The 141,255-nt window shown below is 47.6% G+C and overlaps 4 protein-coding genes across 6 annotated transcripts in view; 3 read left to right on the top strand and 1 right to left on the bottom strand.

Annotated features, from left to right (window-relative positions):
* Positions 1–3,697, top strand: part of VSX1 (visual system homeobox 1) — a 5,121-nt gene extending 1,424 nt beyond the window's left edge. The window contains exons 4-6 of the mRNA XM_007538589.2: positions 645–768; positions 1,803–1,980; positions 3,369–3,697. Of these exons, the coding sequence (XP_007538651.2) occupies positions 645–768; positions 1,803–1,980; positions 3,369–3,697 (631 nt within the window). The remainder of the gene's footprint in view (positions 1–644; positions 769–1,802; positions 1,981–3,368) is intronic.
* A 28,321-nt stretch (positions 3,698–32,018) lies between these two features.
* On the top strand, positions 32,019–72,742 carry ACSS1 (acyl-CoA synthetase short chain family member 1). 2 transcript variants are annotated; one of them, XM_016193643.2, is made up of 14 exons: positions 32,020–32,407; positions 44,128–44,224; positions 57,584–57,783; positions 61,070–61,245; positions 61,879–62,031; positions 62,494–62,641; positions 62,942–63,079; positions 65,346–65,438; positions 66,492–66,604; positions 66,854–66,980; positions 68,555–68,682; positions 68,800–68,863; positions 69,674–69,792; positions 71,612–72,742. In XM_016193643.2, exons 1-14 carry the CDS (start codon positions 32,101–32,103, stop codon positions 71,789–71,791), a joined length of 2,043 nt encoding a protein of 680 aa, XP_016049129.2. In that variant the 5' UTR covers positions 32,020–32,100; the 3' UTR covers positions 71,792–72,742. The 2 variants fall into 2 exon arrangements, with proteins under 2 accessions (XP_060048545.1, XP_016049129.2); XM_060192562.1 differs by lacking the exons at positions 68,555–68,682; positions 68,800–68,863 and having other exon boundaries at positions 32,019–32,407.
* A 6,079-nt stretch (positions 72,743–78,821) lies between these two features.
* APMAP (adipocyte plasma membrane associated protein) lies at positions 78,822–99,024 on the top strand. Of its 2 annotated transcripts, none has more exons than XM_007535617.3 (9): positions 78,822–79,005; positions 84,292–84,408; positions 87,604–87,719; positions 90,892–90,984; positions 92,879–92,995; positions 93,727–93,901; positions 94,432–94,566; positions 95,683–95,875; positions 96,545–99,024. In XM_007535617.3, exons 1-9 carry the CDS (start codon positions 78,914–78,916, stop codon positions 96,761–96,763), a joined length of 1,257 nt encoding a protein of 418 aa, XP_007535679.1. In that variant the 5' UTR covers positions 78,822–78,913; the 3' UTR covers positions 96,764–99,024. The 2 variants fall into 2 exon arrangements, with proteins under 2 accessions (XP_007535679.1, XP_060048518.1); XM_060192535.1 differs by lacking the exon at positions 78,822–79,005 and adding an exon at positions 81,515–81,776.
* A 994-nt stretch (positions 99,025–100,018) lies between these two features.
* Positions 100,019–108,606, bottom strand: CST7 (cystatin F). Its single transcript, XM_007535614.3, has 4 exons — positions 108,336–108,606; positions 101,950–102,122; positions 100,758–100,874; positions 100,019–100,296 (listed from the first exon to the last, which is right to left on the bottom strand). Exons 1-4 carry the CDS (start codon positions 108,496–108,498, stop codon positions 100,219–100,221), a joined length of 531 nt encoding a protein of 176 aa, XP_007535676.2. The 5' UTR covers positions 108,499–108,606; the 3' UTR covers positions 100,019–100,218.
* Between the last annotated feature and the right edge of the window lie 32,649 nt (positions 108,607–141,255).

The following is a 141,255-nucleotide window of genomic DNA, read 5'->3' as shown; positions in this document are numbered from 1 at the left end:
GTGATGGTGGAGCTCATGACTAGCAGCAGGAAGTGCTGCATTTATCAGGAGCACGATGCTCTAGCATAAAGACATGATTCTGTGAACTTTTAAAACCCATTTCCTGGGCTGGGAGACAACACAGTGGTTCTGCAAAAGGTTTTCATGTCTGAGGCTGAGGTCCCAGGATCAATTCCCAGCACCACCATCAGCTCGAGCTGAGCAGGGCTTTTTAGCTCTCTCTGTCTTCCTCAATATTTCTCTCTCTTTCTCATGAAAAGAAATAAAATGTGGGACAGAGAGGCAGCATGTCTGAGACTCTGAGGCCCCAGGTTCAATCCCCAGAACCATGAGTCAAAGATGAACAGGGCTCGGATCTCTCCCCCTCCCCCCATATAATATTTTTAAAAAGTAAAATCAAATTCTTAGAATAAGTATGACATTCAGCAGGGGAAAAGACCTAATAAACTGTTTTCTTTCTGAACCAAACTTTTGAGCCCTGCAGAGCCTAATCAAGCAGAGTTGGGGGTCCTGTTATCATGGGGTGAAAGGTCAAAGAGCAGGGTGGTCATCTGTGGTGTGGAGAGATGGAGACACATATGTGGGGCCCTCTGAGTGGAGGAAGCCCCCTTGTGCCCACAGGTACTTTACTCACTTCCTGACAGGACTGTGTTCACCACCCACCAGCTGGAGGAACTGGAAAAGGCCTTCAGTGAAGCCCACTACCCTGATGTATATGCCCGGGAGATGCTGGCCCTGAAGACTGAACTTCCTGAAGACCGAATACAGGTACCAGGTCTTTCCTCTCTCCTTGAGACACTGCTGAGAGCATGTGAGTCACACAGACAGCCCCCACAGCCCCACCGCTCCCTGAGCTGCAGTACCCCGATTGCTGAAGTCTGCCTTTAGTTTATCCCTAGAGGCTGCCTTCTGAGACCTTCACATATCATCTTGATGCGGTCACTCTTTAAAAATTCCACAACAGGGGGCTGGGCGGTAGCGCAGTGGGTTAAGTGCACATGGCACAAAACGCAAGGACCTGCGCAAGGATCCCAGTTTGAGCCCCCAGCTCCCCACCTGCAGGAGGGTCACCTTACAAGTGGTGAAGCAGGTTTGCAGGTGTCTATCTTTCTCTCCCCTTCTCTGTCTTCCCCTCCTTTCTTGATTTCTCTCTGTCCTATCCAACAACGACAGCAATAAGAATAACAATAACAACAACAGTGATAAACAACAAAGGCAACAAAAGGGAAAAAATAGCCTCCAGGAGCAGTGCATTCGTAGTACAGGCACCGAGCCCTAGCAATAACCCTGGAGGAAAAAAAATTCCACAACAATATGCTGCAACTGGAATCTATACAAAAATTTAGCAATAGCAGAGGAAACAGCATTATTACACAAAGAGACCCTTGTGCCTGAGGCTCAGAAGTCCCAGGTTCAGTCCACTGTACCACTATAAGCAGAATCTGAGCTCTGGTAAAAAAAAAAAAAAAAAAAAAAAAAGTAGTAATACAAAAATATAGCAACAGGGGGCCAGCTGGTGGCGCACTGGGTTAAGCGCACATAGTACAAAGCATAAGGACCTGCATAAGGATCCAGATTTGAGCCCCCAGCTCCCCACCTGTGTGGGAGGGGGGTCACTTCATAGTGAGGTGGGTGTCACAGTCCCAATGACATGCCCTGTAACTGGACAGGCTCGAGTCCCAGAGGTCTGGGTCCTGACAGCTCCCTGAGTGGGGCTTTGCTAAGGGACAGCTGTGCCCGGAGACCCCAGAAGCGTCGTGTCTGCATCTACATGCCATCACACCTCTCTTGCCTCTGAACAGGTGTGGTTTCAGAACCGGAGGGCCAAGTGGAGGAAGCGGGAGAAGCGCTGGGGCGGCTGCAGTCTGATGGCCCAGTATGGCCTATACGGAGCCATGGTGCGCCACTGCCTGCCGCTGCCTGCTGCACTGCTTGGCTCCTGCCCAACCCCTGCAGGCTCCTGTGCGCCCTGGCTGCTGGGTAAGGAGGGGCTCTTGGAGGGCAAGGGGTCCACTGGGACCAGCCGGGGCTGGTGGGTGAGGGAAGGGGCCTGGGAGGGCAGGGCCTGGGAGGGCTGCTAGGTGAGGAGGGGGCCCAGAGGCCAGAGCCCCCATGGACCAGCCGTTTGCAGGGCACAACCAATCTCCCCGACATTCACGTGCAGAATATCCTGTCTGGTCTTTCACAGACTGCAAGGGCTCATCCCCTGGCCACTTGCATTGTATTTCATGGAAACTTCTCAGTGTGTGTCTGCATAGCTTTAAAGAATGGGATGGAGGGAGTCGGGCTGTAGTGCAGCGGGCTAAGCGCAGGTGGCGCAAAGCACAAGGACCGGCATAAGGATCCCGGTTCGAACCCCGGCTCCCCACCTGCAGGGGAGTCGCTTCACAGGCGGTGAAGCAGGTCTGCAGGTGTCTATCTTTCTCTCCTCCTCTCTGTCTTCCCCTTCCTCTCTCCATTTCTCTCTGTTCTATCCAACAACGACAACAACAATAATAACTACAACAATAAAACAACAAGGGCAACAAAAGGAAATAAATAAATAAAATAAATATTAAAAAAAAAGAAAAAAGAATGGGATGGGGCCGGGTGGTGGCACACCTGGCTAAGCACACACGTTAATTATGGGCAAGGATGCCTACAGGAGGAAGCTTCAGAACAGTGAAGCACAAAGCACATAGTTGTCTCCTTTTCTTGCTTCCCCTCTACTTCTCCCCACCCTCTCCATTTCTCTCTCTCCTATCAAATTAAATAATAATAATAAATAATAATAATAATAATGGGATGGCATAGTTGCATATATGAAATATGATTCTGAAATACTGACTGTTCAATATTTCAGCACCACTATAAGCCAGAGCTGAGTGCTCTGGTGTTTCTGAGTCTTTCCCTCTGCATCTCTCATGCATATAAAATATACCAAACAGGGAGTCAGGCAGTAGCGCAGTGGGTTAAGTGCACGTGGTGCAAAGCACAAGGACCAGCCTAAGGATCCCAGTTCAAGCCCTGGCTCCCCACCTGCAGGGGGGGTCACTTCATGAGTGGTGAAGCAGGTCTGCAGGTGTCTATCTTTCTCTCCCCCTCTCTATCTTCCCCTCCTCTCTCCATTTCTCTCTATCCTACCCAACAATAACAACAACAATAATAATAATAACTACAACAACAATAAAAAAACAAGGGAAACAAAAGGGAAAATAAATAATAAAAAACTTATTGATAAAATTTTAAAAACATTAAAAGAAAACACTGGAGACAAGTGCTGGCAAGGGCAATCCTAATGGGATTCAGCAAACAATGATATGAGAGAGATTTCCTTATTTGCTGAACTTAGAAACACATATTTTAATTTTACCCATTTCTTTTGTAAGGGATGCACAGAAAATCTACAAGCCTGATGAAGAAACAAGGAAGTGAGGAAAAGCTGACAGGACTCTGGGGCTCTGGCCACCTCAGAGAGGGGTCGAACCAGCTGACAGGTCCCCAGGACAGTGTAGAAGAAGCCAGCCCTGAGGGGGACTCAGAAGAGGTGGCCATTGACCTTTCCAGCTCTGCTCGGCCAGAGAGCAAGACCGGGCAGCAGGGGCCCAGTGCCCAAGGACAGTTACACCTAGAGGGTCCAGAGGACCTCCAGCAGGAGAAGGATGGTATCCAGCAGGAGAAGGATGGTATCCAGCAGGAGAAGGGAGTTGTCCATTAGGAAAAGGGGGCTGTCCTATGAATCCTGCAAGTCCCACTCTCAGAGGCTAGAGGTGTGCACAGTCCTCAGGGGGCTTTTTTTTTCTCCAACAAACAAGAATTTTCCCGAGACTAATACTTTCCCAGATGGATTTTCTTTGTATGGCATCAAGATAAAATAAAATGCCACCTAACTTGTGAAGACAAATGGGTAGCTTAGGAAAACTCCAATTCATTCTAGAATGGAAATCAGTCCTTAAAAGCACTTGAGCCAGTTCATTTGGTGTGATTTTTTTAATTTTTATTTATTTATTTTTGGGGTGTAATTTGAGCAGGGAAGATGCAAAGTCCAGAAAACATCTGAAATTTACTGGGTTTATAAATATATTAGATCTGGTGTCCTCATTCTGAATCTGAAGATATAAGATTACTTAGTTTCCAGAGAATTGGATGTGCTCACAAACAGAAAGACTCCATACATACCTAAGCTAGCTTGTACATCTACCTTGAACTTGCCTTTGGACATTTCAGTGTCCTATGAAGCAGTGGTTTTGTATTCCTGAATGATCCCTGACTGTGTATTTTGGAATTCACAAACAACAAGAAGCCATACTCCTCCCTTCCCTTCTGAAATAGCACGGGACCATGTTTAAACTGTTGTTGAACCTCTATAAAATCTGTTTTCTTCTTCTAGCATTTGCCCTTCTTCCGTAGCCAGTCAACAGCGTCAGGTTGAAAGCTGTCAGGAGCTGCTTGTTGCTGGCTTTGAAAGTGACTGGGATCCATGTGGATTCAGTCGGCTAGGAAGGATCGTCAGTTTCCCCAATGAATGGGTACTCACGGGATGCACCACAAGAAGGTCGATCCAATGCATCCCAAATCTGTTTTGAGATCAGACCAGACTTATTGGTCTTTTACATTTTATGTTTGAAAGCACTTGAGTGAATTAATTTCATGAATGCTTCCTTTCTGTATTTCCTCTGCCACTATTTATTATTTAAAAATAAATATTGTGTGGTCTCTCTGCTTCTCTAGGCATTCATCATATTCATGTTGTGGTGCCCTCTGACCCCAGACCAAAACTCCTGTTATCACCTTAATCTCAAAGTGGGGGAGAGGACACTTCTTCAGTACAGATCATGTGGGGTGGTGGGCGTGTAAGTACACTTTTTTTGCAGTTCAGAGTCTGGACAGACAGAAAGTACACCTCTGTGAAGAGGGAAATGCAGAGCCTCAGGAAGAAGCAGAGCACACCAGTAGAGTGAGGGAGCTTCAAGGACCTCTACAGGTGCACCCCAGCCTGCCCCCAATTCCTCTCTCTTGCCTCAAGCTCTCCCCGCAAGGTTGCTGGACTGGCTTGCAGGCCTCCTTCCCCTCTTCACTGATCAGAACATAACTTGCAGGGGGTTGGGCAGTAGCGCAGCAGGTTAAGTACACATGGTGCAAAACACAAGGACTAGAGTAAGGATCCCAGCTCCCCACCTGCAGGGGAGTCGCTTCACAAAAGGTGAAGCAGGTCTGCAGGTGTCTATCTTTCCCCCTCTCTGCACCCCCCAATTTCCCTCTGCCCTATCCTACAACAGCAGCAATGACAACAACAATAATAATGACAACAAGGGTAACAAAATGGGAAAAATGGCCTCCAGGAGCAGTGGATTCATAGACCCAGCAATAACCCTGGAGGCAAAAAAAAAAAATCAGTTGCAGTCAGGTCTAAACCACTAGCCAGTCAAGGCAAGAGTCTTAACATGGGTTTAGCAGTTTCTCCGCTGTGCTTCCGGGAGCCAGCCCCAGCGGGAGGGGTATCAGCCAGAATCAGATGAGAGACAAGTCAACTGCTTCAGGAGCAGGAGAGAGACATCTCTGATGTGCTCAGGCAGAACTTAATTTTTATAGTATCATAAGACTTAGATCATTAAAACAAAAATCACTAAGGCTTTGGTCACTAATACATAAATCACTAAGGCTTTGATTATTAATACAAAAATCATCAATAAGAACAGCACAGGTAGGGAACAACACCTCCTGCTTTGTGGAACACTCACATTCCAGGGGCACTTTTCTCCCTAGAGATCACATCACAGTTGCTGTGTCTTTTGTTATTCCTGTATCTGTGTGCTAGACAGATGTCCTAATGATTAAGATTAATATTCTACCTGTATGTTTATGCCATCCTCTTGTCCCTATGCATCAGAAGCCGTGATTGATAGAAAATTCAAGCTTGTTATGTTTCTAGGGGCCTTAAACAAGTTGAACAGCCCATTTTTTCACAAAATCTGTTCCACTGTTTGATCAAGGATTTTTTTTTTTTTCTTACTGAGAAGGCACCAACGTGGTGCTGACCTGGCCAGCCTCTCCATAAAGTTAAGCTCTCTAACTGGAATTCATCTTTCTTGTATGCTCACTATGTGACCTAGGTTCTCGTGTACTATTCCTGCATAAGGAAGTGGAAGCATAGTGGTGGGTGGTAGATTAAAAGATCCATTGTATCTAGGTGGGTACCATGACTTTCCATTTATTAATTATGCTATGTAAGGTGGCCCCTACACTGTGGGAAGCACCAATATTTCCCTATATTTAGTGGAAATACTAAAGGAAGTGGAAAACAATTCTTCCTCTTGGGAGTCTCCCCCCAAAATTCTGCATTACTGATATTGCTTGTTCCATTATAGTCAATCTTAAAGACTGCAGTGCAGGTTTTGCCATTATATTTGTTATTGGTCAGGCTCTGAGCCTGGCCACAGGTAAAGATTATCAAGACCACAAAGAGCTTAATCCCAAGCCCTATACATAGCAAAAGGCAAGATAGTTTCAGTTTGGCCTGGAAGAGTCCAGCCGTGCTGAACTTTCTGTGAAGCTGGTACTGTGTCAAGCAGCTCACATGGTGGTGCCTGCACCACTTAACATCTCTAGGAAGTCCTGCTTCTCCAAGACCTGCAACCCCAAGACTCTAGTTTCCAGTGGAAAGTTCTGCCCAGCCAGGAACGTAGTTACAGGATTTTGTGGAAGGACTCAGAGACTCCTCCAAAGCCTGTTTCAGCTAAGTCCTCTCATGTGCTGGGGTTTGCTCTCCTGGGAACTTTTTCAGCCGGTGTGCTCTGTAAACAAGCATATCCATCTCCTTTCTTGGCTGAAGAGCCTATTAGAGCGTTCACATGGCAAGAATCCCAACATGCGGGAGTCGGCAGTAGTGCAGCAGGTTAAGCGAACGTGGCACAAAGTGCAAGGACCATCTTAAGGATCCCGGTTCCACCCCTGGCTCCCCACCTGCAGGGGAGTTGCTTCACAGGCAGTGAAACAGGTCTGCAGGTGTCTATCTTTCTCTCCCCGTCTCTGTCTTCCCCTCCCCTCTCTATTTCTCTCTGTCTTATCTAACAACAATGACATCAATAACAACAGCAACAATAAAAAACAACAAGGGCAACAAAAGGGAAAATAAATAAATTAAAAAAAAAAAAAAGAATCCCAACATGCAGAGAGTAACACTCTTAGAACTGAAAACCCTGGTCTTCCAAGTTTACATTTCTTCCCACATATGTTACCAGGCTGAGGAGAGTAGAACAATATTCATGACTTCTTGGTCCAAGTGATAGTTGCCTGAAACTGCTCTTCCAAAACACTTCAGTATTGAGTACCAAACACTTTCTGCCATGTTGACGCTCTTCTACACAAGTTACCTGTTAACATGGACCTGCAGATGCCTTGGGCATCATTCTGACTCTTCTCCCTTCTTTTTGTTATAAATAATAATAGGTAAAATGTTAACAAATATGCCTAAATCAACAGTCCAAGTTAATAGACATCACAAGTAATACATTGGCGCCACCTATCGGCAACCATGTGAATATCTCTACCTTCACTCAGATTCATATGAACTCACAGCTTGAGCAGCTCATGGAGAGGAGTTTGACTTCTAGCATTTGCCGGAGTTTGACTGCATTCCCTTCAATCAGCTCTTAGTCACCAACCTTGGTTAACTTTTTTTTTGTCTTTTTTTCCCTTTATTTGTGGATTAATGTTTTACAGTCGACAGTAAATACAATAGTTTGTACATGCATAACATTTCTGTTTTCAACATAACAATACAACCCCCACAAGGTTCTCTGTCATCCTTTTCCAGGACCTGTACTCTCCACCCCACCCACCCCAGTCTTTTACTATGGTGCAATACACCAACTCCAGTTCAGGTTCTGCTTAGTGTTTTCTCTTCTGATCTTTTTTTCAACTTCTGCCTGTGAATGAGATCAACCCATATTCATCCTTCTATTTCTGACTTGTTTCACTTAACATGATTTCTTCAAGCTCCATCCGAGATGGGTTGAAAATGGTGAAATCAACATTTTTAATAGCTGAGTAGTATTCCATTGTGTACATATACCACAGCTTGCTGAGCCACTCATTTGTGGTTAGACACCTGGGTTGCTTCCAGGTTTTGACTATTACAAATTATGCTGTGATGAACATATGTGTACACAGATCTTTTTGGATGGGTGTGTTGGGTTCCTGAGGATATATCCCCAGGACAGGAATTGCAGGGTCATAGGGAAAGTCCATTTCTAGCCTTCTGAGAGTTCTCCAGACAGCTCTCCACAGGGGATGGACCAATTTACATTCCCACCAGCAGTGCAGGAGGGTTCCTCTGTCCCCACAACCTCTCCAGCATTTGTTGCTGTTACTTTTTCTGATGTATGACATTCTCACAGGAGTGAAGTGGTATCTCATTGTTGTATTTATTTGCATTTCTCTGACAATCAATAACTTGGAGCATTTTTTCATGTGTTTCTCAGCCTTTCAGATCTCTTTTGTAGTGAAGATTCTGTTCTCTCCCCATTTTTGGATGGGGTCATTTGTTTTTTTGTTGTTGAGTTTGGCAAGCTCTTTATATATCTTAGTTATTAAACTCTTGTCTAAAGTATGGCATGTAAAGATCTTCCCCCATTCTGTGAGGGGTCTCTTGGTTTTTTCCAAGACCATTTGTTGAAGAGACTCCTCTTTCCCTATTTAATAGTCTGGGCATCTTGTTAAAGATTAGATGTCCATAGGTGTGAGGGCTTAATTCTGAGTTCTCAGTTCTATTCCACTGATCAGAGGGTCTATTCATGCTCCAGTACCAAGCAGTTTTGATTACAATGGTCCTATAATAAAATTTGAGATCTGGGAGTGTGATGCCTCCAGCTCTGTTCTTTTTTCTCAAGATTGTTTTGGCAATTTTAAGTCTTTTCTGGTTCCAGATAAACATTTGTAGCATTTGTTCTATTCTCCTAAAAAATGTGATTGGGATCTTGATGGGGGTTGCATTAAATTTGTATATGGGTAGTCTGGGAGGTGTCACAGTGATAAAGCTTTGGACTCTCAAGCATGAGGTCCTGAGTTTGATCCCTGGCAGCACATGTGCCAGAGTGATGTCTGGTTCTTTCTCCTCCTGTCCTCCTCATTAATAAATAAATAAAATATTTTTTAAAAATTTGTATATGGTTCTGGGTGTTATATTCATTTTGATTATGTTAATTTTTCCAACCTATGAACATTGTGTTTTTTTCTATTTCCTTGAGTAGTGACTCATAATTTTCAGTATACAAGTCTTTCATTTCTTTGGTTAGGTTTATTCCTAGATATTTTACTTTTTTTGTTGCTATAGTAAAAGGAATTGATTTCTGGATTTCATCTTCTAAATTAGTGTTTGCATAGAGGAATGCCACTGACTTTTGGGTGTTTATTTTGTAGCCTGACTACTGTATTGCCTGATGATTTCCAAAAGCTTCTTGCTGGATTCCTTAGGTTTTTCTGTGTATACTATCATGTCATCTGCAAATAGGGAGAGAATGACTTCTCTTCCAATCTGTATGCCTTTAATTCCTTGCTCCTGCCTGATTGCTATGGCAAGAACTTCCAACACTATGTTGAATAGTAATGCTGATAGTGGGCAGCCCTGTCTAGTACCTGATCTGAGGGGAAATACTTCCAGTTTTTCACCACTGAGTATGATGTTGGCTGTAGGTTTGCTATATATAGACTCCACTATCTTCAGGAATTTTCCATCTAGTCCCATTTTTTGTAGTTTTTTGATCATAAAAGGATGTTGGATTTTGTCAAAGGCTTTCTCTGTATCTATTGATATAACCATGTGGTTTCTGGTCTTGCAATTATTGATATGGTGGATATGATTGATATGATATTGATTGATATGATTGATTGATATGATTGATTGGTATGATATGATATTGATTGATATGATTGATTGATTTATGTATATTAAACCAATCTTGCATCCCTGGGATAAATCCCACTTGGTAATAATGAATAATCTTTTAATGTACTGCTTTTCTGGTTGGCTAGAATTTTGTTCAATATTTTCGCATCTATGTTCATCAGAGATATTGGTCTGTAGTTTTCTTTTTTGGTTGTGGGCCTCCCTACTTTTGGTATCAGAATGATGTTGGCTTCATAGAAGGAAGGGAGTATTACTTTATCTTCAATCTTCTGGAAGAGTTTTATTTTATCTTTTTAAAAGATTTTTTAATATCTATTTATTTATTCCCTTTTGCTGCCCTTGTTTTTTCTTATTGCCCTAACTTTAGTGATTTCTGTCCTTCTAGTTGCTTTAGGGTTCCTTTGTTCTTCATCTTCTAGGTCTTTAAAATGTGCAATCAGGCTGTTTCTTTGAGCTTTTTCTTGTTTCCTAATGTGTGCTTGTATGGCTATGAACTTCCCTCTCAGTACTGCCTTAGCTGTGTCCCAAATATTTTGATAGCGTGTGTCTTCATTTTCATTGAACTCTCGAAACATTTTGATTTCTTCCTTGATTTCCTCTTTGACCCAGTAGTTATTAAGTAGCATACTGTTGAGCTTCCACATTTTGGAACTATTACTAATCTTTTGTTGATTGTTAAGTGTTAGTTTAATTCCACTGTAGTCTGAAAAGATGCTTGGGTTGATTTCAATGCTCTTGAATTGGCTGATGCTGTCTTTGTGGTCTAACATATGGTCTATCCATGAGAATGACCCATGTGGACTTGAGTAGAATGTGTATTCCAGTTTCTTGGGATGAATGACTCTGAAAATGTCCAAGAGTTCTAGTTTATCTATCTCCTCATTTCTTTATTGATTTTCTGCCTGGATGATCTGTCGAGTTGAGAGAGTGGGATGTTGAAGTACTCTATTATGACTGTGTTGCTATTAATATATTGCTGTAGCTCTTTCAGTAGATGTTTGATGTATTTAGATGGTTTCTCATTGGGTGCATAGATATTAATAATTGTTAAGTCCTCTTGACTGACTGATCCTCTGAGCAGTAAGTAATGTCCATCCCTATCTTTTTAAAGTTTATTTATTTTAAAGTCTATCATATCAGATATGAGAATAGCTGCTCCTGCCCTTTTTTGTGGGCCATTGGCCTGTATGATAGTTTTCCATCCTTTCACTTAGAGTCTGTGTTTGTCTTGTTGAGTTAGGTGGGTTTCCTGTAGACAGCATATTGTTGGGTTGTGTTTTCTGATCCATCTTCCTACTCTGTGACTTTTAATAGGTGAATTCATATCATTGACATTTATTGATATCATAGATTGAAGATTTTTTTTTTTTAATTAACAAAACCATAGGGTAGGAGGGGTACAACTCCACACAATTCCCACCACCTAATCTCCATAACCCACCCCCTCCCCCGATAGCTTTCCCATTCTCTAGCCCTCTGGGAGCATGGACCCAGGGTCATTGAGGGTTGCAGAAGGTAGAAGGTCTGGCTTCTGTAATTGCTTCCTCGCTGAACATGGGCGTTGACTGGTCGGTCCATACTCCCAGTCTGCCTCTCTCTTTCCCTAGTAGGATGGGTCTCTGGGGAAGCTGAGCTCCAGGACACATTGGTGGTGTCTTCAATCCAGGGAAGTCTGGCTGGCATCCTGATGACACCTGGAACCTGGTGACTGAAAAGAGAGTTAACATACAAAGCCAAACAAATTGTTGAGCAATCATGGACCCAAAGCTTGGAAAAGTGGAGAGGAAGTATTAGGGAGGTACTCACTGCAAACTCTAGTATACTTCTGCTTTCTTACTTTGGTGCCGTACTCCAAACTCAGTCAATTTCTGCTTTGCGTTTCTACTTCTTTTTTTTTTTTTTACATGCATAACATTCCCCAGATTCCCATTTAGCAATACCACCCCACTATTTCATTCATCATTTTTCATGGACCTGTATTCTCCCCACCCACCCACCCACCCCAGAGTCTTTTACTTTGGTGTAATACTCCAATTCCATTTCAGGTTCGACTTGTGTTTTCTTTTCTAATCTTGTTTTTCAACTTCGGCCTGAGAGTGAGATCATCCCATATTCATCCTTCTGTTTCTGACTTATTTCACTCAACATGATTTTTTCAAGGTCCATCCAAGATCGGCTGAAAACGGTGAAGTCACCATTTTTTACAGCTGAGTAGTATTCCATTGTGTATATATACCACAACTTGCTCAGCCACTCATCTGTTGTTGGACACCTGGGTTGTTTCCAGGTTTTGGCTATTACAAATTGTGCTGCCAAGAACATATGTGTACACAGATCTTTTTGGATGGATGTGTTGGGTTCCTTAGGATATATCCCCAGGAGGGGAATTGCAGGGTCATAGGGTAGGTCCATTTCTAGCCTGATTGAAGATATTTTAATGCCATTCTTGTAGATTTTTAGAGTGTTCTGATATATGACCTATTTATGGTAGTCTGACTGTTTGTAGGAGACCTTTCAGAACTTCTTTCAGGACAGGCTTGGTGATAGTTGATTCTTTCAGCTATTGCTTGTCTGAGAAAGTTTTTATGCCTCCATCTCCTCCGAATGACAGTCTAGCAGTCTAGCTTGAAAGCCTTTCTCATTGAGCATTGGATAGATGTCTTGCCATTTTCTTCTGGCCGGTAGTGTTTGTGTGGAGATGTCTGCTGCTAATCTTATGGGTTTTCCTCTGTAGGTGACTCTTCGTTTTTCTCTTGCAGACTTCAGGATCCTTTCTTTATCCTTACTCCTTTTCATTCTAAATATGATGACTTTTGGTGTCTTTAAGTCTGGGTTAATTCTGTTTGGGACCCTCTGGGCTTCTTGAACCTTTATGTCTTTGATGTTGTCTAGACTAGAGAAGTCCTCAGCTATTATGTCCTATAGAATGCTTTCTTCCTCTCCCTCTCATTCTTCCTTTGGTAAGCCAATAATGCATATATTATTTCTTTTGAAGTCATCTCATATGTCTCTGTTGTTATTTTTAGTATTCTTAGTCTCTTTTTGAGATCTCTTATTTCTTTCTTAGTTTTCTCTAATTTGTCCTCAGTCTTGCTAATTCTATTTCCTGCCTCATTTATTCTATTCTCTCTCCCCTCTGTTTTCTGTAGTTCAGCTATGTTATTACTCTTTTCTGATACTGTTTTAGCTTGTTCAACTAGTTGTGTTCTTAGCTCAGCTATTTCAGCTCTCAGCTCTCTAATAACCTTGAGATAATTAGTGTTTTCTTCCAGAGTCTCATTTGTTGTTTCCCCATTTCTGCAAACGCTTTAGTCACTCCTGTGACTAATTCCTTAACTAGTGCTTGGATGTTGACCTCATTGTTCTGTGTTTCAACCTTTGGGGGACTTTTAGCTGGATTTTGTCCTTATTCATTTCTCCAATGTTTCTTCTTGGTTTATCCATTCTATGTAGTATGTTATAGTGTCCCACTCTCAGTACTTTTCAAATTACTAATCACTCTTGCCTGGGTTGACTTGTATCTAAGTAAGGTACTTAAAGAGTTCACAGTTGTGGAAATTAACAGTTGTTTCAATATTATTTCAATCCCCGAGTTGAAGCACAGTGACTGTTAAAGCCTCTTTTGTTCTTTTTCTTCCCTGTAGGCTATAGGAGCATGAGGGCTTTTAAACTGCAATTAGGCCTTTTAGTTTAATCACTCACTCCTGTCCAAGAGATAAATCAGGGTAGGGGGATAGATAACACAGTGGCTATGCAAAGAGACTCCTACCTTCAGGATCCAAAGCCTTGAGCTCAGTTCAGCTGCCCTTCCAGCAGGCAGAGTTAAGCTGGAAGTACTTGGCCCTATGAGTTTCCAAACAAGTCCTCTTTATACTCTGTAGTTTCTGTGGCAGTTATTCACCTTGTCTCCCCAATTCATCAGGAGAACAGTGTGGAAAGTTTCCCACTATCCAGCTGTACCTCTAGCCCACCAGGGTATAGATCTTCACCTGAATTTTCCAGCAAGTTCTCTGCCCCCCATTGTCAGCACGGGGCCTTCTGGCTGCTGCCCCAGCCTCTGAGAGGCAGTAGTGATGGAGACTCACAGTTGCATTTGGTGAGCCTTAGGTGAGTCCTCTCCTCCCTGCAGCAGTCTTTTTGTTAGTAAAACAGCCTGGAGGTGGAGCCCCAACCGGTAAACTGCTGAACTGTTACCAGCTGCTGGGAAGTAGATACAGGTTTTAGCCCCAGGAATCTCTCTTTAGGCTCCTCGTTGTCCACAAGCCACATGTGTTTGCACTCAGTGGTGATTTGGTGGGTTCCCAAAGTATTTCTAGTCCTGTCTTGTTGTGGTTTCCCAGGTGGTTTCGTTTGATATTCTTAGTTGACTAGGGAGAGGAGAGGAGAGAAACACAGCTGCTGCTACTCTGTAGCCCTGCCTCTTGTCTCTCCTTGGTTATCTCTTGTCTGGCCTTTGGAATGTCATTGTCCACACAACTGACCAATGAGTCTCCCTCTGACCATTTACTCCGTCTCCTACCACCCCAAGATTCCCACTTGCTGCTACCAGAGACCATCACACTGTCTTTCTCTTTACCTGTCTATTATCTGCTTTCCTACAATGGCCACCATTACATTCAGTCCTGATCAAAAGGACCAGAGTTGAATGCACGTGTTACAATGCACAAGGACCTGGGTTCAAGCCCGAAGTTCCCATGTGTAAAGGGAAAGCTTCATAAGTGGTGGAGCAGTGCTGCTGGTGTCTCTCTGATTCTCCCACTATCACCCATTTCCTTCTTGATTTCTGCATGCTTCTATCCAATAAATATATGAAGATAATAAAAAAACAAAAACAAAGTGAGAGATTCTCAAACACGTTCCCTGAGCTCTATATCTGCCAGCATACTGCTCTAGTCTCTCCTCCTCCCCGTCTCATTAATAAGTTTTTAAAAAAATCTTCAATAAAAAATGAGTAATTGTTTTCACTAATGAATTTATGTATATTTATTTTTATGCTTTTCTTTCTTTTAAGTTCATTTCACCTTCCCACTACTCATAGTTCTCAGATTCTTTCCTTGTCCTTTTATTTTTTTGACTGGAGCACCACTCAATTCTGACTGTTTGGTGCAGGGGTTCAAACCTAGGGCTTCTCATATGCAAGTCTCAGGTTTTTCTTCTTATTATTATCTTATCATGTTTTATTTTATTTTATTTTTTACCGGAGTACTGCTCAGATCTGGCATTTGGTGGTGTGGGAAACTGAACCTGGAACTTTGGAACCTTGGGCATGAGAGTATTTTTGTGTAACTACTATGCTGTCTTCCCCACCCAGACCTTTGCTTTTCTATCTGCTCCACTACTAGGTTAGGTGCTATATATTTAGTTTTTATACGCAGTTAGTTTAGACATTTTCTTTTTTAAATTTATTCTCTTTTTTTGCCCTTTTTTATTGCTGTAGTTATTACTGTTGTTGTTACTGATGTCATTTGTTGTTGGATAGGACAGAGAGAAATGTGCCGGGAGCCAAAACCTTAGCTAAGTCTCTCACATAACCGGTGAACGGACATTCCGATCATTGGAACTGCAATTACCATCTAACTGTTTGGAAAGTTGCTCACCCACCTCCCTCCCCCCACTACCTTAGCAGAAATTCCTCATGGTGTGTGCTTAAAATGCGGCTGCAAAATAAAATTTTCAGAGCTTGATCAGAAACCTGTCTTGCTCTTGTTCTTCATGTCTCTTGTCCCCTCCATTCTCTCGCCCCCTACCCTAGGTTTCCGTCGATAACCCCGCAGGCTGGGGCACCTGGCGCCCGACATGGGGCCTTTTTGGGTTTGGGGTCCGAGAGAACGTCGCTCCCCGATGGTCGACCAAGGAGCATAGGACCGCCACTTCAGAGAAGGAGTAAGTGAAGGTTCGCATTGGATTGCCGCTCTAGCCCAGAGTGAGTGAAGATCTGCGTTGGTGATCACCGCAGATTCGCCCGTCTGTGAGATTGATCCGTTTTGAGGTAGAAAAGAGCGACGCAATTATGGGACAAGCATTGAGTAAACATGATTTGTTGCTTAAGGGCCTCAAAGAGTCCCTCAAGACACGAGGAGTAAGGGTTAAGAAAAAAGATCTCAAGAAGTTTTTTTTTATTTTGTGAGTGATGTTTGTCCGTGGTTCCCCTTAGAAGGGACTATTGATGAAAAAAGATGGGCCAGAGTAGGAAACTGTTTAAGAGATAACCTCCTGTTTGTGAGTCTGTCTCTATTCCCATGCCTGATTCAGGAGACCCCACCCCTGAGGCTGCCGAGATCAAAACGGCTCCTGCTAAGTCCCCTCCTGTTAAGATTTACCCCTCTTCAACAACCTTAAGACCCCCCGCCAAAGATGGGCCTGATGATAGTCTTTCTCCTGAAGAGGCCTTATCCCTTGATGAAGAGATGGCCAAATATCATAGTCCTGACTGGCCACCTAGGCTCTTCTTTGTCCAGACCGCCTCCCTATGCCACCACCCCTCCGTTTTGTGCTACGGTCCTCGACTTGGCCGACACCACCAAGGCTAAAACTCAACTAGCACAAAAAACAGCTTCCCTTAGAAAATTAGTAGAAGAAAAACGAGGCCATTTATAATTAGTTAAAGAACTGTGGGCTCTTGATTTGGCATTATCTTAAAACTAGCCAGCAAAAAAAAAAAAAATCCAGGTTTTCCCTCTGGCTACCACCAGAGCTCTAACTTAAAAACTATTAATCAGAGAACCAGTACACACTTTTGATAGAAATTTAATGATTTGTTTCTTTAAAACTCTAAAAATGTACCTTAGCCCAGAAAAAGAATTTTAAAGATTTTTCTCCGTGCACAGTAAACTAAGCCCACCTGTTCCATCCGTGCAGCCAATCACATCACAGAGCTCCTGCTCCACAGATTGGCAAAGACTGTAGTCAGTCATTCCTCTAGCCACACCCACCTCTCCTGGGGTCGGGGTGGAGGGGAAGTGGCTGTGAGCTAAGGGAAATTTTTTTCTTTTCACCAAGAATGTCTGTTTTAAATCTATGTGCTAATCTTGTTTCCATTAATGTGTGTTAACCCCTAAGTAACTAAAGGTTGTTTTAAGTTTTAAATAAGATTCAGTTAAGCTAAATGTGGTTTTAAAGATCCCGACTCATAGAGTTGGCATACCTTTACCAGAGTAAAATATAGGACAGTTTCGTCCTTCTGATAGCTAATATCAGCATCAATTCATTAGTTAAAAGATTTTCTGAGATCTCTAGGCATGGTAAAATGCCCCTGCAGTCTCTCTCCCTCTTGTGAGAATTGTAAATCTTAGCAGCACCCCAATACAAACTGCCACTGTTTGTTAATTTGTTAATTCCATGTTTGAACTGGCTTTCTAATAACCCAGTTAGTGTAGAGCAGTGGCCTTGCCAGGAAAAACGGGTTAAACATGGTATTCCTGGCCTGATAAAAATTTTTCATTTGGTAGATGTGATTCAACAAAATTATTTAGAGTAAAATGGTCATTTAAAAGAAATGTTAACAGTAAAAATTTATTTTGAACATTTTCAGCTATGAGGTTTATCTTAGCTTTTTAAGTTACCTATCCAAATCAAAGTGAAAGATCAATTAAGTTGTGCACCCACCCTTATTCATAGCTGCCCTAAGGGTGTGATAGCTTTGTGATAAGCAAAGATCCTAACAAACAAAGTTTAACATTTTACTTAAAATTGTTTTTAAAATACTTTCTCAACTAAACAGGCAAAACTGGCTTGGGTTAGTAAAAGATAACACGATGGTTATGTTAATTATCTAATGCCAGAGTCTTTTGCTCTGATAAATGACGTTTAATTTAAATAAGGTATGTAAAAAAAAAATTTTTTTTTCCAAATAAAACTTATTAAATAAATATGGGGCGGCCTAATGTAGAGCTGTATAGATGTTTTGGCTAACCTTTTCACATTTTACTCAAGAAGTATGCCCCTGGTTTCCCTGAAAAAAAAAAAAAAACTCTAGATATTAAAACATGAGAGACTAGGTAGAAAGTTAGGAGAGTTTTATGTCTTATATGGGCAAAAATGTTCCGGTTAAGACTTTTGTTTTAAAACTTGTTAAGAGATTTTTTTTATCTCATGAGTTAGTTACTTTTGCTTTTACAGTGACTACTTCTGATAAAGTTGTTACTGAGATAACTCCTCTATTTAGAAAAACTACAAAAATTATCAAATAATTGGCTTTTGAGAGTACAGATTCTACATGTCAAACTTTAATTAGTTCTTTTAGAGAGTAAAAAAATAAATTTATCTGGCTTGTTTTAAGACACTGTCAGAGGTTTATTCTTGATAAATTAAGGTAATACATGGTGCTTCTGGTCTGATAGATTTGTTTTAGCAAATCCTGATTTAAAAAAATTAGTACTTTGAACAATTAAGCTATGAGGTTTTATTTTAGCCTTTTAAGTTGCCATATTAAAGTTCTAAAGAGCAAAATCTATTAAGAGTTTTATATCTATGCTTACTCATGATAGCCTTGTGATGAGTAAAGATATTAGTAAACTAAAGTTATAATAATGTGCTTAAACTGTCTAATCAGTTTAAAATAATGCTAAAAAATGGTAAGCATTTTATCATATCAACTCATTAGGTATTGACTTTCTATAACATATTGGTATATTTTAATAAAGAGCCTTCTAAAATCATATGAAAGAACTGAAGCTAATTCTAACCATTAGATCATCAATTAACTTGGTACAAGTTCTCTCCCTAAGTAAATAATTATAGGTACATCTGCACATGAAGAACTGACTGCTCATATGGTAAGATTTAAAACTAAACATTTTTCATTTTTTATTTATGGGTATATGATGACTCCTAAAGTCACTCATATCCTAAAATTTTTCTCATTTTTTTACAAGCCTCTTAAAATTTTAACGCTTGACCTGCCATAGTGAGGGCACTTTACTGGCTCCTTCATTGTTTAAGTAAGATCCTGCTATTCAGACTTTTAAGATTAATCCCCATTGATAAAAGCCAATGCTCTCTGGCAGATTGATGTAATTCACCTGCCCATGTTTAGTAAACAAAAACTTTTTTTTTTTTCTCAATTGGTACTATTTCTAAATTTATGTGGGCTACAGCTCAAACAAGAAAAAGCTCAAAAACCTTAGGAGTCATATGCTCTGTTTTGCTTCAATAGACATCCAATCCATGTATTTTTGTTTCCTTTAGAACATTAAAAGCTCAATAAATAAATTAAAAAATAAGGGGAATGCACCCCCCAATATTCAGTTGGCTAAAGTGTCAATGAAGTAATTATACTAATATTTACAAAAATTCAAATTGTCCATTTATTATATCTCATTGACAAAGCCACCCACTCTCCTAGCCATAGAGACATATTCTTTTTCTTCTGTTTTTCAACACTGGATGTCCATGTTTGTTTTCCTTTTATTATGGTGGATGACATTATTGATCTTGCAAAATCCACAGTCCCTGTTGGCAAGTCCTTACCACAAAGGACGCCATGGCAGTATATAGTCCAGCTAACCTCACCAGCCTATCCAAGTCTTCTCTTTCTGCTGACCTACCACTGCTGACTTCATCCTTACATGTTTATTGACTGCTCACTTTTCTCAAAATATTCCTCATGTTCAAGGAACCTCACCTAATGTGTATGCACCTCTGTCTGTGTTTTGGTACAACACCACCCTATATTTCCATATCGATTTTTCTCTACCTGGTCCTTGCCTCCTAGTTTTGCTTGTTCCACAGCTGACCCTCTATGAAGAAGAAAAATTTCATCAGTTGGTGCCGACGACCAGAGGACCAGACGTGCTGTTTCTTCCCCTGGACATCACATCCACTGACTGCTTCCCTTAGACTTGCTGGTGGCGGGATAGGACACTTTGATGCCCCTTATGGGACCCCTGATTAGTCTTTTGTTAATGATTACCTTGGGACCCTTTATTTTTAATAAGATTATTGGCTTTATAAAACAACAAATTGACTCCTTGGCATCGAAACCCTTACAAATATATTACCACAGACTTGATTTGGCTGACAGAGGCTTGGCTGAACCTGAGGGTGACACACCTCTTTTAGGAGCTGCATAAAACTCAGACTTATGCACGCCAGCCTTGGCGTGGCGTGGGCACCGGTAAGGGGTGCAGGGCTAAGCACTGCAAGGGGAGGACCCTACAGTCCGCCTCTGAGTCCCCCGTGAAGCAAACCTGATTTGCATGGAGGTTGGTGTCATTCATCAAAACTCTTCGCCATGAGTTTTCCTCACCTTAGAAATAGTGGCTCTTCCTCCCCTCCCGAAAAAGACACCAAGAGCCGTATAAGATGTGGGAAGATCAGTTCTATATTTACCCCACGGGAGAAATCAGGTCAATACTTCCCCGCTCTGGTTAATGCCTGCTTATCTCTTGATAAGATTCCTAGCTTTTACCCTCAATTGCCGCCTCACTTAAATTGTAAAAAGGGAGGACATGCCAGGAGCCAAAACCTTAGCTAAGTCTCTCACATAACCGGTGAACGGACATTCCGATCATTGTAACTGCGATTACCATCTAACTGTTTGGAAAGTTGCTCACCCACCTCCCTTCCCCCACTACCTTAGCAGAACTTCCTCATGGTGTGTGCTTAAAATGCGGCTGCAAAATAAAATTTTCAGAGCTTGATCAGAAACCTGTCTTGCTCTCGTTCTTCGTGTCTCTTGTCCCCTCCATTCTCTCGACCCCTACCCTAGGTTTCCGTCGATAACCCCGCAGGCCGGGGCAGAAATGGATAGAGGAGGAGAAGACAGAGAGGGGGAGAGAAAGACACCTGCAGACCTGCTTCACCACCTGTGAAGAGACTCTCCTGCAGGTGGGGAGCTGGGGGTTGAAACCAGGATTCTTAATACCTGTCATTGTGCTTTGCATCACCTGCACTTAACCTGTTGCGCTACCACCCGACTCTCCAGTTTAGACATTTTAACATGCAAATTCAACTTAATCTTTGAAATGTTAACACAGACATTGTAAGAATTACAGAAAACTTATGATTCTCCTCTGTCAACATTTGCATTCTTAATGTTCAAGGTTTTATTTATACCTCATTCCCTTTAATTTCACTATGTAGACATAGTTATAATTTTCTAACACTAATATTTGTTTAGATTTATCACACATGTAGGTACCTCTTTGGTATTTGTCCTTCTTACACTTTACACATTCTCTGGGGGATAATTTCTCTTCCTTGTGAAGTTATTTTTTATTGAAGGTCTAGGGTGGTCCATTGTTTTAGTCACTTGATCGTATTTTGTACTTGTTATTGAAAGATGATGTCACTAGTGACACTATTTATAGTTGATAATTACTTTCCTATAAGACTTTGTTTCTTTCTCTCTCCCCCCATGTAGATAAATAAACAGAGAGGGTGGGGAAGAGAGGGGGAGAAAAAGAAAGCCCCCACACACATGGTTCCATTACTAATGAAGCTTCCTCCCTGCAAGTGGGCACCAAGAGCTCTACCCACTGAACCAACTCAACATTATTTTTTGGTTTCTAAGAATTTTTTTTTACATTTATATATTTATTCCCTTTTGTTGCCCTTGTTGTTTTATTGTTGTAGTTATTATTGTTGTTATTGATGCCTTCATTGTTGGATAGGACAGAGAGAAATGGAAAGAGGAGGGGAAGACAGAAAGGGGGAGAGAAAGGTAGACACCTGCAGACCTGCTTCACCGCCTGTGAAGACTCCCCTGCAGGTGGGGAGCCGGGGGCTTGAACCGGGATCTTTTCACCGGTCCTTGTGTTTTGCGCCACTGTGTGCTTTAACCCACTGTGCTACTGCCCGACTCCCCTAAGAATTGTTGAGGGACAGGAAGTATCTGAAGGGTACTGCCCAGAAAATGGGAGTGGTGACAGATGTGGTTTAGAAAGGTGGAGGCGGGACTTGGGTGTCAAAAGGTCGACCTGTGGGATTCTGTCAGTCCAGGTCATCATGTGATGATGACCTCTCTCTCTCTCTCTCTCTCTCTCGTCCTAAAATGTGAATGTTCTCAATTTTCCCGAATAAAATCAATTCTTTGTTGAGATAATGTGTGATGAACTTTTTAAATGTTGGGGAAATAAGCGCTGTCCCCTCTTTTCCCCAATACAGAATGATTTCTAAATTATAGATATGTTTCTGTAACTATCTAGAGTCATAACATCACTCTATCTAATCAAGAAATTCTACCTGGTTTCACTTCCCTGTAAAACAGAAAAGAAAGAGAGGATGTTAAGGCAAAGAAAGAGTTAACTAACCAAACTGTAGGGAGAAGCCATAGATAACAGGAAACCTTGGTAAAGGTGCCCCCCCCCCCATATTTCATCTTGACAGGTCATAACACTTCTAAGTCCTGAACCTTTCCCCAGACATAGCTATGCAAGGAAAGATAACAGTAACTAAGGCAACCAGACCCTAAGCAATGGGTACAAGTCTCACCCCCTCAAGTTTGCAGCCTCTGCTTTTGTAAGAATGCTTTCTGCTCTTAGCCCTCCACCCCCCATATAAGCTATACCTTCCCTTTGATCTGGGCCCAGAATTCCTTAAGAGCTTGAGTTCCTTCTGTGGCTTATTAATGCTAATAAAGTTCCTCCTTGACCCTATCAGCTGGTTCTGATTCTTGAACCTGCAACACCTGCCTCCTGACTTCTTGCTGAGTCCCAGCCCAAACTTTTGGACTTCTCAGTCTTTTCCTGCTACGCCCATTTGTCTACTCCAGGCCACTTCCAGTCACTACATTTGGGGAGGGGGTGCTTCTTTCCTTAATGTCATTTTGTTTATCTCTTTGCCAAGTGCCTGTGCTTGGGATTTATTTATCTCTCTTTTTAATGTCTATTTATTATTAGATAGGACAGAGAGAAATTGAAAGGGGCGGGGGAGATAGAGAGGGAGACACTTGCAGACCTGTTTCACTGCTTATGAAGTTCCCCCCACCCCACTTCCTCACAGGTGAGGAGCAGGGGCTGGAACCCAGGTCCTTTTGCATAGTGACAGGCATGCTGCATGCTCTTCTATACCTGGCCCCTCACAATAAGTCTTTTTGTAAATATTTTATTTGTTTATTTATTGAATAGAGACAGATAATTTGAGGAGAGATAGGGAGAAAAACAGACACCTGCAGATGTGCTTTGCTGCCACACACCCCCCCCCCCCCCGCCGTTGCAGGTAGAAGCTGGGGCTCATACATGGGTCCTCAAAAATGGCAGAAATTGCACTCAACTGGGTACACCACCCAGCCCCTGGATTTCTCTTTAACCACAGTGTTATGGTTTTAATCCCTGTCTTCTCCAAACACACACACACATACACACACACACACACACACACACACACACACACACACTCCTTCCTTCAGTAACTAAGGCAACTAAGGTTACTAAGGCAAGTTAGTAACTAAGGAAGAGCTGAGCTCTTCCTTTCTCTGTCCCCCACTGTCAGTGTGATGTGAGGGTGGCCTTAGGAAAGTGACTAGATCATAAATGTGGAGGCTTCTTGAATCAGTCTGCTGTGTAGAAGGGCCCAGACAGCTCCCCCATCTTCTCTGCTATGGGAACGAACAACAAAATGAGACATTGTCAGAGTCAGGAAGAGGTCCTCCCGGATGATGGTCCTCCTCATGACATCTTGTTTGAGCCTTCACCCTGGGAGACATAGAGTTGTGCAGGTAAATCACCGTTTATCAAGCTTGCTTATAACGGCCAGAACAGGCTATGCGAGAGAGGACCTGATCTTTCCTCAACTGATCAGATTTCAAATGAATATTCTCAGTTCATACACACAGTCTACCACCTTGACCAGATCTCTCTGCCATATGTAAAGGTCTCCTGTCTGCTGAATGAAGGGTCTATCCCTGGAGCTGGAAGTTGACAGGCAAAAGCATTTTCTGCTGATGATTTCCCTAAAGGCAAAAGACTATCCCAAGGACCCTCATTATTCCAGAAACACTTTTGGACCTTTCTTCTTTCACATTCTCTCTCTCTCTCTTTCTCTCTCTGTCTCTCTCTCTCATGATGATGTCTTGACTACCAGAAATATATTGTGCTCTAGTTGAACAGTCCTGTAGATATAACTATCTCTCAGTTCCCTACGTAGGGTTGTCTTGAAGTTAGAAGTAGTATCTCTTGGGTGGGGCAGGCAGTTGAGCACAGATGTGCAAGGACCCTGGTTTAAGCCCTCAATCCCCACCTGCAGGGCAGGAAGCTTCATGAGAGATGAAGCAGGGCTATGGGTATCTCTTTCTCTCTATGTCCCCTTTCCTTTTCTATTTTTCTCCATCTCTAAAGGAAAAAAAGGACAGACTCCCTCAGCAGATGGCAGTGTTGACCAACTTTTACAAGGCCTCTAGACTTGTAAGGAAAGGAGGGAGTAGCTAACTGGGGCCATTCCCCAGTTCCCTCCTATGGGGTTCTAGACTGACTCCTACATGGAAGAATCACAAAGAGTCAGTCATCTTTCAGGGAGAAGATGAGCATTTACTGGGAGAAAATGAGGACAGAAAAGGAGAAGAAAGGACAAGTCATGTAGGCATGTATACTCAAGAGAGAGAAAAAAAAAGTTTGATATTCCCTCCAGAGGAAGGGCAGGACCCTCAGGTCATATGCTTCAGCCTTTGTCTCCAGGTGTCACATCTGCCTTCATCTGCATGTTATGGCCTTTGCAGTCAGGGAGGGAGGGAGTGCTGGGGCAGGATATGCACACAGTAGGCTTCTCTGGCCCTGCCTCTAGGCCTTCTCCAGGCTTCCTGCTGGGTGCAGGGGGAGGGTGCTGCCTTCCCTAAATTGCCCTCCAATAGACTGACCCTGTTCTCTTTTTATTTTTTTTAATAATTTTTTAAATATTTATTTATTCCTTTTTGTTGCCCTTGTTTTTTATTGTTGTAGTTGTTGGGTAGGACAGAGAGAAATGGAAAGAGGAGAGGAAGACAGAGAGGGGGAGAGAAAGACACCGCAGACCTGCTTCACCGCTTGTGAAGCGACTCCCCCTGCAGGTGGGGAATCAGGGGACCCTGCTCTCTTTATTCATGAAGTCAGTACTCACTGAGCTCCTACTCAGTCAGCACTCATCTTCTTGGTCCCCAGGCTATTGCCTTTCCAGGGTCCTCATCTGTTTTCCATCTACACCATGCCTCGGCCTCGCGTGAGCTTAATGTGCAGCTTGGCGATACGAGAATCCGGCATGAAGCCCAGCCAGTCTATCTTGGCGTTACTCTCGATCGCACTCTGTCATTTCACAAACATCGCATAAAAACTGCAGCAAAGGTGGGCGCGAGGAATCACATCACTGCAAGACTGGCCAGCTCCTCATGGGGCGCGAGCGCTTCCACACTACGATCATCATCTCTGGCATTATGCTATTCCACTGCAGAATACTGTGCCCCAGTATGGTTTCGTAGCCCCCATGTCCACTTGGTCGATTCTAAATTATATTCCTCCATGAGGATCATTTCTGGAACCATCCGTTCCACCCCGGTTCCATGGCTGCCAGTTCTTAGCAACATCGCCCCGCCAGGTATTCGTCGGGATGAGGCATCATCTAAGTTCATTTCCCACGTCTACGCTCATTTCATTTCCCAGGTCTACCGGACCTGCCAATATATGAGGATATCTTCGCCCACCCTGTCCAACGCTTGACGTCTCATCACCCAATCTGGTCCCCTATGCCTACACTGAACTTCTCTGTTCCAGACTCTTGGAAACAGAGTTGGCAGTCAGCTGAGGTAAAGAACAAACACCTCATCACAGACCCCTGCAAGCGTCACCCCGGCTTTGACCTAGCACGTTATGATTGGGCCCTCCTCAATCGCTATCGAACAGGCCATGGCCGGTGCACCGCTATGTTCCATCGCTGGGGAGCCAGAGACGACCCGAACTGCCCCTGTGGCTACAGACAGACTATGACCCACATAGTCAAGGACTGCCACCTCTCCAGATTCAAAGGAGGTCTCGAAACTTTACATCAGGCTCAACCTGACGCTGTTGACTGGCTAACGCTAGAAGAAGAAACTGAGTGTCCCCTTGGAGTCCACATTGCACCCACAGTCACTGGCTGACCAGCTGTCTTCACAGTTGATGGGACTGAACTGAGAAGCTGAGGAGTCCATGCAGACATTGCAGCAGTCACAGGCAGAGAGGGTGAGGAAGGCAGTGTCACTACCTTTCTTGTCAGGCAGGCAGGCAGGCAGGTGAGGACACATGACGGCTCAGGCCTGCACAAGGCTACCCCTCTCACCTCTTGTTCTTTCACTGCGGGGAAGCCAAGCGCTTTTCTGGCACATGGGAGAGTCCCCCAGGCTGCTCTGGACGTTGCTTTGCTTTGGAGTCGGCTTCAGTGAGCAGTGGAACTAGGTCATCCCACCTCCTTTGCCCTCTGAAGTATAAACATCCACTTCCTTGGTCTAGGAGACAGCATAATAGCTATGCAAATGGCTTCCTGCTGAAGCCTTGGGAGCTCCCAGGTTCACTCTCCAGCTTCGCTAAAAAGGAAAGCTCTGAAAGAAACAAACAAAAGCTACCCTCTCCACTGCCAGTTGTCATTCACACTTAAAAGAAACTTTTAAAGCTGAGAGCACTTTTTCAGCTCAGGCTTATGGTGGTTCTGGGGACTGAACCTTGGACCATGGAGCCTCAGGTCTTTTGCATAACCATTAAGATGTCTCCCTGGCCCCAAGGAACTACTTATGATTCCCAGGGCTCTGCTGTGGTCCAGGTCAGGGGTCTGGGGGAAGACTGTGATGCTGAGTGATAGCCAGCAAGCTTTCCAGAGGCCTCACAGGAAGTAGCCTATATATAGGCTGGACCAGTGTAGAATGTGGGGGTCTCTCTCTATTGTCCAGAGACAACAGGAGGACTTCAGCTCTGGGGCCTCACCTTGGGGTTGTGACATGAGGAGGCAGCTTCCTGGGTCCCTCTTGGGTAACCTGTACTTCAGGAAGTGCAATCACATGCCTGATTCTGAAATGTTCCATGTACACAATCACTTCTCTAGCTGACCTGGTGGAGATGGGTGTGATGTGTTGATGCTGCCTCTCTTTACAATAGTCAGTTCTCTGTCCTCTTCTTAGTTCTCTCTCTGAAGGAGCTCTTCCTCCAAGGAAGCTGGAAGTACTCTGGGTTCCAGAGAGCAGAAACTAAGGCCACTGCCCTGAGGGACTGGACTGGCCTGGACTGTCAGAGTTATATTCTTTTACAGTCTTCCCTTGCAGTACATTCTTTTTTTTTTTTTTTTTTTTAATATTTTTATATTTATTTATTTATTTCCTTTTGTTGCCCTTGTTGTTTTATTGTTGTAGTTATTATTGTTGTTATTGATGTCATTGTTGTTGTCATTGTTGGATAGGACAGAGAGAAATGGAGAGAGGAGGGGAGAGAAAGACAGACACCTGCAGACCTGCTTCACCGCCTGTGAAGCGACTCCCCTGCAGGTGGGGAGCTGGGGGCTCGAACCGGGATCCTTACGCCGGTCCTTGTGCTTTGCGCCACATCCTTGCAGTACATTCTATGGAAGCAACCTAGTAGGCCAGTAGACTCCTCCTCCTTTTTGAAAAAATTGTTTATTGTTGTTGTTGATGCCCTCCTTGTTAGATAGGACAGAAAGAAATGGAGAGAGAAGGGGAGAGAAAGACACCTGCAGACCTGCTTCACTGCCTGTGAAGTGACTCCACTGCAGGTGGGGAGCCAGGGCTCGAACCCAGATCCTTGAGCCAGTTCTTGCGCTTGGCAGCACGTGCGCTTAACCTGCTGCGCTACTGTCCGGCTCCCTAGACTCTTCCTTTTAATGGGATATCCAACAGCAATTTACTCTACAGGGTAACGTGTGTGGCCATCTCTGGGGCTCCTGGCTACATTTTGACCTTTTTTTTTTTTTTTACAATTCCTTTTTTTTTCCTTTTTTTTAGTTTCTTATTTATAAAAAGGAAACATTGACAAAACCATAGGATAAGAGGGGTACAGCTTTGCACAATTCCCATCACCAGAACTCTGTATCCTATCCCCTCCGCTGATAGCTTTCCTATTCTTTAACCCTCTGGGAGTATAGACCCAAGGTCATTGTGGGATGCAGAAGGTTGAAGGTCTGGCTTCTGTAATTGCTTCCCCGCTGAACATGGGCATTGACAGATCGATCCATACTCCAGGTCTATCTCTCTTTCCATAGTGGGGAAGGGCTCTGGGGAAGCAGAGCTCCAGGACACATTGGTGGGGTTGTCTGTCCAGTGAAGTCTGGTTGGCATCATGCTAGCATCTAGAACCTGGTGGTTGACAAAAGAGTTAACATACAAAGTCAAACAAATTGTTGACCAATCATGGACCTAAGGGCTGGAATAGTGCAGATGAAGAGTTGGGGGGTCCTCCATTTTGTAGATAGGGCCTGTGGCTATACTTTTTTTTTTTCTCTTTTACTTTTTGCACCTGAGCCTGAAATCTGATATGCCAGTGGATCCAAGTTATTGTCTGGGGAGATGGTGTCATGGCTGGAAAAAGGACCAGGCTGGATCAGGGAAAAGAGTAGCTCCCTGATATGGGAAAGGGGTATAAATATTGTTGACTGTAAACCCCATTGATTTGATGTGATCTGGGCCCATAATTAGCTTAGGAGCCCGTGTGACCTCTGCATCCCTGTAGATCTGAGCTCATATTCTGTGATCATGAGTAGGAACATTCCATGCTGCCCCAGTATCGACCCATCTTCCTCAGGTGTAGCATAGAGTATGTTGTCTAGCCTCCCTTCGGAGGATGGAACATTCTCTACCATTGTTGATGCAAGCTGAGGGCAAGGTCCTATTGGGGCCACAGAGGGGTCTATTTTGTTGTTCCTGATAGAAATGACAATGGAGAGATGGATTTAGAGGTCTAGGCCCATCAAGTCTGTTTGGGAATCTCAGGACTCCCTGATTAGGGTCTCAGTTTTTTTTTTTTTTTTTACAATGCCATGTATTTGACTAAAATGGGGTGTTGGTACAGATGACGCAGAAGATACTAAAGTGGGAGTAGGGGTGCTGGGTGCTAGTGCTGCTTTCCCATCATCTGACTGTATTCTTTAGAGTCTGTGCTTTTCCTTGAAGTCAATTTCTACATTTGTTCCAGTAAGGCAAGTGGGCAGTGTCTGACTTGTGGACCCTAGATGGCTGAAAAATCGTTGGGTTTGGTCTGTCAAGGTACCTGCACATGGGACTGAGCATTATTAAATGGTGATAATTTTTATTTTTAAATGTGCTATTAGTGATTTAATAATAATAAGATTGTAAGGTAACAGGGGTACAGTTCCATATAATTCATACCACCAGAGTTCTGTGTCCCATCTCCTCCATTGGAAGCCTGCTTCTTCTTTATCCTTCTGGGAGTATGGCCTAAAATTCTTTATGGAGTGCACAAGGTGGAAATGGTCATTTTTTTAAAATGACTTTCCCTAGCCCATGAAGGCAATTTTAAATATCCAGTGGCCCTTGGCAGAAAAAAAAAAAAGGTTCTCTATTTCTGCAACAGAGGGCTGATAATTGGTGGGAATCAATGGCACTAGATCATTTTTTTAAACCTTAGATTTAACAGCACTTTACAAAATCATAAGATTTCTGGGATGTAATTTCACAACACACATGACCTAAGTCTCCACACCCTCCATCAAAATGCTGTGCCTACCCCTCCAATAACTATTATAGTTCTCACTTGATTCAACAGAAACATTCCACAGATGAGCAAAAATGTTCAGTAGTGCTGCCTTTTTACTTATCTCACCTGACTGATCACTTTCTTTTCCATCTCTTTTGTTCCAAGTATACAATCTCAACTTAAAAAAAAAAAATTTAATTGTAAAATAGTGCCCCATTAAATATATATCCCACAGCTTCTTTTCCCAGTCGTCTGGGCATTTGGATTGCTTCTGGATCATTTATAACTAAGTTAATATATATCTGGGCAAGGTGATGGTGCACCTGGTTGAGCACACACATTACCATGGGTGAGGACCCATGTTCAAGTCCCCAGGCCCCATCTTCAGAGGAGAAGCACTACAATGGTGAAACCGTGCTGCAGATGTCTATCTCCCCCCTTCACTGTCAATTTCTCTTTATATTCAATAATAAATAAGTAAATATTTTAAAAAATAATTCCAGCACTTGCCACAGAACAGGGCACATGTCTAGTGCTGCTGTTATTGCTGGTTCTCCAGTCATGCAGCCTCTGTTCTCTGGCACCCAGGAGAGCTCAATACACACATCTGTAGCTGCCTGTCTACCCACCAGCCAGGGTTGACACAGAGAAAGCCCCTTTGCAGATCCCACAGGTGACAGGATGGAGTATTGCCCAAACCTCAAGAACCAGCCAGCCAGTCTTCCTAAATTGCCACTCCTTCCCACTCACCTCCTTTCTTAGGGCTTTATTTTTCACATGCTGAAATATTTTAAGAATCTGGTTAAAGCAAGTTTCTACAAGTCTCCTTCCAACCATCTTCCTGGCTTGGTAAGAATATCACCTTCTGGAGCTCCATGAGTGCAGAGTCTAGGCTAAAGCTTTCACAAGTACTGCCTCATGTATTCTTGACTGCAGCTTCAAAGGAGAGAAGCATCACTCATACTTAAAAAAAAAATATTTATCTTTTGCATTTTTATTGGACAGGACAGAAAGAAATTGAGATGGGAGAGGGAAATAGGGAGGGAGAAAGACACCTGCAGACCTGTTTCACCACTTGTAAAGGTGGGGAGCTGGGAGCTCAAACCTGGATTCTTCCAAGGGTACTATGTGCACTTAACCAGGTGCACCACCACCAAGCCCCCTTTTATTTATTTTTTGTTTATTATTTGTTTATTTATTACAGAGAGAAAGATCAGAGCCCCTGCTCAACTCTGGCTGATGGTGGTGCTGGGGACTGAACCTGGGAGCTCAAGCTTCAGGCATGGAAGACTCCTGCATAGCCATCATGCTTTTTCTTTTATTTTCCAAAAAAGAAAAAATAAAGCACAGCGAGTTCCAATGGCACAGACTTTGAACAAGGATTAAAGGTATAGAAGCAATCACTCCCAAACCATCATGGTCTCAAATCAGCAGAGATAAATGGAGCATTTGCTTCTTCATTTCTCTTTTTCTTGGTACTCAGGCAAAAGGTGATCTCTTGGAACTGGGTGACCTGAGCACATGACCCCAGAACATGAACCCGGTTTCCTACAACTTTCTGGCCCCAAGCACTTTGACCAGTCCATTACAGCGGTGCTGTGTGCTGGGGCCTGAAGGACGCAGGTCCGTGTGTAGGATTCTCTAAAGCACATGGTCCATCCCAGTTCTTGGCTTCATGAAGTGCTGATAGAGTGCTTTGCTCCTTTCCAGAATGTTGCTGAATAACTCCTCAGCAACACCAGAAGGTTCCGTGGCCAGGAAGTTGCAGCACAGCTCATTGTCACTGTCCCTCCTGAACCTGAAAACAAGCCAAGAGCAGGGGCCATCCTGCAGCTGGGGCCAGGGCTGTGGTGAGGGTATAGAGCAAGTGGGGGCCAGGGCCGGGCGTGGGGGTAGAGAGCAGCTAGGGGGCAGGGGTAGGGATAGGGGGGGCCGTATGTCCCTTTCCCCCTTTTCCTTGATGGCTCCCAGTATATTTTATTTATTTTGGATAGAGCAGAAAAATCGAGAAAGGAAAAGAAGAGGTAGAGAGACAGAAACTGAAGCACGGCTTCACCGCTCATGAAACCTCCCCCCTGCAGGTGGGGGCTGGGGACTTGAACTCAGGTCCTTGCTCATGGTTATGTGCGAGCTCAACCTTACGTATCACTGCCTGGCGGGCAGGTCTCTCTCCTAGCATTGGAGGTGGGCGGGGCGGGGCGGGGCCGGCGGAAGGCGTCAGGGGAGGGGACAGAGGCGGTGGGAGGGGATAGAGGTGGGGCCAGGGTCCGCAGCAGGCGACTGTGGAGGGGATGGGACGGGACAGAGGCGGAGGGAGGGGACAGAAGAGGGGCCAGGGTCGAAGGGAGAATACCGAGGAAGCGCCCAGATCTGGTCAGGTCCGGCGGGGACTGAGCCGAAGGGATGGGTGGGGGTAGGAGGTGCGCAAGGCCGGGACCAGTCGGGAGGGGTACTGTCTCGGGGGCGGGGCGTAGTCCGGGGGGCGGGGCGTAGCCCGGGGGGCGGGGTGGCTGGTTGCAGTCCCATGGGCGTTGCCCCGGGCCGGGCCGGGTCGATCTGGGGTGCACTCCCAGGGCGCGGCCTCCCCCACGGAGTCGGGTACGGGCACAGAGCAGGGCGATGGCTGCGAGCGCGCTGCACGGTCTGCGTGGCGGCGCCGGGCGGCTGTGGCCCGCGGCGGGGCTGGGGGTGCGGGTGGGTGTGGGGGGGCCCTTGCGGGCGGCCTCGGGGTCCTGGCTGGGCGCCGTCACCCCACCCGGGTCGTACCCCGCGTTGAGCGCGCAGGCGGCCCGGGACCCCTCAGCCTTCTGGGGGCCGCTGGCACGCGGGTCGCTGGCCTGGGACACCCCCTTCCACTCCGTGTCGGACTGTGACTTCGCTTCTGGCAAGATCGCCTGGTTCCTGGGGGGCCGGCTCAACGTGTCCGGTGAGTGGGCGGGGCACCCCGACTCCCAGGCACCCCCAGAAAGCCAGCCAGCAGCTAAGCCCCGGCAGGGTCCTCTCATGCCGCCCCCTCACTCGGAACCGCAGCCCAGCGCCACAGCCTCCTCCCACCCTCTAGATTCAGGAGCCTCCGAGTCCTGAACCCTGAGCCCCATACCCCGAAACCCTCATCTTGACCCCAGCGCACCGAGCTCACCACCCGACCCCCACACCCGGGCCTCCGCGTCCCTGAGCCTGGGGGCCCGCCTTGGGTGGCCCGGTGCGTTCCCGGGCCAAGGGTGGATGGTACTGAGCGCGTCCCCAGGCACCCGGCCGGCGCCAGGCGCGACACCTGCCCTCCGGCTCAGCCCGTCCCCGCTCGGTCCCCGCGGGTCCCTGCCTGTCCCTGGACTCCGGGAGACAAGCCACGCGACCGCGCAGCCCGCCCCTGCCCGCCACTCTGCGTGTCCACAGCAGGAACAGGACCACTCTCGGCCCTGCGGGAGGATAGGCAAGCCTCTAGCTCTGGCGGCGGCTGGGCGCAGACACGCAGGGCGAGGGAGGTGCCGTGTTCAGCGCGCTGGCCAGGCCTCGGGTGGGCGTGGAGCCGGCCCCTTTGCTTTTGGTTAAGATGGGAAGCTGGGGGCTAGGAGCACTGTGCACCCCGGCCCCCCCCCCCCCCCCCCGGAGCTAGGCAGGAAGGCATCCCCAGAGGCCTGGTTTGTATGTGTGTGGGGGCGGGGAGTGGGGGGTGTTCAGAGGTCCGAGGGGGTGCTCGCTGGGGATGTAGGGCACCTGGCTGGGGAGGGCCCTGAGGTGTTCCATGAAAGACCCTTCATGGCATGTGTGTGCCTGCAACCGATTGGCTGAGGGACAGAGTGCTAGAGGTGAGGACAGCCCCTCATTTCCTGGACCTCAGTAAGTTGTAGCGATTTTAATTTTTCCAAATTCATAAATAGCTATACAATTTTAGATGGCCTCTTGCAGTTATTTTTCAAAAAAAAAAGTACAGGGAACTTTGGGCTAGATTTCTCCCCTTCCCACCACCACAGTGTATGTAATGTTGCTGCTTTTATCAAAATGAATTTCTTAATAAGTGTTTTCTTTAGAATTGAGTCAGCAGCAGCAAGTGTCCTTGTTCTAGTGGGAAAGAACCCAAAGCTTAGGTATGCGGAGTTGGCAGAATGTGTGTGTTCGTGAGGAGGAGAGTGACTTGCAGAAGGAAAGGGGTGCAAGGCAGGAAGCTGAGGGGTGTAGGGGTGGGCAGGCTCCCTGAGTGGCTGGCTTCTGCACACTTGCAGCCTCTCACTCCAGACAAGATGGTGAGGTTGAGCCTCATGGAGTAGGCAGGGAGCAGACAACTCTTCCTTTTTTTCAGATTTACTTATCAGGGAGGAAGAGAGAGACCACAGCACTGCCCAGCTCTGGTCCTTGATGCAGGGGATTGAACCTGTCTCCACGGTAGCCTCAGACCTACAGTGTCTCTCTCTAACCCCACAGGCAAATCTCCTGCTACTTTCCCTCACTGGTATCTCCTGAGGACGCAGCCTTTATGGCTAGAGTGGCCAGACATTGAGCTTCAGGAAACTACCTTGGGGAAAAAACAGTTTTCCTGCAGCCTTCTCACTTCTGCAGTGTGTACCTGCCTGCTCCTTTGTCAGGCCATCCCTGCCTTTAACCAGGCAACAGTCTGCAGGATGACCAGGCCAACCCATGGCAGCTCTGGGAAACACCTCCAGAGCTGTGGGGTGGATTCCTCTGTGTGACAATCGGCTCCATTCTTCTTCTAGCGTTTGCCCTTCTTCCGTAGCCAGTCAACAGCATCAGGTTGAGCCTGATGTAAAGTTTTGAGACCTCCTTTGAATCTGGAGAGGTGGCAGTCGTTGACTATGTGGGTCATAGTCTGTCTGTAGCCGCAGGGGCAGTTTGGGTCGTCTCTGGCTCCCCAGCGATGGAACATAGCGGCGCACTGGCCATGGCCTGTTCGATAGTGATTGAGGAGGGCCCAATCCTAACGTGCTAGGTCAAAGCCGGGGTGACGCTTGCAGGGGTCTGTGATGAGGTGTTTGTTCTTTACCTCAGCTGACTGCCAACTCTGTTTCCAAGAGTCTGGAACAGAGAAGTTCAGTGTAGGCATAGGGGACCAGATTGGGTGACGAGACGTCAAGCGTTGGACAGGGTGGGCGAAGATATCCGAGCATATTGGCAGGTCCGGTCGAGCGTAGACGTGGGAAATGAACTTAGATGATGCCGCATCCCGACGAATATCTGGCGGGGCGATGTTGCTAAGAACTGGCAGCCATGGAACCGGGGTGGAACGGATGGTTCCAGAAATTATCCTCATGGAGGAATATAATTTGGAATCGACCAAGTGGATTAAGCCATTGATGATGGCTTAATCCAAAGGAGCATGGTTCTGGGAGCCGCCAGCAGCTCTTGAAAAAGATGTGTGCTACCGGTTCTCAAAGGGTGGTTCCCAAAACAGTAGCAGCAGCATGGCCTAGGAACTGTCTTTATAAACACAAGTTCTCAGTCCTGTTGGAGACCGCCACTGTCAGAAGCCCTGGGGGGTGGGGCTGTGACATCCATGTTGAAACTGTTGACCAGACGCTACTGATGGTGAAGTCCCGATGGGGAAACCCTGACCCATCTGCTCAGACCAGGACAAGGCAGGCATGTCTCAGGTGGGCAGAATCTGTCCTAGGAGGAGGCTCAGTGGCAAAGCATAAGGCTCAAGTGGCATCCCTGGCACCACAGATCCCAGGTGATGCTGGGGCCTCTTATCAGTAAACAGACACATCTTTACAATGGGCAGAGTCAGAACTAGTGCCCCAGAGATAAACAAAAATGGTATATGGGTGGTGCTATCGTTTAGCATTTCTGGGAATGTCTATGTATTTTTTTAAAGATTTTTTTTTTTTTTAATATGTAGTGCAAAAGACCACAGCATCAAGGTCATATGCATGGCAAAGCAGCATGATCCAAGTGAGCTATTTTGCTGATCCTCTGGGGATGTCTTTTGAATGGCATCTGGGGGACTAGGGAGGGTGGCTTATCTAGTAGAGCACACACTTTGCTGCATTAGAGGTCCCAGCTTTGAGCCCCTGGCCCTCACAGGGAAGTACTTCCTGAGGATAGAGTGGTGTTCCATCTCGCATTCTGTCTTTCACTTCTCTAAGAAAAAAAAAAAAGAAAAAAAAGAAAGGAAAAGAAAAAGAGTACTTTGAGAACTGTGGAATCATGTGGGTATGGAGCCCCAGCAATAACCCTGGCGATGACGAGGATGCAGCCTCTGATGCACACTCAGTCTCCCCCAGCTCCATGCCTGTGACAGTGACTGTTTTGGTTGCTCTCAGGGTTTCTGAGGGTCAGGACTTTGGACAGGGCCTGGCAGGATGGCTCACTTCTGCTCCCCATTGGGGACTGGTTGTCATCTGCTTGCTTCTCAGTTCCCTCTCCCAGACTGGGCTGGGTTGGGCTAGAAGTGGGGCTCACTGTTCCTGCCCCCTCCCCTCTCCCCCAGGGCTTCCAGGACTTGGTGGCTGAGCTGGGCTGGGCTAAGAGGACATGAGGGAGCAGAGCCTCAGAGCTGGGCCACAAGCTGCCGGATTTCTCCCGACTTGTCGTGTTCTGTTGGAGTCACCCGGGTCTCTTGTAAGCATGAGATTAGAAAATGCTGGCAAAGTACTCAGCATTTTGTCAGCAAAGTGTCTTTGGTGAGTGTGGTGCTCCCAGTCACGGAGCCTTTGTTATTTATTAATGAAGCTGGTGGGGGTAGGGAGGTAACTCTGACCTTGAACCTGGCCTGTAGCCCTGCCGTGTTCCTTTTGACTAGGACAGCTGGGGTCTGACCAGCCTGGACTTGAGGAAGCAGACTGTCAAAGTCCATCTCAGCAGAGGAGTCAGAGGCCCCTGCTCTGGACAGTCAGAAGCTCCTCCATCCTCACCCCCACCCCCCAGTGACTCACTTCTGTTCTGTTTATATGAAACTGCTTTGCAGAGGATTTTAGGAAGCCAATGTCTGAAAAGGACCCTTTCCAATCTCTGAAATTTGACTCTCCTTCACAGGGCTCAACAATATTTATACTCTGTTGTAACGTAGAAACTCAACATGTCAGGAAATTGCAAATGCAAAACCAGAGGGTGACAACATGTGTTGCTTTCAAAACACACCACTACTAAGCTCTAGTTTCTAAACATTAAATCCTGAATCTGATTTTTTTTAAGTATGTGTGTGTATATCCTTACTTTCAAGCAATAGTGTAGAGAAACTATTTTTTAACCAAGTGTTGAACACAAATTTCTAGGATTTATATGTATTTGGACTCTAGTCGCAGCAATAAAAACCGATCTGCCGTGTCTTTCTCCCTTCATGGCCTGTCTCCACTAATTCAGAAGCAAGGCATGCAGAGATGCTGAGACGCTGCACTCCTCTGGTTCATTTCTGTCAACTCTTAAAGCACCTTGTCTAAGGTCTGCCAGGAACCTCTAAATAAAAAAGTAACCCAGGTCTTTGGAGGAAGAGGGGGTCCTGCAGAAAAAAAATGGAATGTACCCCAGTTGTCAGAGGCCTGGCTGACTTTAAATAGCAGATGCTTCTGGAAAGCTGGCAAATACAATTTCTGTGACTGATGTAATATCTTAAAATGGACCCAGGGAGATTTTCTATTTAAAGAACACCCATTGTGAATCCTTTTGTGAATCCTAACTTCCTTGTTTCTTTGAAATTTTGCATGTGGGTTTACTTAAATTTGGGATGGGAAAGCAACTGATAAGAGTTGCTGAAAATTCCCACTTGAATCTTCACACATCCATCTTTGCACTGGAAATGATAATCATGTTATATTGTTTTTATATGAAGTTCCAACCCTGAAAAACACTGGCAGGCACTTGCTTGGCTATGGGCAGAGGTGTGTTGAGCCTTTGGAACATGGAGCCCTGGCTGAACCGCTCCTCTCTACCTGTGACACCAGTGAGTAGCCACTGCCCCATGGTGCAGATGCTGAAACAGACAGTAGCTCTTGCACTGAGATTGCTCCTCCAGTGCCTAGGGGAGGGGCTTCAGATCTGAAGACAAACAAGTCCCCTGGAGGCAACTTGCTGGGGCTTTCTGCTGCTCTAGGGAGGGTTGATTCTTTCCCTTTCCCTTGGAGCTGAGTATGGAGCTGAGTCTCAGGGACAGGTGCCTGTTCCTGGGGACCTTGGACCTAGCAGGGCCAGAGCATGGGGAGCACTGCCCTGAAGTCCCTGGTGGGTCCTTCGGGCAGAATCAGCAAGTGGCAAGTGACATAGGTGGACTTGGAGAGGGGGATGGGGAGCTTGCCACATTGTCTGCTGGGAAGTCTGGGAGAGACTTGATAGGAGGCGGGGCTTGAACTTTAAACTCTGTTTAGCCCTACTCTTCTTGGAAATAGGATTTGTGTGTGTGTGTGTGTGTGTGTGTGTGTTATTGCCCAGTTCTTTTGAGTAATTTTTTTTATTTTTAAAAATATTTAGGAATGACTTTCTTTTCTTTCTGTCTTCATGCTTCCCTCCCTCCTGCCTTTCTCCTTTTTCTCTGTAGTTGAAACAATACCAAGAACTGGAAATGTATATTAAAAGCTTGTACAGGCATGGCATTTGGGAGCCACTGTCACCCCAACCCCTGCATGATGCTCTCTGTAGTTCCTGCGTCACGTGATTGTTGTGACAGCGGCTGAGAAGGGAGATAAGAAGTGTCCCAGGTGTGGTTCCCTCAGGAGCACAGCCAAAACACCTGACCCCATAGCAGGAAACCTGCAAATGCTGTCTCCTACTGCCAGGCCTTGTTACCCATGCCCTCCACTATGAATCAAGAAAGTGATATTTAAATTAAATAACAATTTTTTCTTTTTAATTTTTTAAAAATTATCTTTTCTTATTGGATAGAGACAGCAAGAATTCAAGAGGGAAGGAGGAGATAGAGAGGGAGAGAGACAGAAAGACAGCTATAGCACTGCTTTGTCACTCACAAAGCTTTCCTCCTACAGGTGGGGACCAGGGGCTCGAACCTGACTTCTTGCATATTGTAACATGTGCGCTCAACCAGATGCACACGACCCAGTCCCCTTTATTTTCTTTAGTTGAGATTAATAGTAGGTTACAAGAGTATAAGAATAAGTGTGTAAGTCCTCACCACACCCACCACCAAAGGTCTGCATCCCCACCTCCCAAAGATAACCACTGTAGTTCTTTTTTTTTAATATTTATTTATTTTTCCTTTTGTTGCCCTTGTTTAACATTGTTGTGGTTATTGATGTCGTTGTTATTGGATAGGATAGAGAGAAATGGACAGAGGAGGGGAAGACAGGGGGAAAGAAAGACAGACACCTGCAGAGCTGCTTCACCAACTGTGAAGCAACTCCACCTGGCTTGAACTGGGATCCTTACGCCAGTGCTTTGCGCCATGTGCACTTAACCCGCTGTGCCACTGCCTGACTCTCACCACTGTAGTTCTTACAGATCTTAGAAACAGTTTACTTGCTTCTGTTTGTTTGTTTGTTTTGCTAGCTCATGTGAATCAGATCTCTAGATTCTATATAAGAGTGAAACCATCTTGTAGTTATTTTTTATTTCTTTACTTATTTCAAAAGCATAATCACCTCCAGTCCTATCCATTTTGACCCACAGGACACACTGTAATCTTTTTTGATTGCAGAAACTACTCCATGGAATATATATCCCATAACTTCTTTAATTTTTTTATTATCTTTATTTATTTATTAGGTAGAGACAGCTAGAAATTGAGAGGCAGGAGGGATGGGGAGAGGCAGAGAAACATGTACAACATTGCTTCACTACTCACAAAGCTTTCCCCCTACAGGTGGGGACCAGGGGATCAAACCTGGGTCTTGTACATGGTAATGTGCGCTCAACCAGGTGCGCCATCACCTGCCCCCCATCCCATAACTTTTTTTTTTTTTTTTTTTTAACACCAGAGCACTGTTCAGCTCTGGCTTATGGTGATGTGATGGATTGAACCTGGGACTTTGCATTCTCAGGCATGAGAATCTGTTTGCATAATCATTATGCTATCTACCCTCTACCTATCCCACAACTTCTTTAGCCAGTCATCTGTTGATGGGCATTTAGCTGATGGGCATTTAGCTGGATAATCAGGCTATGAATATAGGGGTGCATATGTCCCTTTGGCTTAATGTCCCTTTCAGTGGCTTTTGGATAAATGCCTAAGAATAATATCACTGGGGGAGTCCGGCAGTAGCACAGCGGGTTAAATGTAGGTGGCGCAAAGCACAAGGACCAGCCTAAGGATCCCCACCTGCAGGGGAGTCGCTTCACGGGTGGTGAAGCAGGTCTGCATGTGTCTTATCTTTCTCTCCCCCTCTCTGTCTTCGTCTCTCCATTTCTCTCTGTCCTATCTAACAATAATGACACCAGTAACTACAACAATAAAACAACAAGGGCAACAAAAGGGAATGAATAAAAAATATTTTTAAAAAGAATAATATCACTGTATCATAAAGTAATTTCATTTTTATTTGTTTAAGGACTGTCCACACAGTCTTCCCAAGGGGCTGTACCAGTTTGCATTCCCACCACAGTGGAGTGGAGTCCCTTTTCTCAACAGTCTGCAACACCTATCATTTCCTGCTTTGTTAATGTAAGCCTTACTCTCAGGTGTGAGATGGTAACTCAGTGTAGTTTTAATCTGCATTTCTCTAATGATAAGTGAAGTGGAGTAAATTAAATAAGTTCTGTACTGTGGATGAGTGGTTGAAGGGGACCTAACTCAAGTGATGACTGAGACTCAGGGGTCTGGAGGGAGAGTCACTCACCCTGTTCTGCTGGGTTCCAGACGCCCCCCCCCCCCATCACCATCATGGGTATGGCCTTACTTATCTCCTGAGGGGCGACTGTGCCCGCACAGCCTCACCTACAAGCAAGGAGGTGGGATTTGGTGGGAAGAAATTCATGCATCTTTGGAGTTAACAATCCAGTCACTGTGTGACAGAGGGTTTGGAGGACTCTGAGGAAGTAAGCACTTTCTTAACTGATGAGCACAGAAAATTTTCCCTGTGGGGCAGTCACATGGCATTACATACAGAGGATACAGCATTTATCACAAACAAAAAGCAGAATGAGCAGTGACTCCAGGCCCGTTTAGTGAGGAGGGCAGGTGCTTGACTCACTCCTGTACCCTAAGGAAGAAAGAGGTCCTGCCCCCCTCACCCCCACCCTCAGAACCTGGGCCATGCATGCAGAGTGGATCTGCCATCAGCCCCACGGGCCCTGGCTCCAGCCTCAGTGACTGCCAATTTGGGGACAACCTCGGAGTTGAGCTGGATGCAGTGGGAGACTCCACTGGGGCCCAGGTTCTTTCATAAAAATAAATATATCTCTAAAGTTAACAAGCATATAAAGATAACAAGTGGGGCAGAGAGGTATAAATGTCTCTGAAGGATTTAGGAACAAGTGTGAAGTGTCTGGGGAGGGGAAAGCAAAACAGGGGAGCAGGAAAGTGTTGGGTGCCGGGGAGGATGAGTGGAGCAGTCAAGGCCTGAGGTAGGGGAGGTGGTTAGTGGAATCACCAGTTGGCTGCAGTTGGGGCTCAGTTCCCATGCCTGGTCCTGTGACTGAAGGAGACTGAGCCACTCTGGCTGCCTGGGCCTGCCCCTCTGTGGTTGGGGAGATTAGGCACAGGGCTATGAGGTGCTCACCTGTCCTGTGCCTGGCTGGACACAGGGGGATGACCCCTGGCAAGGCACTACTGATGCTGGCTGAGCCTTGGACAGGTCACTGTCCCACCAGGTCCTTCACTTCTCAGGGTGACTCCACGGACCCCAATCAGAGTGAGAGCAGTGTGTGATGAGTGAAAGAACAGGTTGTGTGATGCATTTCCTGGGGTGACCTGAGTAGGAGAAGGGTGTGCTGGAGTGTTTGTGTTTATAACCAACATCCCATCCTGTTGGGCGCTGGAGAAGCCGGGAGCCAAGGGGCTCCCCTATCCTGCTAGGCCTGCTTAGGGCTCAGTGTCCACCCCTGTGGGCCCATAGCTGGACATTTGGGACTGCCTTGCCCTATCCAGACAACACAGTTTCGATCAGTTCTGCCAGTGCGTGGCACCGGGAGGCTCTGTGGGGAGTAGTGGGTGAGCACAGGGCGCGCTGGAGGGAGGGATATCCCTGTCCTTCCTGTGGGCTGGCCGCTACCTGGGCTTACAGACAAAGGTGTGGCCTCCTGTGGATGGCTTAAGAGAAACCAGAAATGCCCATTTTCAGTGAAGATGATTGCTTTCTAAACTGCACGGGATTGGGACACACACACACACACACACACACACACACACACTGAGTTTATTGTGCCACTAAGCCCCTTCTTCTTTTTCAGTTTTTCTGGTAATTCAAAGAAGTTTCCTGCCTCACCAAGTAGTACTAGTTATTTTATTTCCCATGGAATAATTAAATTCTGAGGTGCAGTGAATATACCTGAACACTGGGAGAGCCCTGGGAGGTCAGGTGGGCAGGTGGCTGCTGACTACACAGCTGGCTGTGAGTTCGTCTTACTGCTGGCGGGGAAGTGAGTGGTGAAACCCGGCCCCACCCTCATGTGGGCTGGGCTGGGCAAGGCTTTGGCATGGGGCAGTCAGCTATGCCTTCCTTAAAATCCACAGTCAGGAACAGGATGTTAGCAAACGAACAAAAGCCCACGAATACTCAGGCTTACCGTAAACCAGAGGTGCTGGCCTGCGTTGGGATGGGCATATGGCCTGGGCTTGGGCAACCAAGGGACGGGGACAATGTTCTGGGAAGGAAAGCCAGCTTGGCGTCACTTCTGGGGGCAGGTGCTGGCTTGCATGGTGTAGGCTGGACATTAGAGATAGGGGTCAGCTTCCACCCTGGACTGCCAGCACCCTACCCCCACCCCCCAGTTTGAGTATCTAGTGATTTCTCTGGTCTCAGTGTGTGGGGTCCAGTCCTGCCTGCATGTAATAGCCACTAGGGTGTGTGGGGGGTTGGGGGGCAGCTTTGGGAATCAGGGCCTAGATAAGGCTCCCTGGGGTGGCTGTGTGGCGGCTATTATGGCTGTGTGGCGGCCATTGCAGCTCGCCCTTGCATCTGTGAGAGCCCATTTGTATGTGAGGGCCTTTGTTTTGCTTGTTTTCATCTTTGGTAATCACTTGGTTTTTTTTTCTTGCGTATTTATTTATTTATCTAAGTAAAGAATGTCTCCCCACCTATCAAGATTAAGATGTGTTCAGTAAAATTTCAACTGTGGGGGAGCTGGGTGGTAGCATAACAGGTTAAGCACACATGGTGCAAAGTGCAAGGATGGGTGCAAGGATCCCAGTTCGAGCCCCCAGCTCCCCACCTCCAGGGGGTCGCTTCACAAGTGGTGAAGCAGGTCTGCAGGTGTCAGTCTTTCTCTCTTCCTCTCTGTCTTCCCTTCCTCTCTCAATTTCTCTCTGTCCTACCCAACAACAACAACAACAACAACAGCTATGACAACAATAACGACTACAAAAAGCGCAACAAAATGAGAAAAATGGCCTCCAGGAGCAGTGGATTTGTAGTGTAGGTACCAAGCCCTAGTGATAACTCTAAAGGGGGAAAAAAAAATTCACCTGGCTTCTCTTTCGTATCATTAATGTATCCTTGGAATTGGGGGAAGAAAAAAACATTGACAACAACTATAATGTCCCTCCATTATTTTAAACTAAGAAAAAGCTGTTCGTTTCACCAGGGTAATTGCCAGGATCAGTGTCTGTGCAACTTTTAATATTTTTTAAATTTTATTTATTTATTCCCTTTTGTTGCCCTTGTTGTTTTATTGTTGTAGTTATTATTGTTGTTGTCGTCGTCGTTGGATAGGACAGAGAGAAATGGAGAGAGGAGGGGAAGACAGAGAGGAGGAGAGAAAGATAGACACCTGCAGACCTGCTTCACCGCCTGTGAAGTGACTCCCCTGCAGGTGGGGAGCCGGGGTTCGAACTGGGATCCTTTTGCCGGTCCTTGTGCTTTGCGCTACCTGCGCTTAACCCGCTGCGCTACCGCCCGACTCCCCTGTGCAACTTTTAATTCCTGGTGGCTCTATCCCCCCACTTCCTTTTCTTTCTTTCTTTCTTTCTTTCTTTCTTTCTTTCTTTCTTTCTTTCTTTCTTTCTTCCTTTCTTCCTTCCTTCCTTCCTTCCTTTCTTCCTTTCTTCCTTTTCTCTCTTTCATCTTTCTTGACAGAGGATGAGAACTAGAGAAGAAGAGAGTGAGGGAGAGAGAGAGGAGACATACCTGCAGCTCTGCTGCACAGTGCATGAAGCTTTGCCCTCTCTCAGTGGAGTCCTGGTACTAAAGCCTGGGCCCCAGATGATGGTGAACTGTGCTCTTCTACTAGGCAGCCACTACCTGACCCCCCCCACCCCCAAGCATTTTTCTTGATCATCAAATGTTCTGTAGCAGTTTTCTGAAGGGATAATCGCTTATGTTGGAAGGGGACAAAAAAACCTGGGCCTGGGGACTGGCAAAATACTGTTCCCAAGGCATGTGCCAGAGGGAAGCTCTGACTTCTCTCTCACTCTGCCTCATAGATAATAAATTCAGTCTTAGAATAGGCAGAGTCCTGGGTATGGAGGAGGGAAGGGCCCCCTTTATAGCAGAGCAGCTCAAGCCAGCAAGCCAGAGCCTGTCAAGTGCCACCCCCCCCAACCCCGTAGAGACAGACACTGGGTAACCGAGTTCACCTGTTTCTCTGTAGTCAACTGCCTGGACCGGCACGCAGAGCAATCTCCAGAGAGCGTCGCTCTGATCTGGGAGCGAGATGAGCCTGGGACTGAAGTGAAGATCACCTACAGGTACTGGAACTGGGTGTTCCCAGCTGCTGGAGGCGGGCTGTGCTGGGAGGGGGCTCCAGGGCTTAGTGTCACTGCTGCTGCCTGGGCAGCAATCACACCTGTAACTGTGAGCAGGAGCAGGATGGCTTTGTGATGACCCAGCGAGGCCTGCTGGCTGTGGATCCTAAAGCAAGAGCCAGGTCTTTGGACACCAGTGAAGCCAGCGTCCCGAACCCAGGGAATGATCTTGCTTTTTGCTGTGTGCTTGTGTCCACTTGGTGACAGGATGGGGGCTGTGGGGGTGACTCTCTGAGTGTGGAGGACGTGTTTCAGATTTGGGACTGTTCCTAAATCCCAGAGAGGTGGATGGAGTATGTCAAATCAGCTCACAGCCTCTTTCTTTCCTTGTGCTCATGAGAGTGAGGCAATAAACAAGATTTTATTTATATTTGTTTGTTTATTTTACCAGAGCAGTGCTCAGTTCTGGCTATGGTGGTGCAGGAGATTGAACTTTGACTTTGGAGTCTCAGGCATGAGAGTCTCTTTTTATAACCATTATACTATCTATCTCAAACCCCCCCCCCCCCAAATATCTTTTAAAATGGCAGTACTGTTATATTAATGTTTTAATACACTTTGTATTAATAGTTTAACATTGGTTGGCATGACTCATCCCTGTGTGTGTGTGCACAGCTCACCACACCCCCCCGTAGTCCTGTGTACCCACCCTGCCCTCTGATAACCACTATCGGTTCCACAAAGCCTGTGTATGTATGTGTTTTGCAAGTTCGTTTGCTTTAGTTATCTATGGTCCACATATGAGTGAAGCCATCTGGTTTTGCTTCCTGAAATGGCTTTCTCTTCATGAAAAAAAATAATTATATACCTGCATGAAAGGCCTCACAATCACTATAATAGTGAAGCAGAAAAATAACATTTAAGTGGTCAATGTGTAACAAGAGACCCAGATGCAGAGTATAATTTTCAAACACAGTACTGCTGCTTTTTCCCCTTCCTCCAAAAAATGAGTCATATGGGTCGGAAGCAAAACAAAATCAAAATTGACAGCTCACTCACTGAATGCTTAAAATTCCGAAGAATTGGTTCTGTCACTCAATCTGGATAGATTCACCATCTCTAAACACTTAGGCTATTTTCTTTTCAATAATTAGTTTAATCCATTCTTTAGGGGGAAAAATGTTTGTCTTCAGAGACAAGAGTCAACACTGCTTTAGGGTTTCTTGTTTTGCTTCATGTGTGTGAACTGTGCATATATGTGGACACTGATCTCTATCTGCTTATCATTATCTGGGGAGGGCAACAGGCATGGATGCCCTGTTCCTTTCTTTTCTTTCTTTCTTTCTTTCTTTCTTTCTTTCTTTCTTTCTTTCTTTCTTTCTTTCAGAAAGAAGTCTTTCACTTCTTATTTCATTTAGCTTAATCACTTCTAGTTCCATTCACTTTGTCCAAAATTAGACAATCTCATCTTTCTAAACTACAGAGCAGTATTACATGGAGAAACTTCTTTTTCTAGTCATGTTGATGGCATCTGGGCTGCTTCTATTCTTTGGCTATTGTGAATAATGCAGCTATGTGCACAGGGGTGCATGTGACATTCTGAATCTGTGTTTTCCTGTCCTTAAGGCATATGTTGAGCAGGGGATTCTGCATTGAGCCCCTCTGCCTCCTCCTGGCTGCTCCCTCTATCAGTGGGGCCTCAGTTTGAATGTTACCTTTCTCCAAGGGGCCTTTTCTGCCTCTTTCACCTAAAGTGACCACCAACCATCTCCACCTGCATCTGAAGGTCACCTGTCACAGAGGCCTAGAGGCAGCTCCTGGGACCCTCTGCACATAGACTAGGGGTTGTTGAGCTTGTGATCTGGCCTTGTTGCTCATCCTATTTTTTAAATTTTGTTTTATTCTATTTAGAGAGAGAGAGAGAAAGAGAGAGAGAGAGAGAAGGGGAAATGCAATAAAGAGATTCAGAGAGAAAGAGACTAGAGCATTGTTCAACTATGGCTATATATATATATATATTTTTCCCCTTTTGTTGCCCTTATTGTTGTTGTAGTTATTATTGTCTTCAATGTTAGATAGGACAGAGAGAAATGGAGAGAGGAGGGGGAGACAGAGAGGGGGAGAGAAAGACAGACACCTGCAGGCCTGCTTTACCACCTGTGAAGTGACTCCCCCCGCAGGTGGGGAGCCGGGGCTTGAACCGCTGGTCCTTGCGCTTTGCACCATGTGTGCTTAACCTGCTGCTCTACCACTCAACTCCCTATATAGCTGTTGCTTATGGTGGCGCTGGGGATCGAACCTGTGGCCTTGGAGCCTCAGCCATGAGTCTTCTGCCAAACTACTATATTGTCTTCCCCAGCCCTCCATTGTTGTTCTATTATCATTGGTCTGGCTTGTGCATATTCTTTAGTAGAAGTGGAGTGTGGGTTTGACCATCTGGATGCTGGGAAGCCAGTGGGCCCAGATCAATGCTCCCCAGCCCTCTGTAGCCTGCAGGCCCTGGAGATGGTGGTGCAGAGGCCAGGTCGTGGCTGGAGGCTTCTATGTGCAGGCTGAGTTGGAGAGTGACAGCTTAGGCAGGATCACAGGGCTGTGGAGGGAGTGTGACAGTTTGTCTGTAGCTGAAGGTGGCTTTGAAGTCTCCATGTCAACAAGGCCAGGCCTTTCCAGATCCCCTATAGTGCTGCATACCCCCCCCCCCGGCACACACACACACACACACACACACACACACACACACACACACACACTTAGAGACAGAAATTCCCGCCTCTCCCCTCTCTGACCTCAGGGACAGAAGGTGCTGGCAGTTCAGCACAGGAGCTTCAAGGAACAGGTCCTCTGGCCTTTGCTCTGTGTGTGGAGGAATGTGCTGTTTGCACTTCCCGGCTCCTCTGCCTTGGTTCTATGGCTACCTCCTGATGACTGAGGGATCTTGTGAGGCCATGTAATCTCCCCTCTGCAGAGAGTGCGTGATCACTATCACTGAGTGATTGTATGTGTAGCACAGGGAATGAGAAGACAGAGGAAATGACAGTACTGGCAGATGAAGTAGTGACACTGCTGATGGCAGCTCCTACTTCTTGAATGCTTTCCAGGCTTCTGTCCTGATTTGAACATTATACCTGAATTATCTCCCCCCCTCCCCTATACCTGAATTATTTTATTGAAATATCATAGTCTGATGAAATAGGAGTTGCTTTCATGGCTATTCCCATCATTTTTTAAAAAAGACTTTTTAAAAAAATATTTATTTCCCCTTTTGTTGCCATTGTTTTATTGTTGTAGTTATTATTATTATTGTTGTTATTGATGTCGTTGTCATTGTTGGATAGGACAGATAGAAATGGAGAGAGGAGGGGAAGACAGAGAGGGGGAGAGAAAGAGACACCTGCAGATCTGCTTTACCGCCTGTGAAGCGACTCCCTGCTTGAACCGGGAACCTTATGCCTGTCCTTGCGCTTTGCACCATGTGCACTTAACACACTGTGCTACCTACCGCCTGACCCCCTATTCCCATCATTTTATTATATAAAGCTTTGTAATTAAAACATCTGAAGAAAGACCTGCTGTATCCCCGCCACCTAGACCCCACCCTTTACACGTAACAATGTTTGCTCTACCACATGTGATCTATCTAGCCAGCCTGTTTTGTCTGTTCATCCTACTTTTTGATGCATGTCATAGTAAGTGCACTTCCCCCAAGAGCTTCAGCCTACAGAACATCAACTAGTTCACAGTGTTTGTTGTCTGTTTGGATGTGGAATTTATGGACACAAAAATGTACAAATGTATATTTGCTCAGTTTTGATCAGTGTATACATCTATTGAACCAAGCCTCTATCAAGACATACAACAGTGACCATTGCAATTCTGATTTTCTCCCAAATATATATATTGCCTCCAGGGTTATTGCTGGGGCTTGGTGCTGCACTACAAATCCACTACTGCTGGTGGCCTTTTCCCCCATGTTATTTTACAGGACAGAGAGAAATTGAGAGATGAGGGGAGATAGAGAGGGAAAGAGAAAGATAGACACCTGCAGATCTGCTTTGACTGCTTGCGAAGTGTCCCCCCTGCAGGTGGGGAGCTGGGGGCTCAAACCTGAATCCTTGTGTGGGTTCTTGTGCTTTGTACTATGTGCACTGTCTGGGTGCACCACCACCTGGCCCTCCTATAATTTTTCTTGGAAGCACCCTCCTTTGTAATTCTTAACTACCCGGGCATTCAACAGCACCACTCTTGATGTCATTTATATTATCATGACAGTGGCAATCATCTCATTGCTGACAATACGGGAGCAGCTGGTGGGAGGAGGAGCCTTCACTGGCTCAGTGAGGCTGGGGGGTGAATAGCCTGTGACTGACTGGCAAGGCTCCCCACAACAGGGGCTGCCTATCCCAGGTAGCAGAGTCCACTTCCTCTGTGGACTCCCCAGGGAGCAGCAGAGGGCAGTGGCCCCTGGACAGAATCCAGGCCTGTGTCCAGGGCAGGGTGCAGCTTCAGAAGAGGGGGTGCCCTGAGCACAGCTTTCTGTCCTGCCGACCTCTGACTCATTGATGGCAAAGCCCTGGCAGTTACCTGCATGCTGAAACCTGAGGCTGGCAGGGCTGCTGGGCACTATGCCGGCATCTCCTTTGTGTGAGTCTCTGGTTACAGGTGTGGATATTGGGCGCACCTGGAGTCTTTCCATTCTCCTTTTTGGCCAGCTCAGGCTTCTAGAATACTATGCCTTAGGATGATCGTGGCCTGAGACCCCAACAAGAATGGGCCACACAGACACCAGGGAAGCCGTGGGGGGAACAGGAGCCCCCTGGGGAGGAACAGCCCACTGTGTGCCCCTCTGCAGTCAGGGACTGTTAGGGCTGGACTAGAGATCCAGGGGCAACTGCTAGAGAGATGCCTTGACACGGGGTGGGTATGGACACGGGTGCAGCTCTGGCTCTGCTGTTGCTTGTCTCTGAGTCTCCTGGTGGTACCCTGTGCTCCTGTTGGCATCTCCCTGCTGCTTCTGGGGCCTGACTCAGTTCTACTCCGGGGTGCTGTGACTGCATGTGCTGCTGAGGGTGGAAGGAACTGTGAGGGCACGTGCTGCTGGGGGGTGGGGGGGTGGGGTAACAGCATGTGCTGAGGCCAGGCTGTGTAGCAGCTTGAATAGGCAGGGCCAGCACTCGCAGTCCTCACTGCCTGGTGTGCCTTGTATGCTGGCCCTGTCTGCCCAGCCCCCTGCTTGCCTTCTCCTGGGTTGCAGGTGGATGTGGTGTGAAGGTGGTGCAGGCTGGTGGCTGAGGTTGTGCTGGGCTAGACAGTTTCCATCAGCAAACTCCCTTGACTTCCTCTGTGAAGCCTGGGACCTTCTTGGCCAGTGGTGGAATAGGCAATGTTGTTTCCTCCCTGCCTGGGCAGCTGAGCCCCTCTCTCCCTGCTGAGCAGTGGATGGGGTAGAAAAAACCCTTCCAGATTCAATGAGGCAGTGCTGATATGGAATTTAGAAGAGCTCTTCCAAGATGCACATTCCTGCAGGAGTTCCCAGTGGGCTGCACACGCCAGGGAGGGCTCCAGTGAGGTGTCCTGTGGCAGGGATAAAGCAGGGTTTGGGGATCGGGTGGTGGTACACCTGGTTGAGTGTACATGTTACAATGTTCAAGGCTCCTAATTCAAACCCCTGGATCCCCCCTGCAGGGGGAAAGCTTCTCAATAAGTGAAACAGTGCTACAGGTGTCTCTTTCCATTTCCTTTCAATTTCTCTCTCTTTCTTCATAAAAAATAATTTTAGGGGGCCGGGTGGTAGTGCAGTAGGTTAAGCGCACATGGCATGAAGACAAGGACCGACTTAAGGATCCTAGTTCCAGCCCCGGGCTCCCCACCTGCAGGGAGGGTCACTTCACAAGTGGTGAAGCAGGTCTGCAGGTGTTTATCTTTCTCTCCCCCTTTGTCTTCCCCTCCTCTCTTCATTTCTCTCTGTCCTATCTAACAACAATGACATCAATAACAATAATAATAACCACAATAACAGTAAACAACAAGGGCAACAAAAGGGGAAAAATAACGGTCCAGGAGGTGGCGCAGTGGCTAAGGCACTAGACTCTCAAGCATGAGGTCCTGAGTTCAGTCCCCAGCAGCACATGTACCAGAGTGCTGTCTGGTTCTTTCTCTCTCTCTTATCTTTCTCATTAATAAATAAATAAAGTATTTAAAAAGAAAAGAAAAGAAAAAATAGCCTCTGGTAGCAGTGAATTTGTGGTGCAGGCACCGAACCCCAGCAATAACCCTGGAGGCAAAATAATAATAATAATTTTAAAAATATTTAAAGACTTAAAGCAGAGTTTGCATCTCAGGAATGTGTAAGCCTCCTAGAGGTGTTCCTGTGGTCTTTCCCTGCAGAACTCTGAATCCCATTGCTGAGCAGCCTTTACATGGTAACCTCTTGAACATCTCTGTGATGGGACTTGGTGTTTCTTTCTCATTTGTTCCTCCTATTCCACCCAGAGCTGGCTCCTACCTCAGCCACACACAGTGCACCAGAATGTTCTTTGCCATACGCATCAGATAGGGTGAGGGCCAGGAGGCAGCAGAGAGAACATGAAATGACAGGCTAGAACTGCTAAAGTCTGCTCTTTATCTGGTGACGTCTCAGCTACCGGCTGGGGCCTTGGAATCCTTGCTCTGAGTCAGTTGTGTTCAAGGTCTGCTCTGACAGACTCTGCTCTTCACCCTGGAATTTCATCTCTCTGAGTAGACCCATCTTCATCACAGGTGAGGCCAAAGGATAGTGCTCTGTCCTCACAGCATAAACCCATGTTTTTGTCTGAACTCTGCAAGTAAACCATGTGATGCAGGGCCAGCAAAATAGCTCAATTGGATAGTGCTCTGTGTTGTAGTGTGTGCAACCCAGGTTCAAGCCTCACCCCACATTGTTTTGGAAGAAGCTTTGTTGCTGTGGTCTCTCTGTCTCTGTATCTGAAAAAGGTTCATCTAGAGTGGTGAAGCCCTGCTATCAACTATAAAAATTTGTATGAGAATTTTCCAGCCTGATGTCATATGCTAGAAGTTCTTTGTTATGTGATCAAATGAGGTCGAACTGCCCCTTTGTGAGGGGCTAGAGGGTCTTGTGAGGATCCCAGATTGTTTACAGATTATCTGCAGTGGTGCTGGCTACAGGGCTGCCAAGATAGATGTGAGAGCATGCTCTGCTATTCAGGTACTGAAGTGCAACCTGTGGAAGCCTGATTTTTTCAAACCAATTTTTATTTATTTATTTTTCATTTTTTAATTTGTTTATTTGTGATTAGTAGTGGACTACAAGGTTGTAAGATTACAGGGCAAATTTCCACCCTACACCTACCACCAAAGTTCTGTATGAATAATCCTCCCACATCTCAAGAGATAATCACAAGAGTTTTGCCCAGTCTTAGAGACAGTTTATTTGCCTCTGCTTGTTTTTTTTTTTTTTTTTTTTTTTTGCAAGTTCATGTATTTCACTTCTCTAGATTCCACATGAGTGAAACCATCCAGTAGTTTTCTTTTATCTCTTTACTTATTTCGCTAAGCATCATGCTTACTGGACACCAGTCCTCTGGTGGCTGCAAACTGGGCAATGAACAGGGTGGGGATATTGCATGAATTGGAGGGTCAGCTGACCAGGTGTGAGGAGGTAGCATGATGGGAAGAAGGAGGGGCCCAGGGTTGAAACTGCTGAGCTCTGTATGAACTAAGAATTAGGCCTCCCCTTAAACAAGTAAAAATGAAATTGCCTTATGATTCAGCAAAACCACTCTTATACATTTATCCAAAGGACAATGAAACACTAATAGGAAGGGACATATGCACCCCTGTGTTCATAGCTGTATTATTCACAATAGCCAAAGAGTAGAAGTAGCCTAAACGTCCATCAACAGATGACTGGATAAAGAAGTTATAGGATGGGAGCTGGGCGGTAGCCTAGCGGCTTAAACGCACGAAGCGCAAAGCCCAAGGATTGGCGTAAGGATCCGGGTTCGAGCCCCTGGCTCCCCACCTGCAGGGGAGTCGCTTCACAGGCGGTGAAGCAGGTCTTTCTCTCCCCCTCTCTCCATTTCTCTCTGTCCTATCCAACAACAACAACGACATAAAAAACAATAGCTACAACTGCTACAAAAGCTGCAAGGGCAACAAAAAGGAAATAAATAAATATTAAAAAAAAGAAGTTATAGGATATATATATTCCATAGAATAGTACTCTGCAGTCAAAAAAGATTATATTGTGTCCTTTAGGACAAAATGGATGGAACTGGAGGTGATTATGCTTAGTGAAATAAGTAAAGAGATAAAAGAAAACTACTGGATGGTTTCACTCATGTGGAATCTAGAGAAGTGAAAGAGAAGAAGAAAAAGAAGGAGGAGAAGGAGGAGGAGAAGGAGAAAAAGAAGAAGATGAAGAAGAAGAGGAAGAAGAAAAAGAAGAGAAAGAGAAAAGCACATCACAGCAGCATGTTTGCTCTGAGAACTAAACTCAACACCTCATGCCTGCAGTTGGTGTCTACCTACGGAGCCAACTTCTTGGCCAAAAACACATAGAAAAAGATTATTGGGATTGGGTATTGTTGCACCTGGTTAAGCATCCATCTTATCATGCTCAAGTATCTGAGTTCGAGCCCCTCCCTGCTCCCCATCTGCAGGGGGGAAGCTTCATGAGAAGTAAAGCAGGGCTGTAGGTGTCTCTGTCTATTTCCCTTTCAGTTTCTCTCTGTCCTTTCAAATAAAGAGAGAGAGAGAGAGAGAAAAGCAAAAAAAATGGTGGTTAGGAGTGATGTATTTGTAGTGTTGACACCAAGCCTCTGCGATAACCTTGGTGACAATAAAAATGAAAACAAAAATGATTTATATTTATTTTAGAGAGACACAAGAGAGCACAGAGCTTTTTTTGGCTCTGGCATGTAGCAGGGCAGGGAGTGAATTTGGGTCTCCGGGTGTGCAAGTCTGATGTACTGGAGTTATGCTGTCTCTCTGACCCAGCCCAGTTTTCTAAACACAGGGAGAAGGAATGGATGTGCTCTCTGCAGCTTCCTGGGGAGATGATGGCATCTTGCCAGTCCAGGCATGGCTGCCCTGCTGGCCCAGCTGTTCTCAGGGCTGAAGTCCAGGCACTGCCTGCCAGGCCCACATGACAATTTCAGAGGCTAGTCTGGAAAGAAAAGAGCTTCCCTTTGTGGAGAAGACTGGGGAGAAGACCAAGTAGCTGGATTGAGGGATTTGGAATGGGTGCCAACTAGGGGAGAGGGCAGAGCTGTTCAGTTTGCCTTGCTGCTCTGGGCCTGGAGCCGGCCTCCAGGGTCACTGTGTGTTGGGCTACTCCAGGAAAGATGGGGCTGTGAGCCTGGTCTCAGGGTGTGTGGAGCAGATAGCCCCTCTGTGGGAGCAAACACTGAGCCACAAAGGGAGACACTCTGCAGGGCTCTAGGAGCACTGGCTCAGGGCCTGCCCAGCTCTCAGTGCTGCTCTGGCCTATTTCCCCTTTGAGCAGACCAGCCAATAGTTTATGCTTAAATTAATTTTTAAAAATATTTATTTATTCCCTTTTGCTGCTCTTGTTTTATTGTTGTAGTTATTATTGTTATTATTGATGTCATTGTTGTTGGATAAGGACAGAGAGAAATGGTGAGAGGAGGGCAAGACAGAGAGGGGGAGAGAAAGATAGACACCTGCAGACAGACCTGCTTTACCGCCTGTGAAGCAACTCCCCTGCAGGTGGAAGAGCCCGGGGGCTTGAACCGGAGATCTGCGCTATTGCCCCACTCCCTAAATTTAAATTAATTTACATACAAAGCCCTGCCCTATTTTTGGAGCCTGGCTGGAAGCAGCCTTGCCCAGAGGTCATGACCCCCCTGGCCTTTTGTCTCCTACTGTCACCTGCCTTATCACCCCACCCAGTGTGAGCACTGGGGACATTCCTTAATTTAGCAGCCTGAGGGGATTGGCTCCATCCCATACCTCACCCATTTTCACCCCCTGCTTACACCCCCCCCCCATCTCCTTCCTTGTGAGTCTGTGTGTCTCCTGGGACCTGGGACCTGCAGGCAGTGAGTGGCAAGCCTCACTGGAGAAAGCTTCTTGTCAGAGTCACTGCTCAGAGTGAGGAAATCCCCTCCTCCCAACCTGCTAGCTGCTGCAGGGGTGTATGTGTTTGGGGGGGCGTGGCTAGGGGAGGTTTTCTGCCACCTTAGAATGCATGAGTGAGCCCTGTTCAACCCAAGGCAGTGACTACCCTCTCCCCTCCTCAACTTATACCCCTATGAAACTTCCACCCTGCAGGGACAGGCACCAGAGTCTTGAGCCTGGGTCCTTGCCCACTGTAACATATGTACTTAATCGGTCCCCCAAATTTCTTAAATATAGGTTGTTTTCTTAGACACCTGTGCACACATGCACACATCTTGTCTCTGGACTGTCATCAGGAAGCAGGTGGAGGGGGTGAAGAAAGGTGTTAGAGGTAGGGTTCCCTTCTGGGGTCCAATGTGATTTTCACTCAAAAAGAATTTCAAAAGAAGGGAGTAGATAACATAATGGTTATGAAAAGAGGCTCTCAAGCCTGAGGCTCCAAAGTCCCAGGTCCAATCTCCTGCACCACCATAAGCCAGAGCTGAGCAGTGCTCTGGTAAAAAAAAAAAAAAAAAAAAAAGTTCAAAAGAACACTCATGGCTGATATGCAATTTCTAAATTTGTCTTTTATTAGAGTCTGAAACAAGATATGTTCAAAAGTGAAGCTAGAGTTAAAGCTCATGGGGACAGATTCCCTGAGGGTCCCTGGAGCTAGTCCAAAAAAGATCCTTCCCCATATAATTGCCCCCCTCCTCTTATGCCCTTCTTATATCACACTTTTCATTGGCCTGTGAAACAAACTCCTCCCACTTCATATAGTGCAGTTCAAAGGACCTTCACCAGTGTGCATCTATCTCAGTTCCACATGCGCAAGTCCAGTGAAAACAAAATGTCCATGCTCCCCAGGACCCCCTGTGCCCTGCATTGTCCCTCAATAGAGGCAGATATTTTCAGAGTCAGCCATGAAAAGGGACTCTGACTGGTTGGGGACTCAGGACAGTGCAGCCCTTCCTGGCTTCCTCCTGTTTGTAGTCATGTCCTGTTTGGAGCTGAGCTTGGCCCCAGGGTGCTTTTAAGCTGTCTGAGTTTGAGAAGGTGTCCTAATGAGTACAGACACCTGTGGTCAGACTGTTTTTGTTGTGACTTCGCTGTGGATGGTTTCTTCTCCCCCCAGGGCCTGCCTCAACTGCTGCTAAGCCCCAAGCTCACTGCTAGCCTTTGTGTTTGTACCCCTCATTTGCATCTATCCCCACTGAAGCTTGGCCAGGCTTCCTGTCCAATGCCTACGGACAGACTGACTACACTTTTTTCTGCACCGAAAGAAGGCTCTTCTCACTCATTTTCTTGAGGTCTCTTCTTAGCTGTGGGCCCTGGGCCTTGGGGAGTCCCTTGGGCTTGGGGGAAGCTGGTGTTTTCTGAAGAGACAGCCCACAGCACTACCTGATGATGGCTGGATATAGCGTCTGGTTTCTTTGTGGGTTTTGAGCAAGTCATGGGTATCCTGGAATGTGTTTTTTTTTTTTTTTTACCAGAGCACTGCTCAGCTCTGGTTTATGGTGGTGCAGGGGATTGAACCTGGGACTTTGGAGCCTCAGGCATGAGAGTCTCTTTGCATAACCATTATGCTGTCTACCCCTGCCCGGAATGTGCTTCTAAACAGTTCTGGAGAGCCTGGAGTGATAGGAACGTTTGAGCAGCATTTATTATTCAGTAATTTGAAGACCTAGATTTGCTGACTATATTGGGGGGGATGGGATTGGCACTTGTTTCCCCAACATTTAAAAAATTTGTCGGGAGTCAGACTGTAGTGCAGCAGGTTAAGCACATGTGGTGCAAAGCACAAGGACCAGCATAAGGATCCTGGTTCAAGCCCCTGGTTCCCCACCTGCAGGGGAGTCGCTTCACAGGCTGTGAAGCCGGTCTGCAGGTGTCTTATCTTTCTCTCCCCCTCTTTGTCTTCCCCTCCTCTCTCCATTTCTTTCTGTCCTAGCCAACAATGATGACATCAATAACAACAACAAGGGCAACAAAGGGAAATAAATAAATTAATTAATAAATGCTCAGTGCAGGGCCCCACTGCACCCCCTGCCCTTCTGGCTGAGCACAGAGGAAAAGGGTGCATCTGAATGGGTGCAGAAGGATAGCGGTTCTCCTTCCTGAGTCTCTCTGGCTGGCTTTGCAAACCCAGGGCCTTGTAGACAAGGCTGTGCTCAGCTCCAGTAACTCTGCAGGCTTAGATTTCCCCCCAGGACTCCTTGGTTGAGATGTCCCAGGCGACTGTTCTGCAGTTAATGTTCTGAAACACTTAATGATCCAGGCTGAGAGAATATGCTCTTGGGACAGCATGCCTAGCATTCAGCTTTAACCCTATGGCAGTCCTGCTCTGTGAAGCTCCGACACTGCTTGCTTTTCTCTCTCTTTCTCTCTCTCTCTCTCTTTCTTTTTGTCTGTATTTTGCCTGCTGTACTATTTTTTTTCTTTTTATTGAGGGGGTCAGTGCTTTACAGTGCAGTCACTGATATATGAGTACTATTTTATCACGTACCAGGACCTCACAGCCCTCCTCCCTGCCCACCCCTCCCACCTTCTTCAGACTCTTTGCTTTGATGCAATACACCACCCCCAGTCCATGTTTCACTTTGTGTTCCACCTCCCTGTCCCTATTTATTAAGACCCAGCTGTAAGTGAGATCATTTGGTATTTATCCCTCTCTTTTTTGGCTTATCTCACTTAACAGGATGTCTTCAAGTTCTATCCAAGATGATACAAAGGAGATGACTTGATCATTTTTTAAAATTTTTTTATTTAAGAAAGGATTAATGAACAAAAACATAAGGTATTCCCACCACCCAATCTCCATAACCCACCCCCTCCCATGATAGCTTTCCCATTCTCTAGCCCTCTGGGAGCATGGACCCAGGGTTGTGAGGGTTGCAGAAGGTAGAAGGTCTGGCTTCTGTAATTGCTTCCCCGCTGAACATGGGCGTTGACTGGTCGGTCCATACTCCCAGTCTGCCTCTCTCTTTCCCTAGTAAGGTGTGTCTCTGGGGAAGCTGAGCTCCAGGACACATTGGTGGGGTCTTGACTTGATCATTTTTAACATCATGCGCACAACACACTGTTTGCCGGGAAGGTCTCTGAGTCTAGGAGCCTGCAAGTGGTGCCCCCCAACCCCCACCTCCCCACCTGGGTGCTCAGTACTGCAGCCTGTCCAGCTTCACCCCTTTGCCCTGCCCCCCCCCCCCCCCCCGTCTCTGATGCCCGCCCTCCCTTGTGCCTTTACAGGGAGCTTCTGGAGACTACATGTCGCCTGGCCAACACGCTGAAGAGGCATGGAGTCAGCCGCGGGGACCGCGTGGCCATCTACATGCCCGTGTCCCCCATGGCTGTGGCTGCAATGCTGGCCTGTGCCAGGATCGGAGCTATCCACACTGTGGTCTTTGCCGGCTTCAGTGCAGAGTCCCTAGCTGGGCGGATCAACGATGGTGAGCGGGCAGAGCCCCCCCACCCCGACCCCCGTTGCTGGAGGCTTCTGACTTGTCAGGGCTGGAGGGCAGGGGGTGATCTAGGGTAGAGCTAGGGCCAACTTCTCCCCTTCCCCTGCTGCCTCTCTCTAGAGCACAGGATCTGCACATCCATTCATGGTCTTTCCCTCTGACATCCATGAGATGCAGCCCCTGCTCTTCTCTCTTCCCATGTGCTGAGGTGCATTCTGGGCTTTCTGTGTTGAGCCAGTCTTGTCTCCAGGAGTAATCCCACCTGCTAATGCTGTATTCTCCTGACAGTATGCCGCTGGGCATGGGTCAGGCAGTGTGCACCTGACTGAGCACACAATTACAGTGTGCGAGGACCTGGGTCCAAGTCCCTGCTCCCCACCTCCAGGGTTGGTGAGTCCGGTATGCAGGTGTGTCTCTCTCAAGTTCCCTCTCTACCTCCCCTTTCCCTCTCAATTTCTGTCTCTATTCAAAATAAATATTTTAAAAATATGCTGCTAAGTATAGTTGTCAGCATGTTATTGAAGATGTTTGGGCCAGGGATCCTTAGGGACCTGGTCTGTTACTTTCTTATGTTTGCTGATTTTGGTGTCAGGGCAATCAATGCTGGTCATTAGAAGAAGAAGTCAGAACTTGTTTCTTCCTTTGCAGTATTTTGCAAGAGCTTGAGAAATCTGATGTTAGTTTGTGGTAATGTTCAAGTAGAATGCAGTGCTGGACCCATCTACTTTGAAACTTTTCTTCACAAGTCATTCATTCATTCATTTCTTTTTTTACTTGCCACCAGGATTATCTGGGGTTCTGGGCTTCAGTGTCGGCACTATGAATCCGCTGCTCACTGTGGCCATTTTCTCTTTTTATTTACTTGTTTTTTCCTTTCTGTTTTTGTTTGATAGAACAGGGAGAAACTGAGAGGAGAGTGGGAGATAGAGAGGCAGAGAGAAAGAGAGACAACTGCAGACCTGTTTCACCATTTGTGAAGCTTCCTCCTTATAGGTGGGTAGCGAGGGCTTGAACCTGGGTCCTTGTGCATGGTAATGTATGTGCTCAACTGGGTGCACCACTACCTGGCACCCTTCACTCTTTCTTTCTTTCCTTCTTTCTTTTTTCCTTTTTTTTTTTTTTTTTTTGCCTCCAGAGTTATTGCTGGGACTCAGTGCCTGCACTATGAATCTACTGCTCGTGGGGCCATTTTTTAATTTTTTGGATAGGACAGAGAGAAATTGGGGAGGGAAGGGGAAGATAGAGAAGGAGAGAGAAAGATAGACAGACACCTGCAGACCTGCTTCACTGCTTATGAGGTGACCCCTCCTCATAAGGTGACCCACCGCTCGCAGGTGGGGAGCCAGGGGCTTGAACTGGGATTCTTGCGCTTTGTACTATGTGCGCTTAACCCAGTGTGCCACCTCCTGGCCCTGCCCCCTTCATTTTCTTTTCTTTTTTTTTTAAAATTTTTTTTTTACCGTTTACTTTCCCTTTTTGTTGCCCCCTTTTTTTTTTATTGTAGTTATTGTTATTGATGTTGTCGTTGTTGGATAGGACAGAGAGAAATGAAGAGAGGAGGGGAAGACAGAGATGGGGAGAGAAAAATAGACACCTGCAGACCTGCTTCACCACTTATGAAGCAGCTCCCCTGCAGGTGGGGAGTTGGGGGCTGGAACCAGGATCCTTACGCTGGTCTTTGCACTTTGCGCCTCATCCGCATAACCCGCTGTGCTACCGCCTGACCTCCCCACCCCCTTCCTTTTCTTTTCTTCTTTTTTTAATATTTATTTATTCCCTTTTGTTGCCCTTGTTGTTTTATTGTTGTAGATATTGTTGTTGTTACTGATGTCATTGTTGGATAGAACAGAGAGAAATGGAGAGAGGAGGGGAAGACAGAGAGGGGGAGAGAAAGATAGACACCTGCAGACCTGCTTCACCACCTATGAAGCGACTCCCCTACAGGTGGGGAGCCGGGGGCTTGAATTGGGATCCTTCCGCCCGCCTGTCCTTGTCCTTTGCGCCACGTGTGCTTAACCCGCTGAGCCACCACCTGACTCCCTCCCCCCCCTTCATTTTCTAAAGGAGACTGAGGCAGAGAGAGGCTAACTGACTTATTCAAGGCCTCAGTAGTTGTTGATGACAGAGCCAGGTTCTGAAATTCAGTGTCCTGCCACCAGAGCCCTTTCCTCTGTTGCTGATGTGACATTAGTTATCAGGGTTTCAGGAAAAGTATGGAGACTTAGGAGACTGAGTCAACCCTCAGCTTCAGGCCAGGCAGGGTCAGTGAGCCAGCTCAGCTTAGAGGCCTGAGATGGGGACCCTGTGATCTGTCTCTGAACAGGAGGGTGGGAGGCACCCTGCTGGCCAATACCACAACTGGAGATATGTCCCTGATTCCCCTTGGGGAGCTGTGCAGACCCATGACAGCCTTGCTCAACCCTGCCTCTTCCCTGCAAACACTGTGGAGGGACACTCAGCTGTGTGTGGCTTTGGAGCCCCATCCCACTCTGGCCTCCCCTGGCTTAGCCATGGAAACTCTGCCTCCTAGCATTGCCAGAGCCTGGGTGGGCCTTTGAGAGCAGGTGTGGTGCTGTGGGGCTTTCCCTGGGGTGAGAGGGGCAAGGAGTCCACCCCTGGCCTCCCTCTGCGGGTATGGCCCCTCTTTCTGGACACGAGTGTTTTCTTTCCCAGGTGGGCTTCCCCGGACAGGGCAGGCAGGGTAACATGTTGGAGTTTGGCTTCTTCCTTTTCTTTCCTTCCCTTTTTTCTCTTTTGGCTTAAATGAAACTTCACTTATAAATGATCTCACTGTCCCTGGTTTGGTGTTTTCATTCAGATAGAGACATAGAGGGAGGAGGAGAGGGCCAGCACCAAAGCTACCTTCTATGCCACCACACCTATTGAGAGGTGTGGGGCTCAGGCCTGGGCTTTGTGCACGAAAGGCCTGAACCCTCCCCAGTGAGTTGTTTCTTACCCCAGCTTGCTTGTTCTGTGTCTCTTGGCTCTGTGTTGTCACTGTGGTGGCAGTGTTGGGGGCGTGTGATGTCCATTCACTATGGGCAGGCATGTAGGGCTGTGGCAGTTCTCATGACTGGATTTCACCCCTTCCCCACACTCTGAACAGGAACAGGCATGGCTCTTCTCTGCTGCGCACACTCAGCATAGTCAGAACCTTTGTTTGTGGCTCATTCTCCCAGGTTTGGACTCTGCAAGTGTCCTGGGTGCCTGCCTACTGGTGCCTGTGTGGGCAGAGCAAGGCTGAGCTGATGTCAGGTCTCTGTTGCCTCCTCAGCCAAATGTAAGGTGGTGCTGACGTTCAACCAGGGGCTTCGGGGTGGGCGTGTGGTGGAGCTGAAGAAGATCGTGGACGAGGCCATAAGGCAGTGCCCCTCCGTCCAGCGTGTGCTAGTGGCCCACAGGACCGACAACAAGGTTCCCATGGGAGAGCTGGATGTGCCCCTGGAGCAGGTAAGTCAGAGTGAGGGGGGGCCCCCTAGGGGTGGGGGGAGGGGTGAGTCTGGGAAGCTGAGGACACACAGATGGACACACTGGCCCTTGAGCAGGTGGGGTCTCTGCAGGGGACTCCCAGCTGGACCCCAGTGTGGGAGGGGATCCCCTGTAGGGGCCCAGGGATGAGGAGCTGGGGACACACAGGCATGCTAGAAGATGAGGCTATGGGTCCTAGGGTGAGGGGGTCCTCTGGGGGAGGACAGGGTTAGTCTCTGGGGAGCTGAGGCTACCCAGATAGATAAGACACACTGGGGTGGGGGGATGGGGAGTGGAGTGAGAGTGGGGTCTGCCTTCTGGGTAGAGGGGGCTCTGGGCCCCAGGGTGAGGGGGTCTCCAGAGGGGCATATAAATCTGGGGATTTGGGGCCACACAGACAGACACACTAGCCCTGGGTGTGGTAGAGCCTGGGCACCAGCTGTTACTCTGCATCGTCCTTGATGTCTGCTGCTGAGCCAGGTGGACAGGAGGCCACTGCAGACCCAGTGCTGAGCTCTTTAGCAGTGGGGATGGTGGGAGGGTCCTTGGGGGTAACTGTGGAGGTGGGGAGGGCTGAATGCAGGTGGGGCTGACTATCTCTCCTTCACCTCCTAGGAGATGGCACGGGAGGAGCCTGTGTGCACCCCAGAGAGCATGGGCAGTGAGGACATGCTCTTCATGCTGTACACCTCAGGCAGCACAGGGAAACCCAAGGGGCTGGTGCACACGCAGGCGGGCTACCTGCTGTACGCTGCACTCACACACAAGGTGAGGTAGGGGGTGAGGGGGGCAAGAGTGACATCCTTGAGGGGGGCGGACACAGGTATGGACTTCTATGAGGAGGTGGTGTTTGGGGCTTTGTTGGTGCTCTGGGGTCTGAGAGACAGCCGCATGACTGGGCCTGTCCTTGATGTAGTGGCTGAGGGAGTCCCCCACAGTGCACACCGTCACCCCTCCTTTGTGTCACAATATCCAGGCTTGGATATCACACAGTCCCTCCTGTGTGATACCCAGGCGTGTGGAGACTGTCCCTTCTCTGTGATGCCCAGTTGTGCAGGGATGGTTCTTCCTTTGTGTCATGATGCCCAGGAGTATGGGGACTGTCCCTCCCTTGTGATGCCCAGGAGTATGGGAACCATCTCTCCCTTGTGATGCCTAGGTGTGTGGGGACAGTCCTTTCTCTGTGTCATGATACCCAGGTGAGCTTACGGCCCCTCTGCCATTCTGCAGCTGGTGTTTGACTACCGCCCAGGGGACGTGTTTGGCTGTGTGGCGGACATTGGCTGGATCACAGGGCACAGCTATGTGGTGTATGGGCCCCTGTGCAATGGAGCCACCAGTGTCCTTTTTGAGAGCACCCCAGTGTACCCCAATGCTGGTGAGGACTGTGATCCAGATAGCATCCTTGGGGGAGGGGGGCTGGATGGTGGAGAAAGGATCACAAGGTGGAGGGTTTACTGTGTAGCGTCTGCTTCCTGCGCTATAGCATCTGTCTGTGGGGGTGCTGAGCTGGGGCAGGAGGCTGTCTGTGGGCTTCTGAGCTGGAGTCGGGTGCTGCCTCTGTGGGGTGTTGAGCTGGATGCTGTCTGTGGGGTGCTGTCTGTGAGGTTCTGAGCTGGTACTGTGTGGGGTGCTGAGCTGGGTCTGCAGCTCCCACACACTGCACTCTGGCTTGCAGGTCGGTACTGGGAGACAGTGGAGAGGCTGAGGATTACTCAGTTCTATGGGGCCCCCACAGCTGTGCGGCTGCTGCTCAAGTACGGGGATGCCTGGGTGAAGAAGTACGACCGCTCCTCACTGCGCACGCTGGGCTCAGGTCAGTGCCTCTCCCTTCCACCACCCCAAGCGCTGGGCAGGCTTCCCCTGTGTACCTCTCCTGTTTAAATCTTCATTCCTCTTCTTCTCCTTCCCCCTCCCCCTTTTCCCCTTCCCCCTCCCCTCTACTTCTCCTTCTCCTCCCCCTCCCCCTCCCCCTCCTCCTCCTCCTCCTCCTCCTCCTTCTTCTTATTTCTAGCTCAATCAGTAATTGGGTTATGTGAACTTGTAAATATTAAAACTTCCCCTTTGGTTCTGGAAATTGATGTGTGAAGTCATACTCCTGCGGTGTACAATATAGCATTTCACCCACATTCCTGTCAATTTTTTTCCTTTTTAATATTTTTTAAATTTGTTACTCATACTTTGTTTCAAGCTTATAAGATTACAATGTACAGTTTCACACCACACCCAGCACCAAAGTTCTATATCCCCACCTCCACCTCCCAAAGAAACCACCAGAGTTCTCACAGGTCTTACAGTTTCTTTCATCTGCTCCGTTTGGATTTTTTTTTTTTGGCAAGTTCATGTGAATCAGATCTCCTAGATTACACACATGAGTGAAACCATCTGGTAGCTCTTTTCCACCTCTTTACTTATTTTGCTAATCACAATCACCTCCAGTTCCATCCACTTTGTCCCAAAGGACACAATACCATCTTTTTTGATCGCAAGTAATATCTCATGGAATAAATATCCCATAACTTCTCTAGCCAGTCATCTGTTGATGAGCATTAAGGCTATTTAGCTATTGTGGAAAACTGACCTATGAGCCTAGGTGTGCATATATCCCTTCTAATTAGTGTTTTGGTGTCCACTGGATAAATGCCTACAGTAGTACTGCTAGATCATAAGGTACTTCCATTTTTATTTGTTTAAGGACTTTCCATACAGTCTTCCAAAGGGACTGCACCAGTTGGCATTCCCACTAGGAGTGTAGCCGAGTTCCCTTTTCTCCACAACCTCTCCAACACCTGTCATTTCCTGGTTTGTTGATGGAAGCCATTCTCTCAGGTGTGAGATAGTATCTCAGCATAGTTTTAGTTTGCATTTCTCTAATGACAAGTGAAGTGGAACATTTCTTGATGTGTCTGTGGGCCATGTGTCTCTTCTTTAGAAAACTGTCCATTTAGTTCTTTGGCCCACACCTTTTTATTAGGTTATTTTTGCTTTCTTTTGTAGATCTGTACTAATTCTGTGTCTATGTCTGATATCAGCTGTTTGATGTGTGATGTGCAAGTATCTTCTTCCATTTATTGAGTTGCCTGGTTATCCTTGTGTAGTTTGCTTTTGATGTGTGGAAGCTCTTTAGTTTCATATAATCCCATTTATTTATTCTTGTTTTCATTTCCCATGCCTGGAGGGTTGAGTCCCCAAATACATCTTTGATGTGAAAATCCTGCAAGGTTTCACTGACATTTTCTTCTCTAAATTACAGAGTTTCTGGCATATATTTACTCCATTTTGATTTGACCTTGGTGATGATCTAGTTTACCTTTTCTACATGTGGCTGTCCAATTTTCCCAGCACCATCTGTTGAAGAGACCTTTTTATATCCCATTGAATAGTTTTGTCCCCTTTGTCAATTTTTTTTTTCTTTTTATCATTGCTGGGGCTTCACCACTCTGGACAGACTTTTTCAGAGAGGGAGGGGAAAGGGGAGAGTGGTGGGAGGAGAGGAGAGAGGGAGAAAGATTTTGTAGCACTGAAGCCTCCTGCAGTGCAGTGGGGCTGGGCTGCTCCCCTGGCAGAGCAGACACACCCTCTGGGTGAGCTGTTGCCAGCCCTCTTGTCAGCTTTTTGACTTTTTTTTAAAAAAATATTTATTTATTCCCTTTTGTTGCCCTTATTGTTTTATTGTTGTAGTTATTGATGTCGTTGTTGTTGGGTAGGACAGAGAGAAATGGAGAGAGGAGGGGAAGACAGAGAGGGGGAGGGAAAGACAGACACCTGTAGAACTGCTTCAACACCTGTGAAGCTACTCCCCTGCAGGTGGGGAGCCAGGGGCTCAAGCCGGGATCCTTACGCCTGTCTTTGCGCCTTGTGCCACATACGCTTAACCTGCTGAGCTACCGCTTTTTGACTTTTGACCCTCTGATAGTACAAACATCTTTTCTTAATCTGTATTTCTCTGATGGCCATAGCCTCGGGGGATTCACTCCATTCTAAGTCTCCTGTACACCCTTCTAGGAAGACTGTAGAGCTGTCTCCCCTGGTCTTGGGGTGACTGGATTCTGCTAATCCACCCTCCTTTTTCTTGGCTTTAGTGGGGGAACCCATCAACAACGAAGCCTGGGAGTGGCTCCACAAGGTGGTGGGGGAGAGCAGGTGCACGCTGGTGGACACTTGGTGGCAGACAGGTGAGAACACTGGGAGTTGGGGGACTGGCTCTGGGACTACCTGCAATGAGTCTGGGAGCATCCAGCACACCCAGCAGCCACCCATACTTGAGGCTGCTTGGGGTATCACAACTTCGTTGAGCCTCAGGCCCCTCTTTGGAAATGGGGGTGCTGCCTCTAGACTGCGGATAAGGGTAGAAGGAGGTGATATGGCTACAGTAGCTCCTGCCACCTTAGGTGCTCACTTGAGTATGCATGTGCTGAGAGGCCCTGTGCTTAAAGGCCTTGAGCTGGACTTCACTGCACTAGGGAGTTTTCCCATGGCTGTTTGCTTTCTCTCGGATGCCTGACCCAGGAAGTCAGAGAGCTCTTTTTTTATGGGTGGTACCAGGGCATTGCACATGCATGCCTCCGACACCCTGACTACCTTTTCAGCAGAGGGCAAGAGACAGAGAAACACCATGGCACCAGAGGCCATGGGCCTTGTTGCTGTGGAGCTGAGGTTCCAGCCTGGGTTGCGTGCGTGTTAGGCAGATGTCCACCTGTGAGCTCTCTCAGCCCCAGCATGTGAGATGCGTTGACTCGCTCAGCTGTCACTCTCAGAGGATGGCTTAGGGCAGGGGCTGTCATTTGCAAGGAGGCTCAGGGCAGGGACTGTCCCCTACCTCTCAGGAGGCCTTTTTGTGCAGGTGGGCAGAGATGAGGTCCATGTGGAGGACAGCCAGGGGGCATCTCTCTGCTGCCCACTTTGCAAGAGGGTTTGGCTCATAAGTTCTTTCCCTCCACCTCGCCGAGTCGCTCCTGCTTGTGTTGAAACAGAGTCCCTCTCCTACAGTCCTCCCCCCGCAGCCCCCCAACCAGGCTCTGCTGGGACAGGGCTGCTGCCGTGCGCCCTGCCCTCCATTGCTCTGCAGTGAGGATGCAGAGGCATGTTCAGTGCTTCTGCTCCTAGAGGTACCTGGGTTGCCCCTTGAGCTTGGCTGGCTGGGGCTGAGTCCCCCCAGTGATCGGGAGCCCAGCGTGTATGGACACTCTGCTGACCCTCCCAGCTGCCCATGTCTCCCTCACCCTCAGAGACTGGTGGCATCTGCATCGCCCCCCGGCCCTCGGAGGAGGGGGCAGAGATCCTCCCTGGCATGGCCATGAGGCCCTTCTTTGGCATTGTCCCTGTCCTCATGGATGAGAAGGTATGTGAGGCCTGCCAGAGTCTCCTCTCCTCCCTGCCCCCCCCCTTGTTGCCCTGCAGAGTCTACATCCAGGGGCACAGCCGGCAGTTAGCTCATGGGGCAGGGAGCAGGGGCTCTGGTTCCCTGCAGAGAAGAGAGGCCCAGGCCATCCTGAGGGGTGGGCTCCCCCACTTTGAGCCAGGCAGGTGGGGTAATTAATCTGCTGCATAGCTGCCCCCTGAGCCTTCTGTCTGCTCTATGGCTGTACAGGGTGTCATGGTGGAGGGCAATGATGTTTCGGGAGCACTGTGCCTCTCCCAGGCCTGGCCCGGCATGGCCAGGACCATCTACGGAGACCACCAGAGGTTCAAGGAGGCCTACTTCGGGGCATACCCAGGTGAGCAGGGCAGGTGCACTGACCTCTTCCCACACACTGCTTGACACACCTTCCAGAAAAGCTGTTCATGCTGAGGGTGCCCGTGAGTGCAGGGTGGGAACAGGCACCCCAAGGTGCAGGCTTGATCCTGCCCCATCCTGGCTCACCTCCCTGACCTTCCTCACCTCTAATATGGGGACAGGGCCAGCTCAGGGCCCCCAGGGGACAAGGGTGAGTGGCTTGTGGACCTGTGGGCCATGAGGACACTCCCCCCAAAGTCATCATGATGCCCTCCAAGTTTCATTCTATTTTAAATATATTTTTAAAAATATTTATTTATTTGTTGGATAGACACAGCCAGAAATTGAGAGGGAGGGAAAGGGGTGATAGAGAAGAAAAGAGACAGATATCTGCAGCACTGCTTTACCACTTGTGAAGCTTTCCCTCTGCAGGTGGGGACTGGGGACTCGAACCTGGGTCCTTGTGCACTGTAATATGTGCGCTCAACCAGGTGTGCTACCACCTGGCCCCGCTTCTGAGTTAATTTGTTAAAATGTTGTTGTTTCTGGGGCTTCACTGCTGGTGGGCTGACTTTTTTCAGACAGAAAGAACAAGACAAAGGAGGGGAGGGCATGGGAAGAGCACGACACCAAGCTTCCTGCAACCTGGTGGGATCCGGGCTTGAACCTGGGTCGCATATATGCCAAAACAGCACACTACCCAAGTCAGCTATTGTGATGGCCTAAATGTAATCTTTTAAAACCATTTTTTTTTTTATAGAGACAGAGAAATTGAGGAGGGGGGAGAAAGACACCTGCAATTCTGATTCACTATTTGTGAAGCTTCCCCCCCACACACACAACCCGCAGGTGGGGAGCGGGGGTTTGAACCCAGGTCCTTGTGCACTGTAATGTGTGCGCACAAATGGATGTGCCACTGCCAGACCCTGGCCTCAATTTTATTTTTTCCCTGTAAGCATTTCTGTCATTGGGCTGGAGTTACTATATACAGTGTGCCTATAGGAGCCGGTCATCTTGGGTCCTGAGCTTTTCAGGAGAGCTGGCTGCAGTGGGGGGCTAGCTGCATTGAGGGCTGTCTGCATTGGGGACTGGCTATATCAGAGGGCTGGCTGCATTGGGGGGCTAGCTGCAATGGGGGGCTGGCTGCATTGAGGGCTGTCTGCACTGGGGACTATCTGCATTGGGGGACTATCTGCATTGGGGGCTGTTTGCATTGGGGACTGGCTACATTGGAGGGCTGGCTGCATTGGGGGTTGGTAGCATTGGGGGGCTGGCTGCATTGGGGGTTGGTAGCATTGGGGGGCTGGCTGCATTGGGGGTTGGTAGCATTGGGGGGCTGGCTGCATTGGGGACTAGCTGCCCCAGGTGTTTCCACACAGACTCAGAGCTGCTCTGTTGTCTTAAGTCACCCGTCCCCACCTGTGGCACATGGCCAAAGGGTCAAGAGTCTCTGAGGGGTCAGTGGGTGACTTGACTTCAGCACCTCCTTGGGGCCTACTGTGGCCCCCACAAAGATGGGTGCTGGGAGGTTCCTCACTCAGAGTGCTGGTGCTATGTCCACCACCTGTGCTGCAGGCTACTACTTCAGTGGAGATGGGGCCTACCGCACAAGTGGCGGCTACTACCAGATTACAGGGCGTATGGATGACGTCATCAACATCAGTGGCCACCGGCTGGGTACCGCAGAGATCGAGGATGCACTAGTGAGTGGGTGGGCCCTGCCCCCTGCCCCCTGCCCAGCACCCCAGGGGGCTGGGTGGGGTGGGGGAACTGGGTGGGGCCTCACCTGCCTCATGCTCTGCTTGGCTTTGCTTGCACAGGCTGATCACCCAGCGGTGCCCGAGACTGCAGTCATTGGCTACCCCCATGACATCAAAGGAGAAGGTGAGGTGTGTGTGTGTGTGTGTGTGTGTGTGTGTGTGTGTGTGTGTGTGTGTGTGGGAGGGGGGCTTTCTCTCCCTGAGAGCAGGCCCTAGGCCTCCAGGTGAACCTCTCTCTTAATGGGAGGTCTTGAGAGAGAATCCTGAGCAGTGCTTGCACTGGGTGCCCCAGCTCTGGCTGTCCTGCTTTGGGGTCCCCAGAGTGTCCTACACCGATGGCACTTTGTGCCGGCCTGCAGACAGGCAGTCGGCATTCCCCAGAGCCACTGTCACTGCTGTCCTGCCGGTCTCTGCTCTGTTTCTCTCTGTGCAGTGACTTGCGGGGGAGCAGACAGTGAGTGCTCAGCATGGCTGAGATTTTGCTTTACTCTCCAGGCCACTGGTCCCTTCCAGGTTGCAGGTTGGTGTAGGGAAGGCCAGAAGCCTGCCCTGGCCCTCTACTGCCCTGCATAGCAGAGGCCTGGGGACGGGATATGCCAGATGTCCCCTGCCATTCTGGCACTTGCATGTGCATGGCTTTATTATTTCTAGCCCAATCTTTAAAGTAACCAAGTTAGTACCAACTTGGATGTTATTGAGAAGAGGTGTACACTGCCTTGAACAGGCCATGCCACTGGGGCTGCAGTCCTCGAGCTGGGAGGCTGGAGTGGGTGGGGAGCAGCTAAGGCCCAGAAGGGTAGAGACTAAAGCCCCCAGGGCTCTGCTCTGGGGTTGCCAGCCTTAGGCTCTGGTGTCCCCAGGCCTTGCAGGGTCTGCCTGTCACAGGCAGAGGGCACTCCTGCTCTAACACCTTTCCTGCCTCTGCTCTGTGTAGCTGCCTTCGCCTTCATTGTGCTGAAAGATGATGTGAGCGACATGGACTTGGTGGTGAAGGAGCTCAGGTCAGCCGTGGCCACTAAGATTGCTAAGTATGCAGTGCCTGACCAGATTCTGGTGAGTGTTCCCTGCAGACGGGGCTCTGCCACCCTGCCACATCCCCCTTGCCATGCCCCACAGCTACAGGCACCAGTGACCCTTCCTCTGGCCATCACAGAGACTTAGCTCAACCTGGGCTCCTTCTCCTGGCTGTCACAGATGCTGGGCTAGCATGAGGGTGTTTCTTCCTGGGCATGTGCTCTCTGGGTTGGAGAGAACTCAACCAGAGCCAACCTGGGCTGTCACTTACTCAGCGATGCGGGATGGAGACCAGGAACTCATGGCGGAGCAGGAACGCAATGCACCTTTATTGATCAGAGGCAGCCCTTTTATATCTTAGAAACCAGAAGTGGCAAGTTGGAAAAGGAAATGGCTAGGAAAGAGCAGGCTAATGGTAGAAACTCCCTTAGCAACTGTTGTGAAGGTTTTAACTGGTGGGATTAATTAATACCCTGAAGGCAGGGCAGGTCTCGAGGTAGAAAGTAGATCAAGCAAAACAATGATTATGTAAATAGGCCATAGTATTAACAATGGAGGATGGAGCAGAGCAGGGAGGTGCTGGCTAAGGCCCGAAAACAGTGATGTAGCCCTGGGCCTGGGCAGTAGGCAAGGCCACAGAAGCATAGCAGTCAAGGTACATGAAGCTCACCTGGTGAGGGGCTGGTGTGCAGCCAGGGGAGACCCTCTCTTTGGCACATGGAAGCCAGTTGAAGACACAAGTGGGAAAACTCAAGGTTTTGAACAGAAAGTGCCAGAACTCCTATGGTGCCGGTGCACATCCCTGAGCTGCCAGGGCTAGAGTCTGGGCTGCATGTGACATGGCACACACCCAGCTGGGGAGCTGTCTCCCTCCCCATGTGGTTTCTGAGTACGTCTCCCAGTACCCTTGAGTGCGTTGGTGCCAGCCCCTCTCTGGGAGCCTGTGTAGGAGTCAGCTCCAGGGAAGAATGGGTCACCTTTCAGCTTCACTAGCTGTCTCACTCCTGTCCACACCCCCGCTTGGTGCTGCTTGGTTTAGGGGGTCCTCTGAGGTGGGAGGGGCAGCTGCTCTGGTGGGCTACAGGTTTAAAGTCTTGGCCTGGAGTCTGGGCTTCAGGGAGACCTGGCTCTCTTGGGTGCACTGAGTTCTACAGACAGGTCACCATGGCAGGCTCCACTGCTCTTATTGCTGTCACTGCCCTTGTGTGGGCTGTGGCCATTTGGAAGCACTACTTGTTACATTTCAAGCACTGCTAAGCATGGTGAGATTTCCCTTGAGTGGCCCTCCACTCTCATGGAAGGCAGACCCAGCAGGTGGCAAGGGATGGAGGCGGGTGCCTTAAGAGGGACATGTGGCTGGGAATCAGGTGGTAGCGCAGCGGTTAAGCACACGTGGTGCAAAGCACAAGGACTGGCATAAGGATCCCAGTTCGAGCTCCCGGCTCCCCACCTGCAGGGGAATTGCCTCACAAGAGGTGAAGCAGGTCTGCAGGTGTCTATCTTTTTCTCCCCCTCTCTGTCTTCCCCTCCTCTCTCCATTTCTCTAAAGGATGACAATAATAATAACTACAAGGGCAACAAAAGGGAATAAATAAATAAATATTAAAAAAAAAAGATGTGTGGTCTGGGAGGGGAGGAGGTATGGCCAGGCCAGCTTCTGCTGCAGCGCAGCTCCCACCTAAGCCTGACCTTTGCACAGACTAGGATGAGACAGAGACCACTGCCTGGCACTGGAGGTGTGTGTGTGTGTGTGTGTGGGGGGGGAGACTACACAGCCAGCGGTTCTCAGTCCCTTGGTGGCTGGGAGTCTAGGCTCCATCCCTTCACCTAGTGCTCATGGGGCACCCTTCCTCGCCAGGTGGTGAAACGCCTTCCCAAGACTCGGTCTGGGAAAGTCATGCGAAGGCTCCTGAGGAAGATCATCACGGGTAAAGCTCAGGACCTAGGGGACACCACCACCCTGGAGGACCCCAGTGTCATCACAGAGATACTCCACACCTACCAGAAGTACAAAGACCAGCGGCCTGGCACTCAGTGAAGGAGGGCCAGCTGTCCTGTGCCCTGAGGCTAAGCCTGCATGCTATGTCTGGGCAGACCACCACCACCCCTAGCACACTGCCCACTGCCCCACTGTGGAGCCACTCCACCCCCCTATTCCTTCCCCTAAGATGCTTCTAGATGCAAAAGGTGGAGATCTTATTTTTATACTTTTATATTTTGGAAGAATAATGTACAAGAGCACATATGTCACATGCCAGCTTACTTGTACATGCTTTTTGTAAAATTTAGAATTATGGGAATTAATTCCCCCCTTCCTTTTTTTTTTTTAACTTCTGTCCTGGGGAAACCTGAAGAGGAGTGGAAGATGCACATTTGGAAGTCTGAATTGGGAATGTTTGTTCCTGTCTAGGCAGATTTTAGCATCCCCCCACCTTTGGTGAACATTTTTACTTCCCTCTGTTTGCATATAATGAACTAGGAGCAGTGTTGTGGACATGTCTATGCTGAGTCCTGAATCTGCTACAGTCATGTGGCCCTTTCCTCAGCTGTGGTCTGAAATCTCCCTCCTCCCAGTCTCTGATGCCTCTTGGTGGTCTGACATGGCTGTCCAGGAACCAGTGAACACTCAGGCTAACAGGCACGACAGAGCTTTGCTCAGGCAGGGATGGGCCTTGCTAACCCTGCCTGCTTCTCCTTCTATGGCTGGGCAGTGAGCAGCTTGGTGTCCAGCAATGAGACCTGGAACTATGAATCAAGTCTCTCTCTCTCTCTCTCTCTCTCTCATGCCTTAAGTCTTAATAATGTTGGCAAGATGATGGCAGGGAGCCAAGTCCTTGTCGCCTACACCTGCACAGGGCTTGGCAGAACTTGGCGATGGCATTTTTATGAAATGGCTTAGGTGTCAGCTTGGATGGTGTCTGCAGTCTCAGAGGGATCTGTAGGGCTGTTGAAATAACATTTTTCAAATATAGAATTTTATCCATTCTCATTTGTGTTTTTTTCTTTGTTGTTTGTTTTCAATTTTTTTCATCTTTACTTATTTATTGGATACATACAGTCAGAAACCAAGAGTGAAGGGGGAGATAGAGAGACCTACAGCACTGCTTCACCACTAGCAAAGCTTTTCCCCCTGCAGGTGGGGACCGGGGGCTCGAACCCTAGTCCTAGCACATTGTAACGTGTGCACTCAACCAGGTGCGCCACCAACTGGTCCCTTGTGGTAATGTTTTAAATGGGACATGGCTAGCAGCCCAGAAAGTGTCACAGTGGGTAAAGCTGAGCCCTCAGGCATGGGTCCCTGGTTTGATCCCTGGCATTGCATGTGATACAGTGGTGTTTTGCTTCTCTCTCTCAGCAATTAATTAGTAATGAGTAGGGAGGGGTTGGGTAGTGGCACAATTGGTCAAGTGCACACATTACAGAGCACAAGGAGCCAGGTTCAAACCCCTGGTCCCCACTTGCAGGAGGAAGCTTCATGAGTGAAGCAGGCTGCAGGTGTCTCCCTTTCTCCCTCTCCCTCTCCCCCTCTCCTCTCGATTTCTCTGCCTCTCTCCAAAATCAAATAAATACAGTATTTAAAAGATAAAAAATAAATTTTTAAAAAGTACTGCTGGGGGAGTCGGGCAGTAGCGCAGTGGGTTACGTGCACATTGCACAAAGTGCAGGAATCCCAGTTCGAGCCCCTGGCTCCCCACCTGCAGGGGAGTCACTTCACAGGAGGTGAAGCAGGTCTACAGGTGTCTTATCTTTCTCTCCCCCTCTTTGTCTTCCTCTCCTCTCTCCATTTCTCTCTGTCCTATCCAACAACAACAACATTTTAACTACAACAACAATAAAAATAAAAGGGCAGCACAAGGTAAAATAAATTTAAAATTTTTTTTAAAAGTACTGCTGGGAGTCGGGCAGTAGTGCAGTGGGTTAAGCGCATGTGGCGCAAAGCGGAAGGATCAGTGTGAGGATCCCGGTTTGAGCCCACGGCTCTCTACTTGCAGGGGAGTCAATTCACAGGCAGTGAAGCAGGTCTGCAGGTGTCTGTCTTTCTCTTCCCCTCCTCTCTCCATTTCTCTCTGTCCTATCCAACAATGACATCAATAACAACAATAAAAAAAAAAAAGGGTGACAAAAGGGGAAAATAAATATTTTTAAAAATCCATCATTCTGGACGAGAGCTCAGCTGGGTGGATGCCTGCCTGCTTTGCCACACATGCAGCCCAGCGTGAGCCCTCAGCACTCAGGCTCATGGGGTAAGCCTCAAGGCTGTGGTGGTCCACCCAGTCCCCTGGCCTCGACCAAGTCTTTCTACAAGTATTAACTGGGAGTGATAAGCCCAGTGATGACAGGAAAAATTCGCTCACTGTAAGGAGGAGGGATGCAGATGAAAGGAGTCCTGGCCAGCACTGGGAAGTGCTGCTGAGCTCAGAACAGCAGAGATGCTGCCTGGGGGAGACACAGGGGGGCTGGCCCACATCCAACTTCACTTCCTGCCTTGGAGTTCCTGTCAAAACTGAAGTGCTGTGATAAAAAAACCCATGTCAGCATTACCGAGCAGACAGCTACAGAGACTGGACATGAGACCCAGGGTGGGGGCTTGTAGAGGCTCACAGGGGCTGGTCTGGACAGGAAGCTCCCCCAGCCAGCTTGGCACACTACCCCTGCAATGACCAGTCCCTGGGTAAATGAGTCAGATTCAGAAAGAAGTGATGCATTGAACATTTTTTAAATGATTCATTTTTTTAAATTTTATTTATTTTTAAAAATATTTATTTTATTTATTTATTCCCTTTTGTTGCCCTTGTTGTTTTATTGTTGTAGTTATTATTGTTGTTGTCGTTGTTGGATAGGACAGAGAGAAATGGAGAGAGGAGGGGAAGACAGAGAGGAGGAGAGAAAGATAGACAACTGCAGACCTGCTTCACCGCCTGTGAAGCGACTCCCCTGCAGGTGGGGAGCCGGGGTTCGAACAGGGATCCTTATGCCGGTCCTTGTGCTTTGCGCCACCTGCGCTTAACCCACTGCGCTACAGCCCGACTCCCAATGATTCATTTTTTAAGTAACAAAAACGTTTCTCTTCTATTTATTTTTGCCTCCAGGGTTATCACTGGGGATTGGTGCCTGCACTACAAATCCACTGCTCCTGGTGGCAGTTTTTTCCATTTTACTGGATAGGACAGAGAAATTGAGAGAGGAGGGGATGATACAAAGGGAGAGACACCTGCAGACCTCCTTCACAGCTTGTGAAGTCTCTATTCCTGCAGGTGGGGAGCTGGGGGCTTGAACTTGGATCCTTGTACTTAGTACTACGTACACTTAACTAGATGTGCCACCACCCACACCCTAAAAGTTACATGCTTAAAGGAAAACCCAGCTTTTTTTTTTTTTTTTTGCCTCAAGAGTTATTGCTGGGACTCAGTGCCTGCACAATGAATTGACTACTCCTGGAGGCTTTTTTTTTTTTTCCTTTTGTTGCCATTGCTGTTTATCATTGTTTTTATTGCTGTTGTTGTTGGATAGGACAGAGAAATGGAGAGAGAAGGGGAAGACAAGACAGGGAGAGAGAAAGAATAGACACCTGCAGATCTGCTTCACCGCCTGTGAAGCAATCCCCCTGCAGGTAGGGAGCTGGAGGATCGAACCGGGATCCTTATGCTGGTCCTTGTGCTTTGCTTAACCTTTGTGCACTTAACCCGCTGCGCCACCTCCCAGACCCCCAAACTCAGCTTTTGAACATTATTAATTGCAGAAGGAAAGCATTCCCCTGTTAAGAAAATACAAATATAAATATATACAAATATAACACAGAAACCAGAGGCCAGGGAAGTCGCTTCTTCTAGCGTTTGCCCTTCTTCCGTAGCCAGTCAACAGTGTCAGGTTGAGCCTGATGTCTGCTTGTTGCTGGCTTTGAAAGTGACTGGGATCCATGTGGATTCAGCTAGGAAGGATCGTCAGTTTCCCCAATAAATGGGTACTCACGGGATGCACCACGAGGTCTGTCCAATGCATCCTAAGGGAAGTCGCTTAGTGTGTGGAGCACTGGGTTTGAGCTTCAGTCAGCACCACAGAAGGACATCAAGAACAGAGATTAGGGGATCTTCATGGATGCTGGAGGAATTTTTTGGTTTTTCACAAAGTGTGGAAAATAAAGTTGGGGTCAGCAAGGTAGCTGACTGAGAAGAGTGCCTGCGCTAGCATTAAGTGATGCAGGCTTAGGCCTGCCCCCCCCCCCCCCCAACACACTAGGGGAACTTTGGTGCTGGGTCAGCTTTCTCTCTCCCTCTTTCTACTTGAAAAAATTGACCCAGAGTAGAGGTGTTAAGGCCCCAGCGGTGAAAGGAAGAAAGGGAGAAAAAGAAAGAAAAGAAAGTAAGAGAGAAAATCTGGCTCAGTGGCAGAGTGGGGGTGTATTCAGAAGTAGCTTTTATGACCTGGTCATGTGAAGATGTTTTGAGTAACATTCATATTCAAGACAGAAGAGAAATCTCTATGTATTTCGCTTGCATTAAATCACACTTTGGAGGCAACTTCTTGTGTTAATATTTCCAAACTCTTGGGTTGAATGGAGATTTCTATTTTCTTGAGTTCAAGTAAGTAATTCATGAACTCTGTGTTCTCTCAGAACAGGCTCTAAACCAGTTACTTGCTGCCTGCCATTCCCAGAACTGTGATCCTTTTTTTTTTTTTTAATTATCTTTATTTATTGGTCATAAATCGAGAGGGAAGGGGGTGGGAGGGTGAGACAGACAAAATTGTCTTTATTTATTGGACAGAAATTGAGAGGGAATGGGGTGGGAGAGAGGTGGAGACATCTGAAGCGCTGCTTCACCACTTGCAAAGCTTTCCCCCTATAGGTGGGGACTGGGGACTCAAACCTAGGTCCTTGAGCATTGTAACATGTGCACTCAACCAGGTACACCACCACCCAGCCCCCAGAGCTGTGATTCTTTAGACCCAGAGCCTTTTAAAGTTCGTGTCCCCTGCCTGGGAATGGGATCTAGATTTTCCTGTTCTCAGTGTGTTGTCATGCGTCCTCCATGTACATAAGAGACAGCTGCCACATTAAGCACAGCCCTGTTGTTTAGGCAAAAGAAGAGAGCAGGGCTAGTACCATCTGTTTTATTGGGAAAGCAAAGACTTTCCTGGAGGGGAAAGGAATCCCTCTATTTCTGCTCTCAGAAATTTTGCCTTAGCTGCATCAGCTCAAACAGGAATCATGGAGGGCTGCAGACAAAGCAGTGAGCACCAGGCAGGAGCCCCAGGGGAGGGGCTTTGCTGGGCTTTTCTAGGCCATCTTTCTGGTTTTTATGAAGCCTGGTTGTACTTTCTGTGCTCCAGTCCTGTAAGATATCCCCTTATCTCTCTAGAAAATCCCTGCATCCTGTGGTTGCCTGTTTCTGACAATTGCTGTTCCCACTTGAGAAAGCTAGTCTACATGTGCTTACTCTACACTCAGCACTGTCACACCTGGGATGAAGGCAGTGATTCTTGTCACAATAGAACTTAGTTTGAACCACTAAGGGCAGCCTGCTATTCTTGCTTCCCAGAGCAGGCAGAGCTCAGTCCATTTCTGTTCTTTGCCCCATCCAGACTATTTTTGTTCTTGATTACTTGGTAGCTCTCTCACTGATCAGCCCCCTGGACACTCCACACTAGACTCTGCTTGCTTCTTGTCATTCCCCATCCCTTTACCCTGACCACTATCATCTTGCCCACCTAAGTCCCAGTTCACAGGCCTCCTCCTCCAGGAAGCTTTATCTGTTCAACGCTGTGTGATGAGACTGGCCCTGTGTGGCCTCCAAAGCACTCTGACAATCTTCTCTTTTATACCCATTGTTAAGCTTATGTTTCGTATTGGTTATCTCGCTTATCTCTCCTGCATGCTGGCTCACTGTTTCACCTTTGCGGAGTTCCTGGATGGTTTTCAGGGAACTGAGGAGGAATGGCAACAGTACAGAATGGGGAAGAAACCCTGGGCTGTAAGTAGGGAGTGTTTCCAGTTTCATTTGGGAGGTATCTTATTGGCTGCCTAGGCACCATTAAGGACTCCTCTCACTCAATGGGAGTGAAGGTGGATGGGCTCTGATTGGTCCATCCCAACAGTCCTCAGCCAGGAGCTATTTGATTCTGCAGGGGGCATTTGGCAATGTCCAGAGATATTACTGATTGTCACGATTAGGTGGGAGGCTACTGGTATCTATAGTGGGGATCAGAACTGTTGTCAGGCACCCCACTATGTGTGTGGCAGTACCCCAGTTGTCATTAGTGCTGAGGCAAGGGAGCTGATTTAACCAATCATAAAGCTCCCATCCCCTGCCAATGACTGGGTCACAGCTAGACTGGGGAGTGGAGCAGGGAGGCTGGAAGCCAGAGAAACTGCAATTAGCAAAGTGCATCACACAGAACACCACCACCAAACTGTTGTGCAAAAGAAATGACCAATGTTCAGTGTTCAGACTATTTAATTTAGCTCATTCAGACCATTTGCTTCAGGATGAGACTGAGTTAATCTGGTAACAGCTCTGCACGGACTTACATGCTCCGAGATCAGACCACTGACTTCTCTGGACTTTCTTGGTTTAATTGAAAATTCCAATTCACCCCTGGTCTTGAATAGTCAAACCATTTTGGTTAAGTGCAGATGAAGGAAAGCATTATCAGAGGAGGACGGATTAATAGGAACAAAGGCAGAAGCCCGGCTCCCCCAGAGGACGTCCCTCCAGTCGGAGGACTTCATGCGGGGCCCGCTGCGAACCCCCTGGGCCGAGAGGCGCGGGACACCTCGGCCTAAAGAAGTCTCTCCACGCACACCGACAGCAGGAAGCTGAGGGACCCGCAAGCTGGTGCCGAGGCTCCTACCCGTGGTGCTCGCCGCAATCGTTCCCGCACCTTAGCTGCAGGGACCTCCGCCATTGGAATCGGCCGGGAGCGACTAACCGAGAGCGGAAGGGGTGGAGCCAACACTTCACTTCCTCTCGGGACCCGGGAGGGGCGGGACTGAGAGCGTCAGTCGCGCGCGCGACCAGGAGGGGCGGGACTAAGAGCGTCACTCGCCCGCGGCCAAGTAAGGGGCGGGACTGAAGGCGTCACTCGCGCGCGGCTAGGAGGGAGTCGGGTCGGGCTGCGCGGCCCTCCCAGGCGGGCGGCCGGCTGCAGTGTCGCTGGAGTCATGAGCGAGGCGGACGGACTGCGGCAGCGCCGACCCCTGCGGCCGCAGGTGGTCACGGACGATGGCCCTGCCCGGGAGGCCAAGGACGGCAGGTGGGCGGACCGCGAGTCGGGCCCGATCCCGGGCGGGCTGGAGCGAGCGCGGTGCCTGCCGCCTCCCCGGGGCTCTAAGGGGACGTCCGCTCAGCTGACGGGGAGCCTCGGGCCTGGGGGCCCACCTGCCTCCCTGAGTCTGCAGAGCTGTTCAGCCCCGGGGCCCCGGGGCCCCGGGAGTGAGGGCGGGCTGTAGAGCCGCTGACTCCCGGGGGTCTCCGGGTGGGGGGCACCTGCTGCAGACGCGGGGAACCCCGGGCCTGGGGATCTACTCCCCCTCGCTGTCCCGCATTGTCCTGTCCTCTCCCGGAAACTGCCAAGCTGCCGCTCCCGCTGCGCCGGGGCGCTGCGAGACGGGTCTCGGGCCTCGCGGACACCTACCCGCCCACATCTGCGTCCTCCACGGGGACATCAGCTCCCTCCGCTCCTGTCCCCCCGCATCTGCATCTCACACGCGAACAGCTGCTTTCCCCTCTCCCTACACCCGCTCCCCGCGGATTTACCCCATCCCACCCCACACCTGTCCACCTCCTTTCCTCAGACCAGGCGAGGGCCCCCGAAGGAGCAGAGGACAGGGGGACCCCGGCAGGCAGTCAGGGAGACAGGTCAGGGCAGCAGACTGGCACCAGGAACTGTAGCTGCTGGTGCACAATAAATGACCTTGACTTCCTGCACCTTCCACTGTTCCCAACTTTGATGTTATACTTTACCAGCCAGAAAACAGAAGCATGACACTGAAACATCTACTTCAATATCAATACTTAAACCCCTGCTTTACAGTTTGTCTATTGAGTCCCATGTCGAGTCTTTAGGGAGAACCTAGGGATAAAGCCCACATAAAGCAACGTCAGAAGTTCTGGAACTGACCGACTTCTGCATTTTGATAGAGATCTTGGGAATGTTTATTGCTGTGCATGCAGACAGGTGAAATGCATATTGAGTGACAGACCTTTTCCCGTAGAGATGACACTTTGTTTTTTGGACTTAAATTTTTTTTTGGGGGGGGGAATTAATGGTTTACAGTCGACTGTAAATGAGATGGCACTTTAATGATCAGAGAACACATTGGAAAGTGGTAGCGGAGAAGAGGTGTGACTGTAGACAGGCAGCTGGCAGAGGTTCTTTGGGTGATGGATGGCACCCCCTGTCCCTCAGATGCTGGGCCATAATGCATGTGAAACCCCATAGTTGGCTGATGGCTACCCTGGGCTTATAGGTTTCCAGGGGTGTGTATAGCAGGACAAGCTGCCCACCCTAATAACTGTTTCAGGAGGCCATTGTCTGGTGATGACTGAGGAGACACTTAGAAAAGCAAGCGAGGACTGGCAGGGCTGTGCTACAGCACACTTGAACGTGGGTTTTGCACCCACATTGTACATTAGTGGAAGGAGCAGCTGGCCTGGCTGTGCCCAGAGGCAAACAGCACCTGGGCAGATGGAGCTTGAGGGCAACTGATGAGGGGCTCCGGGGCAGAGGGATGCAGTTAATTGCATTGTTTTTCAGTTTCTCTTCAGGGACTTTTTCCATAATGAAGTTCCAAAGTCTTCTGTTGCTGCTAATCTTTTCCAGTGAACTTTTTAAATATTATGTCTACAATTTGATATTTTTTTGACTCTCTTGTCCACAACCACTATTCTTATTTCTTCATAGATCCCTTTTTGTCTTATTTGATTGGATTATAGAAACCACTGTAAGTTGATGAGTTCATGAAGAGCCAGGGGTCTGGATTTTGCTTCTGAGCCCTTACCCTGGCTGTGTTTACAAGTGGCTCTTTTAACGTGTTTCTTACTTATCTTCTGTGTTAAAATGAAAGCAGCTATAATTCAGGAGCCCGAGTTTCAGTGAACCTGTTCAAGGGTACAGTGGCTCAGAAATACTAGACTTGTTGCTGTTTGGTGCTGCTGGGTGTCAGAGACCTCCTTAACTTCTGGAGTAGTTCTGGTCACTGGTGGGGTTGGGGCTAGCATGCTTTTCACAGAAATCACAGGTCATTTTGCTCTCAGATCAGGCCTAAGGTGCTGATGCCCTCTGTGCAGAAGTGGCTAAGACACACCCTTCAGATTTGACTAAGGAAGTTGCAGAGGACTTGGTAAATTGATGCTGAGCCAAGGGAATAATTGTCAAATTCCCTTGCCTCACCATGATTGCTGTCTTGCCCTCAGCACTAAGATATTTCTGGGCATAGATGTCCTCTGAGGCAAGCGTTGCTCCAGCCTTTTCTGGGAGATTGGGGCAAACAAGTTGATGGGGCAAACAAGTGTGCTTGGGAGGGACATTGCCAACTTCTTGGGTGTGCCAGCACATTGGGAAAGAGTGTGTGGTGGGAACTTGTGGAGCTGAGCTGAGAGAAGATGGAGGGGGGTAGAGGGGAGTACATTCCTTAATGTGACATGGGTGTGCAGAGGTGGGGCAGATGGGGAACAGATAGACTTAGAGCTGCGGTGATCCTGCAGAACCAGGATGGCTGTTACCAGATGCTCGTGAACACTGGGGAGACTACGCTTGGGGCCCAGAGATCTGGAATCAGTCTGGAGTAACGGCCCCTCACAGACCCAGAGGACTGTTTATAGAGTGCTTTGTTGGCATTCTCCGTTCGTTGTCAGCCCTACAACACCAGCGACTCTGGCTCCGTCAGAGAGCACCGTGTGCCCCTGGTGTGGGTCTGGGGAGCTGAGGCGGGTGCAGAGTGGCCATGGCTGTGTGCTCTGCCTGCAGCTTCGGGACATCTGCAAGGCCAGATCCAGCCTCTTCAGGAGAATTGGGAAGCCCAGGTGTTTATGTGAAGTCCCCTTATTTAGTTTTTAAATTTTGCAGTCAAATTCATTTTACGGAAGGATGGTTTAAGATTTGGACCCAACTTTGCATTCTGTGCATCTATGGGGACTCTGACAAGTCCCAAAGCCATGGGGACCGATAACAGCAGCTGTCGGCAAACGCTAGAAGAAGAAGACAGCCGCTGTCCTTGCTCCTTGCTGGGTTGAATTGCTAGTGAAGAAAGAGACGTGAGGGGTGATCTCAGGGACCAGTTCTGGGGGAGGTGTGTGGGAGGAAAGGGTTTGCTGCCCTTCAGCAGACCTGGCCCAAGGTGCCTGAGAAGGGAAGCTCCCCGCCCGCCTGCAAAGTGGACGCTTCACGCCCGCCTGCAAAGTGGACGCTTCACCTTGTGCTCAGCTGGGTAGGCCACGGCAGGCCCCTCCATGCATTTCCATCACTGCAGATGGTTCTGCTGGACAGCTCTGCTCAGGGACTTCAGTGCCGTGTTCAAACTTGTCTGCCTAATGTCCTCCTATCCCAGTATTGACCTGGCCCTCTTCAGCTTCTGAGACCTGGGGGGAGAGGGCATGTCCAGGATGCTGCGGCTGCCTGCTGTTCACATTGGTTCTTTACTTCAAAAAATATTTATGTATTTATTTATTTAGGATAGAGCTAGAAAAGTCAAGAGGGAAAGAGGAGATAAGGAGAGAGAGACAGAGACACCTGCAGCCCTGCTTCATTGCCTGTAAGGCTTCTCCTTGCGGGTGAGGACCGGGGGCTTGAACCCAGGTCCTTACACACTGTGATGTGTGCACTTAACCAAATATGTCACCTTCCGGCCCTCAGAAAATCTTTTATTTTTATTTATTTTATTTTAATGAGAGAGAGAAATATATACAGAGAGGAATACCAGAGCCCTGCTCAGTTCTGTCTGATGGTGGTACTGGGAACTGAACCTGGGACCTCAGAGCCTCAGGCAGGAGAATCTGAGCTGACCTTTTCTGAGGTCTAGGGACTCTAGGGGCTGCCCACCTTCTTGAGTTCTAGGCTGGGCAGCCTCTAGTTCTCCATTACCTTGTGCTCTGCTGGCAGGAGGATGGCAGCTAGACCCCAGTGAGGATGGGACATGGGGTGGGGTGGGCGCAGGCTTTGCTGGTCTCCTGGGAAACAGTTGTTTAAGTCCTGACTGGATGCTTTGTTTTGGAGTCCACTAAGTCTGTTCGCACTGTGTAAAGGAGCATTCAGGGTGTCACAAGTTCAGATGACCACACTTTAGATTTCAAAATACAAACCACAGTTAACTGCCCTGAAGTAGAGGAGGGTTCACATGAGTTGGAGGCAGGTTAGTGGTATCTACTATAGATTCCTGCTAAGCCAGGAACAGGTAAAGAAGCACTTTGGCTGACAGAAATATGTCAGCATTTTGGTGAAAGATTGCACAATGCAGTTTTTGTAAGAACCTGCCCTTGTCCTGGGGAGGGGAGGGAGGGAACTGCACTAGACTCAGGGCTGAGTTCATGGGGTGATTGATACCATGTCCACTGTGTCCAGCACTCACTGCCCTCAGCCGCCCTTGGCCTTTGTCTTTCTTTGGGCTTCTACTTTTATTTTAATAAAATTGTTTATTATGATAGTGAGAGATGCAGAGAGGATCAGTTCAGTGCCCAGCTCTGGCATACGGTGGTGCCAGGATTGAACCTGGGGCCTCAGGCATGCACGTTTTCTGCTCTGACTAGTTGAGCAGTCTCCTGTTCCAGGATCCTGCTTTGAAAACAACCTCCGGAAAACTGTCACTCCTCTTGTTTGTACTGGTGAACAGCCCTGCTATACTTGATATCCCACTGTGTTGAAAGAGTCTAAATCACTTGAAGCAGAATACTTGATTTAAAGAGCACCTTAGTCTCTAGAGAGGAGTTGGTATCTGAGCTTGTAGACTTTTAAAATGTCGTTAGGAAATGTAATTCACATAGCACAGTATTTACCCATTTAAATGTCCAGTTCATTGTGGTTTAGTATATCCTAGAGCTCTGAAAAATGATTGGGAAGCTGAGTGCTCAGGAACTGTCCTGCATCCATTTGCTTCTTACATTTGTCTCTGGCTCTTTGACTCCCCCAAACCTTAGAGTCGCAGCAGACACAGCACTGAGTGTTGCTAAGGAAACAGTAGCTAGTGGAAAACACCTGTCTTCTCTGTAGATATGTGTGTCATCACCACACTGCAGTTTTTCTCCCTCTACTTTTTGTGGTCATCAGTGTTTTCAGTTTGTCCTCTTTAAAGACCTCATAGAAGATTCTGGGTGACATGGGAATCCTGTTCTATTATTGGGAAGGAATTGATAAGGCTGCCTCACACAGGTGCAGCATGAACAGGAAAGGGTACAGGTTATGTTTGCTGATCCTCCCAAACAGTGCTAAAGTCTAGTCACAAAACCCAGAGGTGAGGCCCTGCTAGTGAGGATGCAGTGGGGGAATCCAGCTCCCTCTGAGGGCCCTGAGCCCTGCTGACTGCTTGGCCTGTTTTGTCTCTGGCAGCTCCTTTAGTGGCAGAGTTTTCCGAGTCACCTTCCTGATGCTGGCCGTCTCTCTCGTGGTGCCCCTGTTTGGAGCCATGGTGCTGCTGGAGTCCCCGATAGACCCACAACCTCTCAGGTGAGTATCCCTGGCTATCCTGAGTGGGGCGGCCTGGTGAGGATGTAAAGAGACCTTTGCTAGGGTTCCAGTTAGCCTACCTGAGAGGTAAGTCAGCATGAGAGCTAGAAGTCTGTTGGTTTTTCTCATGCCGGTTTTTTATGTTGAACTAGGTGTTACAGAGAATAGATACATGGCGTTGTTCCTGTTGTTTCAGAAATAGAGCCATACAAGCCAAAAGCACCCCCCCACCCCCCCCAAGAAAGAAAAAAAGAGAAAGAAATAAGAGAAGTGTAAGCAGGGCAAGGTGTAAGCTAGTCCATCCGATAGTGTGTGTACGTCAGCCTGTGGAGGAGGCCTTGTGCTCAGGCACCAACACCGTGTGTGTCTCACCAAATGGCGGAGTGGAGCCATGGTGCCTCTCCCTCTTCCTCCTTCTGTCTGATAAATAAAAAAGACTGAAGAAGTCATTCTAGGAGTAGTGGGATTAGGCACTGGCAGTGGGGAGAAAAGTATTTGAGATAGCTGGGATTCATTGAAGTAGCAAGGGCACACATAAAAGTTAAATTTATGAGTGGAAATATTTTGCATGTACAAACTATTGTATTTACTGTTGACTGAAACCATTAATCCCCAAATAAAAAAAATTAAATTCCTTTTTTTGCTACCTTGCTTTAATTTTTGTAATTTGGGTACTGTTTTACCTAAATTATTTTTAATAGTGAATTGATGACTAATGCAGTCTGTTATAACTTGCAAGCTAGGTTATAGCTAGGAATCCCAACAGATATTCTTGCATTTATAATTTCAGTGCACAGCCAGGCTCTGAGCAGTGTGGGGATTTGGCATGTTTGCCCCAGGGCTTGTCTGTCTGGCCCAGTGAGCCCCCAGTTCACCAGGGGCCAGGTGGGTGAAGCTGCCAGAGGTTTACATTAGGTGAGCCAGTCCATGTAAGGCTTTAAAAACTGTCTCTCTAGAGTAAGCATAACACACACAGCTGAATAAAGTGCTGGTATTTCAGGATTCAAACTTGGTCTCTCCACTGGATTAAATTAACAAGAATCATTCTTGGCACCTACTGTGGGTGAGGTGGTCACCCAGCTGGACACAAAGATACAGAGCGGACACACTTATGACCTTAGAGTGATACACATCCCCCAAAGTCATGCATTTGCTGTTGGGTTTAGAATTAATATAAGCACAAGATTAAACCCCCACTAACTTGGGTAACATTGAGAATGAGTGAAGGCCTGGGCACTGGAGATTCAGGGTGTTGGCTCTGTACTTCAGGGTGTAACCTGCACGTGACTTTCTATCTGAGCCAGGCCCAGGGGTAGCAGGTATCCTCTCAGAGAGCTCCCGGGACCTATGGGGAGGCCTCTCCTGCACCTGGAGGCGTTACCTCTGTGTGTACAGGTGCATGAACCATCCCATGGAGGAGCTGACCTGGACTCTTCTGAAGAGCCCACTTGACAAGGTGGGAGCCAGCTGTCCTTAGCTGGGGAACTAACCTGGGCTACCATTGGAGGAAGAGGCCAGCCAGCAGGTGGGGAGGGGGCTTGGAGGCCTGCATGTGGGGTTAGGTCAGGCCCACAGGCTGGGCTTGGGGAGTTGACTGATTGTCAGGTGTCGTTCATTCCCTAGGGCTCATGCTTGTCTGTGTTATTCAGTCCCCACACGTGTCTGGGGAGGTGACCTTGCCAGAGCCAGAGCAAGAACCTGTGTGTCCAGCTCCAGAGCTAGCTTGTCCCTGCAGCATACTGGCTGCAGTTCAGCTCTCTTCCGGAAAGAAAACTTACTGAAAAGAGGACATTAAAAGGCTTTTTTTTTTTTTTTTAAATCACACTATTATTAGTGATTTCCAAGATCATCAGAAAAGAGCACTTTTTGAAAAGCAGCTAGAAAGCCAGAGAAAAGAGTCAGGGCAAAGGGGAAGGAGGAAACACTCAACTTGGAGATGTGGCACCATGTTCCAAGTCGGTGCCGCTTGAGGAAGAGCAAGTGCTTTTCCTGGAGGGCATGGGCGGTGGGCAGGCAGAGAGCTCTCTCTCCCCACTCACAGCTGATCTCCCTGTGGCTCTTCCACTGGGTGTGTAGTCAGCACAACTGGGAAATGGGAGGTTGACAAGTGCTGTGGGAAAGAGGCTGGGGGCAGGGGTAGATAGTGTAATGGTTATGCAAAGACTCTCGTACCTGAGGCTCCAAAGTCCCAGGTTCATCCTGCATGCCACCATAGCCAGAGATGAGCAGTGATCTGGTAAAAAATAAAATTAAATAAATAAAATAAAAATAATGGAAAGAGGATGGGTATGGCCTGGCTCTGGGGAGAAATCCTGAGGGTGAAATTGTGTGGCCAGGGAGGGGTGGAGAGAATGGGTAAAGTCAGTAAGGGCTGAGGTATGGGGGGTGGAAGGGAAGCCGTGCCTATAGCTCTGAGAGCCCCTGCAGAGATCTTGGTGTGAGTGAGCTGGGGCCTCGAAGGTTTAGAGCAGAGGGCACAGGCTTGAAGCAGAGGATGCTGTAGCCTGATTGCCCCCACACGTGCCTACTACTTAGCTGAGCTCAGGAGAGGAAGCAAGGCAGAAAGGATAGTGCCTGGCAGGGTGGTGGCAGGGGCTCTGAGGAGAAAAGCAGTCAGAGTTGGTCTGCTGGATGTGGCCCTGCAGGCTTGCTTATGGGTTGGGAGAGGCAGAGCCAGTACGGGACAAGCAGGAGCAGTGTCTGCCAGGGGGAGGAGTTGGGGCCCTGAGAGAAGCCAGGTAGGCTGTGTTGGGTGGTGGGGCAAGGTTGGCAGCCCCAGGCTGGGCTTTTCTCCCTCTCCTGGACCTCTCCTCGGCTGATGGCCAAGCAAGAAGCAAGGCCATCAGCTCTGCAGTGCTGACACAGTTCCCTCCACCTCAGCTGGTTCTTACTGGCCAGTAGCCCCAGAACAATCCACACCAGGGTGCTGTTCAAGGCCTGGGGAGGACTGACTTTGTAGAAGGCCTTGGGTAGATCTGGTGCTGGCTGGTTGGTGTTTCAAAAGTTCTTACATCAACCACTTTTAGTTAGTACTGTGACTTTCCCATCACAGATTTTTCCCTTGCTTTTGTGTTTCTGGCAACGAAGGGTGTTATTGGTACACACCAACAACATGAATGGGGAGTGATGTGTGTTGTAGGTCCTCAGTAAGCACTTTTTAAATAGACAAATTCCTGTAATTGTATTATCTTACAGCTTCAAAGAACCCCCTTTCATGCTTGGTGTTCTGAAACCAAATACGAAGTTACAGCGGGCGGAAAGGCTATTTGAAAACCAACTTATTGGGCCAGAATCCATAGCAAATATTGGGGGTAAGTAAACCCCTGGAAATGCAGAGTCTGAATGGGGTGCCTCAGCCTTTGGGGGGGGAGTCTGAAAGCAGTGCAGGGGCATCCTGCTCCTGGGTGGCAGCACCTGGACCTCTGTTTATTAATTTACTTATTTATTTTGGATAGAGACAGAAGTTGAGAGGGAAAGGAGGAGACACACCTGCGGCACTGCTCCACCACTCATGGAGACCCCCCCGCCCCCCCACTGATGGGGACCAAGGGCTTGAACCTGGGTCCTTGTGCATGGGAACATATGCACTCAACTAGGTGTACCACCACCCAGCCCCCCCTTTGTTCTTTTCAGCATTCCTACTTTTTTTGTGGGGATTTTCTTTGGAATTTCTCTACATAAACAGTTATATCTGTGAACAAAATCTATTTTAGTTCTCTCAAACAGTACAGTTGGGATATGTTTTCTCTCTTTTTCTTGTTTTACCGCACTAGCTAGAACTTTCAGAACAGCATTGGGATGGAATGAATGGCCAAGGGATAGCTTTGTTGGGTTCTGATCTTAGTGGAAATTTTCTAGTTTGTTACCACTAACTATGATACTGGCTGTAGTTTTCTTTTTTAACTAGATGAATTGCTGAGTAGTTTACATAATGAGTGGGCATTGAATTTTACCAAACGGTACTCCTGAATTTACTGATAGGATTATGAGATTTTTCTTTAGTCTCTATGGGCTGCAGTGACGTGTCCTCTTGCATTATTTTTGATATGAGTAATTCATAGTTTTCTCTCTGTATTTTCTTTTTTTTTTAATAAATCTTTTTTTCCACTTTATTTTTTAATTTTTTTATTTATTTGTTATTGGGTAGAGACAGAGAGGAGAGAGGGAGGAAGATAGAGGGGGAGAGAGACAGAGACACCTGCAATTCTACTTCACCACTCGTGAAGCTTTCCCACTGCAGGTGGGTTCTCCGTACTTTCCTAGACTGGCTAGAAGATCATCAATTTTACTAGCATTTTTAGAGAACCAGGTTTGGGGTTCATTGGCTTTTCTCTGTTGATTTCCTGCTTCCAGTCTCACTAATAACTCCGTTGTGGCTTTTTCTCCTTCTTTCTCTTTCTCTCTCCCGACTTCTACCTTGTGTTTAATTTGCTTTTCTTTCTCTAGTTTCCCATCTTAGGAAGATTGGGATGATTGATTTTCAGTCTTCTTTTCTAATAAATACATTTGATGATATAACTTTCTCTCTCTAAGCATTGCTTTCACTACTACTCCAAATTTTGGTAACTTGTATTTTTTTTTTTTTTGGTAAGTTGTATTTTAAAGGCTTATTTATTTAGGATATATAGAGAGAAATTAAAAGAGAAGGGGAGATAGAGATGGAGAGACACCTGCAGCCCTGTTTCATTGCTCTTGAAACTTCCCTCCTACAGATGGAGACCAGGGCCTTAAACCTGTAATGTGTGTGCTCAACCAAGTGCACCCCTATCCGGTCTCAAGGCTTATTTATTTTTACGAAGTAGAGATAGATAGCTACATAGACAGGTAGACACTAGCTCTTGTTTATGATGGTCCCAGGGATCTCTGGGGCCTCAGGTATACAGATCTTGTGTTCTAATACACTAAGCTTTTTTTTTTTTTAAATTAGTGTCACATGATGTAATTTTATCCGTTTATTTAAAAAATGTAAAAGCTCTCTATAGCTCTGCAGATGAACCCAAGGTGATAAGAGTGTGTCATACTTCAGAGCCACACCCCAGCCCCAGCTTTATTCTGCATTTGAGAGACCAAGGCCATCACCTCATAATTCACAAAGCTTCACCCACCATTGTCTTTGGTGCTGTCCATGGGGCCTCACTGTGGTGCCAGGGAGTGAGCTGAGGATTACACCCCCAGAGATGTGCACGCATCTTCGGGGCCCCATGCCTTTGTTTCTAATGCACAGCCACACGTCACTCAGTAATGTGGATGCATTCTGAGAAGTACATCATGGGAATTCTGCCATTATGCTAGGTCACAGTGCTTTGCACTCTGAGATGGTGTAGCCCACTGTGCTACATGCAGTGTAGTGGGGCCCACAGGGACTGCTCTTGTATAAGCGGGGCGTATTTGATCAGAACATTATTAAGTGGAACACGTCTCTGTGTGTCTACATTCAAAGTCAGTTCCTTTTAGACACCGTAGTAGTTGGATCTTGTTTCTGCATCTTCTCAAGTCAGTCTGTGTCTTTTAGCTGGTGTGTTTAGACCATGATAATGGTGTTTACAATGATAATTGATGTATTTGAATCAGTATATACCATATTTGTTAGCCTTTGTTTTATATTGCTGTTTTTATGTGCTGCAACATATATTAATACACACATGCATAAATTCTACATTTAAAAATATGGACCATTTTCTGAATTTGCCTGCTGTCCTTATAGAGGGATGTGCTCATCTCTGTGTGGTTCCATTGTTCGTATGTGTGATGCTGAAGTGAGTCCTTCATGTATTTTTAATTTAACCCTGACAGACTGACTGCTTAGCAGTTATAACTCTTAAGCTGAACATTGCCAGCATCAGCAGCTGATGTTGACAGGAGGCTGACGTGGACATGATCCCCCCCCCAGAGTGGAGCATCGGCCCAGGAGAGGCCTCCCCTGAGGGCAGGAGATGCTTGGCTGCTATAGCTGCTGGTATCTGTTATACCTGCTGAGTGTCGGCAGGCATCTGTGGTTTCATTGCTGTACTTTTTAAGGATTAAAAAAAATTTTTTTATATTTATTTTCCCTTTTGTTGTCCTTGTTTTTTATTGTTGTTGTAGTTATTGTTGTTGTTATTGATGTTGTCGTTGTTAGATAGGACAGAGAGAAATGGAGAGAGATGGGGAAGACAGAGAGGAGGAGAAAAAGATAGACACCTGCAGACTTGCTTCACTGCCTGTGAAGTGACTCCCCTGCAAGTGGGGAGCCGGGGGCTCGGACTGGGATCCTTACACTGGTCGTTGTGCTTTGCGCCATGTGCGCTTAACCTACTGTGCTACTGTCCGGCTCCCTTAAGGGTTTTTTATTACCACATGTTACCTTGCCCTCATCTTCAGAGATGTCATTTCCTCTGTGGAGACAAAATACACAACAAGCTCCTCTGTTGTAGAGAAAGGTGGTGTGGCCATGGCTCATGGAGCATCCTGGTCACTCTAATTCCTCCTCCTCCTCCTTCACAGATGTGATGTTCACTGGCACAGCAGATGGCCGTGTCCTAAAACTTGAGAATGGGGAAGTGGAGACTATCGCGCGTTTTGGCTCAGGCCCGTGCAGTAAGTGAACATCCTAGACAATACTCTCCTCCACTCTCCAGATGAGTGGAACATGGGTCTCTCAGTGGGTCATCCTCAGAGGAGAAGCTTGCCTGGCCTCCTGGCAGCAGAACCTGGCAGGTCATAGTGTGAATCTTCACTGTGCCTGTGGGTGGGTCCTCAAGGTCCGGTCCTGAGTATCTCCTGTGGCCACATTGTCCCACCAGGCAGTGACCTGGACACTGTGGCACCCACTGGCCCCTACACCTCCCTGGTGAGCAGGGCCCATGTCCACCTCTGAGATGTGGGGTGGCTAGTCAGTGCTGACATAGTGCTGCTATGAAAAACATTTTGCATGCCCAAGGCACCGAAGGTCACAAGCTCTATCTCCAGCACCACCATAAGCCATGAACAGTGCTCTGGTAAAGCACAAAGCAAAAGAAAAGGGAAGGGGAGGAGAGGGGAGGGGAGGGGGAGGGGGAGGGCAGGGGAGGGAATGGAAGAGCATTTTGCTTTGTTGTGACTTGGATGCCTGTACTAGCTTCCCAGGAATGTTAGCAGTGACGTTCACAAGGCGAATATCCTGCAGTCACTCAGGTTCTGGAAAACTAGTGCGGAAAGTCTCGCTGCTTTTTGTTTTGTTATTTGTTTTTTACTAGAGCACTGCTCAGCTCTGGCATATGGTGGGGTGGGGAATTGAACCTGGGTCTTAGGAACCTCAGGCATGAGAGTCTCTTTGCATCACCATTATGCTGTGTACCCCTGCCCAAAAATCTCACTGTTTAAAAACTGGGAGCCTGTAGGTTTCTAATCAGTCATTAGTTTTTCAAACGTGAAAGATAGATTTTTTTTTTTAAAATTTTTTATGAGCAAGACTGAGACCAGAACACCACTGTTAGCTCCTGCATGTGTAGCCGGAGGGAATCAAACTCGGGACTGAAATGTTTCTGCATGTTCAGGCCAAAGCGCTGGCACAGTGGGCAATGCACTGGACTTGACTTCTCAGTTTGGGGCTCAGCAGACCCCTGCAGCACTGTCCACCAGAATGGAGTGGTGTTCTGGTCTCTCTCATGAAAAGAAATCTTTATCAAAAAATGATGCATTCTCATTTTGAAGTATGTGAACATAATAAAATGCCACAAAGAAAATAGAGCCACCTCAAAGGCTTTGCAGGTAAACATGTTGCTAGCACTCAGATGTCTTGTTTGTGAACACTTGTATTCTCTCACCCTGCAGTGGACTCTGTAGTCAGCACTCCAAGGAGAGGGCCTTTGCAGTAACAATTCAAGCTTCCTAAAGTAAAAATTGCCACAAGTTTTGCTCTTTTATTTTTATTCCCCCCCCAACCTGTGACTTTGGAGCCCCAGACATGAGTCTCTTTGCATCACCATTATGCTGTTTCCCCTGTCCTACCACAAGTATTTAAAAACCTAGGTGAATAATCTCAGGAGTGAAATAGCTGTTCCTTGGTTACAGTAGAGAGCGAGGAGGAGGCTGTCCTGTTTCTCACAGGGCACAGTGCTCACTCAAGTCAGGCAGTTGGCCATGAGTTCCTGACTCCTGAGGTTCTGGGGACATTCCCTGAGTTAACTGTTCGGGTCTGAGGATTCTGATGTACCTTGACCCTGGGTACTCACTAGGATTCTCATGCCTGGCTTCTCAGATGCCCCCTGCCACACTGGGTAGTTGGCATGAGTTCTAGGAGCTGGAGTTTAGAGACGGTGTGTGTGTGTGTGTGTGTGTGTGTGTGTGTGTGTGTGTGTGTGTGTGTGTGTAATATCACAGTCTTTTTTGTTCCGTACAGCATGGTGCATATTTGGGGAGGATGGGTAAGGTGTGTGCACACCGAGGGATGGGGACAGGTGAGTGAACAGAGTTTGGACTGGCTGCTGATTCCTTTGCGTTTGTTCCACAGAAACTCGGGATGATGAACCTGCTTGTGGGAGACCCCTGGGGATCCGGGCCGGGCCCAATGGGACTCTCTTTGTGGTTGACGCATACAAGGGACTATTTGAAGTGGATCCCCAGAAACGTATGTGACCATTACTTTGTCCTCTTCTGGAATGATGGCAGACTTTTTTTTTTTTTTTCCCTTTTTTGCCTCCAGGATTATTGCTGGGGCTCGGTGCCTGCACTATGAATCCACTGCTCTGCTCCTGGAGGCCATTTTTTTTTTCCATTTTATTGCCCTTGTTGTAGTTGTAATAGCTATTATTGTTGTTGGGTAGGAAAGAAAGAAATGGAGAGAGATGGGGAAGACAGAGGAGGAGAGAAAGACACCTGCAGACCTGCTTCACCACTAGCGAAGTGACCCCCCTGCAGGTGGGGAGCTGGAGGCTTGAACTAGGATCCTTATGTTGGCCCTGTGCTTTGTGCCGTGTGTGCTTAACCCACTGCACTACAGCTCAGCCCCTGATGGCAGACTTTTTAAACAACATTTGCACAAGTGGGTTTGGTACAAGTGAAAAGAATGGAAGAAAATTGTCCTAAGGTCAGTAAAATTGAGCATGTGCAAGGCCCTGGTATGCTACAATACAGATACAAGTATTTTTTAAAATTAAAATCAAAAGCATCCATCACCTATCATCAGATGAAAGAAAGGGAACAGATCTGACTTGACATGGAAGAGCTCCTTTGAGGTTTTTCTTTTAAGTCCATCACGCTGATCAGTATTTTGAAATCATAAGTTCTAGATTGAAAACAAGTCTTCTTTTCCCTCTCCCCTCTGTCCTCCCCCTCCCCCCTCCCTCCCTCCCTCTTCAGGTAAGGTGAAATTGCTGCTGTCTTCTGAGACTCCTGTAGAAGGGAGGAAAATGTCCTTTCTGAATGACCTCACGATCACCAGAGATGGGAAGAAGATCTATTTTACAGACTCCAGCAGCAAGTGGCAAAGACGAGACTATCTACTGCTGGTTATGGAGGGCACGGATGATGGACGGTGAGTGTTCATGGCTGACCTGCAGTTGCTCTGTTGGACATCCAGTGGACAGTGAGTGTTTGTGATGGACCCACAGATGCTCTGCTGGGTGTAAGCTGGGCAGGATGGTGCTGGCAGAGCTGAGGGCTCCGGAGTGCAGGGGTGTTGATGAGCAAATAACCCAGCTTCTGAGATAGGGCCTTAGGGACTTCTGGAAACAGCAGGTGGATCCAGATATTTTTACCTTCTTGAAGTCATAGAGTTAGAACGGGCATGTTTAGAGGGTGGAGAGAGAGCTCCAAGGCACCTGGACTGCAAGCCATCCTTCCCATGAGGCCCTGTGGGCCTCGTGAGCCACCCCCCCCCATGAAGTGGGTCGGTGTGGGAAGTGGCTGTGGTCTTGGTCTCTCTGAGAAGGGTCCCTAGGCCTGCCTGGAATGAGGAAACCTGCCCCCCAGTACAAGGCTGGCTCTCCCCCACTAGCCTCTATGGGTGTCCCGAGGGGAGCATGGCTGGGACTCCCCACTGACCTTTGGCTGTTCTGCCTGCAGCCTGCTGGAGTATGACACCGAGACCGGGGAGGTAAAGGTCTTACTGGACCAGCTGCGGTTCCCCAATGGTGTGCAGCTGTCCCCTGCGGAGGACCACGTGCTGGTCTCGGAGACCACCATGGCCAGGATCAGAAGGTGTGTGGGCACTGCCTGGCTTTCTTGGCCACTCACAGGTGGCAGGGAGTGGTCCAGGAACAATCTTTCTTTTGGTCACAGTAACTCTTGGATGTGCCTGTTTTTCCTCCGTTTCTCAGCCCATGTGAGAGCCCTGGTTGGGGAGTCTTTTTCTTTTGTTGTTTTTTTGAAGTGGGAAGAGGGTGAGAAAGAGACACCTGCAGCCCTGCTTTACCACTTGTGTGACATAACCCCCTCCAGGTGGAGGCTGTGGGCGTGAACCTGGGTCCTTGTGCACTTAAACATATGCAGTCTACTGGAAGTCAGTCAGCCTGCCTGCCTGCCTGCCTGCCTGCCTGCCTGCCTGCCTGCCTGCCTTCCTTCCTTCCTTCCTCCCTCCCTCCCTCCCTCCCTTCTTTCCTGTCTTCCTCCCTCCTTCTCTCTCTCTCTCTCTCTCTTTTAATAGAACACTGATCAGCTCTGGCTTATTGTGGTGTGGGGGATTGGATCTGGGACTTCAGAGCCTCTTTGCATGACCATAATGCTATCTACCCCCACCCAGGAGTCTTTGTCTTCAATCCTTATTCATGGATAAGAAGTGGAGAGAGGCCTGGGGCACCATGTGGTCCTGTAATGAGTCCAGGACCCCGTGCTTCTCCTATTCTACCCCCCTCCTAGGCTGCTATTGGGAGTCTTTTTTTTTTTTTTTTTATTTATTTGTTCCTTTTTGTTGCCCTTGTTGTTTTATTGTTGTAGTTATTATTGGTTGTTATTGATGTCGTTGTTGTTGGATAGGACAGAGCGAAATGGAGAGAGGAGGGGAAGACAGAGATGAGGAGAGAAAGACACTTGCATACCTGCTTCACTGAAGTGACTCCCCTGCAGGTGGGGAGCCGGGGGCTCGAACCGGGATCCTTACACCGGTCCTTGCGGTTTGCTCTTGGGGGTCTTGATGGAAGGCTGCTTGTGCGTCCCAGGTCCCGTCCCTTCTCTCCAAGGTTCACGAGTATCCCTTCCAGCCCTGTGCCTTTTCTCAGTGTCTAGACATTTGCTGGGACCAGGCTCAGCCTTGGGCTTCACTGCAGTGCTTCCTGGGCCTGGGGACTGCTGTTCACTGTCCCTGGGTGGCCTTTTCAGAGTCTACGTATCTGGGCTGATGAAGGGAGGAGCTGACCTGTTTGTGGAGAACCTGCCTGGATTTCCAGACAACATCCGGCCCAGCAGCTCGGGGGGCTACTGGGTCAGCATGGCGACTATCCGCCCCAGCCCTGGCTTCTCCTTGCTGGACTTCCTGTCTGAGAGGCCTTTCCTTAAAAGGATGATCTTTAAGGTAACTACAGATACTGTGATTCCAGAAAACAAGATGAATCTGAGTAGTATCTGTTCTGATCTTTGTAACTCTTGAGCTGTTTATAATGTCTGGTTGATAACTGTGCATTGATATAGTTATATTGCATAATAGTATGCATGTAGATTGCTCATACCATATGTAAATATTTGATAGAGAAGTTGAGAGGGGTGGGAGGAGTTAGAGATGGAGAGAAAAATACAGACACCAGCAGCCCCGCTTCACCGCCATCAAGCGTCTCTGTAGGTGGTGGCTGGGGGTTTGAACCTGGGTCCTTGCATATTACAGCACGTGCACTCTACCAAGTACACCACTGCCCTCCTGGCCATTTTCCCTAGAGTTCTGTAGTCTCTTCAGAGCTGTGCATGAACTGAGGGCTCTGCAGTAAGGGAGGAGGAGCAGGCAGGTTGTTCTAGACAGAAACATGGGTGAGTTGCTGCAAGGCTCCTTTTGTTCTGGGGGTGGCAGCATCTTTCAGGAAGATAATCCCCCCCAGCCGGTCAGCTGCTGCAGACTGGTTTCTGGCTCCATCACTGGGACACCTGAACCCCCATGGGGTCGCAGAGTTGGGGCTTAGCAGGCTATCTATCCCTGGGCCTACTGCCTCCCTGGAACTGGCTCTGTGCTCACACCCATTCTCTGCCCCTGCAGCTGTTCAGCCAGGAGACACTACTCAAACTGGTGCGGCGGCACAGCCTGGTCCTGGAGCTCAGTGACAGCGGGGCCTTCCGCAGGAGCCTGCACGACCCCGATGGCCAGGTGGTAGCCTACGTCAGCGAGGCACATGAGCACGGGGGCTACCTCTACCTAGGTTCCTTCCGGGCCCCCTTCCTCTGCAGGCTCGATCTCCAAGCTGCTGACCAGCCCTGAAGCCCCCGCCGGAGCCATCTGGACCCTGCGCCCCAGCCTCCTGTACCTCGTTCTCCCTCCAGGGTGGCCCGGGATGGCCCCCACCGAGGTGGCTTCTCTGAGGGGGATGCATAATCCCTGCCCCGGGAGAATGCCTTTCTGCAAAACCACTTTCTCTCTTACAAAACTTCTTGGTTCAGTAGTTCCCTGGGTCTCAGGAGACTTGATGCACTTTGAACAGGACTCAGGGTTTGGTGGACAGAGCTGCAGAAACTGTCCAGGGAGCACGGACTGGCCTCTGGCTCTGTCTACTTGCTTCAGGTCTTTATTGTAGAAGGAAGTCAGTCAGGTCTCTCTTTGTGGTGGGGGTGGGGGGTGGGGAGCTGGGGGTGTAATCCAGAAAAGGTGAGGAGGACTCAGCACAGTCGTGGTAGGTGCTAGGCCTGTGCTATCCTGAGCTTGGGTGTCCTCTCCTATACTTCCAAGTTGTCACTTGCTCAGCTCCCTGCCCTGCCCTGAGCCAGAGCCCCGTCAACCACCCTGTCAGCCACCCAGACAGGGGCGTCAGTGAGGAGGCTTGCTGGCAGGAAAAGCTGTCTCTAGGCAGCTCAGTGAGCCCTCAGACTGAGTGTCCTGGAGACCGGCTGAGGAAGGCCCTGCTCATGCCCCTCTGCTGTGACCTCCAGACCCTTGGATGTGAGTAACACATGTGCTCCATTGGCTGAAGTGTCACAGGTGTGAAATTGCTACCCTGATATCTTGACAAATATGTCTACACCCTGGTCATAACTTTGTCAGGAAGAACCTTATAGTCATATTAGTTAAATGGACTTTTCTCTTGAATGACCTTTTTTGATGGGTGTTGGTAGGAAAATATATCTTTTTTTTTTTTTTTTTTAAATCATTGCTGGGACTTTACCATTCAGAACCAGCTTGTTCAGACAGGAGACAGAGGCAGAGAGTGAGACACCCCAGCACTGAATCTTCCTCAGGCTCCAACCTGGGTCCTGCATGTGGTGAAACAGGTACCCTCGCAGGTGAGCTTTTGGCCCTTACTCAGAGCCACTTTATCAGGGATAGATCTAGTGTCAGCAGGGGGACCCTGTTCTGCCCAGGATCTACTGGGAGGGTTGAGTGGTCACTGAGCCCTCCCTCCACACAGCCTCTGTGCACAGACGGGGCCCTCAGGCAGCTGGGCGTCCTGCCGCGCCGTTGCTCTCTGTTCTGTGGAGGGCTGATGCCAGCTTGTCTTCTCTCCTGGAGGTCTGGGAAACATGCAATAGATGGTATCTCGGGAATGTTTCCTAATAACTTGACAGAGACCTCAAATAGGTGATGTTGATGTTGCCGGGTGGTGACACACCTGGTTGAGCGCACGTTACAGTGCACAAGGACCTGGGTTCAAGCCTGCGATCCCCACCACAGGGGGAAAGCTTCACAAGTGGTGAAGCAGGACTGCAGGTGTCTCTCTGTCTCTCCTTCTCTACACCCCCCTTCCTCTCAACTTCTGGCTGTTTCTGTCCAATAAATAAAGATTAAAAAATAATAAAATAGGTGATGTTATTAGAGTTAAGAGAGCACTGAGTGTCGTGGGTACTTAGCACCCTCTGTATCTGATTGCTCTGGCCAGTTGGCACCTTTGCCTCCTTTCCTGGCATCCCCTTGCCCCCCACCCCCATATTCTGGCCTGGCTTCACCTTCGGGGAAGAGTCAGGAGTCTGACTTGATGGTCTTCTGCCATCTTCTCAGGATGGCTGTATTGTGTGGCAACTAGAGCCAGAGATTGGCTTCAGTCTGATGGGACCCCAGAGTGTGTCAGATGAATGACTTTAAATATATAACTGTAGGGATGAAGATGTGAGTAGTGATTATAAAGTATTTAAAAATAATAATGGTACATCTCATATTGCGAATACAGGAAGAATAAAGTAAAAATCTGATCCTTTTATCATAAAGAACAATCTAAACACGCTGACCTTAGGAACACGTTGGCTTCCTGACTGAGAACAGAGGGCTCGGCTTTGAAACACTTTATACTGATACAAACAAGTCGGTAAATGGCTTTTCACAGTTTTCAGCCAAGGAGTCTTGATTTCGACTCAGTGTTGGCTCTCTGTCTGAGTGTGATTTCCTGGGCTCCATCTGGTGATTTGACATAGTGGGGTGCAAACTTAGAACCTTATTAGGTTTGAGTATGTGACATGCTTTTATTGCCAACATAAAATGGGCCTGCTCTGATGTGAATTATTAACGTGCTTTTTAAAATTAAATGGTTCATTTGCTGTGTGTTTCTTTATTAACCATCATAGAAATGTTACCAGGATTCAGATCTTACCCATGTAGGACAGAGGCCCCAATTTGAGGTTCTCACCATTACTGTTATGCTCACATCACAGAGTGGTCTCTGGTCTGCAATGTTTTCACATGCTTCAACCTTCTTCACAATGAATGAGATGAACTTGGGTTCTTAGGTGGAAACGGGGTGCTGGGGGTGGCGGGTGAGTTATACCTGCCCAGAGCCACAGCAGCATGAAGCTGTGACCCTGAGACTCAGGGGCGGGTTCTGTGACGTGCAGGGTTTTAGGGTGACCTTCCCTTCCTCCTCGGACACTGGTCTCAGTGTTTTAGGGAGCAGCTAGTCTCTGGAGCAGCTTCTTAGCTTCTTGGGCTTTGTGGGAATCCCTCAGTGCTCACTTTACCTCCCAACCCCCCCCTCCCAACACACACATACTGGTAGAGCCCACAGGCCTTGCTGGTATCAGGGCTGCCCTTGTCGCCCATGACTATTCCCAGTAGGTGGGGTATTCAGGAGCAGGTGGTACAGCCCCTACGTGGTGCTGGGGTGCTGGGTGACTCTACAGTCAGCCTCTGCCATGGACCTCTGGGTGAGGGTACAGCTCCCTTGGGTGAGCACCTGGATTGCCCGGGAGGACTCGGGCCCAGGTGGTGAGACCCTTAGTCTAACAGGTGGCATCACAACATGGGACAGGTTAGCAGAAAAGGCAGGTTTAATCCAGCCCCGGGCAGTGCCAGTGTCCCCTCAGGGGCTTTGCAGGGAGCCACAGGCATCCTCTTTTCCTCTCTTTTTTTTTTTTTTAAAGATTTTATTAGAAGAGAACCAGTGCTTGCTCTGGCACGATACCAGGGATTAAACTTGGGACCTCATGCTTCCAAATCCATTGTTGTAGCCACTGTGTCATCTTGGCTTCCACACACATTCTTCCCTTTTTTTCTCCTACTACTTTGTCTTTTTCATATAAGTATAGACAGTGAAAGCACAGCATGAAAGCTTCATTCAGTGTAGTGAGGGTTGGGCTTGAGCCTGGGCTGCACACATGGCACAGCAGTGCACTGGCCAGATGAGCTGTCCTGCTGACCCCACAGGGACCCACCCAGCTCTCTTGTGAGGGGCTGAGAAGGCCTTGGGGGCGCAGAGAGCTGGGGGCTGTAGCAGTGGCCTTGCCTAGAGAAGTGAGTCAGTGACACTGTAGAACAGGCACCTCACACCAGTGCAGCCAGGGGATGACCCAGACTTCAGAGTAGCAACTGAGCGTCTGCAACAAAAGGGGACACGACCCTGAGTTCCCGCACATTCCGCCCATGGCCACCCCCAGGTGAGACCCCACCCCCCCCAGATATGACTCTTCCACACACAGGTGAGTCTCCATATCTCCCCGTCCAGGTAAGTCCCCACACCCTCACAGCGGTACTTGTGCAGGCAGGAGCACATCCTCCCTCTCCCACCAACCCATCCCAAGCTCTCACTCTGAAAAGCCCCCAAAGCTGTGGAGACACTGACTGAAGGACAGACAGGGTTCACCCATATATTCAGGTCACTGCATTTTGACACATTTGTCCTTCCCTGTGTGTGCACACATGTGATGTCAGTTATTCACAGGCTCTCTCCTCTCTAGCCTCCCCCACCCTAGACTGCAGTGCTCAGTGAAGGTGTAACGGTGAGTCCCCAGGTCCTGGAGGATGGGGGGCAAGTAAGACACCCCCCGTGCTGCCTTACCCACTCCAGGGTGTTGTTGGTCTGAAAATGGCAGTTGTCCAGATTGGGGTGTCTGGTTTTCTTGCAGGTGGTTCTGCCAATCTGTACATCCAGCATGTATTTGAGGCCCTTCACTATCTAAAGGGAACAGAAGGGGCCAGGGAGACAGCATGATGGTTCTGCAAACAGACTCTCCTGCTTGAGGCTCTGAGGTCCCAGGTTCAGTCCCCAGCATCACCACCTTCAGCCAGAGCTGAGTAGATCTCTGGTCTGTTTGTCTCCCCACTCTCATTTAAATAAAAATGTCCAGGGAGTCACCATAATGGCTATGGAAAAGATTCTCCTGCCTGAGCCTCTGAGGTCCCAGGTTCAGTCCCCAGCGCCACCATTAGCCAAAGCTGAGCAGAACTCTAGTTAAAAATAAAATGGGGGTCAGGTGGTAGTGCAGCGGGTTAAGTGCACATAGTGCAAAGTGCAAGGACCAGCATATGGATCCCGGTTCGAGCCCCTGGCTCCCCAACTTGGGGGTCGCTTTGCAAGCAGTGAAGCAGGTCTGCAGGTATCTGTCATTCTCTCCCCCTCTCTGTCTTCCCCTCCTCTCTTGATTTCTCTCTGTCCTATCCAACAACAACAATAATAACCACAACAGTGATAACAACAAGGGCAACAAAAAGGGAAAAAATGGCCTCCAGGAGCAGTAGATTCATGGTGCAGGCACTGAGCCCCAGCAATTACCCTGAAGGCAAAAATTAATAATAAAATAAAGCTGGGCTGGTTTCCTGGGACAGGTGGGGTGGGGGTGGAGGTCTGAGGCAGCTCCCCAGGTAGGAGGAGGTATTAAGTACAGTTGGCTGACCAGGCAGTGAGTGATAAACCGGCAGAGCTTCAGGAAGGGAGCTGGGTGTCTGCATCCCAGAACTCTCCTGTCTCTGTTCTCTTTCCACCCATCCTCAGCACTGTGGATAGAACAGCGCTATGTCCCAGGGCAAGGTAGTTTGTTCCCAGAGGCACCTACAGTGACCTGCCTCTTGGGGGTTGGGGCCACAGGCCTGAGGGCTTCATGTTCAGCTGGCTGGGTTGCCCTGGATGGCTGCTCCCAGCCATCTGTTGTGAGGCCAGGGCGGGGGTTAAGGAGGGTTGTCCTGTGAGGCCAAGGCAACAGCAATCTCCCCTGTGGGGTGTCCTGAGCTGGCAGCCAGAGCCCAGCACTCACCTGCACCAGGGCCCGGCTCACCCTGGACTCCTTGAACAAGAAGGCATCATTGGTGCAGTTGTTGAACTTTTCCACACTGAGCCGGGCTGCCCTGAGGACCTCGGGGTTGTTGGTCTTTATGACTTTGGGAAAGCCTGGCTTCACCTCAGAGTTAAGGACTTGGGAGCAAGAATCTGAAAGAGAAACACCGAAGTAGACACAAGGCTATCAGCGATCTGTCACTCTCCTGCTTCCAGTGTGACCTGCCCAGTGCACCCTCTTCTGCCCACCCCACCGCACCCCACCACCAGCTGCCCATCCTCCTATTCCCTGAGCAGCTTTCAGAGCCCAGGAGGACCCATGCGGCATCTGTCCACTCCCTGGCAGCTCCATAATGCCTGGTGCCCCCACCATGGGCTGCTCTTTGTGTTGCTTGGGGACAGTCCCTCTCAGGAGGGAGGGAGCTCTGAGGACAGGCCAGCTGTGCCACACAGAGCTGGAGAGTAGGGCGGGTGGGGAGAGTTTTACCCTTCCAGGCTCCTGCTCCCAGGAGACTGAACTTAAATAAAAGGGAGTAGCAGGTAGGGTTCCTCCCCTAGAACAGCCCCCAAGGCCCAACATCAGGGCAGAACCAGTAGCCTAGCACCCTCTGTCATCACCACTATCACCAGGAGCCCCCACCAGAGCCGCTGCCAGAGGGAGTCACCTTGCAGAAAGGGCCTGGTCTCAGTACCACCACTGTTTATGGGTCTGCATGTTGCCCACAGCTGGTCCCCCACCCAGGTGGCATCTTAGATTTTGCAATAATAGCTCCTTACCACCCCCATGTGGCTCCCTGTGAAGCTGGCTGGTGGTCTCTGAGGACAGAAACAGGAGCTGGCCCTACTGGCTGAGCTCAGGCAGTGGGTGGCTGGGACCAGGAGCCTGCACCTGCCTGGTACTCAGGTGCATGGGAGTGGGGGGAGCGGGCGGGGATTCTCCTGGCACCTGTGCAGCTGGTGCCCCCTTGGGGGTGGGGGAGGCCAGGTCAGCACCTCCATCCCTTGTTGACAACAGGAAGCAGTGTGGCTTTCAGTGTTAAAAGAGTTTTTGAAAACATACTGGTTTCCACACATTTCTGTATGCTTCTTGAAACATCAGAAAATCCAGTCACCATGTAGAGAGGGCCTAGGCTCAGTGTATTTGTGCATTGCAGAGTCTTTGCCCTTTGTTGTGGGTTACTATAGCAGGCAATTAATAACTATTATCATAATATTTTACCAGGGCACTGCTCAGCTCTGGCTAATGGTGGCACTGGGAACTGAACCTAGAACCTGGGAGCCTCAGGCATGAGAATCTTTTGCAGGTCCATTATACTATGTCCCTGCTTGCTATTTATATCTTTGTAAAGAATTAGGCTTACTGCCTTTCCTGATTATAAGCTTACATATTTTTTATTGGTGGTGGTGGGTTAATGGTTTATAGTATAGTCTTTAACACATAAGCACAACCTCTCATCTCCCCTTGATAGGTGTCTGGGAGACACTCGCTCACCCCACTAGAGCCCTCACCTCTATTGTATACTAGGACCCCAATGTCATACCATCTCTTCCCCAGAGTCCTTTGCTTTGGTGCAATATTCCAGACCCAGTTCAAGTTTCAACTTATTTTTCCCCTTACTGTCCTTCATTCTTAAATTTCACCTATAAGTGAGGTCATTCTTGTAGTCCTTTACTTTCTATCTTGTCTCACTCAACATGATGCCTTCAATTTCTGACCAAGATATTGCAAAGGAGATGACCTCATCATTTTAATAGCTGCATAGTACTCCAGTGTGTATATGTACCAGGATTCAAATCCAATTGCAAGGGAAACAAAAGCAAAAATAAACCAGTGGGACTAAATCAAACTGAAAAGTTTCTGTACTGCAAAAGGAATCACCATCAAAACAGAGAGACTCCTCAGAGAGTGGGAGAAAAATCTTTGTGTCTAACATCGGACAGAGGACTGATAATCAAAATAACATAAAGAACTCACCAACCTGGGAGTCAGGCGGTAGTGCAGCGGGTTAAGCGCACATGGCACAAAGGCAAGGACCGGCGGAAGGATCCCGGTTCGAGTCCCCGGCTCCACACCTGCAGGGGAGTCGCTTCACAGGCGGTGAAGCAGGTCTGCAGGTGTCTGTCTTTCCCCCTCTCTGTCTTCCCCTCCTCTCTCCATTTCTCTCTGTCCTATCCAACAACATTGAATAACAACAACAGTAATAACTACAACAATAAAACAAGGGAAACAAAAGGGAATAAATAAATATTAAAAAAAAGATTTAAAAAAAAGGAACTCACCAAACTAAACAATAAAAGGATAACAACATCACTGAGAAATGGGGGGACAATATGGGCCGAGTCTTCTCCCAAGAAGAGATCCAAAGGGCTAACATGTGAAAAAAATGCTCAAAGTCACTGATGACAAGGGAAATGCAAAAAACAACAATGAGATGCTACTTCACAACTGTGAGCATGTCACACATTAGGAAAGACAGAAACTCCAACTATTGGAGAGGCTGTGAGGGAAAGGGACTCTCCTACATCGCTGGTGGGAATGGAAGTTGGTCCAACCCCAGTAGAAAGCAGTTTAGAGATTCATTAGAACACTTGGAATGGACCTACTTTATAACCCTGCAACCCCTCTCCTGGAGATTTACCCCGGGGGGGGGGGGGGGCCTATCTACAAAGACCTGTGCATACTAATGTTCATAGCAGCAGTCTGTAATAGCCCAGACTTGGAAGCAATCCAGATGCTCAACGACAGATGAAAAGCTTATATATTTGTAGTAAGACTATAAAAATGCAATAAAACTTCAGACATTTCTAATAAAATAGTAGAAAAAAATAGTTCCAGTAGCTGTTTCAAAGGCTAACTATATTTTCAACTTAATGTGATACATTTAATTTTGCTTGAATTAAAAAATAAAGGATTTTTATTAGTAATTCAATAATGGTTTACAAGATGATAAGAACACAGGGGAACAGTTTCTTTCTTTTTCTTACTTTAAGATTTTATTTATTTATGAGAAAGATAAGAGGAAAGAGAGAAAGAACCAGACATCACTCTGGTACATGTGCTGCCAGGGATTGTACTCAGGACCTCATGCTTGAGAGCCCAATGCTTTATCCAGTGTGCCACCTCCTAGACCACCAGGGACACAATTTCACTGTGCACCCACTACCACAGTCCTGTGCCCCCTCCCAATTTCACTTGAACATCACAGTGAAAAATGAAGTGAAACTTGGTACTGCCAGACCTCAAGGAAATGTCCTTTCCAAACCTATGACACTAGTTCCTAAATGATTCCTGTAAAGTTTCATAAAGGTCATGAAAAAATGTTGAAGTTGGCTCTCATTTTTATTGAACTGGGTGGCTTACTGTAGGGGAGAGGCCTGCTCTGCTCTTAGCTGGGAAGAAATGGAACATTCAGTCATGAAAAAATGTTGAAGTTGGCTCTCATTTTTATTGAACTGGGTGGCTTACTGTAGGGGAGAGGCCTGCTCTGCTCTTAGCTGGGAAGAAATGGAACATTCAGTCAACGCCAAGAGCAGCCACCAGGAAAAGGCTGGCTGTGGGGACCACACACCCTGCAGAGGCCAAGGTCCTCAGCGAAGGGAGCAGCAGCAGTGTTGCCTGAGCTGAGGGCCCCTGCCCAGGGCTGTTCTCAGGCTGTGACCTGGCTGATACTTGCTCACATGTAAGCAAGTGGGTGGTCTCCGTGCTCCTCTCCTCACTGCAGGGGTGTCCTGCTTCCCCATTCAATAGAAGGGAAACTGGGGGTTCAAAGGTGTGTGTGGGCTTGAACCCAGGCCCCACTGAGAGACCAGACCCTCTCCATCCTCCCTCAGGGAGTGTCCACTGGGAGATAATGTAGATGAAGCTGTGCTGACTCAGGGAGGGGTAACCTTGGCCCAAGGGGCAGGGGCTCAGATCCCAGTGGCTTCCTTGCAGGACTCAGAGGGGTGCCATAGCCCTGGGTGGGGGGCACAGACTCCAGCAGCTTCCTGGCAGGAGGTTCTGGCATGAAAAAGGACTGGGGCACAGAGGGAAGGGTTGGGGGGTGGCAGTGAGGAAGGAAGGACATGGGGGGGCAGCGGAAGCCACAGGACTGGGGGTGGAAATGGGGGTGGCTGTGACTCAGACTGGGGGGACAGCAAAGCGGTGGCCTGGGTGACAGGAATGGAAAAAAGAGTCAATGGGGGCTTTTGAACAAAGAAATGAAACCGTCTTCTGCACAGGAAGACTGCTGGTGGCTGAGTGTAGCCCCCCAAGGCAGCCACTGGCTGCCTGCTACCTGCCCAGCTTCATACCCAGTCAGCTCAGCCCTGGGGGGGTATAGATAAGCCCCTGCCAGTCAGTACCCAGGACACCAACCAGAGGGTGACCTCAACATACTGGAGGAGTGCCTGGGACCCCCAACCAGAGGGCAGAGACCCCCAACGTGCTGGAGGTAGGCTGAGCCCCAGACAGGAGTTGATGGCCTTAGAAGGAAGACAAGGAGATTCTAGAATGTGCTTCCCACTTTGGGCTCTGCCACCCTAGCCCAGAAGCAACAGTCTCCACCCAGAACCCCCAATCTGCTCTGGAGCAAAAACACATTAGCTAGTCTTGAAAAGCAATGCCACACACAACAAGAGAGTGGGGGACTGGAGATTTTTGGGCAGGGGAGGGAAACAGGGCACCCTCCCAGGGAACAAGCAGGGTGGGGTGTGGGCACTCTCAGAACACAGGTATCATTGTCCTGGGGAGCAGCTGTAGGGGAAGGTCAGCTTGAGGTCCAGCCCCAAAGCAGAGGGACCCTCCAGTCCTGTCCTGTCCCAGGGTTGGCTCTGTGCTCAGACACCAGGCACAGAAGACTCAGGAGACATGAGCAGGTGATACTATGGGGCTGGACTACCCTCCCTCTCTGTCTCCTGAGCCAAATTATAATCAGTGGGTGGTGGGGGGACTGACACATGACACACAACTGGGTGGTGGCGCACTTACCACCTGGCTAACTGCATGTATTATCATGCACAAGGACCCAAGTTCAAGCCCCTGGTCCCCACCTGCAGGGGGAAGCTTCACTAGTGGTGAAGCAGTGCTGCAGGTTTCTCTCTGTTTCTATCATCCCTTTTCCCTCTCAAATTCTCTCTGTCTTTATCTAAAAGGAAAGAAAGAAGGAAAGGAAGGAAGAAATAAAGAAAACAGTCAAAACAAAAAAAGCCTACAGTCCAGTAAACTATCCTCTCCCTGATAAGCAGAATGGAAGAGAAAATTTTAAGGAACTTCCTCACTTAGAAATAGCTATTCCACAGACAAGGCCCACTCTAACATTCCTGCTACTGTCCCTGCAGATAGTGACACTAGAGCTGGGGGAAACTCAAGAGTCAGTGTTAGCTGCAGCAATAGTTAATTGTTTCTTCCCACTGGAGTGCTTATGCTCAGCTTTGGCTTGTGGCTATTGGGGGCTGAGCGTCAGGCAGGAAAGTCTGTTTCAGAAAGACCATGCTATGTCCCCAGCCCAACAGTTAACTGTTTCTGCGTACTGAGGAGGATTCGGGGGCACCTGGAAGAATACAGGCAGAGGTTGGGGATGAGGTGTGGGACAAAGGTTTCACCGACAGCTCTAGTAGTCTGGCTGGGCAGGGATTGTTCTGCTGCACGCAGTTCATTCTACTCTCTGAAAAACAAAGGTGTGAAGGATGCCTGTCCCATGAGAAGCCATCCGGATCCCAGGCCCGGACAAGTGTGTCCATGTGCTGAAGCCATGTGTGGGAGCCTGGGGCCCTTGGGATACCCAGACGCCCCTCCCAACATGCCCTGGAGACCCCAGGGTGGGGTGGCCCTACAGGTCCTGCATGTGGAGGGGAGGACGGGGTACCCAGGAGAGGCAGGGGTGCCTGTCACCTTTTTTCCAGAATGTTCCAGGTGCTCCTGAGAGTGGTGGGAAGCCTGGCTTGTGAAAGCGTTTCTGAGAGGGGAACTCAGGTGTCTAGGGCCATCTGTCATTCTTGTCGCTGCCACTCCCTGCGACACCTGGGGTGACTTCCTCCAGGGAATGGCCTGGGATTCCCCAGCAGGCAGCATCATCACATTCTCATCCTAGATGGGGGAGTGCTGGGAGGGTCTTTTACCTTGGGCGCCCCCCCCCCATGGGCAGAGACCAGTGTCCCTTACCTAGGGCAAACTCCCCTCCCAACTCTAAGCTCAGAGACCAAAGTCCCTTCCCTGTCCACGCACCCCCCACCTTAAACTGTACAGTCAGGGTCCCTGACTTGGGGCGTGCCCACCCAACTTCAGAGATCATGTCCCTTATCTGCCCCTCCCCCACGTGCAGAGACCAGAGTCCCTTACCTGAGGCGCCCTCCCGACCTGCATGTGCAGAGACCAGGGTCCCTTACCTGGGGCAGACCCCCTGGCGGAGCTCATCACCAAGCCGTAGAAGGCAAGCAGCGCTGAGGCCCCCCTCATGGCTCCCCAAAGCTCCCCAAGGCAGGCAGGGCAGGACTGATGGGGGGGGCGACGAGGGGAGCTCGCCTGGAAGCCACGCCCCGGGCCGGCCATCGGGGTGTCTGGGTCAGTGCCTGGGGGTGCAGGGAGGCGGTTTCTTGCTGAATCATCTGACAAAGCCGCTCACTTCGGTCGCTGAGCTCCAACCGCTTCCTTCAGAAAAGTTTCCAAACTGCGATTCTTGCGGAGGAGGTGGAGGGGGTGGGGAAGGAGCCCAACGCCCCTGGAAACACCTTGTATTGTAAAGCACCTAGCAGGGTGGCGGAGCAGGACCCCCTGGTGTCTGATCCAAACCCAGGCCTCAGGGGGCACTGTGTGTGTGTGTGGTTTCCCGGGTCCCCTCCCTCCTGGGCTTGGGCTGTAAACAGCGCAGGGTTCAGATGACGGAGTGACTGATGGTCTCACTTGGCCTCAGAGTTGGCGGGGCAAAGGGCGGGAAGGAGTCTCAGTGTTGAAGGACAGGAGGTACCTGGAGGGTACCGCCCAGAAAATGGGAATAGTGACAGGTGTGGCTTGGAAAGGTGGAGGCGGAGCTCGGGTGTTAAAAGGTAGACCTGTGGGCGTGGCTTGCTCTCTGTTCTGGTCATCTGCTTCTCCCTCTCTGTCTCTCTCATGTCCTAACATGTGAATGTTCTCAATTTTCCCGAATAAAATTTAAAATTCCTGAAAATTATGCCGTCTCCTTAATTCTTTGTTGAGATAATGCGTGACGAACTTTTTAAATGTTGGGGAAAGAAGTGTCAGCCCTCTTCTCCCCCAAAACACTCGGATTCTGGGTGAGGTGGGGAGTGGTATTCCGGTTGGGGGAACTTCACACTCCAGCACAGGGGACTGTGGTTCTGGGGAGCATGCTAGGCTTTGCTCTGCCTCTTTCTGTCTCTCTCACAGAATGCGCACACATTTTGGTGCGTTCCCCCCCCCCCCCCCCGTTTTATTGGATAGGACAGAGGGAAATTGAGAGGAGGAGGAGGAGATAGAGAGGGAGAGAGGAAGATAAGACACCTGCAGACCTGCTTCACCACTCGTGAAGTTTCCCTACTGCAGGTGGTGAGCAGGGGCTTGCATCGCTGTCCTTGTGTATAGTATTATGTGCGCTTAACCAGGTGTGCCACTGCCTGGCCTCTGTTTTTTGTTTTGTTTTGTTTGCCACTACAATGTCATCACTGGGCAGACAAGCTCAATGAGAGGCAGAGGGGGAGCAGCAGGAAGCACCCTGCAGCTCAGCCTGGGGGTCTTGTGCATCGTAGAGCAGGGGACTCCCCAGGAGAGCTGGCTTTCTAGCCCCAGAGCCTTTGGTGGTGGGGGACAGTCTCACCATGCCTTTGTTTCACCCTGTGTTAAGATCTAGAGATTTGCCCACCCCACTGGTAGAACAAACTTGTAAGCTCTTGCTTACAAAAAAATGACCAAGTGGGGGCAATTAGAGACAAGAAATGCAATTTGTCAGGGCCAGGCAGTGACGCACCTGGTTAAGCACACACAGTGTACAAGGATCCAGGTTCAAGTCCTCGGTCTTTGTTTCTTCCCCTCTTCCTCCTCTCTCAATTTCTCTCTCTCCAATAATAAACAAATAAGAATATATTTAAAAAAGAAGAAAGAAATGCAACTTGTCACAGGCTGTGCTGAGTACTGGTGGTTCTAGATCAGGGAAGGGGATGTGTCAGGTGACCAGGAGTGTCCTGTCCTCCCAGATAGCAAGAGAGAGAGCCTCCAAGGTCTCCCACGGGGGATACTCAGAACACAAACCAGCCCTGAGAGGGCCTGCTGGGTCACCAGGTGTCTCTGGTGCTGTGGCATAAAATTGTAAATAAGGCTTTTCCAGGTTGACGGAATAGGAACATTCTACAGCTGGTGAAACCCCCAGGCTAAAGACATTTGAAGGTGCAGAGAGCAGCTGCTAGCCATTCTGAATGATATCGGAGGACCAGACTCCACAATTGAACAAGAGGCCATTGAATAGGACAGATGTCTGGCAAACACTCCTTTGCATTTCCCCCACAAAGCCCAATTTCAGTTGTAGGTATATAACTAGTGCCCTTCTGCCTGGCAGAGGGCAGCTGGCTCTCTCTGACTCCCTCTGTCTCACCTGGTTGGCTGCTGGCTCCTTTTCATCATCCAACCTTCTCCTGGTGATAATTTGTTAACTTGTTTTTTCTATATCCTTATTCTTTCTTGGACCACCAGCCAGAGGACAGCACAGAATCTGTCTCCAGTTAGCTTCAGTAGGAACTATAACTGCAGGGGGCTGAAAACCATGTCAGATTATGATGAATGGTGGGTTTCTGGTGACAATTCAAGTGACTATAAAGATAACAACCCTCACTCCAAATTCTCAGTCCCAACACTTCTTCTTCTAGCGTTTGCCAGTCCCAACACTGAGCTCCCATGATAACCCTGGTGGCAAATAAAAAGAAAGGAAGAAAGAAAGAAAGAAAGAAAGAAAGAAGGGCAGGTGTGGCAGTAGTCTCCTCTGGCATTTTGTGAGGGCTAGGTGAGCAGGAGCAGGGCACTGAGCCAAGAGTGTCATCACAGGCTTGTAACTGTCAGTTATTCTGTTGTCCTCAAATCTGGAGCAGCTTCCCAAGGTCTCAGTGTCAGGGGTGGCCCTGATATGCACAAGGTGTTTGGGACTCCTGGGGCCTTAGAAAGCAGGTAGAGTGTGCAGACACCCAGAGCCATTTGCAATGGCCAGAGCATCTGACCAATCTATGGTCTCTGGTTTGAGGATTTGTGTGCAGTGGTGGTGGTGGTATGTGTGTGGGGGTGGGACCCTGGGAGGTTGAGGGGTTCTGCCCAGAGGCATGGCAGTTCAGTGATTTCAGAGTCCCTGAGTCTGGTAACATATGTACAAAGGACACTGCAGGTACCCTGTGGCTTGTGAAGGTGGTGAGTCTCCTTTCTGAGCCTCATCTGCAACTAAATGGATAAACGGCTATGAATCTTGTGAGGATAGATAAGGCTGTGTGCACTTAAACACCCGACATGTTTTCAAAACCTGTGGCTATTATTAGTCAAGGGTAACAACCACATCCCCCGGAAAGATAGCAACGGATTATCTGCATGCTTGTGGGCTGGGAGTGGGTGTCACTCTGTGTGGAGCCCTGGGCCTGAGGGAGGCAGGCTGAGGGCAGGAGATCGAGTGCGGCCTGCAGTTGGCTGGGCAGGTGGAAATCCTGAGAGCAGCACAGAGAGGCCTCAGGAGTCCTGTCATCACATCTGATAGTGGATGGCCCCTGCTTTCTGGAGGCTTAGGTTGGGGCTCAGGGAGCTGACATCAGCTGTTCTCTGTAGCTGGGTCTGAGGCCAGGCCCAGCCTCACAGGGATGCTGAGGCCCAGGCTCACAGGGGAAATGAGGCACAGGTCATAGGGGGCTAGGTCAGGCCCAGGCTCACAGGGGGCTGAGGCTAAGCCCAGGTTTACAGGGGGGCTGCCTGCAGGCAGTTTATAGGACAGCAACTGCTACATTGAGCTATAGAACATTCAGAAGCCCCCTGGCTTCCTAAGAAACACAGCTGGAGGCTGCAGCCCTGTCAGAGGGGATGGTGGAGTAGACCCTTCCAGACACTCCCAAAATCTGACCTTTGAATTCCTCCCTGCAGTAGGAGGAAGTTGGGGATCACGAGGCTTAAGTCCTTGCCAGCTGCGAAGCCCAGGAAGAGAAGATGAGGGAGGGACAGTGTTCACCTCCAGCCAGACCACCAGGCTTCCAGGGTATAGACTGGACTCCTGAGGGTTGGGGTGGAGGGAGCTTTAGAACGCCAGACTATGCCCGTTGGTCCTGCATGGATTTGGATGGCTGGAGCTACCCAGCATACACTAAGAAAATGGCTGCCCAGTTAAGTGGCCAAGAAGTGGGAGGGACACCTGGGGCTTGGTGCTGACGCTGTGAATCCACTGATCCTATGGCCATTTTTTTTCTATTTTATTGAATAGGATAGAGAGAAATTGAAAGGGGAGGTAGACATAGAGATGGAGAGAGAAAGACACCTGCAGCACTGCTTCACCGCTCATGAAGAAAGCATGACCAGAGACAGGTGACTGTCCATCAGGACCTCAGGGCATGGACAGGCACTGCTCTGTTATGTGGCAGAGGTGGCAATGGTGGGTGCAGGTGGGGCTCACTGTGTAGAGTGCATAGGGCTTTCTGCATAAATTCAGACTGTTGTTTCACAGAAGGTGATGTTGAGGCAAGGAGGGGGCACACTGTGGGATATTGGGGCCCAGTCCCAGCAGGGACCTCCCCAACTTACCCTATGTCCTTGACCTTGTGCAGACCCTGAGAAGGCTGTGGATAGGGACCTAGAGCAGCTTGAGGGTGTCAGCACAGCTAATGGGCAGAGCAGATGAGGCACTGGGAGACCATCTGGGTGACTGAGCAATAGCACTGAAACGCTGGCAGAGCAGGGGTGGGGCTGCCTCGAGTATGTGTACGTGTGTGTTTGTGTCTCTCTGTGTGTTCTGTGCATCTGATAATGTATGGGAGAAACATAAACTAGTAGCCCCTAAACAGGACTTTTACATGGATTTCTAACACCTTTATATTCTATCTGTATTATTATTATTATTAGTTTTTGTTGTAGTTTAAATTTTGCAACTTTTTTCTATTTTTTAAACTTATTTAATTAATTAATCAATTAATTTATTCCCTTTTGTTGCCCTTGTTGTTTTATTGTTGTAGTTATTGTTGTTGTCATCGTTGTTGGATAGGACAGAGAGAAATGGAGAAAGGAGGGGAAGACAGAGAGGGGGAGAGAAAGACAGACACCTGCAGACCTGCTTCACCGCTTATGAAGCAACTCCCCTGCAGGTGGGGAGTCAGGGCTTGAACTGGAATCCTTACACTGGTCCTTGTGCTTTGCACCACCTGCACTTAACCCACTGCGCTATAGCCCGACTCCCTATTTTCAAGTTTTTTATTGCCACCAGGGTTGTTGCTGGGGCTTGGTGCTGACACTGTGAATCCACTGATCCTATGGCCAATTTTTTTTCTATTTTATTGAATAGGACAGAGAGAAATTGAAAGGGGAGGTAGACAGAGATGGAGAGAGAAAGACACCTGCAGCACTGCTCCACCGCTCATGAAGACTCCCGCTGCATATGGGAGCAGGGGCTCAAACCTGAATCCTGGGCATGGTACTGTGTGCTCTTAATTGGGTGCTTCCGCCACCTGGCCCTCGAGATGTTGTAATTTTAATGAGCAGTGTGATAGCCTTCAAACATTAATCATGACCAGATTCACCTGCAAGGGCTTGTAGACTCAGGTAGCTGGGTTCCACTCCTTAATTTCCTTTTGTAGGTCTGGACTGAGGCTAAAGAACTTGCATTTCAGTGGCTGGGGAGGTAAAATAGTGGACAGAGAGTTGAACTTTCAAGCATGAAACCCCAAGTTAGCACTGCATATGCCAGAATGAAGATCTAGTTTTTTGCTCTGCTAAATTATTTTATTTTATTTTTTTATATTTATTTATTTTCCCTTTTGTTGCCCTTGTTGTTTTTTATTGTAATAGTTATTATTGTTGTTGTCACTGATGTCGTCATTGTTAGATAGGACAGAGAGAAATGGAGAGAGGAGGGGAAGACAGAAAAGTGGCAGAGAAAGATAGACACCAGCAGACATGCTTTACCGCCTGTAAAGCGACCCCTGCAGGTAGGGAGTGGGGGTGGGGCAGTGCATGGAACCGGGATTTTTACGCTGGTCATCCTTGCACTTTGCGCCAAGTGCGCTTAACCCGCTGCACTACCACCTGACTCCCGATAAATTATTTTTTAAAACTTGCATTTGGGGTGCCCTGGGGGTGGAACATCTGGTAGAGCGCACATGTTGCCTTGTACAAGGACCCAGGTTCGAGCTCCCAGCCCCCACCTGCAGGGAAGAAGCTTCACAGGTGGTGCAACAGTGCTGTAGGTGTCTCTCCCCCTCATCAGAAAAGAATCTCAGGGAAGGTGGAGTTGTCATTCAGGCCTCACGGTCCAGTAATAACCCCACAAATACACACATTTGCCGTTCAGCCATGTGGGAGCTGGCTAAGTGAGCAGAGTGAAGAACTTGAAGCCTGAAGTCCTGGAGATTGATCCCAACACTCGATAAGCCAGAGTGATGCTATGGGACTCTCTTGCTCTGTTGCTAGATAAATCATATAACACATATATGAGGTTTTCTTTTTTTTTTTTTTAGTCAGTGGTGGCTATCTGAGTGGTAGGGCTTAGGTCACCTTCCCTTTCTTTCTTTCCTTTCTTTCTTTCTTCCTTTATTTCTTTTGCCTCCAGGGTTATTGTTGGTGCTCAGTGCTGGCAGTATGAATCCACTGCTCCTAGCAGCCATTTTTTCCATTTTATTGGATAAGACAGAGAAAAATTGAGAGAGGAGAGGGAGATAGGGAGGGAGGGAGAGGGAGAGAGAGAAAGAGAGAGATCTGCGGACCTACCTCACTGCTTGTGAAGTGTTCCCCCTGCAGTGGGGAGCCAGGGGCTCAAACTCAGGCCCTTGAGTTTAGTACTATGTGTACCATTGCCTGGCCCTCCCATCACCTTGCCTTTCTTTCTCTGTGGAGGGTGTGGTGGTTGTTGCCCTTTGTAGGATGCGTGAGGAGAGCCTGCCCACATGGTGGCACTGTGCCCTAAGGCATGTTGGGTTCCTACCTTTGTGCTGGGTGCCATCATGCTGTATATCAGAAGGAGCCAGGCCTTCCCAGCGGGGGGTGGAGGCCCTGAGCCCAGGTGGGAGATGACAGCAGGGATTAGGGCTCCTGCCAGGGGACAGTTTTCACAGATAAGAGATGGGGTTGGTGTTTGGAGGCCTGGAAAGACCTGCTTCACATGTCAGCTGTGCTGTGGAACTTGCCCTGAGGGATGCAGGGCCTGGCTTGGCTTCTGACACCCTGGTCCCCAAGACTTCCAGCTAAGACGCCCCAGGCCCAGCCACCAAGAGTAACCCCTCATCAACAGCAAATACATTTAAAAATATTTAAATAATAATAAATAAATAAATAATAAATTATTATTAAATAATAATATTTTAATAATAATATATATTTATTAGCTCTAGATGATGATGGTGCTGGAAATTGAATCTGGGACATCAGAACCTCAGACATGAAAGTCTTTGCAAAATCATTGTGCTGTTTTCCCAGCCACCCAATGCATCTCTAGTATAACTGTACCCTAAATATTGCTGAAATTACAATGAGCTCACCCTATAGTTTGCTAACTCTGGAAGCCCTAACTTTCTGTAAGATGGAGCTGTCAACCCCCTTTTTTCAGATCATTCTAAAGAAGTCCCCTTTTTTAAAAAAATGTTTTTATTTATTATTGGATAGAGGCAGAGAAATTGAGAAAGGAAGGGAGATAGGGAGGGAAAGAGACAGAGAGACACCTGCAGCCCTGCTTCACCACTCATGAAGCTTTCCCCCTGAGGGGGCGCGATGGGGAGCAGGGGCTTGAACATGGATCCTTGGGCACTGTAATGTGAGCGCTTAACCGTGTGCACCACCATCTGGCCCCAATAAATTCTTAATTTGATTAAGACTTGGTTTACTTTCAGTTGAGGTGAGACTGCTGGCATCACAGTGCATGTTAGGCATGAGACTCAACCCTTGTTCACAGCAGCCTGCCACATTGGACAGCCCCTCAGTGCCCAAGTCCCTGTCACCATCTGCTGGACAGCCCATGCTGTGCCTCCACCGCTGGCAATCTGAGCACTTTGTCCAAACCCAAGTGGGGGCTCGGACAGTCTCCTTGCTGTGCTTCTTCATCTTGGGGGACTTTTCAGAGGGGGCAGGCTGAGCATGGCAGGCAGGTGCTCCAGCGAAGATGCTGCCTTGCTTTCTGGTTCTTGGCTCTGAGACAGCTGACTCCTTCCTGTCCGTCCTTCTTGTGGTGATTATTTCTTGTTTATTCCAGTAAACTCCCTTATAACCTTTTTGCATGCTGCCTTATTCCCTCCTAGATCCCCTAGGCATTGCCAGCAAAAAGAAGACAAATATATCTTCAATGTGCTGTGCAGGTGTGGCTGTGCAGGTTCTAACAGGAGACTCCCGGGCCCAGCAGGGCAGGTGACTGGACTCCTCTCCAGTGCTTCAGGGGGCTCCTGGCTGGGTCAGAGAATCCATTTCTCATAGGTGCTGGGGGAGGCTGAGGGATCCATCAGGACCCGGCCTTGAGAAGTGCTGCTCACACTCTCATGGAATGTTCAGACCCACTAAATAACTGGGTAGCGGGGGTCTTAGTATTTTATTGACTTTTCTTCCCTATGGGGTGTCTCATGCATGCTGACTTTCAATGTTCTGGGGTCACTTCAGAGAGAGGTACACAGAGACACCCCACAGCACTGAGCTTCCCCTAGTGTAGTGGCACCTCCATGTGTTGCCAAGGTTTGATCTGGGATATGCACATGGCATGGCAGGCACCCTACCCCTCTGCCCCTTGGCATTCTTTTGGAATCAACCTGGCCTGAGGGTGCCAGGCCTTTATCCAAACTGCAGGGCATGCCAACCCCTCTCCCAGGTCCCCGGGGTATGCCTATTGCTAGGGACAGGCCCTTCCTTCCTGAGGAGACCTTTTAATGTTCTCTGGGTGGTGTCCTTGGATGGGCACCTCTGCAGAGTCTTTTATCCAGGGCTGGCTTTGGCCACCCTGGCCACCTTCCCACCAGGCTGAGACCCTGATACATGCCCAGATGGGCAGCCTTGTCATTGTATCAGTGGCCTGATTTATTTCCTCCCACCCAATGCTAAGTGCCTTCTGAAACACAGAGCATGAGCCTCCAGGGACAGCTTCCTGAAGCCTAAGGAGCTATGCCCTCACACTCTGCTCCTGTCAGGGAAGTCACTCAGGGAAGCAAGCATGTGGAACTGTAGGCGGCTTAGTGGTACCCATGCAGACAGCCAGGCCAGGTCTGAATTCCTCCAGTGTCTTCTTGTTTTAGGTTTGTGTTTAGGTTTAGGTTTTAGGATTCAAAGGCTTCCATGAGTAAGCTCCTGTGAAAGATTTAATGAGCTCTTGCCCATTATCAGTGCACTTCAGGACTCTGTTGCCCGAAGACTCTCCTGAGACTGATCCTCTCAGATACTCCCAGCCAGTTCTGAAGGCAGGCTCCATGCTACTGATGAAGGGAGTCACAACGGGCTCTGCTCTGGGGAGGGTCCTCTCCTTTTGAACTGAGAATGGAGCCTCACTCCTACCTGGGGCTATCTGCCAGGTTTAGCTAGGACATTTTTCAGGAAGCAGAAACAGTAAGACTAGAGGTCAAGTGTTGACTGGTGCAGGAAGATGTGGGTGGTGGACCACAGGTCACCCTGGCCTTGGGTCCCCTTCTCTGTTAAAAATGCCTTTGCCTGTTTAATAGTTGGAAAGTCTGTTAATACCTGGACTGTAAACCACTCCCCCCTTCCCCCAATAAGGTATATATATCTGAAATGCTTATCTTTCTATTATAGATTCTTAGAATTGGGATAGTTATTTAAGTTCTTCTCCTTCTTCTCTTCATCCTCCTCCTTCTTTTTATGGCCACCAGGATTATCACTAGGTCTTGGTGTCTGCACAACAAATCCACTGCTCCTGGTGGCCATTCCCCCTCCCCTTATTTTATAGGACAGAGAAAAGAATGAGAGAAAAGGGAGATATGGAGAGAGACAACTGCAATATTTGCTTCATTACTTCCCTCTTGCAGTTGGGGAGTGGGGGCTTGGGCCCAGGTCCTTGTACATAGTAATGAGTACACTCAACCAGGTGCACCACCATCTGCCTCCCCCTTAATATTTTTTTAATTACAAAATTTAACTATTCCCAACACACACACACACACACACACACACACACACACACACACACACACACACACCACCACCACCACCACCACCACCACCACCACCACCAAGGCACCTAGTGTTGGCTGCTTCAGATGTGTCCTCTTGTATCTTTCTCCACCACCCTGCACACAGGTACACACATGTAAGAAGCCCTGTGTCTTCTCCAGAGGGGAATGTGCTACACACTTGGGAAATGACTCTTCTCACACACCACTATGTCAGTCCATACACAGGTCAAAGGTAGAGACCTAGTCTTTGTTCTTTTTTGGTAGCTGTTTAATATTCCTGATAGTGAGTATAATCTACTTTGTTCACCCACTCCTCACTGTGAAGACTATCTCTCTGTGGGGTATTGTGAAAGCATGGAGAGAACATAGGGAAACTCCCATCATAAAGATGGAGGTCTGAAAAGATACCCCACCTGTCAGTCTTTCCCTTTCAAGGATCGAGCATGGAGGGAAAAGATTTCCTGACTCAGTTTCCCCTTGACAGTCTCCCAAGCATCACAAGAACCTACACCCCCTGACACTTAACTCATTTCCTTGTTATAAACCAGAAAGTTTGCCTGCTCAAAAGTTTACCTGCTATGATCACACACACTCTATATATCACCATTCTGCCTTGACCAAAAGGCTCTTCCTTCCTATTTCCTTAAACCCCTCCTCCACTTTGATCTAACTCCTCTATCTTATCTCTCTGCCTTCAAGGCTCTTCTCTGTCTGCTTCTCCCTTGCCACTAATCATTCTAGAACTCCCCTCTACCACTATCAATTCCTTAGAACCTTAGCCATGGGGGTTCTGACCTTCACAAGCCCACCCTTATCGCCACATATGAAAAATATCCTTTGTTCCCTCCTGCTCTTTAAACCTTGCCTTCTGTACAATAAACAGATTGTTTGCAACCAAATAGTCTCCTGGTCTTTTCCTGTTGTTAGCCACTAGAGTTAATAATGATTAGCCACTAATAGAGTTAATAATGATTAAAGGATCAATCAGCCAAGAAGACTTAACAATTATTAACATCTATGCACCCAATGAGGAACCATTTAAATATGTCAAGCACTTACTGAAAGAATTTCAAAAATACATCAATAGTAATACAATAATAGTGGGAGACTTCAATACCCCACTCTCACACTTAGACAGAGCAACAAAGCAGAGAACCAACAAAGATACAAGAGAATTGAATCAAGAGATTGACAGACTAGACCTCTTGGACATTTTCAGAGTCCTTAACCACCCAAAACTGGAATACACCTTCTTTTCAAATCCACATAACACATACTCAAGGATAGACCACATGTTAGGCCACAAAGACAGCATCAATAAATTCAAGAACATCGAAATCATCCCAAGTATCTTCTCAGACCACAGTGGAGTAAAACTAACATTTAACAACAAACAGAAAATTATTAAAAGTCACAGAATTTGGAAACTAAACAACATAGTCCTTAAGAACCACTGGGTCAGAGATTCACTCAAGCAGGAAATTCAAATGTTCCTGGAAACAAATGAAAATGAAGACACAACCTATCAAAATATTTGGGACACAGCTAAAGCAGTACTGAGAGGGAAACTTATAGCCATACAATCACATATTAAACACCAAGAAGAAGCTCAAATGAACGACCTTACTACACACCTCAAGGACTTAGAGGAAGAGGAACAAAGGAACCCTAAAGCAACCAGAAGGACAGAAATCACTAAAGTTCGAGCAGAAATAAGCAACATCGAAAATAAAAGAACCATACAAAAGATCAATGAAGCCAAATGTTGGTTCTTTGAAAGATTAAACAAAATTGACAAAGCCCTAGCCAGACTCACCAAACAAAAAAGAGAGAAGACTCAAATTAATAGAATTGTAAACGATGGAGGAGATATCACAACTGACACCACAGAAATCCAGAGAATCCTGCGAAACTTCTATAAAGAACTATACGCCACCAAGCTAGAGAATCTGGAAGAAATGGAACAATTCCTAGAAGCATATGCCTTTCCAAAACTGAACCAAGAAGAGCTACAAAATCTAAATGCACCAATCACAGACAAAGAAATTGAAACCATTATTAAGAATCTCCCCAACAACAAAAGTCCTGGACCAGATGGCTTCACAAACAAATTCTACAAAACTTTCAGGAAACAGTACCCATACTTCTGAAGCTTTTCCATAAGACTGAAGAAACAGGAATACTCCCTTCCACCTTCTATGAAGCCAACATCACCCTGATACCAAAAGCTGATAGGGACAGAACAAAAAAGGAAAACTACAGATCAATATCTCTGATGAACATAGATGCCAAAATATTAAACAAGATCTTGGCCAACTGGATACAGCAACATATCAAAAAGATTGTTCATCACGACCAAGTGGGATTCATCCCAGGATTGCAAGGCTGGTTCAACATCCGTAAGTCAATCAATGTCATTCACCACATCAATAAAAGCAAAGCCAAAAACCACATGATTATCTCAATAGATGCAGAGAAAGCCTTTGACAAAATCCAACACCCATTCTGCTCAAAACTCTACAAAAAATGGGAATAGATGGGAAATTCCTCAAGATAGTGGAGTCTATATATAGCAAACCTACAGCCAACATCATACTCAATGGACAGAAGCTGAAAGCATTCCCCCTCAGATCGGGGACTAGACAGGGCTGTCCACTGTCACCGTTACTCTTCAACATAGTATTGGAAGTTCTTGCCATAGCAATCAGGCAAGAGAAAGCAATCAAAAGAATATAGATTGGAAGGGAAGAAGTCACGCTCTCACTATTTGCAGATGATATGATAGTATACATAGAAAAACCTAAAGAATCCAGCAGAAAATTACTGGAAGTTATTAGGCAATATAGCAAGGTATCAGGCTACAAAATCAATGTACAAAAATCAGTGGCATTTCTTTATGCAAACACTAAATCTGAAGAAGAAGACATCCAGAAATCACTCCCATTTACTGCCTCAGCAAAATCAATCAAATACCTAGGAATAAAGCTGACCAAAGAAGTGAAAGACTTGTATGCTGAAAACTATGAGTTGCTACTCAAGGAAATAGAAACTGATACCAAGAAATGGAAAGATATCCCATGCTCATGGATTGGAAGAATAAATATCATCAAAATGAGTATTCTCCCCAGAGCCATATACAAATTTAATGCAATACCCATAAAAGTTCCACCAAGCTTCTTTAAGAGAATAGAACAAACACTACAATCATTTATCTGGAACCTGAAAACACCTAGAATTGCCAAAACCATCTTGAGGAAAAGAAACAGAAATGGAGGCATCACACTCGCAGACCTTAAACTATATTATAAAAGCCATCATCATCAAAACAGCATGGTACTGGAACAAAAATAGGCACACAGACCAGCGGAACAGAATTGAAAGCCCAGAAATAAATCCCCACACCTATGGACATCTGATCTTTGATAAAGGGGGCCCAAAGGATTAAATGGAAAAAGGAGGCTCTCTTCAATAAATGGTGCTGGGAAAACTGGGTTGTAACATGCAGAAGAATGAAATTGAACCACTTTATCTCACCAGAAACAAAAATCAACTCCAAATGGATCAAAGACCTAGATGTCAGACCAGAAACAATCAAATACTTAGAGGAAAACATTGGTAAAACAGTTCCCACCTACACCTCAAGGACATCTTTGATGAATCAAACCCAATTGCAAGGAAGACTAAAGCAGAAACAAACCAATGGGACTACATCAAATTGAAAAGCTTCTGCACAGCCAAAGAAACTATCACACAAACAAAGAGACCCCTCACAGAACGGGAGAAGATCTTCACATGCCATACATCAGACAAGAAACTAATCACCAAAATATATAAAGAGCTCAGCAAACTTAGCCGCAAAAAGCAAATGACCCCATCCAAAAATGGGCAGAGTATATGAACAAAACATTCACTACAGAGGAGATCCAAAAGGCTAACAAACATATGAAAAACTGCTCTAGGTCACTGATTGTCAAAGAAATGCAGATTAAGACAACACTAAGATACCACCTCACTCCTGTAAGAATGGCATACATCAAAAAGGACAGCAGCAACAAATGCTGGAGAGGTTGTGGGGACAGAGGAACCCTTTTACATTGCTGGTGGGAATGTAAATTGGTACAGCCTCTTGTGGAGAGCAGTCTGGAAAACTCTCAGAAGGCGAGACATGGACCTTCCATATGATCCAGTAATTCCTCTCCTGGGGTTATACCCCAAGGACTCCATAACACCCAACCAAAAAGAGGTGTGTACTCCTATGTTCATAGCAGCACAATTCATAATAGCTAAAACCTGGAAGCAACCCAGGTGCCCAACAACAGATGAGTGGCTGAGAAAGCTGTGGTATATATACACAATGGAATACTATGCAGCTATCAAGAACAATGAGCCCACCTTCTCTGACCCATCTTGGACAGAGCTAGAAGGAATTATGTTAAGTGAGCTAAGTCAGAAAGATAAATATGAGTATGGGATGATCCCACTCATCAACAGAAGTTGAGTAAGAAGATCTGAAAGGGAAACTAAAAGCAGGACCTGACCAAATTGTAAGTAGGGCACCAAAGTAAAAACCCTGTGGTGAGGGGTAGACATGCAGCTTCCTGGGCCAGTGGGGGGTGGGGGTGGGTGGGAGGGATGGGTCACAGTCTTTTGGTGGTGGGAATGGTGCTTATGTACACTCCTAGTAAAATGTAGTCATATAAATCACTAGTTAATTAATATGAGAGGGGGAAAATTAATTGTATGTCTCAAAGTTTTTCAAAACACAGACTGAGTCTTCTTAATATATAGGCTGTGTAACTGATATACAGACTCTCTCAAAAGCCTAGACGAAGTAGATCAGAAGCAACCAATAGCACAGCTATATACAAGATACTGGGTACTGTACAGCAAACCCTAACAAAAGGACTTTTCAAAGTTAACCCAATTACCAATTAATGTGATGATAACATTAACTATTGTCTTTTTGAACCCTAAGACAGCAGGAACCTCACATCTTCACTATAGAGCCCCTACTTCCCCCAGTCCCGGAACCCTTGGATAGGGCCCACTTTCCCATATGCCTCTCCCAATCCATATAAAATAATATTGCATCTGCCAATCACAACCTAACCAACACAACGATTGTCACCTCAACATGTTTCACTTCAGACTGTGTCCAGAGACTTCACGTGTGGAATGACAACCCTTCAGCTTCATTACTCGGGTGAGACCTTTCCTTTCATAGTATACTCTAATTCCATCTCAGGTGGTTCACTTTCTAACAAAGTCCCAAAACCTAGATATACACCAGTTTCTGTGAGAGAGAGCATATGTTCACATGTATCCGTAAACTACTACAAAATATATACCTGAAAGTAGAAGTACACTAGAGTTCGCAGTGAGTATCCCCCTAACACTTCCTCTCCACTATTCCAAGCTTTGGGTCCATGATTGCTCAACAATTTGTTTGGCTTTGTATGTTAACTCTCTTTTCAGTCATGAGGTTCCAGATGTCGTCAGGATGCCGGCCAGGCTTCCCTGGACTGAATACCCCACCAATTTGTCCTGGAGCTCCGCTTCCCCAGAGACCCACCCTACTAGGGAAAGAGAGAGGCAGACTGGGAGTATGGACCGACCAGTTAATGCCCATATTCAGTGGGCAAGCAATTACAGAAGCCAGACATTCTACCTTCTGCAACCCACAATGACCCTGGGTCCATGCTCCCAGAGGGATAGAGAATGGGAAAGCTATCAGGGGATGGGGTGGTATATGGAGATTGGATGGTGGGAATTGTGTGGAGTTGTACCCCTCCTACTCTATGGTTTTGTTAATTAATCCTTTCTTAAATAAAAAAGAAAAATATATCTCTGCTGAGAGACCCCCCCCATGTGAGTACCAGCATCTCTCTACTTGTCTGGGCTTTTATGTTGTCCCCCAGTTTCCTGCTCCCACAGGCAGGACTGGGAGAGGAGCAATGCCAGCCAGACCTATGTGCACCCCTCTGAGTCCTTGGCTCCTGGGACCTCACAACCAGGGTGCAGCCACTGCTCCAGCTGTGTCCTCAGAAACATTTACTCTGAGCTTCTCCTCAGAAGCTGTGGGCATCAGGCCCAGCCTCCAGCATGGGGGGACCTATGTTCCTGCTTTTAAAAGCCTCTGTGCTGTTGCTTAGCTCATTTTCAGTGACAAATCTCTCATCTCACTGTAGCCCAATTGTACTTCTCTACTAACTCATCTTAACAATGGATTCATAAAATATGCCTACCTGATGTGTATTTTTTTCTAGTCAGAACTCCCCCCCCCAAATTTCTGTCTCTAGCTTATCTGTTACTTTTTAAAATTTTTATTTTTTAAAATATTATTATTGACTTAATATTGATGTACAAAATTAAATAAAATAGGGGTATAATTTGAGCCATTCCCACAACTATAGTTCTGTATCCCCATTCTCTCCATTGAAAGCTACAGTAGTTCTCTCAAAGTTGCAAATACGTACTTGTACATATTTGGCATTTACTTATTTATTTATTTATTTATTCCCTTTTGTTGCCCTTGTTTTTTTATTGTTGCTGTAGTTATTATTATTGTTACTGATGTTGTTCGTTGTTGGATAGGACAGAGAGAAATGGAGAGAGGAGGGGAAGACAGAGAAGGGGAGAGAAAGACACCTGCAGACCTGCTTCACCATCTGTGAAATGATCCCCCTGCAGGTGGGGAGCCGGGGGCTTGAACTGGGATCCTTACGTTGGTCCTTGTGCTTTGCGCCATGTGTGGTTAACCTGCTGTGCTACCACCCAACTCCCTATCTATTTCTATTTCTATCATCGATTTCTACGTCTATCCTTCTATCTCTGTATCTATCATCTATTATCTGTGTATCTATCAGCTTTCCACCCATCTATACATCAATCTACTTACTTTTATCTACCTTACTATCTATGCACTTGCTTAAGTGTTAGTATTCTCTGTAGGAAATTTGAATTGTCATACTAGGATATAATGAATATAAAAAGCCTTGCACAAATCATAATATTATCCACAGATCATCTACAGTATCTTTGATTTTCTCTCAAGGACACACACACACATTTGTCTATAATTATGTATATAATAAATTTTGTATGTATTTAAAGTTTGGATCGCAACATGTATGACATTCTCTATTACTCAATACTATTTTAGAATTTATTTGTGTCAGTATATGCTTTCCAGGTGTGTCTGTGTGGGTCTGAATGTGTGTGTGCCCACATCTATAGGGATGGCCTCACACACAGCAGTCCCTTTCACTCCCTGGGTAGGCTGGGGCTTGCCTAGGAACCCCAAGGATCACTGAGGCCAAGAACTACATGTGTTTATAGGCTCTGACCTGGGGACCTGTGCCTTTGATGTCACTTTGTAATAAAGTGTAGTGTCCTGTCCAAAATGGCCGCAGGGCTGTCTTGGTTTCCTGTCTTTGCCAGCTCCTTCAGTGGTGGCCCTGCCATCCCCTCAGACCTCAGGGGACATCTTGAAATCGGTTTGAGTTTGTCACTCATCTGGGCTGCTGCCCCTCTGTGTCATGCTCACCCAGTCCACTCCCATCTTCCAAAAGCAGTGCCTTGCCTCTAGTGGGGGCCCAGGGGACCATGGAGAATTGTCATCTAAAATGACACCTTCTACTAAGTGACACTTGCTAAGGGTGCTCTTGCTAGTGGCTGAGAAATTAACAAGCATGAGAAAGTGGGATGCCAGCAGGCCTGAGGTCTGGGAGACCCAGACAACAGGCCTGGATCCTCATTAATCTTGCAGGCCCGGGGCCCATGTGTCCATGATGACTCAGCTGATTGTGCAGGGAAGTGGGTATTCCTAATTACTGCTGTGCTTTGGGACTTGCCACATTTGGGATTGTTTGGTCAGTTCTGTTTCACTGCTGGGCCTCCTTGGTATGGCTGTTGGTGTATTCCTGGGCCTACCTCGTGCTAGTGGGCAGCTAAGACGGGTTAGTCAGTGTTTATGGCTGAGGAGATGGCATGGTTGACCAGTCCCTCCAACCCCCTGCCCCCAGACTTTAGGACTTCCCCCCATAGGAGGGAAGGAAAGCCAGAAAGGGGGCAAGGAGCGTGTCTGTTCTTGGACAGCTCTGTTCCTCTCGGGGGTGCAACAAGGAAAGCAGAGTGCAGGAACTGAGTTTCAGAGTGAGTCCTTGCTGGCATCCTTTTTTCCCCTTGGTCACTTGCTCTGCAAATGTTTCCCAAGCATTTTACTATGTACTTGGGTTAGCTAGGGATGTCTGTGGATCTGGAAGCCTGCAAGAAGCTGGACACAGCCAGGCGGCCACCTTCCCACCTTGCACTGAGGGCCTCCTCCCAGCTTTTTCCTCAGTGAGCCTGGCTCATAGTTCAGCCTGTGTTACAACAATGCAGGTGGAACTGAAATCCTACCAATAATCTGCTTGGACTGCTCCAAGCTAGGTCTGTTCTTTTTATTTGTTATTATTTCTCTTTTTAGAGATAAAGAGGCAGAGAGAGGAAACACAGAGCTTCCTTTACTGTGCTAAGGGCCTGGCTTGAACTCAGCTTGTGTCCATGGCAAAGGTATGTACTATCCAGGTGAGGTATTTTGCCAGTCTGATCCTACTTTTCATACCATTGTGACAGGCAGGGTATTCTCAATAGAAGAAAATCTTATGCTACATCAGGATTTTAAAGTAAGGAAGCATTTGTACATGCAGATGATGATTTTAAATGTCCTGGATGGATAACAAAATGCATATTTGGGGTTTGGGAAAGATATTGGTCTCTATGAGCCACTCATAATTCTGGTGTGAAGGACTGCAAATTAAGGGACAAAGAGCTACCATGATTCTGCAAAATAGACTCCCATGCCTGAGGCTCCAAGGTGCCAGGTTCAATTACCAGCACCACCATAAACCAGAGCTGTGCAGTGCCCTGGTCTCAGCTTCTTTCTTTCTCTCTGTCTCTCATTTTTTAAAAAAAGAGACTTGGTTTGTCTCCAGTCTTTCTAGCTACTCTCCTGCCCTGTCCCTGCTGTTGCTAAAGAGCTGGGGAGCAGGCAAGGTGGGATGGGGGTTGCTGGGACCTGTGGGGAGAGTTCCTCACACCCCAAAGGGAAGGGTTTGGTTAGGCTTTTTAATTATATTTTTCCCCTAAGAGATGTGTTTATTGAAGCAAAGCAGGGGTAGAAAAAAAGAGAAAAGATACACACTGAGAGAGGTTTAGGTGAGAAAGTGTGTGTGTGTGTGTGTGTGAGAGACAGAGAGAGAGAGAGGAGGGGGGGAAGGAGTGGGAAGGATTTTAGCTTCTTTAGTTTTATTTTCACCACTGATTCAAACTTCTGCAGACTCATCTTCTCTGAGCTCAAGTTTGTTATTTTCTTCCATACTATCAAGCCATGAAAAGGCATGAAGGAAGCTCAAAGGCATGTCTAAAACTCAGGTAGAGCTGAAATTTTCTGGGGCCTGAACCTGGGACCTTAGATTCTCAGGCATGAGAATCATTTACAGAACTACTGTGCTGTCTTCCCTAGCCAACTGAAACCTTCATTTCCTTGTTTAATTGCCTCAGAGGCACAATGTCTGGACTTGGTCTCCAGTCCTGAGGGTTCACTGTCTTCATTCTCACACTGGAGCTCCAGCCAAGGTTGCTATTTGCCTAGGGAGATGGTGTAGGGTCCTTCTGGAAATAGTAAGGTCCTTCTGGAAACCAGCAGGAGTGGGGATGTACTGTCTTCCCAGCTGACTGACGTCGGGGGTGGGGTGGGGTGGGGCTGGGACTGTCCCTACCAGCAGGAGCCCCCTTGGCAATACGATCCCGTCCACTCTTGAGGTTTTCAGTGCCGCCCCCATCCAGTGACAGCAGAATCATAGCTTCCTGTGGTTGTATTCAGCTGTAATCATCTGGATTTCTTCTTCATGCCTTTGTGTGGTTGTTCTAGTTGTTTGTATCTTTCATCTTTTTTTTTTTTTTTTGCTAGTTCTGCATATGCCATGCCTTCAAATCACCTTTGTTTTAAATCCCATCTTGCAGATCTTCTCCTGGGGTCTGAGGTGTCTCTCAGACCTCTGCACACCAGGTGCAGAGAGACAGTTTAGATGACAACAGCCACCATCTCTGTCTGTTGTCGCCATGTTGGGCTCTATGTTAGAGTCTACAGCTGGCTCTGTCCCTTTTTGCACTTTGGGCTTCATGATTCCAGCATGGCCTGGGGGAAGTGAGCTGGCAACTCTTCTCTGCTCCCATCAGTGGTTCTCATGGTTTCTCTGAGCTCCTGTCTCTCAGCATCAATTTCAACAATCTTAATCCAGTTTTTAATTGAGTTGCATTGTATCAGTTGATGGTTGTGGAAGATTGATATGCTAATGCTTTTCCACTTACTTAGATCCCCTTTAATGTCTTTTAAACACTTAATTTAAAAAAATATTTATTTATTTTCCCTTTTGTTGCCCTTGCTGTTTTATTGTTGTAGTTATTATTGTTGTTATTGATGTCATTGTTGTTGGATAGGACAGAGAGAAATGGAGAGAGGAGGGGAAGACAGAGATGAGGAGAGAAAGATAGACACCTGCAGACCTGCTTCACCACCTGTGAAGCGATTCCCCTACAGGTGGGGAGCTGGGGCTCGTTCTGGAATCCTTATGCCAGTCCTTGTGCTCCTGACTCCCTGAACACTTCTATAAATATTTTCTTACTTATCTTTGTCATCACTGGGGTGTCACTGCTTCAGGCCTTTCTCTTTTCTTTTCTTTTCTCTCCAGCTAGAAAGTGAGAGGCCGAGAAAGAGAGTGAGAAAAGCCCACAGCACTGAAGTTTTCTCCAAACTGGTAGAGGCTGGCCTTGAACCTGGGTCACACACATGGCAAAGCAGGCATTGTCCAGGTGAGCTAGCTTTCTTTCTTTCTTTCTTTCTTTCTTTCTTTCTTTCTTTCTTCCTTTCTCTCTTTTTTTTTTTTTTTGCCAGCTCTACTTTCATACATTCCACTCTTTTTCATATATAGATCAACTATTTTGAAATAAGGTCTATATAAAATCTAGAAAATCCGTGTGAGCAAGCTTCGTGTTATGTAACTCTTATTTAACTCTTATTTAATTTTTGCCATTGAAACTTGTTTTTCAAATTGCTCTCACTTTTCCTGGGTTGTAGAAATTCAGTTGATGTTTGAATGTGATCTTAATACCTAGGAACGTTACTAAACTCTAATTCTAACAATTTTCTTGTCACTTCTCTTTTTACTGGGTTTTCTATGTAGAAAATTCAATCAATTATAAATGACACATGTTTCTTCCTTTGCAATTATTATATTCTTAGCAAAAAATTTTACTTATCTCCCTAAGCTGCCAAAGCTAGCTCCTCTAGCCTGATGTTATATGAAAGGTGTGAGTGGAGAGATGCCCTTGTAATGTTCTGATTAAAAAAATTATTAGTGATTTAATAATGATTAACAAGACTGTAAGAGAACAGTGGTACAATTCCATATCGTTCCCACCACCAGATTTCTGTGTCCCACTCCCTCCATCAGAAGCTTCCTTATTCTTTATCCCTCTGGGAGTATGGACCAAAGTTGTTGTTGTTGTTATTGTTAATATTATTGTTTTGTCTCCAGTGTTATCACTGGAGCTCAGTGCTGGCAGTATAAATCCTCTGCTCTTGTTGGCCCTTCAGAGAGAAATTGAGAGAGGAGGGGGAGATAGAGAGGGAGAGAGAAAGAGAGATAACTGCAGACTTGCTTCATTTCTTGTGAAATGTCCCCCTTGCAGGTAGGGAGTGGGGACTTGAACCTGAGTCCTTGTGCTTCATACTACATGCACTTAACTGGGTGCACCAGTGCTTGGCCCCCTGGACTAAAATTCTTTATGGGGTGCAGAAGGTAGGAGAGTTCTGGCTTCTGTAATTGCTTCTCTGCTGGACAAAGATGTTGGCAGGTTGATTCATACCCCCAGCTGTGCCTTTTCCTAGTGGGGTAAGGGCTCTGGAGAGGTGAGACTTTGGGACACATTTGTGAGATCATATGTCTAGGGAAGTCAGGATGGCATCGTGGTATCATCTGCAGCTTGATGGTTGAAAGGCAGTGAGATATAAAGCAGGACAAATTGTTTAATAAACAGTAACCCAAAGGTAGGAGTAGAGTAGATGAAATTAGGGTTCTTCATGTGGGAATAAGCTAAGAAGTCTATTTTAGGTATGTTTCAAGGGGCCTATGACTTTAGTAATTTTTGCCTGAGTCTGATAATTAACATGAGACTTGACTCATTGTACTCTATTTCTACTAATTCCCTAAGCTATAAAGATGGGATGTCAGTTTGAAGTCTTCCATGTTTCTCTTAATGTGAGATTTGCTGTGTGTATACCTTATATGACCTCAAGCTTTCATCGTCTCTGAGAAACAGTCTTGCAGTTGGGAGGGAGTATGGTGTGAAAGAAACTTCTTCACCAGAAGTTTCTCTAAATACCCATGTTACATCTACCTGGGCCCAAGTCTGGTGTTTGGGTCACTATCTACAGTGGAGCAAAGACATTTTTTTGTTTTTGTTGATTCATTTTTTTATTGATTTAACAATGATCAACAACAGTGGTCTGGGAGGTGGTACAGTGATAAAGCTTTGGACTCTCAAGCATGAGGTCCTGAGTTTGATCCCCTGCAGCACATGTGCCAGTCTGGTTCTTTCTCTCTCCTCCTATCTTTCTCATAAATAAATAAAATCTTAAAAAAAATAATGACCAATAAGACTATAGGATAAGAGGGGGTACAATTCCACACAGTTCCCACCAGCAGAGTTCCATATCCCATCCCCTCCATTGGAAGCTTCCCTATTCTTTTTCCCTTTGGGAGTATGGACCCAAGATCACTATGGGGTGCAGAAGGCTGAAGATCTGGCTTCTATAATTGCTTCTCTGCTGGACATGGGCTTTGGCAGGTTTGCTTTGTATATGATGCCTTCTTGAAACTAGATACTTCAGGCAAGGGTAGATAGCATGATGGTTATGCAAAAAGACTCTCAGGCCTGAGGCTCTGAGGTCCCAGATTCTATCCCCTGCACCACCATTAGCCAGAGCTGAGCAGTGCTCTGGTAAAAAAAAAGAAAAAAAAGAAACCATATGCTTTGTTTTGGTGTAGATGAATCTATTCAGGACTTGATTCACTATTATTATTACTACTTTATAAGGAATCTATTTTTAGGCATGACTTGACTTACTTCCCTAAATTGTCTTCAATTATCCTTGCAGTTTTGCCATTTCTATTTAAGCACTTAATTAATGTGAGGCTCAAAGTTTGCTTGAGACATCAACTATGCTGCTCGAGCGGGCTGGCTGCTCTAACTCAGCACGTTTCTTACTTGTGGTACATCACTCACCATCTGTACACCTGTGCCAGGAGGCCACATTGTGTGGTCGAGGTGACCTCTCATGCCTGGGGCCTGTCAGCCTGGGCTTCTGTGGTCCTGTGAAGGGGAGAGCTTGGAAGAGACTAGACCAGGGGCCACCTTCTTTTCCCCCTCCCTCGGAAGCCTCCCCTAGAGTTGCTTTGAATTGACCAGAACACATTTCCCAGAAGCCTGCAGGGACGAGAAATGGGCAGCTTTCTACCTGGCCGTGCCCCTCAGGATCAAACTCCAGACTCTGCATCCTGTGAGAGCCTAGCCTTTTAGATTTATTTTAATTTTATTATTTTATATTATTATTAATTTTATTATTGATTTAATTTTTTACCAGAGCACTTCTCTGCTCTGCTTCATGGTGGTGCATGGAATTGAACCCTGGACTTGGGAGCCTCAGGCATTGGAGTCTTTGCATAACCACTGTGCTATATCCTCTGTCTTAAAATAGATTGATTGATTGTTGTTATTATTATAAAGCTTGCCTTTTAGAGAAGAGCTGAGTGGGCCCCTTTAGTGTGAGCAAGCTGTCCTCAGGGTTCATTCATTCCAAGAACAGCTCTGGGCCCTCATTCCTTGTGGAGTCCATCACAATAGCTCAGCCTTTAAAGTAAACTTGTGGCGCCACCTAGCGGCTAGCCTGCAGCTGGCGGCCTGGAGCAGGTCAGAGTCACAGGTGTGTCCTGCCAGGTGATGCTATGGCAGGCTCACCACCACACAGGCTGCTGAAGGGGCAACCTGGGGACCCCCACTGGGCCCTGAGCTTCCCGGGTGGATCGAGGCCCTACAAAAGCGACCTGCAGGTGCAGGCGTGCCTTTCTTCTTCCTGAGTCTACACCCAGCTAGAGTCTTCCCCTCCTTCCCCTGCCACCCACCAGAGGGGCTTTGCTTGTGGAGGCTCTCCCCACTTGCTTTCACTCTCAATTTCCCTACTCAGGAAGTAAAAAAATAAGGTTAGATTATTCCGGAGCAAGGTTTTGTCCTTTTATTTTCTTCTTTACCAATATGTAGTATCTCAACCTTCCTACCTTTATGCTTTAAAGGCCAGTCTTACTTCTTCCCCAAATAATTAGTATAATTGACATACATCAAGTTACAGATATTTAAGATACATGCTCTGATGCCAGGGAGATAGCTCAGCTGGTAGAGTGCAGGAATTGAAAAGTGTGTGAGGTCCCGGGGTCCACATATACTGGAAAAGTTCTGAGCTCAGCACTCACTCTCTCATAGATACATAAATCATTTAAAAAGACTGCATTAAAAATATATATGATTTTTAAAAAGTATATAATTATGTACTTTTGCCTTATGGACTGTGTCTAGTCAGTCTGTCCTTACTTTAAAAAATACCTTATTTGGGTACTAGGCGGTAGTGTAACGGGTTAAGTGCACATGGCATGAAGCTCAAGGACCGGCATAAGGATCCCAGTTTGAGCTCCCAGCTCCTCATCTGTAGGGGAGTCACTTCACAAGCAGTGAGCAGGTCTTCAGGTGCCTATCTTTCTCTTCCCCTCTCTGTCATCCCTCCTATCTCGATTTCTCTCTGTTCAGTAATAATGACAACAACACCTTTATATTCTATCTGTATTATTATTATTAAACAAGAAGGGCAACAAAAGGGAAAAATAGCCTCCAGGAGCAGTGGATTCATAGTGCAGGCACTGAGCTGCAGAGATAATCCTGGAAGATATATATATATTTGATAGAAACAGAGAAGTTGGGAGAAAAGGGGAGATAAAGAGAGAGAAAGACACCTGTAGACCTACTTCACCACTTATGAAGCTACCTCCTGCAGGAGGGGACCAGAGACTTGTACTGAGGCCCTTGTGCATGATAATGTGTTCTTTCAATCTGGTATGCCCAGCCCCTGTTCTAATTTTTATATTTTTTTAATCATCTTTATTGTCCCTTTCTTTCTTTCTTTCTTTCTTTCTTTCTTTCTTTCTTTCTTTCTTTCTTTCTTTTTTCCCCCAGTGGTTGTCTTTTCTGTTAAGCTTTGTAACATGTATTAGCTAATCATCCCCTAAATATGTTAAGCCTAAGATCCCCTGTGCATTTCACTGCACACTGTAAGACTTGCTCAGTGCTGTTATATCACGTTCACAATAATGTCTTCTTGGGCTTATTACTTACTCTTTTGCATGAGTAAATTAGAAGATATTTTAAAATTTCCAAACGTATTGTGTTGTATATCTTTTTTTTTTTTTTCAAGCCACATAACAGATACATGTGCATAGTGAGAACATAAAGAAATAGAATGCTGATCCAATAGAGGAATAGACAGTGGACGGGAACTGTGGCTTTTGGAAGAGGAAGCTAGCATGCATGTATGCAGTCTGGTGGCTCACTGTGAATGACTGGGGAATGCAAATTAAAGTCTCCAGAAACAGTGTCTTCTCATTTAGTTAACAAAAAAATAGGTGGTGGGGTAACAATGGTGTTGCAAAAACTTTCCTGTTTGAGGCACCAGAGGTGCTAGGTTCAATTTCCCACAACCACCATAAGCCAGAGTTGAGCAGTCCTCTGGTAGGAAAATTTAAAAACAAACTTGAAGAAATTAAACAATTAACACAAAGTACTGGCAGAGATATTGTTGCCTTTGTTGTTTAACATTGTTGTGGTTATTGATGTCATCAATGTTGGATAGGACAGAGAGAAATGGAGAGAGGAGGGGAAGACAGAGAGGGGGAGAGAAAGATAGACACCTGCAGACCTGCTTCACTGCTAGTGAAGCGACTCCCCTGCAGGTGGGGAGCCTGGGGCTCAAACCAGGATCCTTATGCAGGTCCTTGCGCTTTGCGCCACGTGTGCCACTGCCCGACTCCCTGGAAATGGAAATTCTTACAAGTGAACGTTGAGGTTAGTTACAAAACACGAATGAGACACATGATGCCAAGTAATCCGTTGATGTCTGTCATTTAGATGTGGATTGCTTCATTTCCATATATCTGGGTCTTTCCCAGTTATTTTTAAATTATGGCTTTCTACACTTCAACAGCTGATGGGGGATTTCTAGTCTTTGAACTTTGCTGAAACTTGCTCTGTGGCTTCACATGGTTCATTTCAGAAACAAGACTGAAGTTGTTAAGAGGTTGTTTGTTCATCAAATTGTTATTGCTATTGGTTTTTTTTTTTTTTAGTCTTGTTCTATTAGTTACTGAGTGAGATAAGTTAAAAAAAAATCTCCCTCCAGTTCTATTTGGTTTACATGTACAGAAGTCATATCACATGTTTCAATTTTTATGGATGTTTTATTTTTCACTTGATTGTTATCCACTATCATTCTGAAATGTCCCTCAACTTGATGATTAGTTAATGTTTTTTAATCTAATTTGGCAAGTTTTCCATCATCATTTCTTTGAATACTTCTTCCTGTTCCTTTTGTTATCCCCATTATTTCATATATTGCTGTAACTGATAATATTTCACATTTCTTAGAGGACTCATTCATCTTTTTCTTGTTTACCTTTTGGGTTGCATGATTTGTATTAATCTGCAAGCTCACTGATTTTATCCTCATAATTCAACTTTATAGTAAAGACCCTGTAGTAAATGTCTCATTTTTGTTATTATACTTTCCTAATGCTAGAATTCCTACTAAAAAACCCCCAAACTATCTCTACATTCTTTATTTGATGAAATAGTGCTATATCTCCCTTTATTTGTAAAGAATCATTAACTCTAATTCTTTAAAATATTTATAATGGGTTGTTTATTCATTTGTCTATTATATTTAACATCTGTGTCCTTTCTCAGGCAGTTTCTATTCCCTAGACCCCTTTCCTTCTCTCCTCGTGTTACCATGTGTAAGAACATGGGGTCAAGCCCCTGCTCCTCACCTGCAGCGGTGGAAACTGCATGAGTGGTAAAGCAGGTCTTCAGGTGTTTTCTCTTTCTCTCTCTTTCTCTGTTAGTCCCTTCCCTCTCATCTTCTCTCTGTCCTACCACATAAACTAGAAAGAAAGAAAAAAGGGCTATTGGGAGCAGTGGATTCCTAGTGCTGGCATTGAACCCTAGTAACAGTCCTCGTAGTAATACTAATAAAAAAAGAGTGGAGGAGACAGGTTAATGGTTATGCAAAGAGACTCATATCTGAGGCTCCAAAGCCCCAGGTTCAATCCCAGCACTACCATAAACCAGAGCTGAGCAGTGGTTAAAAAAAGGTATTTATTTTAAGGATCAAGGTACAGAGAGAAAGAGAAAGACCAGTCCCATGCTCAGATATGGCTGATGGTGGTGCTGGGGACTGTGAGAACCACTATGCTGTCTCTCCAACCTGATTAATAGATTATCTTAAGCATTTTTTTTTTCATTTTTCTGTTCCTTTAGGCATAGAATTCAAATTGGTCACTGTTATTTAAAATAATACTTTATCATTATTTAAATATAGAAAATACAGTGAGCTATGGGGTGCAGAATAAAATACAGGTACAACAACCAGAAGTCCAAGTATAGTCTATATGGACTGACTGTTGTGGTCAGACTGAACCTGGGAAAGATGACGTGAAATGAGGTATTTGAAGCAGAGCTGTCACTATTAGGAATTATGAATTGTGGATTAAATGAGGTGAAAGGCTGTCCTGAAATTAAAAAAAAATATTATTATTATTTTGCCTCAGAGTTATTGCTGGGGCTCGGTGCTTGCACTATGAATCCACTGCTCCTGGAGGCCTTTCATTTTTCTTTCCCATTTTGTTGCCCTTGCTGTTATCGCTATTATTACTGTTGCCATTGATGATGTTGTTGGATAGGACAGAGAGAAATGGAGAGAGGAGGGGAAGACAGAGAGGGGGAGAGAATGATAGACACCTGCAGACCTGCTTCACCGCTTGTGAAGCATTCCCTTGCAGGTGGGGCGCCGGGAGCTCGAACTGGGATCCTTACGCCAGTCCTTGCACTTTGTGCCATGTGTGCTTAACCTGCTGCACTACCGCCAGACCAACCCCCCCCCCCAATTTTTTTTTAACCTTTATGATCTGTTTTTGTTTTGTTGCTTCTCTGATATGCCAAGAGTGAAGATAGCAAAACAAATGTCTCTTTGAGCTGGTGTAACAAATCTCCAATCTGAATCCAAGCAAGTTCCGACCTTTGTGTCATTACATTGAGACAGGCAAGTAAGCATGGCACCAAATGACAGAGCACACACTCTCTGAGGGCGTTCTGAATGTTGGCGTTTGAGCTCTGCTAGGACGTCCATAGATAATTGGAGTCATCCCCACACCGGGTAGCAGGTCCTTTCAATGTTCTTAGGAGATGAAATGCACTGATTGCCTGTATATCCTGCACATATGATGAATGCCTTTGACTCAACTGCCAGATGCTCTGAAAGGACATAAGATTTTAATTAGCAGCCAATAAAACCTCTCCCCATTTTTCACTGTAATGGATCTATAAGCTGGATTGCCACATGCCCGTTACTCAGACAGTGGTGACTTGGAGGCACAGGCTCTGAAAAAACTCAGACAGGTTTCTTTGCCACAGCTTTTCTGGAAGGCAGCTCCTTCTCTGGGGATGGTGGTGGCGCATCTGGTTAAGTGCATGTTACAATGGTTACAATGCACAAGGAACCCAAGCCCCCAGTCCCCACCTACAGAGGGAAAACTTCACAAGTGGTGAAGCAGGGCTGCAGGGGTTTCTCTGTCTTTCTCCTTCTCTATATTCCCCTTACATTTGATTTCTGGCTGTCTCTATCAAATAAATATACACAATCTAAAAAGAATTAAAGAAAAAAAAGAAATAGCTATCAGGATGGACAGAGAGCTCACCTGGGAGGGTCCTCGTTGTGCTCTACCTGGGACCCAGGATTGAGCTCCTGGTACACCTCATGGGAGCCCTAAACACTAAAAGGAGCTTGGGTTTGTGGTCCCTCTCCCTCTCCCTCTCCCTCTCCCTCTCCCTCTCCCTCTCCCTCTCCCTCTCCCTCTCCCTTTCCCTCTCCCCTTCCCCTCTATTTATGTCTTGTTCTCTCTGGAATAGTCAGCTAGGAACAGTGAAGCCTCGGAGATAACAACAGCAGCAGCCTTTCACAAACATGTTTGCATGCTGTTGAGCCCAGGACTGCCTTTGGAAGGACTGAACTACTTCTACAAATGGCACCAGGAACAGATGCCTGCCAGGGAAAGACTGCCCCTGTCGGTGGGAGGGGACAGTGTCAAATACAAAGGAGTGGGGAGTGAGCGGGGGAGCTGTTTGTCCATTCAGATATCCTAGTATCATCCCTCTGTCCAGCTGGCCACTCACCCATCTATCCATGCATTTTGGCATTGATTATTATTTGGTACTGGGCTCTCATGTATTCACAGTTTTACTGCTCCCTAAGTGACTTACTTTTTTAATTTCAGGGGAGTGGGGGGAGACAGAGGGAGAGAGGGACACCACAGCACCAGAGCTTTCCCAGGGTTCCCTGGCATTCTGCTGTGGCACTGGGGCTTGAACCTGGGCCATGTGCCTGGCAACTGTGTGTCCTACTATCTTCCAGCCCCTTCTAGGGTGACCTGGAACACATCACAGATGTGACTGTGGCTGCAGGTGGTTCAGCATCAGGGCCTGTGGGGTCTGAAGCTCAGGATGGGGTGTAGCTGTAGACAGAAGTGACGGAACAAAGAAAGGGACATGATGTTGTTGAGGGACAAGGTACTGCCCAGAAAATAGGAGTGGTTACAGATGTGGCTTGGAAAGGTGGGGGCGGGGCTTGGGTTTTAAAAGCTAGAGTCTGGGAGAGCTCGGGCTCTTTGGACCACCACCTCCATGTGTCTTTTTATTCTTTCTCTAGCCCATGAGAACCTGGCTCTCTTGCTGTCTCACATGCCTTTCTGGGCCATGTATGGTGGTGGTGGTGTGTGTGTGTGTGTGTGGGGAGGGCTCTTCACTGTCGCCCCTCTATTGACAAATGTTGATGGAACAGGGCAGTAATAAGGGCTTGCTGAGGCGGGGTGGGGTGGGGGTGGGGTGGGGGTGGAAGGCTGTTTCCTAAGGGAGTAAGTAAGTGTGTGTGTGGGGGCTTTATCAATGCGAGCCCTTCTCCCTCCTCAGCATGACAGCTCTTTACCTGGCCACAGACACCTCTTGTTGGGGGTAGGGAAGAGGCATGGTGCATTCTCTGAACTTGTAATGCCTCCCACTTCACATACCCCTAGTTGTCCTGATGGTCCTGACCTCACTGTGATTCTTATCCTATTTCCTTCTGTGGAGGAAGACTGAGACCCCTCACTTCCTTTGGGGTGTGTGTGTATGGGGGGTAACAGACGCAGAAAACCCCCTCTTTGTGTAAGGGGGTGTTTAAGCCTGAATCACAAGACAATTTATCTGTTATTTGTGGAAGGAGGGTAGGAATTTAGAAAATTGCATACGTGGTTAAAATTCTTTTCTTTCATTTTCCTAAAACATCAGATGTTCACAAATTGAGAGGCAAATTAGAAGGGGAAGGGTGTGTGTGGGTGGTGGGTGGGAGTCCCAATTTGAAGGATGATGTGAACCTGACTCCTAGAATAACAACACATTTGGGCTCTGGGTTAAGATGCTTGCAACTAACACCCCCCCCCAACTAAGAGAAGAGACAATACAGTCTGAGCTTCTGTTACTTGTTCTGCCTTGACTAGTGGGCTGTGATGGGAAAAATGCATTAGATACTCTGTGGCTGGAAAGCTGTGACCATCACTTACCTGCTGGGCTTGTGGGCCAGGCCAGGCTGGGAGCAGGTACAGGTGGGGAGATGCTGTCTACATAGCACCAGAGCCCAGGCCTGCTCCAGGCTGCCCCAATCCAGTGTCACAAAGTCCTCATTTATTTCTGACATAATAACCTCAAACATCTTTTCTTTCTTCTTCTTCTTTTTTTTTAATTTGATTGCCACAAGGGCTGTTTCTGGGGCTTGATGCTGTTGCTCCTGGCAGCCATTTTTTTCCTTTATATTTTATTGGATAGGACAGAGAGAAATTGAGAGGTGAGGAGGAGATAGAGAGGGAGAGAGAAAGACACCTGCAGTCCTGCTTTATTGCTTGTGAAGCCCCCCCTCTTGAAAATGGGGAGCAGCGGCCTCAACCAGGGTCCTTGTGTGATAAACTGGGCGCCCCACTTTTCCTTTTTTTATTGAGAAAGAGGGGGAAAGAGAGAGGGGGGGAAGAAGAAGAAGAAGGAGAAGAAGAAGAAGAAGGGGAGAGGGAGAGAGGGAGAAAGGGAGAGAGAGAGAGAGACGCCATGGGATTGTCAGCTAGCTCCAGCCTTTGTTTCCCATATAGTCTGTTGTAGAGCCAGATGTTGTAGTGCGCGGGCCGCAGAGAAGAGAGAGAGAGGGTCCGGAGCGAAGAGGAAACACAAATCTTTATTTGCGCTGGCACCTCAGAGTTGGGTGTTAGAGAAGCAGGTTGGGCCACGTGGAGTTAGCGAAAATGGCCGCCTCACGCAGTAACCTTTCCTGTGTCTGAACACCAGAGTGGAGCACCAGCAAGAGAGTGAGGTGCGGAAAACGAAGGGTTTTTATAGGAGTAGCTTTCGCGAGAATGGGAAGGGGGAGGAGTAACCATAGCACTTCAGGATAGGATGATAACTCTCATGAGAATGGGAGGGGGGAGGAGTAACCAGAGCACTCCAGATATCGTGGGGATATAGACAATGTCCTGAGGGCACAACATGGCTGAACAGGCACTCCGAGAATGTCCCAACTCTCCAGGGAACTAGCAGTAGCCTGAGGGGACAACATGGCAGATGTGACTGCATTGGCACAATTTCCCAGCATCTCCCCCTTTCCTTTTATCTAATGCCCAGGGCAACAGTGTGTAAAGTCTATGAACTACTCTATGTCAGTCTATGAAAAACCAGCAACATGAAGGGAAGGAAGCTGCTGTAAAATTGTCTAAAGTGTCCAAAGGGTATACCAGCAAGTCCGATAGAAGTCTCAGTCCAAAGTAGGCGACTAGGGGGAGAAATGGCAGGGGATGAAATACTGCATGAGGAAGGTCAGCCTCTGGAATTCTGCTTTTCTGTAGATTGTGAGCTGGAACCGCCAAAAGTGACAGGTCAAAGCAAAAGCAGGAAAGGCAGATAGGCAGTAAAAAGGTTCTGTCCTTGGAGTCTGCGAATCAGATTCTTCAGATCGCATCAGGTGACATCTAGGGTTTCAGGGGGTGTGCCACTGTAGTTGTGCCATCTAGTGGGTGATGTCAGGGTGTGCAGGTGTCCAGATGTTTTTTTTCTGGGATTCCTGTGGAAGAAACATAAACAATCTGCTTCTCGTGGTTAGCAGGGCATCTGATTTGAATGCTTTATAGAAGAAGAGGTTTGGTGCCTTGACCAACTGAGTATTGGGGGATGTATCTTTCCTATTCATTTATGATTATATTTTATATTATTTGTCATGGTAGTCAGCCGTTTATCTGGAAGGTCCTGGGTGATTCATGGGGAAAAAGACCTTATCTTTTAACAAAGACTCTAAGGTGTAGGGAAGCGGGAACTATCTTATCCCCCCCTTTTTTTTTTGTGTGTGTGTATCTTGCCTTTTGTTGCCCTAGTTGTTCTTGTTGTAATTATATTGTTGTTATTGCTGATATTGTGGTTGTTGGATAGAACAGAGAGAAATGGAGAGAGGAGGGAAAGACAGAGGGAGAGAAAGATACCTGTAGACCTGCTTCACCGCCTGTGAAGTGATTCC

The sequence above is a fragment of the Erinaceus europaeus genome, chromosome 1 (genome assembly GCF_950295315.1).
Source record: "Erinaceus europaeus chromosome 1, mEriEur2.1, whole genome shotgun sequence".
NCBI lineage: Eukaryota > Metazoa > Chordata > Mammalia > Eulipotyphla > Erinaceidae > Erinaceus > Erinaceus europaeus.
This window is presented reverse-complemented; position numbering and strand designations above follow the sequence as displayed.

Excerpts from the sequence above, each read along its gene's own strand:
- ACSS1 (XM_016193643.2), top strand. The coding sequence starts at position 32,101 with ATGGCTGCGAGCGCGCTGCACGGTCTGCGTGGCGGCGCCGGGCGGCTG. Across the intron at positions 57,784-61,069 it reads AGCTGGGCGGATCAACGATG|CCAAATGTAAGGTGGTGCTG; the intron begins GTGAGCGGGCAG and ends TTGCCTCCTCAG. Across the intron at positions 66,605-66,853 it reads CTGTCCTCATGGATGAGAAG|GGTGTCATGGTGGAGGGCAA; the intron begins GTATGTGAGGCC and ends ATGGCTGTACAG.
- APMAP (XM_007535617.3), top strand. The coding sequence starts at position 78,914 with ATGAGCGAGGCGGACGGACTGCGGCAGCGCCGACCCCTGCGGCCGCAG. Across the intron at positions 87,720-90,891 it reads ATCCATAGCAAATATTGGGG|ATGTGATGTTCACTGGCACA; the intron begins GTAAGTAAACCC and ends CCTCCTTCACAG. Across the intron at positions 94,567-95,682 it reads ACCATGGCCAGGATCAGAAG|AGTCTACGTATCTGGGCTGA; the intron begins GTGTGTGGGCAC and ends TGGCCTTTTCAG.
- CST7 (XM_007535614.3), bottom strand. The coding sequence starts at position 108,498 with ATGGCCGGCCCGGGGCGTGGCTTCCAGGCGAGCTCCCCTCGTCGCCCC. Across the intron at positions 100,875-101,949 it reads TGAGCCGGGCCCTGGTGCAG|ATAGTGAAGGGCCTCAAATA; the intron begins GTGAGTGCTGGG and ends TGTTCCCTTTAG. Across the intron at positions 100,297-100,757 it reads CCAACAACACCCTGGAGTGG|ACGCTCAGTTGCTACTCTGA; the intron begins GTAAGGCAGCAC and ends CTTTTGTTGCAG.